Below are 142,710 nucleotides of genomic sequence, written 5' to 3'. Positions count from 1 at the left end.
CAGTCGATTTTTATCCTTAATTCAAATACAAACACTTTCAAACTAACAATTATAATTTTTTTAAATTAATAATTACAACTTTTTCAAATTTTTAAATAAAAAATAAAAAAATTTAACATTTTCAAATCATAAAATAAAAATAATATTAAAATATTATATTTTAACAATATTTTAACTTTTTAATATTTTTTATTCAACTTTTTCTTTCTCATTTTTCAAAACTTAATAAATACATAACTAAAATTATTTTATTATTATTCATAAATTATTTTATCACTATTTATAAAATTTTCATCTCATTTTCCGAGCAATCCGCAAGCATGTTGTTCTTACCTAACATTTATGTCTACATCTCCTAAAAGTATAAACCGCCGCAATACTATCATCGATATTATTGCTTTACCGACTATATGCCTCCGATGCCTCTTTTTCTTGTTATGGGTATATATACAATGTATATGCATAAATATAATTCATTGATACGGCATATCTAGATTATTACATGCAATGAATTTATAGAAGGTTTATTTAGAATGTGTTAAGAATATAATATAAATAATTAAATCTATTTATTTTTATCAATTTAATCTTTTGAAATATGTGATAATTTCACATGTTATTAAAATAAAAGTCAATTCAAACTCTGACTCTATATTTTATCCAATTTAAAGTTCAAATACAAAATTATTTCAAATTTAAATTAACCTAGAGATAATGATGGGAAATACATTCTATCATATCCAATCTCACTCAAAATTTAAAGATCAATCAAATTATCTCTTAGATATGATTCATGGACTATATTATGCATATATACTCTACCAGTCATAATTAACACACCAAATTTGTTCCTAATTCGGTTTATAGTGCATACAAATAGCCACATGATGATCAGAAACGCAGAAAGAGCTCAATTTTGTATTCTTGTTGACAGGTGTTAATTTGAGATTCTAAAACTCAAATCTTTTTGGAATAATTAATATAATTGGATCCAGTTCAAAGCAAATCAATTGAATTGCTTTGTCAGTTGGGAAAAAGATTCTTAAAAATCATGTATCTTCAAATTCATTGGAACATGCTCATATATATATATATATATATATATATATATATATATAAATATATATTTATATATTATATCAATTCTACTAAAGGTACCCGATGTTGGGTACCTTTTGGAGAATCGACTGACGTCAGCCAATATTATTTAAAAAAAAAAAAACCAAAATCGATTTTAGAAGCAAATCAAACCCATTCCAGCCAGCGCCAAAATCGGTCTCAAAAATCAAACCCATCCCAAAAGAAAAATAGCTAGAATCGTTATCCAATGCAAAAAACCACGATGATGTCGGTCCATGAATTTCCTAACCTTTAACCAAAAGTCTCTCTCATCCAATGCAAAAAAATCTCCAAAAAAGCTCTTAAATTCCCATATCAAGGCCGAAAGATCTCATTATGCAAACACCCAAAACTCCTTTGACTCAAAACAGATAACGACTGGATGAGTTCCTCGCCCACCCATTAATTGGTAACTGAACATTCGATGGCATATTAAGCGGTAAATTCAAGAAAGGAAACCCTGCAGAAGGGTCTAAAAATAGATTGTACCCCACGCCTCCACCACCACTGCCCAAACCTTGTGAAGCTGGTGGCTGTATTCATAGGTTCAAGAAACACTACAAATGGGAGATTTCGATTCGGTTTAGGGCATGCGAAAAAACACTACCAACGGGCATGACTTGTTTGGAAAATAGTGAAGACGAAAAAGATGAGAAGAAGATGCGAACCAGTAGATGAGAAGAACATGTCTTCATGTTTCGTCTTCATGGTTGTCTGTGGGGAAGCTCGCTCCCGAAGACAAATCTATTCCGTAGGTATACGAAAGAGAGTGTTGGGTTTCAGTTGAGAAGAAGAAGAAAAGAAGATGAGAAGAAAGTGAGTGTTGAGTTTCAACTAGCCGAATTTGAATGAAACACTCCGTTTCTTTTTTACACATGGATGGACGTATATAAGGAGTTTCCCCAACCCCGGTGCAAGTAGAGTTTTTGATGTTATATTATACCTAATTAGGTCACCAAATTAGGAATAAAGAGGCAGACCCTTCTTCTTTTTGTCATATTTTGCAGATTAGCGAACCCGGCCCCTAACATGTCACCTGCACTCGGGCTGCTTGCTTATCATAAGAAACAATTAAGAACAAATTCTCTGTTCTTTCTGAAATTTGACCCTAAAGGCACGGACTTTTCCTTGACAAAGAAAGCAATATGCATGCGTTTATTTTAAATAAATGATTTATCAAGTCATTAATTATGCAAGTCATTTGCACTTTATTTAAATATATATAAATATATATATATATATATAAGATTCAAGTAAAAAGAATTTGTATGATCGAGACTTGCAAATCTTTAAAGTGTACAGATTTTGCATTCTTTTAACCTAATTTGATACACTAACGCAGGAGTAACCTCAAAGTGAAATTCATTCTTATTCCTACATGCATGTCAGATGTTTCGACGGTGTATATACTCTGGAGTCTGGAGTCTGGAGTCTGGACACCTTTTGTTTTTGAAAGAAAAGCTGTCCCTCAAATATGACAAATCTCAAAATACTGTTTACTGAAGACGGTAGATTCTTTTCATGTCAGAAAGACTTTATGTGCTTAAAAAAAGTAAATGGGATTATCTCCACTTAACAACTTGCCCATCTTTCCTCGCAAAGATACTTTCTTTCTTTCTGTTCCCATTCACTTGTTAACGGAAACTCGTATTAATAATCAAAACGTGTTCTGCATTGACTCTGCTTTACTTAATTTCTGGTTCATTCACAGTGAAACGAATAAAGAAAGTATCTGATTAGCTGAAACCGCACTTCATTAAATAAATCACACCCGCCCTTTTCGTCTGCTCTCCCTAATCACCCTCACCGAGTCCCCCCCACTGCCATGTGACTCTCTTTTCTCTCTGTCTCACTTTTCTCGCTCTTTCTTTTTAGCTCCATATCTTTGTCCCATAAGTCTTCCATTTCCTTCCCATCAATGAATTATAATATTAAAAAGAAGATGGGGTCTGAAGCTTCGTGAAATGTCTGGACGATCTTGGGAATGGGCTCTGTTCGTCTGAGGCGGTGGCTGCAGTGAGTGAGAGACAAAGAGGAGAGAGGGGGATTTGCTATTGCAATGAAGGTAATCTTGGTTCCTGGGCTTTTTTCCTTCTTGTTGTTGGCCTCTCTGAGCTCGATTTCAGCTCTGCCTCGCAATGGACTCCATTCGGATTCTCTCAAGTCCATTATAGGTCCGCCCTCTCAACTCCCTACAATTGACATCCGTTTAGGCTGAAGTAGTTCTTCTCGTTTTTTGGTTTTTCTTCCCTGATCGGCGTATTGGGTTTGATCTTAAGTGTCGTTTTGTTTCTTGTTTGGTTGCTGTGAAAACTGAGGAAAACGGAACGAAAAGGAGATTTCAGATATTGCTATCACTTAATTATTTTTAACTTCTTCTGGGATCCAATAAATCATAAGTTTTTTTTTTTTTAATGTTTTCCCTTATTTTCTCAGCAACTAAATGAGACGTTCAGACGTTCTTTTTAATACTCATGAAGTCTTAAAATTTGCCGTTTAGCCATTAATTTCTGGCGGTGCTGCTGCTTTATACGCTTTAATACGAAGAAACGTTTCTTTTTTCTCTTTTTACGGTTGAATAGTTTAGTTGTGAATGTAGGACAAGAGAATTTGGGGCCATGGAAGAATGGAATATCGGAGGCTGCACAAGCTCCAGGGCCTGCTAGCGATGATGCCACTCAGAGCACGCTTACTTTGGCGGCAAACCGGACGAATAGGCTGGACATTCTTCGTGGGTTTCGGCGCTACCGAGGTGGCTGGGACATTGCCAATCGCCATTACTGGGCTGTAAGTCTAGCTTTCCTTACTACACCACAGTAGTTGTATGATCGATTTGTTTAATTTTGCCCAGCAGGCTCGGTGATTTTGTTTTGGCTAAGCGGCAGGCTTCGTAACTGTTTGGTTGGGTGCATGTAAAATCAATATCTACTTGATTATTTGGAGAAGTTTGTGGAACTGTTATACTGAAAACTATGTTTTTTATGCTGAATGGTTTCGAAGAGAAAGGAAAAGCTTTGATGAAAGTTTGAGATTCTTCAGGATTTGAAGAGGAATACATCTGTTTCAATTGTGGCCATTTTTTTATAGTATTCTTCTGACACAGACTAGCACATTCCTTGAATCAAAATTGTTGGAAGCTTAACTCGATTGTTGTTTATAAGTCTGAAATGAATATAATGGCATCGAGCAGATTTTATGAACTCCTGTGGCGATCTATTTATTTCTATTATGTAGTGTTACCATGGTGAACTGCTCGAATTTGGGAGATGTACTCAACATATTTCAGTTGTCAAAATAAAGTTATAAATGTGCATATCTTACCCAAGAATTCCGCCGCTGGTGTATGAACTATCAATCCCAGTCAAAGAATTAAGCAGATCGACAAAATCTCTTAAGGAATGCCAATGGCCTTTGGGGTCAAATGGTACTTTCACCCCATATAAGGTGGGGTGGATGAGGTCTTGGGTTCAAGTCCCATAGATTGTGCGAGTTAGAAGTTGTATCTATGACGATGGAAAAACAATTATCTTGGTGTCTTGGTGTTTCTGCAGTATTCATGGTTGGATATGCAGTAGGCTCAGGATATTGCGAGTTTGTTGAGTACAAGCATGTCAAATCCAGGTTGATAGAGCCTGATTTATGTGAATCTCTATACAGATTACCTTCAGGGTTAGTGTTAGATTATGCTGTTTAATTATTATTTTAGTTGTTTTATTGTATCTTTTCCTTCAGTGGCACCTCTTCTATTTTCAGTTTGTATTTTCTGCATGCTTGTGTACTGAGTTGAGATTATAACTATAAATTCAATTATTATCCTCATCATCATTATTCTTGTAGTTTCATTGATATCTTAACTTGTACTTATCAGTACTTTAACCATTCCATCTGCAGTCTGTTGGGTTCACCGGTGCTCCTGCTTTCGTTCTTGCTGTCCTATGGTTTATTTCTTTCGGCTTGTGTCTTGTGGTTCATCATTGCTGTGGTTGGAGGATAAACATAAAAGGAAAAGAATCGCACCACTCACAAAGAATTTGTCTTATTCTGCTTATAGCATTCACCTGTGCTGCAGCGTAATATTCTGAACTTCAAACATTTTCAACTATTGTTATTATTTGTGATTGGAGGTTTTACTTGTTTTTTCTTTTGCATTATCCCATTTTCTTGCTGATACTTTATCAAAGTTATTTCTTTACATTGTCTACTAAAACTGGGCTTTTTCTGCCTTCCTTGTATGTCACTCATATGAAATTATTGACAGAACTAGAGTCTATTTCAAACTTGCATATAAGAACATATTTATGTCCGTTTCTGTCTGGCAGGATCACAAGTTTGACAAATTCATTTCTTTTGTAACTCTTGCTAATGCCATCTGGCCCTTTTATCATACAGGATTGGATGCATCCTTCTTTCTGTTGGGCAGGATGAATTTCATGGTGAAGTTTTGCGAACTTTGAACTATGTTGTAAACCAGTCAGACTACACTGTGAAGACCCTAAGAAATGTCACAGAATATCTATCACTAGCAAAAAATATTAGTGTGGCCCAGGTGTTCCTTCCTTCTGATGTCATGGATGATATTGACAAATTGAATGTGGATCTCAATACTGCAGCAGATACACTGACAGAGAAGACAAGTACAAATTCTGTCAAAATAAAGAAAGTCTTCAATGCTGTGTAAGTATATGCTAGCCTTACTTCTATATAAAAAAAAAAACAAAAAGTATATGCTAGCCTTTCTTGGTACCATCTATATCTTTTTTTTTTTTGGAAATCCTGATGTTAATTAGCTAATTTTGAGTTCTTTGTTGCAGGCGTTCTGCTTTAATAACTGTGGCAGCTGTAATGTTTCTCCTGGCTCTGATTGGTCTTAGTATGTATTGCTGAAAAATCGAAATCAATGATATATTTTATCTATTATTTTTCCTCTAATAGGCTCTTCCCTCTTTGTAACTTACTGATGTTTATTTTGGCAGTCCTGTCTATCCTTGGGCACAAACATGCAATCCATATGTAAGTTGTGTTTGCAATTTGGTGGACATTTGCCACATCCAGTGATATTCCTAATTCAATATGTTGGATGTTCTTTACATTTGTATTTGACGCTACTTACTTAATGTTGCAGATTCATAATAAGTGGTTGGTTGCTCATTGCGATTACATTTGTGCTTTGTGGAGTTTTTGTAGTCCTCAACAAGTAAGATTTGGATTTCATTTGGACACTACCTACTAGGTGTTCTCCCCCCTCTTTTTGTTTGCTTGTTCATATGTGAAAGATGAGTGATGTTCAGAAAGTTATGCAGTCTTTGGATCTTCTGTATATGTTACAGTCTCCTATCCCCAGGATCTTTGGCATTACTGACAATAGTATATTATTACTTTTGGCATTTCAGTACAGTTTCTGACACCTGTATGGCCATGGAGGAGTGGGTAGAATTTCCACATGCAGAAACGGCTCTTAGCAACATCCTTCCATGTGTTGACCAAAGAACAACAAACCAAACACTTGCGCAGAGTAAAAAAGTTATCAATCAAATTGTAAATGTTGTCAATGAATTTATCTATACATATGCAGACACAAATCCCTCCCAGGACAATTCTTATTATTACAATCAGTCTGGTCCTCTGATGCCACCACTATGTTATCCATATGACTCTCAGCTGCAAGATCGCATGTGTGGGCCTCAGGAGGTGTCTGTGGCAAATGCTTCTGCGGTATGTTTTATCAATTCTAATTATTTGGTAACTTTTCTCTTATGGGAATTTGCATTTCTTTAAGACCTATCTGGAAATTACTTGATTACTTGGAAAAAAGGAAAGAACTCGACGTGGTAAAATAGTATAATTGAAGGGTGGGTGATCTCGTAACACTAAAAATAACTTAATGCGGCATTCCGGCTTCCCATATATGAAATCCCAGTAGAACATTAGCTGATGTAAGAAGGGACAACGTAAATGTGGAAGTTGGCCTCGTTATTTTTTACAATTTTTAAATAATTGTTAATGGAAAGTAATTCATTCTCTCTTTCATGGAATTAGATTTAATTAAACTCCACATTTACTTTTTCAGGTATGGAAGAGCTATACTTGTGAAGTATCGGCATATGGTCTGTGCACCACTGCTGGGAGGGTAACGCCAAACATCTACACACAGTTGGTGGCTGCAGTTAACGAGAGCTATGCACTCGAGCACTACACGCCACCTTTACTTAACCTCCAGGATTGTAATTTTGTCAGGGACACTTTCAGAATAATTACCATAAGCTACTGCCCTCCGCTGGGACATTATATCAAGATAGTGAATGCCGGGTTGGGCATGATATCGGTTGGAGTCTTGCTCTGCCTTGTTCTTTGGATACTCTATGCAAACCGCCCCCAAAGGGAGGAAGTGTTTGTCAAGCTATCCTTACAAATAAAAGGAAGCAGGACTTACAAGAACTGTTTTAGTTATAACAGGAATCATGGGGCACCAGTATCAAATCCATCAAGTGAAGTGTAGTCTTAACACAGAAAAGAAGTAACATGTTAGACACATATTTTGAGTTTTATTGTACCCCTATTGGGGGTAAAAACCAAGGTGGGGCGAAGCTCCATTTTGAGTTGAGGGATAATTTGAGTGTATTTTGTTACATCTATAGCCAAAGTAAATAGCTCGATCCTTATGCAGCTGGTGTGTAAAAATCTAATGTCTTGTTCCAACCCAAAAATAGAAAACATAGTGCTGGTCTGCGTGGCCTGGAAGGCTATGTAGAAGTTCAATTAAATATGCAGCATATTGCTTGATATAATTTTGGATGATGGTGCTACATTTTCCTTCCACCTTTTGCCCATGCATACATCCTTCGCCCTATCTTGCATTAGTTAAAAACGCCAAATTTTAATCGACAAACGTCTAATTTCATGAAACTAGAAAAACAATAATCTATAATGCTGCTCCGAGACAGCTAGCTGGTAGCCGTCTCGGGAGCCCCTGGGTGGAAACTTTGGCTACAAGCGTTTGATGAGCATCTCTGCACGGCATGGTGATGAACAGTCATGTGTGGCATTGCCAAATAGATGATGTTTTCTGTGATGCATTTCCTTCTATATATATATTTGAGGGATGCAGCATTTGGTCGAGGAAGGAGGTTTTGTGGGTGTCAATAGGGTGGGATTGGCATTTGGAGTCGATCGTGGTTTTGTCCTCTGCTAACGGTAGCGAGATTGTGAGAATGTTTTGGAGTTCCAGGGTAAACCCACTTACCTTGTAGATAAAATAACTAAAACTGATTGCTGAAAGGTAACCGCACAGTAGTAGAATAGAGAGCTTGCTATGTAAGAATAAACTAACGCACCAATTTCCATCAACAAAGATAGAATTAAAACCACTTTTTTGTTCATGTCGATTTCACAGCATGCAGTTCGACTCCTCATAATGCACATTACTTCCCATGGTTTGCTTGGTTAAGTTTGAGAAATATGAGGCCAAAAACAATGATGGAGAAAAACTGAAGGTTATATTATATCTGGTATCACAGCTTCAAAGATATCTACAATTATACTGCTTTAAATGTAGAGCTTGCATGTCTACAAATACATCCCATGATTTCTTTATAAAGCACAAGTCAATAGTAGCAAGATGTAGAGTGCATGCAGCCCCACAAGCTAGCGTTGCAGATCAGCCTGAAATGCTAATTCTGGTTTCGAAACTTCAACAATTCGAGTATAAATGCCTGTCTTTGAATGCTTCTCCAAGTTGAACAGTATAATTATAGCAAATCTTGAATCTTGATGATAACAAGTCCTTAACTTTCCTTCTTTATCGTCTCAATCTCGTCATCAATAAAAGTTCTTTCGTTTAACAAGAAAGAACAGAACAAATTAAGAAGGCAATTCTGAACAAGCACAGAAAGTAACCATCAAATCAGAAGTACCTCTCACAGTGCCAGATACCGAGTTTCAACTCATTCAAAGGGTTTAACTTGTTAGAGCAAATGACATCACTTAAACAGAGCAAGGGAACAGAATTGTAATCAAACATCGATCCCGCACTGAGGAAATTCCATACTCAAGAAGCCATCAAGATATCACTTAGCCAGAAAAAGCAGAAACCATTAAGAAACTCAGACATTACAGAGTACCCACTGCACCCCAAGAGCCCACTCACTTTGCCAAACGAACTAGTCCCTGAAAAACTGGTTGTATCATTTGCCGTTGGGAACCCACATCCAAGATTGGGCTCTGGGCTTTTTACCGGCACCGAAACCTCAAAATCCGGGTGAAAGAACTCGTCGACTCCGAAGATAACCAAGAACCCCTGATTAAATATGGGAGACCGGGTAATCTTGATGTTGTTTAACGAAATTCCATCATCAGTAGGGGACGTGGTGACAGTGAGCGAGTGACCCACAAACAATGTCGGGATCTTGGCTGCATTGGGAAGCGATCTGAGAGTTTGGAGGGGCGAAAGGAGAGGAGAGAAGTGGTATTGGAGGAGGGAGAGAGATGGCTGGCCGGAGTGAATGAAGGCGGGGTCGGAGGGAGCGAAGATGGTGAGAGAGGTAGAGTTCGTGAGGAGAGTACTTTTGGAGATGGCCTCAAGAGTTAGGGACATGGAGACGTAGCCGGAGTCGGCAAGGATCTTGACGGCATCGAAGATGGTCTCAGAGGAGAGCGGAGAGGAGAGAGAGAAGAGGGAGAAGAGAATTAGAGAGAGGAGGAGGTGTACTCGGGAAGCCATTAATGGAAATGAGAGTAGATTGGCATTGCCATTGCCATTGGAGTTCTATTATATTGAGTCAGATATCAGGGCGTTTCTTGCTTTCAGTTTTGGCGGTGAAATAATTGACAAGTGGCGTTGTAGGATACGTTGATATGCGCGGGAATAAGAAACTATATTTAGAAATAATAATAATAATAATAATAATAATAATAATAATAATAATAACAAAAACAACAATATAACTTTAAACTTTAGTGATAGACTTTACTATTCCATTATTATTCATTTATTACTTAAGTGTATTTTAAGTTTTTTTTATCTTTTTATTATTTTGTTTGAATTATTTTTTTAACATCTTTGATTATTAAAAAAAATATATAACTTTACTAATACTCACTTCTTTAATCATTAAGTAAAATAAAAAATTAAAAAAAATTAAATACAAAAAAATAATAGATAAATAGTAATAGAGTAATACCCTATAATTATTCAACTTAAAAAAAAAAATTAAAATGTTAATATATTTTTTTAATATAGATCAAGTTAAAAGTTTTCGAGTCAAGTACTGTGCATTGTGTAAAAAAAATGAAATTTATAAATATATTTTTTCATCATCATGCGTAAAAGTCGAGCAACATTGATACTGAAAAAAAACGTTCTACTTACCATTCCGCTCACACTATACATAATTTTTTAATTTTTTTATCAGTATATAAATAATAAATAAAAAATTCAATTAATTTAAAAATAATAAAACAAAAAATTAAAAAAATAAAAATAAACATGGTGTATAAAATGTGAGAATGGTGATAGCAAAACTCTACTAAAAAAGCCTATAACTCATAATTGGCTCCATTTAGATTTAAAGATGAGTTGAGATTATTTGTAAATAATAAAATAAAATATTATTAGAATATTATTAATTTGAGATTTAAAAAAAATTAAATTGTTCATTATATTTTGTGTGAGAATTTGAAAAAACTATAATAATAAAATGAAATGAGTTTAGGTAAATTTTCAATCCAAACAAAGGCTAAATATATAAAGAAATTTAATTTTTGAAAATTCATTAAATATATAAAGAGTACCAAAGCAAGAACCATAACAACAATACGAGGTCCCTTTTGTCCAAAAACAAAAGCATACATTATTTTCTACAAACTACATTAAGGAAAAAAAAAAAAAAAAAAACAGATCTAGGAGCAGTTCTTATATATAATTAAGTAGCATGCATGCATATTGATGTATGTCGATTCCCTGTACGAGTGGCTGCCCTCACGAGTTAACTCAGATAAGTCATAACCATTAAGCTGCATGGGCTAAATTAAAACCCTCTGATCTGAACAGCGCGCGTTAATTAACGTGAATCGCAAGCATATATAGCTGCAGTAACAACAAACAGCGTACGCAAATACAAAAATGCCCGAACATTTCGTGTTCATTTTTTTCTAGGAATAGCTCTATCAATAAACTGCAAAACATGCAGGGTGAGTAGAACGCCAAGATCACCACCAGGTTTGTACCTGCAAAACATGTTCATTGTATAAGAATTCTTGACTTTAGAAATATTTCTCGATGCATGCATGAATATGCCTTGAGGTTCGAATCTAGATTTTCTATTTAAAAAATAAAAAAATATATAGCATCACTTTATCAGGCTCTTAGTGCCTCAACCCCCCCCCCCCCCCTCTCTAGAGAGCGGTGCTACTCTGGCGATAAAAATATTTTTTATTTTATTTTTTTATTCATTTTTTTTAATATATTTAAATAGTTTTAAAAAATAAAAAAATACGTCAATACATTTAAAATCACTTCTTTCATCATTAAGTAAACAAAAAAAAAAAAAATTCACAAAGCGGTCAAACCAAAAAGTACATAGCAGTGTTTTTCATATTTGCCTAGTTTGCCTAGTTTTATAAAATGGTTATTTGTAAAATGGTTATTTGTGGTGCAATGTATGCATACATTGTAAAATGATTATTTAACGAAATAATGTTTATGTCATATAAATTAACATCACAAGCTAAAGAAAAGCATTAATTGAAGTTATAACATGATCTTATAAATAAATCTCGTCTATAATCTTATGAAGTTATTTGAGATAATTGTGATTCTAGAATGACATTCCAGCATTTTTCTTATCTTGCATTGCCTCAATAGAGATAACATTATAATGCTTATATTTTTTCACTTTTAATTTATCTGGATCTGCATAAACTTGAATCTTCTAAGTTTTTGTTGATAATTTATCCACAACGCTTTTTATATATGGTTGATCTTCCTACAAAAAACAAAAATTGAATAGTTTTACATAATTAATTAAAACCCAATTTCGTTTTTAATTAACTCATTATAACCAAACTCAACTTTTGAATAAAAAATTTTAAAAGATACCTCTCCAGAATGTTCCATCAGCTCAACTGCTGAACAACCAAATGCCTCTTCTGTTACTTCACCAAACATAATAGTAGCTATATTTCTAGTATTATCATCCAGTTCAACATATGCTCTAGTACTTTAAATGCATTGAATATATTATTTTAAATTTAAATATTGCGAAATTCAAAATTAAATTAGATATCGATTGTAAATTTAAATTGTAAGATACATACCGTGGTTTGCAGACCCCTTGACTTTTGCAATATATACAAACGAAACTTTCATTATACTTATATCCAGTTCCTTTATTACAGCCAACACATGACATATAATAAAATACTTGATCCAAGTCAATCACATTTATCTTCGCCTCCATCCAGAATTTTAGTTTCTACATTAAATCATAATCAATTTTTAGAATGAATGTTTGTATAAATATTTTAATTCATTACTAATAAAATAATATTTACCTCCATGGGTTGCAAACCCTTCATCAACTCTGCAATATCGCAATTCTTCACAATTTCTCGAATACCAACAGATGACAGAGGGGCAAATGGGTATGTCAAGTTTCTTGCAATGATACTCTTAATTATCAAATCATTATTATCCACCCTTAAAATTAAGAAATGAAAAATAATATAAGAAAATAAAATTTTTAGATAAATTACATAAATCGCATAATTAACTCTAATATAAATGCATTAATATGTAATCTTTAATTTTTTAGAATTACGATTTCTTCATTGTAGCTACCTCAGGAAGAAGATGATTGATTGTAAATGTACTTGACAAATGTGATGACAGAGACAATCCTTTGTTGAAATTGAGATCAATATTAATGCTAACATATACTATACGGGAAAATAATTAAGCTGTGTAATTATTATAAATACCGTTTTTTGATCAAACATATATTTTTGTTCTAAGTATTATTGGTTTATCTTCAATAATTTCTGATATTTTCTGACATTTGTCTTGGACATAGCGACCCCACATAGTCAAATATATGAGATTCAAGCAACAAAATTGAAATAATTAAAAGAATTAATAGGATTTTCAAAATTAATATTGGAATTCAATTTTAAAAGAAATAAGAAGTTATAATAATTTTTTACTTTTCATCAATAACATATATCTCTTGGATTGTTGTTGGTTCAAATACTGTCATTACCTCTTTGGTTGGCTTAATTTGTTGTAGATATGTATGTTAAATTCGAGACGTCAAGATTAGATTATTTTAGAAATAATCAACAACATATTTGATCAAAGGTATATCAATGTATTGTTGATACCATTACGCTTGGAGAAACAAACGCTTCTGATGTTGGGAAGCGGATTATACTGCCTTCGTCATTTATTGGAGATCCAAGAGACACGAGGAAAATATATATGGAAGCAATGGCTTTACTTCAGCGTTATGACAAACCAGACATTTTCTTAACAATGACGTGCAATACAACCTGGCAAGAAATTACAAACGAATTAAGTCTGCACAAGGAAAGTCAGAATCGACCTGATTTGGTTGCTTGGGTCTTTCATGCAAAATTAGAAGAATCAAATGATCAATTATTCAAGAGGCAAATTTTTGGTAAAATCTCAGCATATGTCTACGTTATCGAGCACAAAAAAAAAAAAAAAAAAAAATCTTCCACATGCACATTTTTTAATTATCTTACAGAAGGATTGGAAATTCTATGCGCCTGAATCATTTGATGAGATCATATCAGCAGAGATATCTGATAAAAATACAAACCTGCACTTGCATAACGTTGTTATCAAGCATATTATACATGGATCATGTGGAGCCTTGAACCCATAAAATGTTTGTATGAAAAGAAATGGTTGTTGCAAAAGTAATTATCCAAAAAATTATGCATCTGTTATGACTGTTGGAAATGATTCCTTCCCAATATATAGACGTTCGAATAATGGAGTAACTGTCAAAGTCAGAGGCAAAAATTTAGACAATCGTTGGGTTGTACCAAATAATCCATATCTGCTTGCAACATTTGACTGTCACATTAATGTCGAGATTTGTTCTACAATACAAGTAGTCAAATATCTTTATAAGTACATTTATAAAGGGCATGATCGTGTTGCTTTCAACCTAGTTTCTGAACAAAACAATCAACAAGTTGATAAAATCCAACAATTTCAATCAGCCCGATGGATTGCTCCCCCCGAAGTTATGTGGAGAATATATAAATTTGTTATTAATGAAATGTATTTAGCAGTGTATAGTTTACATTTACATCTGGAGTATCAGCACCCAGTGACTTTCTGAGCTAATGACAATCTAATTAACATTGTCAGTTTAGATCATTCCATAAAATCGATGTTAATAGAATTTTTTGCATTAAATCGAGTAGATGATAATGCAAAGAGATTACTGTATAAAGAATTTCCAGAATATTATGTTTGGAGCCAACAATACAAAAGTGAACTCCTCGAAAAAAGAAAACCGTTATAGGTCGTATTGTTACTGCAAATCCATTTGAATGTGAGATGTATTATCTGCGGATATTACTAAACCATGTAAGAGGACCCTTGTCCTTTGGAGATCTTAGAACAGTTGATGGTGTTGTGTCCCCAACATTTCGCGAAGCAGCAATAATGCATGGTCTACTACAGAGAGACAGTAGCTTAGAATATTGTTTACAAGAAACATCTCTATATCAAATGTCGTCCAGTTTGAGGCAATTATTTGAAACAATATTAGTTTATTGTAATCCAACCAATTCGAGGAAACTTTGGAAACGTTTTGTGCAAGACATGTTAGTTGATTTCAAATCAACAGATAATTCTATATCAAATGTAAGAACCCAAGTATTGAAGTCAATCTCTTTCACAATTGAATCGATGGATAAAGACATTAGTTCCTACTATCTTCTTGTTGACGACATCTGTTTGACGATGAATAATTTCAATCTAGAGAAATTGACGATGAATTGGCCATTGAAATTCCAGAAGAAGATATTGCCGCATCAAAATCTCTTAATAGTGAACAAAAACATGTCTATAATGTAGTTCTGGAAAAAATATTTGCAAACCAAAATTCTGCATTCTTTGTAGATGGCCCGAGTAGGACAGGGAAGACATTTATATACAAGGCACTTCTCACAACAGTACGATCAAGGAAATTTGTAGCACTTGCAACTGCTTCATCAGGCGTTGCCGCATCCATTCTTCCGGGAGGTCAAACGGCACACTCCGTTTCAAGCTTCCACTTGATACTGACAAAAGAAGTACATGTTGTGTCAGCAAACAAAGTGCCCTGGCAAACCTACTTCGTGCAGCATAATTAATAATATGGGATGGGGCTCCAATAACAAGAAAACAACACATAAAAGTATTAGATAAAATGCTACGAGACATCAATGATTCGGATGTAACATTCGGCGGAAAGGTTGTTGTTTTCGGCGGAGATTTTCGACAGGTTTTACTCGTGGTTCGTAAAGGAACGAGACAAGAACATGTTAATTCTAGTTTGATTTATTCCTATTTATAGTCTACATTGACCAAGTTTCGTTTAACTGAAAATATGCGAGTAAGATTGGATCCGATTTTTTCAGATTATGTGTTAGAAGTAGGCAACGGAATGCCACAGAACACAATTGATGAAACCATAAAAATTCCAAATCGGATGCTTGTTCTGTATGATGATGACAACACTTCTTTAGATCATTTAATACAAGATGTTTTCCACAATATTCAAGAATATTCAGCAAATATTTTAACTATGATGAATCGGATCATATTAACACCAAAGAACGGTTCTGTTGATGAAATAAACGCATTGTTAATTTATAGGTTCCCAGGTGAAGTTCAACGATATTACAGTTTTGATGAGACAATAGATGCATCTGAACAATCAATTATAGAAAATTTCTTGAATACTCTAACCCCAAATTGACTTCCGCCTCATGAATTATTACTCAAGAAAAAATGTCACATCATGTTGCTTAGAAACATTGATCCTTTAGAAGGGCTATACAATGGAACTCGTTTAATTTGTCGGGCTTTTGATCGAAATATCATAGATGCAGAAATTGTAATTGGATACCATATCGAAAAAATGGTGTTCATTCCAAGGATATTATTCTTACCAAATGTTGATGAAAATAATGATTTTCCATTTAAATGAACTCAGTTCCCTATAAGATTAAGTTTCGTAATGACCATAAATAAGTCACAAGGGCAGACATTGGATTATGTTGGGATTGATTTACCTCAACCAGTTTTTCACATGGTCAATTATATGTGGCTTTATCAAGGGCAAATACAGCATCTACAGTGAGGATTATAATAAGACCAGTGTCCAATGAACAATGTGAAGATAACTGCACAAAAAATATTGTGTTCACGAAATTACTAACATTATCATGTTTAAATTAATGTTATACAGGTAACTATATTTAATTGCATAGTTTCAATTTACTATCTATTATAATATTAATCTCTACATGACTAATATTCAATCATTTAATTAAATGTCTTCGTCAATTGTTTTGGTATGTTAAAAATTTAAGTAAACACTTGCTATACTTATGCATCTGAAATTTTTTTATCTAAAAAGGGCAAAAAATGTGGACGGTGTATACATCAATAAAGGATATCACTCCAAATACAAGAAACTGAAAAATAAAGATGATCGTTACGGAGAAATCACCTAAGTGAATAAGCCAACGCACAACTGTGAAGTACCAAAATCTGACATTATTTGATGAAGAGGTATAATATTTGTTAGCATATATTACGTTTCAAATTTTTAATAATCTTTTTATTTGGAGGTTCTAAAATTCTATCATATTATATAAAAATATTAATGATGTTGCCCTTATTTATATATCCTTTTACAACATATTTTGTTTAAAAGAAATAAAAAATACAAGAATTATTAAAAAAATATTTTCATAAAATAATTTTCATAATTTTATATAAAATATAATACACTATTAATCACAATTATTTCTATTGTTGTTCCAGGAAAATCGAGTACAAGCAACAATGTTTGGATCTGATATTGACCATAGGGAAGAGACTTTAAATATTTTTCAGTCATATTATATTAGTAATGCACATGTCAAACCAGTAGATCCAAAGTACAAAATTGGAAAATATTAATATCAATGGATCATGAACTCAAGAACAATAATAGAAGATGTTCCACAAAATGAACAGCAAATAGAGATACCAAAATATGAGATTGTCTCATTCAAGGACGTAGAGGCCTACAAAGAGACGATTGGAGAAATAGGTAATTAAATTTTAATTTTATTATAAATTATTTATCAATAAATTAACATTTCTATTTGAATATTTAGATATTTTAGCTATTGCAATCAAAATTAAGCTAACTAAAGAGGTAACGACAACATTTGGACCAACAACAATCTAAGAAATATATGTTATTGATGAAAGGTAAAAAATTATTATAACTTCTCATTTCTTTTAAAATTGAATTCCAATATTAATTTTGAAAATCCTATTAATTCTTTTAATTATTTCAATTTTGTAGCTTGAACCCCATATGTTTGACTATGTGGGGTCGCTTTGTCCAAGATGAATGTAAGAAAATATCAGAAATTCTTGAAGATAAACAATAATACTTGGAACAAAAATATATGTTCGATCAAAAAACGGTATTTATAATCATTATGCAGCTTAGTTATTTTCCCGTATTATATATGTTAGCATTAATATTGATCTCAATTTTGGACAAAGGATTGTCTCTGTCATCACGTCTGTCAAGTACATTTACAATCAATCATCTTCTTCCTGAGGTAGCTACAATGAATAAATCGTAATTCTAAAAAATTAAAGATTACATATTAATGCATTTATATTAGAGTTAATTATGCGATTTATGTAATTTATCTAACAATTTCATTTCCTTATATTATTTTTCATTTCTGAATTTTAAGGGCGGATAATAATGATTTGATAATTAAGAGTATCATTGCAAGAAACTTGACATACCCATCTGCCCCTCTGTCATTTGTTAGTATTCGAGAAATTGTGAAGAATTGCAATATTGCAGAGTTGATGAAGGGTTTGCAACCCATGGAGGTAAATATTATTTTATTAGTAATGAATTAAAATATTTACACAAACATTTATTCTAAAAATTGATTATGATTTAATATAGAAACTAAAATTCTGGATAGAGACGAAGATAAATGTGATTGACTTGGACCAAGTATTTTATTATATGTCAAGTATTGGCTGTAATAAAGGAACTGGATATAGGTATAATGAAAGCTTTGTTTGTATATATTGCAAAAGTCAAGGAGTCTGCAAACCACGGTATGTATCTTACAATTTAAATTTACAATTGATATCTAATTTAATTTTGAATTTCGCAATATTCAAATTTAAAATAATATATTCAATGCATTTAAAGTGCTAGGGCATATGTTGAACTGGATGATAATACTGGAAAGATAACTGCTATTATGTTTGGTGAAGTAGCAGAAGAGGCATTTGGTTGTTCAGCAGTTGAGCTGATGGAACATTCTGGAGAGGTATCTTTTAAAATTTTTATTCAAAAGTAGAGTTTGGTTATAATGAGTTAATTAAAAACGAAATAGGTTTTAATTAATTATGCAAAACTATTCAAATTTTTTTTTTTGTAGGAAGATCAACCATATATAAAAAGCGTTGTGGATAAATTATCAATAAAAACCTAGAAGATTCAAGTTTATGCCTACTAGGCGGGAGCAATGTGCAAAGCACGTTTGACTAGTTTTATAAAATGGTTATTTGTAAAAGATTCGAGGAACAATCATTTCTCTAAAGATAAATTCATCACTCTATCTATTTTTCATAATTAAAAACAGTTGTTGTAGTATCTTATGGTAAAGCGGAATAAAAAAAGTAAGTTCTAAGACTATAAACAGGCACGGTTAAACAAGATTATGAAAGAAGCAAAACCGATAACTATATTTATTCATTAAACCGATAACTATAAAAAGGAGATTGCAAATTTCTATCGATTAAGAGATGACCAAAACATCCATTCGAATATTTTGCCTCAAGAAAAAAGGTACCTTTGCGTGAAGATTTTTTGGGTCGGCTATTCCGCCATTCTCCAAATTCGGGCCGGACAACCGCCCATAATTCCTATCTGCAAACATTAAACCCTCCAATCAATCAATTCAACCAAAATCCCCCATAAAGTCGCACACAACCAAACCCACATAATGACAATTGCCCTACTGAAAACCCATTTCCAGCACCTTGATTTAAAAAGCTCCGGAAACCCATATAAGGGTATCTGTATTTTGCCTTGGATTAAACAATATTAAAATTAGAAGAGAAACTCCGGCTCAATCAATCTGAACTGCTACAAACCCTAGAACGAAGGACAACAAAATCAATCAAATGCCAGCGAGGATTACCTAGGATAGAGGAAGAGCAACCCATGGCGAGCAGAGACAGTATGTATGGTTCAGAGGAGAGAGCGAAAGAATGCAAAAATGGCCTATTGGTGGAATCAAGGTTGTTAATGGCTGGTGAAATTGACACTCTGTGGAGCCCATCTACAAATCAATAAATCCATTATGCAAATAAAGTATACACCCACTACACAAACTCACTAATCTGTGCTAAGGGAATGATCAATCAGACCAATTCTCATACAATAAAGTTCACACTTTGCATGAGAAAGATGATATGCAAACAAAAATATCCAACTAACATATCCCAATTATTGTGCAAACAAACTGTAAATGAAACCTCAACCCAAGAAATTGGAAACGCATCAAGTTTCACAACAAATGAAAACAAAACTACAAACAAACAAACACAGTATCAGAAACAAACAAACACCACCAAACAACACCAAACATAATCGAAAAAAAAAAAATAGAAATCGACGGTGGCGCATGCATGACACGCGCCACATTGGAAAGGAGTCGTTCGGCCGGTCAAGATGTTGCCGAAGTCGCTGGGCCCTGAGCTGCCACGCATGGCGTCGACGGAAGATGAATTGCCGTGGTTTGAGAACCCCACACGTTTCCTTTAAACTGCGCGTTGGCACAACTCGCCGCTCCGATTGGCTCCCAATCCGGTCGACCGCAAGATCGGCGGGTGAGGCTTCTCCCGGTGGTGCGCATGTCTGACGATGGTCACCGGAGAAGCTCAAAATGGCAACCCCCTTTATTCGGCCAAAAACCTTTAAAAAAAAAAAATCAAACCAAACCAGCGGAGACGAAGGGCCGACGAGGAGAGGAAGAGGAAGAAGGAGCCGGAGCTCCCCTTCCTCTGGATTCGGAGGAGTGAGTTTCGCAACGATGTTCTAGAGATAAAGCTGGTCTGGTTTGAGAGAGCCTCGACTGGGACCAAAATGAACGCGGATTGCTACTTTAACGTGGACTTATCTCCGTTTGATAGGCACTTAACGAAAAATAAGAATTTTCGTCTACAGTCGTCTGATAGGCACTTATATAATAGAGATAATAGATATAGATATATATATATATAGCTAATTAATTAAGTCTGGCGGCCTGATCCATTATATATTCTTTCGGTCTCAAATTAATAATAAATTGGATTTGGCCATTGGCCGGTGGGTTGTACGTTCTAGCAACACTGAACAAATTAATAAGGGCGGGTCTACACCCACCGTTGGGGGCTCCCGTTGGGAGCTCCCGCCAGGCATTTTAAGTTTTTTATTTTTATATTATTTTTAAATATTTTTAAAAAAGAAAAAAATTTATAATATTATTAAATAATAATTTCTTAATTACTAAATAAAAATTTAAAAAAATATAAAAAAGGGAGTGGTGACTTTCAGCTTGATCCCCAGCGGGATCCCTAGCTTTTTCCAATTAATAAGGAGTATCAAATTTCTGGAGTGAAATTAAATACAATTTAATATTAATTTCAGCTTCTTAATTTGTGTTTAATTTAGTGAATAACGAGGGATATGTGGCAATTACCAATCCCATATATAATTTCCCATAATTAATTAATACTTGCATGCATGCATTTACAAGCTGATCAAAATCTAGAAGCTGGATCGATGAAAGATCATATATAATTTCATGCATGCAACAAATTAAAGCAGCATCGATCCCACGAACTTGCATGTGAAAAGGGCCGCATGCTCTGCATAGCGGGCTTCCACGATCGACGCGTTGATGATCATACGTCCAACGCGACGCGCGAATTAATTAAATATTAAGCAAAATTAAGATTATATATATATGATTCGTACTGCAGTACTAGCCAACACCATAACAATTAAATAATTAAATGCATCTTTGGCCGAAATAATTAATATGATTAGTTCTATTGAATAATTGGCTTAATTAGAGCCAAAACTATTAATTAATAACGTACAAGACAAATGGCTTGAGCGTGCATGCATGGGTCCCATGAGCCTTAATATTCAAGTAGTTCTCCTTAATTAATAACATTAATAATTTTCTCGTTGTACGTGAGGAACCTCATGAGCCCATGCATGCATGAGTCCCATGCATTTTGGAATTCGGTCAAAGTTATTTCATTTGAATCTTAAAGGTCATTATATTTTGGCTATAAAAGGCCAGGTAAAGCTAACCTTTCATTTGGTAATTAATTAGCAGCTACATATAATATAAATCTGTTAATTGTCACAATGTTCAGGCTCTTTTGTATTTGCATCATCAGCATTCTGGCTGCGGTCGTGGATCAAGTCGTTGGTACTCTGGCATCGATCTATCTTATGTAAGTACGTTAAAATGAGTTCATGAAGATGATGGATGGGGGGCAGGCAACCACAGGCCTAGGGAAATTACCACATGTTTAATTTATAGTCTGTTTACTTAATAAAAAGTCCTCCCTCTATTCTAGCAGCTTGTGACTATACTAGTACTGGTACTTTTACTTTCAATATATATGTAATGAAATCTTCAGCAAATTGACTTTCTAATTCATGTGACTACTCGTACTGTAGAATTTATCCTAATTAAATAAGATGATATGACATGCAGCATTAATTGCATGCAAAGCTGGGAATTGCAGAGCATGAACATTTTACATGTTTAGGTTTTTCTTAACTTGATATTTGTATATGACCGACCAGATTCACAAAATGCATGCACTCTGCTTATATATCTGAATATTTCAAACTAATTCTGTCCAGAAAATAAAAAATAAAAAAATCAGCAAGGGCAACAAAAGAGAAACCCAGCATGCATGAGAAGTGTAGTACTTCTGCGTAAAATATAAGCCTGGAATAATATTAGTCGTGGGTTCTTCCATACACATGAGATTCCGGCCTGCATGGGGTGGGAAGTGTGAACACGGAATGATCATGACCTAGCTATAGCTTAATGGTGCTACAATATTAAAGTTTATTCTCTGCTTTTAGACCAATTCATAAATATTGTAGTAAAGAACCCAAAAAGTTAGAATAGGTTCCTCTTTAATATATTCCTGAGGCTCGAAAGAAAGTAATTGATTATCTTTGTGCATGTATGGGAAACGATGGTCTATATTTTTTCTTCCTTTCAAACGTTCGATTCAATATTGATGTACACGTTATAATTTTAATTAATTATATACTTATACTAAGATTTTAAAATAAGTGATGATTAATTAATAAGTACAAGAAATTTCATGTTTGTTTTTTTGGTAAATCTATGTAAGCTACGTAATTAGCTAATGTGATGAGTGTGGAACATGATCCTGATCACTGTCGGCAGACCACAGATGCTTGAAGAAAGAAGATCATTTTGAAATCTAGTAATATATATATATATATATATATATATATATATATATATATATATAAAAGAAAAGAAAATGAAAAAAATCATAGAAACTACTTTATTGGCGATACCTTAAACTGAAATCTCTCTCTCTCTCTCTCTCGTACGTCCTCCATGGTTTCCCAAGGAGCGGCTTCTTCCACTCCCCCTTCTTCTTTTATCAGCCACCAATGGATTCACGATGCGTTCTTGAGTTTTAGAGGTGAGGATACTCGCAACAATTTTACTGCCCATCTCTCTAATGCTTTGCGTCAAAAGGGAATTAACAGCTACATAGATGATGACCTCATAAGAGGAGAGGAAATCTCACCTGGGCTCCTCGAAGCCATTGAAGGGTCGAGAATTTCCATAATTATATTCTCTCAAAACTATGCATCATCCACGTGGTGTTTAGAGGAACTGATAAAAATCCTTGAATGTAAGGAAACGAAGGGACAAGTGGTTCTACCAGTGTTTTATAAGATAGATCCTTCGGAAGTACGACATCAAAGAAAGAGTGTTGGGGAAGCATTAGCTAAACTTGAAGCAAAGACCAAAGATGATGCCAAGTTACAGAGGTGGAAGACAGCCCTAACAGAAGCGGCCAATTTGTCGGGGTGGCATTTGACGGAAAAGAGGTTAGCTTTCGCAGTATCAGTGTTCTTACCTTATTAAATCGTTGCTTATCTGCAAAATTTAAGATATATTGAGTTGAGAATATGGAATGAGTTTTGTGACGTCTATCTAAGATGAGTTTAAATGTATTTGGATGTGAAGATGTGTTTAGCTATATTTTTTTTATCTTTCAGCTTATTTTTTAGATGAGTTTAGTTATATTTATCAGTAGTTGAAAAAAGTTGTGGTCCTGTGTGAAAGATGTGTTAAGTTGAAAAATGTTATAAGTATCACGTGTAAAAAGAAGTTGAGTTGAGTTTAGTTTAGTGATTTGGGAGTTGTGTGTTTGGATGTTTGACTAAGATTAAAATTAGATCGAATTGAGTTCATCTCAGTTCAGTCCAAGTTCCAAACGAACCCTTATTGTCTAATTTTAAAATTGGTTTTAGGATACTCCTGATAAGTCTCAACATTAATTGGGAATGAAACTAAAAAAGTCCGAAAGTTTAATTGTACATACAAAAAATTTGAAATTTTTACAACAGGAAGATTGGCCCTTACCTCATCACCTAGCATTGTAATTGGTCATGGAAAAAAAAAAAAAAAGTAAAATTATTAATGCAACTAATTAAATCGTATTCCTATTCTTTTAATGTGAAAGTAATTCATTTTTTATATGTAGGAATGAACCTGAATATATCCACGAAATCATTGAATGGGTGAATTCGGCATTAGTCAAAAAGATACCCTTTGAAGTTGCACAATATCCGATTAAAATAGAGTCCCCTGTAAAAGAATTGAAGTCGCTCTTAGATATTGATCAGAGGAATGGCAAGAACACATGCATGGTAGGCATCTTTGGGACTGGTGGAATTGGAAAGACAACTATGGCCAAAGCGATCTATAACTCCATTGCTTCACAATTTGAAGGAAGTTGTTTTCTTGAAAACATAAGAGAAGTTTCTTCCCAAAGGGACGGTCTGATTCATTTGCAAAATAAACTTCTTTCCAAGATCTTGGGAGGCTCAAGTACCACTCAAATGGTTGACAATGTTGATCAAGGAGTTATTTTGATAAAGCAGAGGCTTTTCTTTAAACGAATATTTCTAGTTCTTGATGATGTGGAACAATCAGACCAACTAGAAAAGTTAGTTGGGGATGGTAATTGGTTTGGTTCTGGGAGTAAAATCATCATAACAACACGAGACAAGCATTTACTAACTAAGCACCAAGTTGTAACGTACGAGGCTAAGGCATTGGATGACCCTGAAGCTCTTCAGCTCTTTACTTGGCATGCTTTCAACAGAGATAGACCTGATCATCCTGATTATGCAGAACTCGCAAAAGATGCAGCAAGGTATGCTGGGGGATTGCCTCTAGCTTTAACAGTGCTAGGCTCAACTCTTAAAGGTAAAGATATACTTTATTGGAAAAGTAAATTGGATGAGTATAAAAGAATTCCCAACAAAGACATTCAAAGAAAACTTAAAATAAGTTATGATGGATTGGAGGAAAATGCACAAAATATTTTTCTTGACATTGCATGTTTCTTCAAAGGAGAGCATGTAGACTATGTCCGAAAAATACTAGATAGTTGTCGTTTCCACTCATACAGCGGTATTGAAGAGCTGAAGGACAAGTGTCTCATAACTCAAACTGAGTATGGCACACTAGGTATGCATGACTTGTTGCAAGAAATGGGTAGAGAAATTGTTCGACAAGAATCACCCAAAGAACCTGGTGAACGCAGTCGGTTGTGGTTTCATGAAGATGTTTGTCATGTCCTAGAAGAAAATACGGTAAGAGTTATGTTAAAAATCCTGATTTTACATTTATTTCTTTTTTTTTTCAAATTAAGCTACCAGAAAAATATTGAACTTTTTTAAATGCACAAAACATTGCTGTGCATGTACTCAGCTCATGTGTTATCATAAACCATTTGTAATTTTGTTTTCAAACAATATGGTAAAGTTAAATTGTCAGGTCCTCTCTTGATACGCATTCAAAATAAAAAAAATTTCTTAAGATATCTTAAACTAACAATTTTGTGTGAAATTAGATATTTTTAGGTCATCAAGTATTTGTACTTAGATGATAATGTTGCATCACTTTATACTTCAGAGATGCTTTTGCTGCTCCTATAAGTTTGTTTCTTTTTTACAAAAGAAACGCATGTAGACAGATATATTTTTTAAATTATAGCTTGCAAGTGTTAAAATATAGAGTATGTTACGATTTTGCTAATAAACTTCACTATACTTTTGTCTTGCTAGGGAAAAAACAAAGTTGAGGGCATATTGATAGATTTGCCTGAACGAGACTTGATAGATTTGAGTTCTGAAGCTTTCATGAAGATGAAAAGGCTCAGGCTGTTTATAAACCGCAACGCACGCTTTTCTGAAGAGCCTAATTTTCTCTCTAACGAGTTAAGAGTAATTGATTGGCCTGGATATCCTGGAAAATCTTTGCCATCAAATTTTCGGGGAAAGAACCTTGTTGTTTTCAGAATGCGCAATAGCCACCTCAAGAGACTAAAGGGAGTAGAGGTACAACTATTTCTTATTGGGTTAAATGCAAAATTGATACCCAATGTTGTTTGGGAGATCATCAAATCACCACCCATGTTTCAAATTTGGCAGTTTTTGGCACCTGTGATTATACATTATCAATTTTGGTACTTCTATCTGTCTGTCGTCCATTTCCTACAAAAAAAACATGCATACAAGAACCTATTAGAGTCCGACATGTGTCCTAAAGTGTCATTAAAACTAAATAAAAAAAAACTAGAAAGAGAAAACATATGGGAGTGTGTGTATAATTTTATGATGATGATTAGGAAAACTAATTTTGCATTTTAGGACACATGCAGAACTCTAGTAAATGTTGATCATGTGACTTTTCTATCAGAGGATAGATGAACTGATGACAGAGGTACTAAAATTAATAAACGGTGTCAAAGGTCATTAATTTTAAAACCTAAGTGATGATCTGAGGATTGGCCAAGACTCGGGTACTAATTTTGCATTCAACACCATTTTTTTTTTTTTTATATCTCTTCCTTTACTTCCTGCCGTGAACTTCATTCAAACTAATTTATTTCAATTTCTTCTTGACAGAATTTTCAGAACATGACAGTTATGGATCTCGCTAATTGTAAATTCCTTAAAAAATTCCCTGATGTTTCAAGGATCCCAAAGTTAGAGAGGTTGGTTCTTGATGATTGTACAGGTTTAGCTGAGATTCATTCTTCAGTTGGATACCTTGATAAGCTCATTTATTTGAGTGTTACAAGATGCCCTAACCTTACAAGTTTTCCCAAAAGCCTCAAATTGAGATCTCTCGAATATCTTAGCCTTGATGACTGCTCAAACCTTAAGAACTTTCCTGAAATTGAGTGCGGAATGGAAAGTTTAAAATGCATCTCCTTCAAAAACATCAGCATAGACACACTGCCTTCATCTATTGGGTACCTTGTCGGGCTTGAAATATTGTCTTTAGGCGGCTGCGCAAACCTTGTAAATCTCCCAAGTAGCATTCATCAGTTGCAGCACTTGGATGTTCTTGCTCTGGACGATTGTATTGCTATAAAAGAACTGCCTTCAGCCATTGGGTTTCTTGTTAGGCTCAAAAGATTGTTTCTTGGTGGTTGCAAAAACATTATGAATCTACCAAGCAATATCTATCAACTGCAAAATCTAGAGCGTCTTGATCTCAAAGGTTGTTCAGAACTTGTGAAGTATCTGAAGAATATGGAAGATGACAGACAATCCATGCACTCTTTTGTATCCACAGAACTACTTCAGCTGCAACCTTCGACAAACACAAGCAGCTCTGATTATGAATGTTACTCTGCATTGAAACCTCAAATGCTGAATCTTAGTGAATGTTCCCTATCAGAATCAAACTTCTTTAGGACCTTCGATTGTTGCTCTGCATTGAAAGAGTTAGATCTATCAGGGAGTGATATTGTTACCCTTCCTCGATGCATCAAAAGATTTGTTGGATTGGAGAGGCTTAAATTGACAGATTGCAAGCAACTTCGAGGAATCCTAGGACTCCCACCAAATCTAAGAGAAGTGACTGCTTGGATGAGCGTGTCATTGGTTATATTTTTAGAGGAATCAGATTTCACGACTCAGCTTGAATGTCCCATCAGTCTGAAATCTCTAATTCTATCAAGTACCGCCATTGTTAGCCTCCCTGCATGGTTCAAGAGATTTGTTGGATTGGAGCACCTTGATTTGAGTGATTGCAAGCAACTTCAAGAAATTCCAGAACTTCCGCCAAATATAGAAGACGTATATGCACGTGGTTGCACTTCATTGAAGAGACTTCAATTTAGTAATGTATTCGATTTAACACCTCGATGGATTGATTTGTCTGATTGCCTTGAACTGCATCAAAATATAGGGGATGATATGCAAATTCGGTTACTGAGTGAGGTCTCTCTCTCTCTCTCTATATATATGTGTGTATGTGTGTGTGTGTGTGTGTGTGTCACTTGATTTGTAGGTGGTATCACTGAAAATCTGTCACATTTGGGTAACAGGGACATCCTAAAAATCATCGATTCAACTGTTTGTTTCCGGGAGATAAGGTTCCAGATTGGTTCAGCCATCGTAAACAAGTTTCGAAAAGTTATACATGTGAAATGGATATCAATATTGAGCCTACACATTTGGATGGGGAGATCTCAAGATTTGCTTTCTGTGCTGTTATTGGAACAGAGGATGAACAAGATGAAGGTTCGTTTGAAATTGTTTTTGGGGTCATCGTTGATGGTGTGACGACCTATCATCACTTCGATATGACAAGTTCAGCCCACTCAAATCTAGTGTGGTTTCACTTCCATGTTCCAGAATCTTTTGAACTGAAGGGAGATCTCAAGGTTAAATTTGAGTGCAAGAATGTATTTGGAAATCCTTCAAATCCGTTCTTTAGAAGTTGTGGATTCCATCTGGTGCATAGGTACGAAGAGAAAGCAATAGATTTCTTGGATGGTGTTCATCCTTCTAAGAGATGTCGTGATGAATCTGATGATAATGGAAACTTGGAATCCAACGAGTACCCAGAAAAAAAGAGGCATTCTTCAACCTTGGGGCATTAGATCAGTTTCAGATGCAGATGATATGCTACTTGGTGCAAAGAAACTACGCCAATCAAATCACACCAAGCACTAAAACCAGGCACCTTCTTTTCACTTTATTTTCTTCAAGGACTCCAAAATGCTTGTTAATTTTCTTTTGATGGCCAATCATGCCATTTTACTTGATGAGCTCTGAGATGAAACTTTAGTTTCAAGGCATTATAGCCAAGTGATGATGAAGTTTACATGAACATAAACTTTGCTAATTATTTTCTTAAGATCTAGTTATTTTTTTCCACATATTTTCTTATGAACTGCTGGAGAATGGATCGTTGTATCCATCTCAATTAACCAACTAATTGCATAGTCATTGACATTTATTCTCGGAATATAAGCAAAATGATTATTTATTGGCACTGCCATTACGTACCTTCTTTAACTGAAAGCAAAATGTATTATATTTTGAACTTGTGATGGTTCCCCTGCAGACTGCAGTCTTTGTTCTTGCTCGTCTTCATAGTTTTCCATAACGGCTTTAGCCATGCTCGCCTTTGTTTGGTGGCAGGCTTGAGGCCAGTTCATTGCTCTCTTGGACTGGGCTAGCTACAAGCTTGGGCTAAGGAAAGTGGGTCTCCACTATTTTATCCTCAACAATAATGATTGCTAGATAAATCTGGACTTCTTCTATGAGATGTTAATTAAAATATATAAGAAGATATGACGAAGGCAAACAAAAGTGGTAATGGCAGAAAAATAAATAACAATATTTTTTGCCATCCATGACGAATATAAAGGGAGTAGTGGTTCAACCACAGTACCTTATCTTTTCAGATATTTAATTTTGTCTTTTGAAAATTATGTATGGTGTGGTGTGAGAATGATGAGCAGAATTTTTCATTCATATATTAATTAATATTCATGCATGCAGCGATCAAAAATCATCTTTGATGCTCCCATGCATGATGTATATGTATGTGTGTGCACGCGCGCATGCATGCTACTGGCTTCTCAAACATGAAAGACATGAAGATCGTCTGATGATCATAATTAGATGACCAATCAGCTGGCCGATTCTGTACTACTATATATATATTGGGAAATATTTTAGACATAAAAGAATTATATAAAAGTAGTAAATTTAAAAATTGACGTAGCTTAATGTGATACGTCAAATTATAATATTATTTTTATTATAAAATAGATCTAATGAATTTCATGAAATCATATCAATTTATAAATTTATTTTTATATAATTTATTTATACATGTAGCAGTTCATATATACTAGGGTTTTCTTTTAAATTTTGTGAGATAGGGGTAATGCAGAAATTGAGAAAAGGAATTGGAATCAAATCCAGGGGAAAAGGTGGGGTTTAAGATGTTGATTTGGTATATGAGATATCATGAGATGATTCAATTTGTCAGCGTTGCCAACCAAACCAATCAAATTAAGATCAGTTTATAGAAAGGAAAAGTCTTCACGTAAGTGAATTCGTGAATCAAATAGCATATCGATATTATATATAAGGTGTTCGTTTAATGAAACAATATAAATTAAATATGTAAATGATTTTTGTGAAATAAAAGATATTTTTTTCTCTTAAAATTTTTTTTTTAATAAATAAATTATATGAGTATTGATATACGATTTGGTACACCAAACATTTGACATATGAGTTATGCTACACATAAATTTCACACTCTACACACTACTTACACATAAGTTTCACACTCTACACATCACTTAAAAAATATATGATTTTATTCTTTTATTCTTATATTTTATATTTTATGAAATATGAGGGTAAAAGAATAAATTCACATACTTATAAGTGGTGTGCAGAAGTGTGAGGCTTATGTATATAATTTTTCTTGACATATATACTAGTATTTCTATTAAGCGAAGAGAAGTAATAATTATAATCGTGATGTATAAACGTTATATAATCATTTTAAAAAAATTAAATAAATATAAGATTTATGTGAAAAAAAAATTAATAATAAATTTTATTATTTTTTGAAGTGTACGTAGCAATACACTAAAACGTCAAAATATTGGGGTACTACTCGCTCTCACCTAATTAATGCCTCCACCTAATCATTTACACTTGGCAAGCAGATAAACTTCTGAGAAGTCCAAGTAATTAGATATACGTCAAATTAGGTCCAATTTGGAGACCGAATTGCCCAAAACCAGTAGAAAAGTCTCTCTCTCTCCCCTCTCTCTCACACACAGGACTGGACGGCCGATAAATGTGATAAGATCAGATCAGAGGATAGATGTGATAGATCATGTACACGATGTCGACGAAACGACCTGCACGATCATGATCACATGAAACACATGAACTTTGAATCATATCTTTGACAATATAATATGACGTTCGTGGATATATATATATATATATTTATATATATACACACACAGAGATATAGATATCACATGATGTTAAATAGATTATATTAATTGGTATCTTTATAATTTATTTTCCGTGTAAAATCTTTTGGTCCCTAATTTGTGAAAGTCATCAACAGACAGCTACGTACGTACATATATAATGGTGATCGAGCCCTCTCATACTTTGATCGTAAACTACTGATCTCCTACCGGCCTTTATATGAAAACAAGATTAATATTTACCGCAAATTAAGTCCTTGAATTCACGTCGATCTCAAAGACTTTCATGCATGTCAGTCAATTATATGATTTATAGATCATATGACCTCCAACATGTATCTAATTAATATAATATAATATAATATATATATATGCTCGTTCATGCCTAAGTAGATAGATATCATGAAAGCTTCTTAATTTCTTAATTTATAGGAAAATATATATGTTTAAGTTACTTAATTCACATGATGAGTCTAAACACAAAGGGACAGTTCTGATCATGAGTTATGTACTTATATATAATAATCTCATAGCTAGTACTAAACAAGAACCAATTATAATAGTTAATATGATGATCATCATGTATCCTGAAAGACAATTTAAGGTACGGTCGAGAATATTAATGAATGACAAATATTCTCAATTTATAAAAGGCAGGCATGCATGCAATAATTAATTCATTATAAGGTTAATATTTATGAGGGATTATTTACAGTAAAAATGATTATCGACGAAAACAAATTTATTTTAATAAAAAATAATTATTTTTATTGTTATAAAAAATAATTAACCACAAATAAAATTTCTTTCTATAAATTATGACAGTTTTTTTTTTTTTTTTTTGGTTAAAGAAAAAAAAGTTCTCATACAGGACAAAAAGTGGGATATTGGAAAAGAAAAAGGAAATGCTCTCACGCAGGACAAAAAATGGAATGAAAAATGAAAGCGATCGAGGTTAATTCCATCCATCAACGTCATTGAGCCCAAATCACTGCTCAGGAAATTTTTCCGGCCTACTAGATCAAGTTGACCCATTACCAGTTCCATGCATGGCTTTCATGATGGTAGATATGTAGGTCACAACTGCATGAAAAGTAATTAAGTGGAAAGAAATATGCATGAAAACGGCATCTTATAATAAACATGAATTACTTACTGCAACCTCCCAATATATACATGATGATCAAGTAGACTTGCAGTTAAAGCTCAGTTCCATTACTTTACATGCACTATATATATATATATATATAGGTAGATATAATATATATAAAACTATAAATTAAGAGCATGCATAGGGCTACACACCACATCAATTTAAAAGTGCATACCAAGTTTATGAAAAGTAGCATTAATCATCTCATTGATCCACATCTGTCGACGAATACACATATACATATCATACACTCGTATTAATTTCATGATGCAATTAATATATATTCTCTCCTATTTATCATATATATCAACAAGCTGAAGCAGCCTCTTTATGCTCAAACTTAATATATATGATACATCCTCCTCCTACAGCTGAAGCAAGTGCATTATGGAAAGCAATAGAATCTTGTACAGCACTCGATTTAACAAATTAAGATGGTATTTGAAGGAGATTCTCAAGCAGTTATAAAGACCATTTATAATGAAGAAGAGAACTGATCATCGCCATGCATGGTATGGGCAAATGATAGATGATACCTAAGTCATGAGGTTAAAAGGGATGCCAAATTGGAGGGTTCAGTTTACTTACAGAGAAGTGATTACATGAGTAGCTCGTTAGTTAGCAAAACTAGTCATCCTACATGATGATAATGGCTGTAAAAAAAAATTGAGAAACCGGTGAACCGGTCTTGTCTATGCCAATTCCTATTTAGCAAAATCAGTCTGGTTTTGGTTTTGGTTTTTAAAATAATGGCATGAACCAAACCAGACCGATACATATATATTACCTTTTATTTTTTATATTATATATAAAATACTTTTTATATAATTTGTTATATTATATTACATATATTATATGTTGAATTTCTAATTAATATATATAACATGAAATTTTAAAATTTTATTATTAACATCAATTAACCCTTAACATAAAATTAATATAACATTTGATATAACATAAAATTAATCTTATAAATCTTAATATAACATATGATTATGATATAGAATAAATTAACCTTATAGTTTTTAATATAATATTTGAATTTTGATATAACATATAAATTTTAATTTTATAATATAAAATTAATACAACATTAATATAACATAAAATGGGGGTATGGGTCAATTATTTGCTAAAGTTTTGTTGGAGTATGATTTTGTTTATCTGTAAAACCAGAAAATCGAGCCAGATTGAAATAAAAAAAAAAAAATTGGAAGTTCTGGTTTCCATAGTGAATCGAGTATCGATTCTAAAATTTTAAAATTAGTGTCTACCAATTTGGTTCTTAAAAAGGTCTAAAATAAAAATGAACCAAACTCGTTATACTCTAATGATAAGGAACAAATTTGGATTGAAAAAGTGCAGACACAATATTTCATAGATTTGTATTGCAAGAAAAACCATGTAATGTTAAATGTTTTTATAGAGCATTTAACATTAGAAAGCCAGAGGCAACACTTATAAAAGAGTTTGAAAAAACAAATTTGCAAATCCATATGGAAGGGCTTCAATACCCACAGAGGTCTGCTTGTTTTCTTGGACTTGGACTTTAACGGCCCAGCAAGACACCCGAGGCCTAAATACACCCTGACCTAGCAGAGTTCAGGCTAATTCGATAGAGAGAATGCCCGCCAATTATCACAACATTGTTAAAATGTCTCTCCATTCAAAACAGACAAATAACTTTGAGGAATGAAAATTCAAGTTTCAAATAACAGAAAATACAGTTAATTCGAATGATTTGAAGAAGGCAAAATCTTTATTTAAAGAGGTCATGTATACTAATGAAGGTTGGAATATCGTTGGCTTTAAGATTCTCATATCGTTACTGACTTAGATATCAAAGGCTCTCCTTTACCACTCCCAAGCCCTCTTATTATTGATTGCAGGAAATCGAGAGTGAGCATCGATGAAACACGTCTCAACACCATATATTAACTCATAATTAAACGTGTTAACAATTTGAAAGCTTAATTATCACATGATTAGTAAATAAAAAAAAAATCTATATTTTCACTTTTTGCAGGTATAGTTTTTTTTTTTTTTTTGCTATCCATGTATAGTTATAATTGATTCTACTGTAACTTTTATATATATACATCGACTTATAAATAGAATTTTTTTTAAAAAAAATTAACTTTTTGCATGTAGGTATAATAACTATAATGAACCTTCCAATAAGTGAAATGTCTATACATCAAGTTTTAAATTGGAAAAAATTGTGCAAATATGAAATAAAAGTCAAAGGTAATTAGATAAAATAAATAGCTTATAGTGAAAAGAAAAAGGAAAATAGAAAAACAAAATGGATGAGAATTTGATAAGAGGATGATCGATGCGGTTATCCGCTCCAACTCCAAAGAGTGTTTCTGAGAGCCAGAAACTACGTGGAACCTAAACAGTAAACACTCTGGCGATCTAAACGGCAATAACGGTGAAGTGAAAAGGACGATCGTGTCACTTCCGAACTTGCCGTTGGAGCTTCGAATCTCTATCGCTAGCTATATCTCGCAAGACGCATATTTTGCACACGGCGCCAGAGAGACAGGTTTGTACTTATCCACGAATGTAATATTTCGGCTGATAAATCGGGTTCCGATCGACAAGGATAACGCTAAATTTGTTGCTTCATTCCAAAACAGAGATTTCCTCCTACAAACAACACAGAGAGAGAGAGAGACAGAGAGAGAGAGAGTTTTATTTGGTTCAGGAAAATACGATTCCGGCCCATCACGTAAGTCTCTTCTTGCTCTTTTCCTCTGCATCTTTTTTTGTTTTTTAAATTCCTTGCCTTGCGCTGATACCTCTGCCTTTAAGCTCTTAGTTTGATAAAGGGTGGTCTCCTTTTATGTCCATTATCCAGTAGGGTCTTTCTCATCTTTTCTTTCTTTTTCTTTCCCCTTCCTGGGTACTTTCTCCTCACTTTTTATGCCTTGGAATGTTTTTGGAGGTGCTTTCTTTATTGGGCTTGTTCTTCATTTTTCTGAGATTGTTTGGGTTTTTATTTGGTAGGTAGTTTCATTAAAGGCTTTTGGTGTTCATAAATAATACTTCAACACCTCACTTTATTAGACTTTCCTCTTTATTCCCTCTTTAAATTTTAAACTCCTTTCTCCAATAACTTCGCACGTTTATTGGATTTTTTTTTTCTCTTTGCCAATTCCGTTGAGCTTTATATGTTCTTCATGCTGTTTCATTGAAACTTGTCTCTGTTGGTTTCTGGTTTGGGTAATTCTTATTCTCTTTTTCCGTTTTTATTATCTCAGTTTCTGTTCACTGCCATCTCCTTTTCTACAAACTGTTCGCGGGGTCTAGCTTTCCCTGTTCTGATTGCAGGGTGACAAAAGGTTCGGGGTCTACTTTTTCCTGTACTGTTTGCAGGATGATGAGAGGTTCTCAATGAAAAGAAAAAGGATTTCTTTGGGCTGATAGCTCGCTTTGTTTCTAACTATGACCGTCCTGATTTTCAGAAGTTATGCTAAAAGAGAAGAGCTTGTTCAAGGAATTTTTAAAGGCTTGGATTTAAGTTTAGTTCCTTGGAATTTTTTGAAGTTGTTTGGTGCTTGATGAAAATTTGAGGATGGGAGATCACTTTGTATTGCTGGTGGATCGCTTGCTCACCGAGTCCACTTTAGAGGCTACAATTCAGAGCAGTAAACGGTCCATGCAAGCCACATCTTCCGCAATTGACGACAAGAAAACCGATGATAACGCTGCCCAGAAGGTGGATAATAGAAATATGTCGTCTTCAAGCAAACTGGTGGAGTGCAGGATATGTCAGGATGAGGATGAAGATTCAAATATGGAGACGCCCTGCTCTTGTTGTGGCAGCTTGAAGGTCAGTTGGGCTCTACTATAATTCCGACCTTTTATTGGTTTGTACAATCCTATAATTCTAATCATGTTTCATTTTCAGATGATTTGTAATCTTGAGTGTCAATGGAAAAACTTGGTGTTCAGTTTCTTTATTGATTTTATTGTGTCTGAGTGCCAGCTTACTGGTTTGTGAAAGAAAGATGAGGACCATCATGATCTTGATGCTTGTCAAAGTCAAACCCCCACCCCTGACCCTCCCATGACCGAAAGAAAGAGTAGAGCGAGTTTTACAATGTCTGTCAGGTTCATTACAAGTGCTTGAAATATGTCAAGATATTATTCACCATTTACATTTTGAAACTCCCATCTTGAGTTGATGGCTTAATCTGAATTTCTGGATTCATTTAAGTATTCAAGGAACACCATTCTTAGATTTGTCTGAGCAAGATGTTAATGTTTATTCTATAGACATGCATTGCCTGGATGTAGATCATTAAACAGAAAGGTCTAATTTGGGTGTTTTTATAACTTTTCTTCTGAAATTGGTGCTACAGATGTTTTACAGATAATATCAGCAAACGTATGATACATTTGAATGATTATATATTATTTCTTGCAACTGGTACAATTGGTTTAGTGCAAAATATCCTTCTGATATTCTTATAAATCCCCATGTTTAAAGAGAACCCTGGTCATATTTGTTTCCTGATTTTTGTAGTATGCCCACCGCCGATGTATACAGAGGTGGTGTAATGAGAAGGGTGATACTATCTGTGAGATATGCCACCAGGTGATTTATGATCTTTAACATCACTGTTAGTTTGGCTTGTTGAATTGTTCTCTCAAATCTTGATATCACCCATTATGCGTGCATGCTTTGTGCCAACCATTAAGTATTTAGCTATTTATTAAGATTGAATTTTTGAATTTCAGGAATTTAAGCCTGATTACACTGCTCCTCCCCCACTATTTCAATTTGGACGTGTTCCAATGAACTTCAGGTAATCCTTGAATGCCTCTGATCTGGAATACATCATGTTTTTATCTTCCAAACTTCACCAATGTGCTCCCATGGTGGCTTTACCAGGGGAAATTGGGAGATACCTAGAAGAGACTTGCATAATCCCCACATTATAGCAATGGTTTCATCAAACCGTAACTTCATCAATCCAGATTACGATGAGCATTCATCTTCTACTACAAGAAGTTCGATATGTTACCGTTTTGTTGCTTTGACGGTAAACAACTCTCTCTCTCTCTCTCTCTCTCTCTCTCTAAGGCCTTTTCCAATCTCATTAATTAGCTTACTGTGGTGCAGTTTATGGTTCTTCTGATTTTACGGCATACTCTTCCCGTCATTATAAGTGGAAACAATGAGTACTCTTTCTCACTGTCTATGGTAAGTGTTTGGCATATGATATAATTAAGAGAAATGATAGTTGCAGTCACGAGTGTGCAAACATCTTACAATCATTTTGAAAAAATTGAATAAGTACATGATCTATGTGAAAAAATAATAATTTTTAATAGTAAATTTTACTCTTTTTTAAAATGACTGCACGACATTTATATACTCTACGATTACATGTAGTATTACTCATTAATTAATCATTTGATATAATTATGTTCCTTCTTTACAGTTGTTACTTTTTCGTACTGCTGGGCTTGTTCTTCCCATCTACGTTATGGTGAGAGTAGTAACTACTTCTCTTCAGCGCCGCCGACTTCATCAAGTTAGATCCCATACCATCTTTTGATTCTTTTATATTTTTAATGAGATAGAATCATTTCCCATCAAATTTATTCAAATAGAAAATCACTCAAAAATAAAAGAATTGAGAAAAAAAGAAAGAAAATCTAAAGAAGAGTGGCTAGGATGGTTCTTTGGCTACCCTGTAGAGGGAGAGACTGGCCGAATTTTCAATCATCCCATCGTTAAAATATAAAAATAAATAATAAAATCTATCTCTTTTCATTAGCTAAACTTTTTGGGACAAGTTGTTATTTCACACCCGTAAGGTGCCAAATTGGTTGGCCTTGCGCTCCAAACTGGTGGCTGGACCACCCCTAGTCAGCCACCTCTTAAGCGTACACAGATGATGTTTTTTTTCATTGTTCAAAGTTTTTTTATTGCAACCATGAACCATCTATCGACACAATGCCTTCCATTGTTGAAGTTCACCTTATGTATTTCCTTGTTTCGCTTGGTTTACCATAGCCTTCCACTTCATCGGATGAAGCAATCGAGCGTTCAACACTGCAGCCTCAGCCTCATATCATTCGTATTCATGTATAGCCCCGCAAATTGAAGAAGAAGCTTCACAACAACAAAAAACTTGGAGTAATAGGCTTGCGAGGAGTAGTATCTGCCAATCTTTTTATTGTTCTTGTTTCAAAGTTTGATCGGAAAGAAAACTGGCAATTAGGATGCAATCCTTTCATCGGATTAAGTGAGATGATTGTTAATGTAATTCCACACAAAAAATGTGGATCAAAGACACCATTGCAAGAAAATACGAGCCTAGATTGGAGATGCTGTTTAGCCTGTTTTGCTTCACTATCTTTTTTCCTTGAAAAATTTTATTTCAGTTTCTCGTGGACACAACATTCCTAAAGAAATTTGAAATAGCAACTTAATCTTAAGTCATGCTTAGACATTGAGAATTCTCAAAACTTTTCATAATTTCATTCTCAAACATCACTCAAATACAAAATACTTTTTAATTTTTAATTTTTAATTTTTTCATCGAATCATTATTTAATCATTATATTCAAATAGTTTTTTAATTTTTTAATATTTTTAATATTTTTTCTCTTTTATTTTTTAAAATCCAATAAAACATTTTCAGTTAAACAATTTTATTACTATTCGTAAAATTTTGAAATGCTTCAAATGCCCAAGAACATCTCGTTTATCTTTTTGAAAAACTATGATTGTAATATGGAAATATTATTGTTTTAGCAATAGAAAAAGTCTATTAGTAAGCTCACTTATTGACTTACCCAATACATTATTGATGTGAAAAACTTTCACATCAATTAATATAAAAATGTATTAATATTTGAAATTTTTGTAATATAAGAAGTAGTGTGTTTACGAGCTGGATGGTAAGTAGCAAGGACTCTTTGTATACAAAGAGTAACATACATCCTACTCCGTCAAAACTATCAATTGACATTCCAAAATAAGGCCCGGTTCGGTTAGTCGATACAATGAAAATATCTTATGTGGAGTTGTACCGTTAAGTAGTTTTGGCTATCCAAATATAATATTTTATCTCTTAAATTTTGAAAACATCTACTTAAATAAACAGTATAAAACAGTAAAAACTGACATAAACAATACGAAAATAGTGCTAAACTGAAATAAACAGTATATAAACAGTAAAAACTAACATGAACAGTATACAATTCGGGTACTCTATAAATACCGTGAGACACACCTTTTTTCAAATCTCAAAAAATAAAAATTATCTCATCTCATCTCAATGTCCAAACATACAATTTTTTACAAACTATCTCGTATCATCTTAACTCAAAAAATCTCACAACTGATTAAAATATCTCATCTCATCTCATTTGAACTGTCTATCCAAACTGAGCCTAAATATTTTAACAATTTATACCTTCGGTTAAAAGTTCTAGCTGTGCACAAGGATCATAATCTATCATCCGTGTTGATAGGAGAAGTAGTGAGCCAAGAAAATTTGAGGCACTCATTGTTTCTTCAAGATGCTTAAAACTTATTAATTACCAAGGGATTTAGAAAGATAAGTAATAGAGCATCCTAGATCCTGAAGAACTTCCCCATTTCCGTGGGAATAATGCTCAAGTACATGAAAAGGCATTGGATAACAATGATACATTCTCTCGAAACATTACTTTTTTCAACTTTCTTTTCCAGATCAGTACAATTAACAAAAATAAATATTTCTTTTTTTTTTTGGGAAGATGCACAGACCTAGGATGATTCTCTCCCAAAATTAAGATCAGGGTAAAAATCTGTACAGTCTGTTCTAAATGTCAAAAAATAAAACTTCAAAGAGGACACGAAAGAGGACCTCAAGCAGGGCATTTGGTACAAGGCTTTTGATCTGGATTCCCACACTCAAGACCCTGATTTCACCCCCACCAACTGCGCACTTTCTTGTCTGCCGGATTTTGTCCTGAAAATATTCCTAGTTCCAGTTTCTCCTTGGCCTGAAATGTTGTGACAAATAAACAAAAATAAGAAAATTGAAAACCTCCCAACAATTAACTCTCTCTCTCTCTTCTTTTTTTTCTCTCTTTGTTCTAATTGTTCTCCTTTACACCCTTTTGAAAGAACTCACTACGCTCCTACTTATCATATGTTCTTTAAAGTGTGTAGTTGGTGAAAATACTTCCGACTCTTTTGCTGCGAACGCCAGTAGCAAGCAAGTGCCCCAAATGCACAGCTAGCAACAGCAATTGCCAATGCAGCCCCCAGAGGCACCACCACTGCATTCGTTGAGACCACCAAATCTTCAAGAGCCCCATCAGCCCCATCATTCCCATGATTGTTCTTTTCCTTGTGAAGAGATACAAGCATTTTCCCATAATATTTAGTCAAGAATCTGAACACCTCTTCCCGGTCCCAATCAAATCCATTATTTCCCTGGTTATGAGAGAGACGACACGAAGGGCAAAGCTGCTTTGGAGGCCATATCATCTTCGGGAATTTAGGATCCCCAGTTCCTAGAAGTGCTTCATCTTTTACTAATCTCTCGTTGACTTTATTGTGTGCACTCCACAACCAAAGGGCAAATTCATGCGTTTTTTTGAAAGGACTAGCGATGCTGAAAATCAAAATTACTCAGTTTTAGCTCAACTTCACTGAAAGAAGCAAAAAAGAATTTGAAATATGCACCATTTTCAGCAGCACAAACCTTGAACACATTTCATAAAAATGTTGGCGACATTCCTCGCAGATGAAGAAGTTGTGTACAAATTCACAAATGGCTGTGAATGCAAACTGGCTTTCTCCATCTTCAATTCTCACAGATAGTGAATGCAGCAGAACCCACAACCCACAACTGTAGAAAGAGAAGAAAGCTACTCGTCAAACGAAGACAAATGAACACCAAGAGGCAATTATAATTGCAAATCAGTACTCCTCTTATAACATCATCATTGTGCATGTAGCAAGTATAACTGTTTCTTGTAATTTTAAGGACGTACTTCAAAACATATAACTTATTTGACGGCAGTCGGGCACACAAACATCCAAAAGTTTAACACTAGCTACATGATATGATGACCAACAAACTGAACCATTATTCAAAATCTGGAGTATTAAAAAAACAAACCACTACCTGAAGCCCCTTGTATCATTCTTGCTGCCACGACAGAACATCTGCAAAAGCATGCGCAAAGATCATCAACAAAGTTAGGAAATTGCTTCCATTAATACAATATAACATCAGGAGAAAAGATGATACTTATATTTCCATAATGAGTTTTATGGTCCCTAAGCATATTACTTGGGCCTAAACCTAATTAATTTCAAAATAGGCAGACATTTACGGGTGTTAGCAACTGGCAGCAGAGGAGTTGGGTGCATTGGCAGCAATGAAGGAGAAAATCAGTGAATGAGAGAGAGGGAGAGAGAGAGAGAGAGGGCTGAATATAAAATTCAGGAAGTATATTGAATATAAAATGAAGATTTAACTCTGCGACAGTTACTCTTCACATTTAGAGAGAAATTGTAATAAATCTAAAAGTTCTCCCTACTTCTTTAGGGAGCTTGATGTAGGGTGCTTTCATGAGCTTTAGCTAAAACATGGCTTATAAAAAGCTAATTTAGGGTGCCTGATGCTTGTGCTTTTATATATATGCAGAGAATAGCATGATAGCAAAGTTAAAATAGTAAAACAGAGCCCAAGTATCTACCCAATATCCTCGAGGAACATCTTTTCCACATATCTGAAAATTCCCCCGTGTGCCTTTCCCGCTATTATCTTCCTGCTCACTAGTTGACAACAAGTCTGATGGGAACATTTCATCAAAGTTCACAAGTACCTCTGCACTTCCCTTCCGGCACCTGCCATATATATGTGTCTAGTTTGAGATAACTGGGGAAGTATCATTTTTAGCGTAGAAAAGTAGCATATTAGAAAGTTTGGACCATGCCTCATAGAAGGATGATGAGTCACCAAAAGTTGAAGAAATTGTATTAGTGAAGCCCGGGTTTCTGATTTGATCATCTGCAACACATGCATGAAATATATGGGTAGCATTCATTAGCAATAATTGACCGGCCCAAATTAATAAAGCCAGACCAGAAAACAAAAATTTAAATTTGAACTCTACAGTTAAGTATGCTTAGGTGTAGTACAACAATGGGCGACTTCCTAAGAAGTCCTCTTGTTTTGTATTTGAAAACTCATCAGAAAAAAGAAAAACATAAAATTATACCTTGTGTTCTAAGATGATGTCAAAGGCTGTTGACGTTGCCTCCTCAACATCATACACAGCTCGTGCAATCTTACAAAAGTCAGTGTTGTAAGAGTCAATATTTTGTGTTTAAAGAAAAGCTTTAATTTGTACTAGATCTAGAGAACTTATATCTAATGTTCTATCAAGGACCTGTGCAGGGTCTGACACATTTGATGAAAGATGCTCATTTTCAAATTTCTCATCATCCAAGCCAAAAGAGCTGCAAACTTAAAAGCACGTTAGAATGTAGTAACAAGCACAAAATTGAAACACATTGTAAGTTATGAAACAAAATTTTATGTGCCTATTATCATCTCCCTGGGTTTGATACAAAAATCAAGCAACTTCTCATATATAGTAGCACGTAGACAAACTTGGTCACAAGAATTTAGATTTAATTGCTTGAGATAATAGCAATGCAGAACTATCATAAGTTATCACAAGTATATGTGCAGAGTATGTTTAGCTTAACCCTGACATGTATTAGTGTTATCCTCCAAATTACATGTACAGTCCTGTTATACATAGGGGTGAATTGATTTTTATATATAGCTTCATTTTGCTGTAGCAAGTATTTTAGCATAAAAGCTCACAAAGAAGAAATCAATCATTGTAGCATAATAAACTGAGAAATTGAAAATGCATGACATGGGCTTTTAATGGCGAAGAGATGTCCACTGGAAAGCTCAAGACAGTATTTATCTGGGCTTTGTTTTAAAGGCTAGATCGCTACTTTATATGCCAACACAAGCTACTTCTCGAGTTTTATTGGCTCATTCAATAGTTTTAGATCTAGATTTATGATCTGGTCCCTTTCACTTTATTATTCCTACTTCACTGTTTTACTTCTTTTTTTTTTAAATGGCTTCTTTGGTAATTGTTATAAACTCGCATGTACTAGACCTGCACCCTAAGGCCCAGTTTGGTTTTATAAATGGTCTCAACCTATCTCATCTCATCTCAACATCCAAATATCATTCAAACACAAACACTTTTCAATTTCCAATCTTCATCTTTTTCATCTAATCATTATCTAATCATTACAACTTTCCCAAACTTCCAAACAAAATACAAAAAATAATTACTTTTTGAAATCCCAAAACAAAAATAATATTAAAAAAAATTATATTCTAACAATATTTTTTAACTATATAATATTTTTATACAACTTTTTCTCTTTCCCAAAACCCTATAAAACATCTTAACTCAAACAATTTCAATACTATTCACAAACTATCTCACTACTATTCACATAGTTCACATTTCATCTCATCTCATTTGTGTAACCGAACGAGACCTAAAATAAATATTTATTGAGCCTTTCATGGTTGCAAAACCAACCATGATGGAATAGACAACTTCATTAGAGCATCCGAAGATTGGGAGGTGGAGATTATTTTAGAGTTCTTTGCAACATTGTATTCAGTAAGTATACCAGGGGATACCGGGGATAAGATGCACTGGAGTCATTCTAAGAAAGGCAACTTCACTATTAGATCATTTTACCAAGCTCTAACGAGTCCTGGATTGAACATGTTCCAGTGGAAGAGAATATGGTAGATGAAATCTCCTTCAAAAGCGGCTTTTTTTGTTTGGACAGCATTACTGGACAAGATCCTGACTACAGATAACCTGAGGAAGCGCCGGGTAATTATGTCTGATTCGTGTTGTATGTGTAAGAAGCGGGAGAAATCAGTAGATCATTTGCTTCTACATTGTGAGGCAGCCTGGGTTATGTGGGATGATTTTTTCACTAGAGTCGGTTTGTCATGGGTCTTGCTTCTTAGATTGGTGGACTTCCTTGCAAGTTGGAGAGGCATTCAGGGTAACTCACAGGTGGCGGCCATTTGGCATATGGTTCTTATTTGTATGTGTTGGTGCATTTGGAGAGAAAAAAATGCAAGAGGCTTTGAAGATTGTGAGAGTGCAACGGAGGAACTTTTCTTCTTTAAGTCGTTGCTTTTATGGGCGGGAACCATTGTTTGTAATGATCTAAATGTTCATGACTTTCTTCTTTCGATTGTAAACCCTAGCTAGGTGTTTCTCATGTATACTACCTGTGTACCTGGGCTTTGCCTTTTTCTATTAATAAAATTTCTATGATTACCTATCAAAAAAGAATAGGCAACAAATGATTCTGTTAATTCTAGAAGACGATGGAATAATTTGCAATCACAACACACTTTATTCACAATGAATATTTTTCCTGAGATGAATATCCAAAAGCTGGAAAGGCTATTCTGGCTAAAAAAACGCATTTACTGGCCAAGACCACCATCCTCATGATGAGAGCAAAGCATCAGTTGAACTATACAAAAATACAAGGTATGATCCCCATAATATGAAAGGGAAGTTCCAAAAAAGCAGTACACATACTTCAACCAATCCCACTTGAATGGTTGACTAGAAACATGTAGGTTCAAACAATAAAAAAACATATTCTTCAAATGAATTAGAGTAACCCTTTTGATTGCACCAAGCAATCCTCTCCATCACCAAAGGCCATGGGGGCGGTCGTGCCAAAGGCCATGGGGGTGGTGATGGAGCAATCTTCTCCATCCCCAAATCCCAGATGCTTTAACCCATTCAATGGAGAACTAATGTAGTGACCAGCCATGGGGTGGGTGCACCATCCTAGAACCATCCTGAAACCTAATTTTTGGGGATTGCTTTGCCAACCCCATGGCCAAGTGGGGCAGACCACAGTGACTTTTTATGGTGGCCAGCCACCATTTTTTTTTTTCTTTTTAGGTTTTAAAAAATATATATTGGGTGTTTTTCTGAAAAAAAAAATTTGGGGTATTTTAGAAATTTTAATCTAATTCGAATCAATATATCATGTGTTGCCACCAAACAAAAGAACAGGTATGCCCATTCTATGAACCAAATGTACCCTAATTAACTGATACATGGATATTACATTTATTTATTTATAAGTACAGAGTTCATGCTTTTCTTCTTGTAAAGCATCCAAAATTATATCAAGAAGCAAAGGAAAGGATAATCAAGTGCGTTGAAAATATCTGTACATCTCTTTTTAAGTTTTATTTATTTTGAACTTTGAACCCTTCTTGAGGACTGATTCACCATGCATTGGATTTATGAATATATATATATATATATATGAGATCTTCCAAAAACACAGGATATGAAAACCATTCAAAGCTACATATATAAACCAAATATGTCCCAACATTGAACAAGCATATTCCAACATGATACCTGCTTTGAGTAAAACATATGGTAAAATATATTGCCTTCAACAATAAATAGAAGTAATTAATTCACACCTGACTGTTTGCTTGTTTATCCAATTAAGCAATCGGTCGGCTGTCTGGCCATCATCAATGACACGTATTTCACTTTTCTCTTGCTTAGGTTCCCAACCACCCGATACAAATTTAGGAGGAGGGCCCCAAAAGAGCATAGGATAATGACCAACAGAGAACTTATCACAAAGTTTAGTGTTTATCTGTGCTGCCAAACAAGTGAAAAGAGGAGGACTAATCACCAAGCCATGGTTAAAATAAAGACCAAGGATGCCAAAATCAAGCACATGACATAATCTATCACTGAGGTTAATCATGGAATAATGATCTGAAGAAAAGCTGTCTTCTTTAGTTGTGTGGTCACTACATTAGGTCTCCATTGAATGAATTAATTTCTCCCTTAAAAACACGCCCACACGTGCAGAGATGGAGAGCTAATGTAGAAAATGTCACTACATTGGCACTAAATTTGTTAATCATGCATGGATACGATAACAAAAGAAAATATCAGGGGTGCTCTAAATTTGTTAGTCGTGCACGGATACAAAAACAAAAGAAAATATTAGGGGTGCTCTAAATTTGTTAGTCGTGCACGGATACAAAACAAAAGAAAATATCAGGAGCAATCATGCATGGATGCGAACAAAAGAAAATATCAGGGGCTTAGTTAGAGATGGATGCTTTCCATCATTTTGTTGCACTGTTTCTGCAGGAGTTTGAATGTAAAGAATATCAGGCTTATAAGTATTTCCTTGTCAATCTTGATCAATAATATCCTCTGGGCTTTAAAAAGGGACTAATTTACAACCATAGGATGGGTTTCTAACAGTTAAAACAGTTCACGAAGACAGAAAGGGACTAACTTACAACCTTAGCCCCTACCTTTACCCGTTTTCTCTTTCCTTGTGGTATTGCGAGCCAAAATTCACAAGTAAAGCTAACGCCCAAGGTCATTTCTTAGGACAAGAGAGATAATATTTTTCGCAGAAACAAAATGGGAGAAACAAAATCCAGGCATTAAAAGTATCAACACTGAAAAAATTAATAAAGAGAGCACGTAATAAATACCTTCGATGCACAATCTACCCTTGTCATCAATATGATTCCTGGATGCACTGCGTCAGGTCCATTAAATAGCCTAGCAACTTTTTCATAGTGGGGCTGCACAATTTACTTTCATATCAATTTCAACTGATAAATATAATAATCCTTAGGAACTAATCTTCGCAGATTTTAGCACCACATACCTTATAATTTCTGCAAGCAGGGCACCTGACAGACGGATTAAATTATGTTAAATTTTAAAATAAAGCTCAACATGACATAAAATCTCACAATTTCAAGTTCCTCGATAAACACACAGAGAGAAGGGGAAAAAAAAGGAAGGTCATATTTGATAAGAAAAAAGGAAATCACTAAGATGCCAATCAATCCAGTTGAGTTGCAAAGTTTGTAAACCACGTCATGAAAAAAAACGCATTTCAAATTATTCGACTTTGTATTTTTATTGCCTGTTTCATTTCGGAGGTTTCAAATATTTAATCATGTATGTAGCAATACGTAAAAAAAAATTGATCGGTAATCAAGAAGTTTTAATTCATAAAAATAGGCAAAACCCAAGTACGCAGACAAGTATACGCAATACGTAAAAAATTACTTAGCACAAGCAAAATTTTCAGAAGCTTCGTATCTTAACGCCAACAGACCCAAACTATATTCGGGTTGTAGATCTCAAACGTTGTTTTTTACTACATATTCGATCAGCCTTTTCTTTATTATTATTTTGTTTTTTCTTTTGGTACTGACCAGTTGGCGTAGAACTCAACGACGGCAAAGGTAGCAGGGGTGTCCCTGAGGATCGCATCGAAATTCGTGGCGTTCAAATCGACGGCGTAATCGTGAGGACCACCTTTCTCGTTGTCGATGGCCCGAAGGATCGAGCGCGTTCCTTGAGAGAACGACGTTGCTCCGGAGCTCAACGAAAGCAGGCTGAGAAGATTCAGAACCAAAAGTAACTGAGACATGGAATCTGACCGTGGCCGAGCTGGAAAGACAGCCAATCCGTTCGATGCGCCAAATCTTCTTCCTTCCACCAGCAGGGTTTGCTGCAAGAGCTCGAGACGAGTGCTTGTCAAACTTCGGAGGTTTCTCTTTAATGGAAACTTCGGAATGAGAGATCTATTACTGTTATGGGCTTTGAATCGCCGACGAGAATGCCCAGGGAAATGAAACTGGGTTTCAAAAAGTTGCCGTTTTGCTCCAGCCTCCATACGACACTGTTGTTATTAACTTATTAATAAAAGGAAAAAAAATGTTCATATAATTCAAAATAAATAAAAACATATTTTTTTAATTATAATTTTATTTCATTAAAATTTAATATTTTTCAATTTTAAATTATCATGATTCAGATTCCAAATATTGTACAATTTTTCTTATTTTATAAAGTCTCTCTATAACAAGCATTTCATTATTATTAAATATATTTTAACAAAAATTATAATAGTATAATTTCGTTAGAAAACCATTTTTTAATATATTAATGAATTTTTTTTAAAGAACTTCATATGTTTTGAGATAACTCATAAAAGAAACTAAGAATGATTAGTGGAGAATGAGTCAACAATTCTGATTATTTATGAATGAGTAAGGGTAGGTTTGGAGAGTAAGATGAAAATTTTATGTTTTGTTTTGAAGTTTAAAATATTAAGTTTTAATATTATTATTGTTTTGGAATTTGAAAAATATGTATTGGGATTTGAAAAAGTTGAATTGTTTATTATATTTTATATGAGAATTTGAAAAAAATGTAATGATGAGATGAGATGAGATGAGAATTTTATGTTTTATTTTATGCCCCAAACCTGCCCTAAGCCTCATTTAGATAATAAGAATGTTTCATCTCATCTCATCTCATTATTATAATTTTTTTAAAATTATCACACAAAATATAATAAACAATTCTACTTTTTCAACTCTCAAAATAATAATAATAATATTAAAAAATAATATTTTAATAACATTTTATTTAACTTTCATCTAAAATCATATCATCTCATCTCACTATCCAAACGGGGCATTAGGGCAGGTTTGATTTTCATCTGATCTTATTTCATCTAATCTCATTTTATTTTCAGATATAATTCAAATACAAAGTTTTCAAATTAATCATTACAACATTTTCAAATTAATCATTATAACTTTTTCAAATAAAAAATAGTTACAACTTTTTCAAATCTTCAAACAAAAATTATATTATTACAATATTTTAACTTTATAATATTTTTTATTAAATTTTTTCTCTCATTTTCTAAAATTTAAAAAATATTCTACTCAAACTATCTCACTACTATTCATAAATTATCTTACCACTATTCACAAAATTTTTATCTCACTTGACTTCCCAAATAAGGTATTGGTTTCAAATTCAACAAATCCTAGAGGAGTATACTAGTCTATTAAGGATCCTGAATAGATTATTTTCAATGGGCTCTATCATTTTTTCAAACTCTAAGAAGAAACACAAAAAGAAAATCCATACAAACATTTTTAATGAGAAAATATACTTATAACTGTGAATTGCGTAACCGTCGCGTAATCGTTTTGAAAAAAATGAATAAAACATGAGACTCACATGAAAAAAATTAATTTTTTAATAGTAGACCCCACTCTTTTTCAAAGCGATTACGCGACGGTTACGCACTTCACGGTTGTATGTAGAATTACTCATTTTTAATGGATCACATGATCGTTCTCATGTCTCATAGTTTTCTCAAGATTTTCAAATAGTTGTTAAGCAAATCTTACGTCCAAACAACTTCAAAGACATTTTCCATCTACTAGAATCCAATTGCTTTATGAGTACATTGGGTGGGTATTACGTTATCATGATTAAATTAAATAGCTTCTCTAATTTATTTATTTTTCTTTTCAATGATTTTAACAGCAGATCCACCAAATCCATTATCTAACCAAAAACCTAATGTTATCATTTTTTTGGGATGATTATATATAATGGGCCTTTAGAGTAAGCTTAAAAGTATAATATTTTGCGACGAAGAAAATTATATTTATAAGTTGCCGTGGATATTAGAAGTTATGAGATTTGACTGTAAAATAAATTAAAAAAGAGTAATGCTAGAAACACCGAACCTATGTTCATGAAATAAAAGTATTATTCATATCATCCAGTAACCTATTTTGGATTTAAAATTTAAATCATGCAAATTAAATTTTGTGATATAAATTGTATTGAATGTATTGCCATACTTGTTTATGAATAAAAAGACTCTTCAAGATATTACCTAACAAACTCAAAATTAAATATGGCCGTGATTTATTGTTTCTAACTCAAAACGTTTGCGACAAGAAAAATGTTAGATTGTTTAATAAAAAATTTCATCTCGTCTCATTATTATAATTTTTTTAAATTTTTATACAAAATATAATAAATAATTCAACTTTTTCAATCATAAAATAATAATAATATTAAAAAATAATATTTTATTCAACTCATCTCATCTTACTATACAAACGAACAATTTTCAAGAGATGTCTTATCATATGATGTAGAACATTCAAAAGTTCCAACCATCTCCCCCCCACTTTGTCGATGGAGCCACTACTCCACTTTCCTTGTATATAATTTGACATCAACTCCAACTTTCTTCCACCACTTTCAACTCTTGTTGTTCTAACAACTTTGAGTGATGGTAGGTTTAGGGATGAGATGAGAATTTTATATTTTATTTTGAAGTTTAAAATATTAAATTTTAATATTATTATTGTTTTGAGATTTGAAAAATATGTATTGAGATTTAAAAAAGTTGAATTGTTTATCGTATTTTGTATGAGAATTTAAAAAAGGTGTAATGATGAGATGAGATGAGATGAGATGAGAATTTTATATTTTGTTTGATGTCCCAAACCTGCCCTGAGTCGACTCGTGATAGTTTATAAATACATTGAATTTTAGCCAGCAGTTGGTCAAACTCATTGATTTATTTTTTATCCTCCACTCTCCCGTCTCTTTATTCTCCTCCACTCATTTCAAATACCTTTATGGAGATACTCATATTTCTCTTACCTTGATAATTTCCTTGAAATATCTCTCTGAGACCCAACAAGAAAAGTAAAACATCAAAAAGAAGAAAAGATACCTAAATAAAATAACCGGTGGATTGTTGAAGACTCGGGTCGTCCTTGTAGTACCTCTTGGCCACGAGTTGTGCTTAACGAATATCAAAGTCAAAGTTTTGACTTTCGTTTCGATCATCGTTTCAGTTAAGATAATCTATATATAAATTAATTAATTAATTATATATATAAATTATATTTTAAAATAATATCAATACAAATTTTAAAAATATATATATTAAAAACTCAATAATACAATATATATTTGTAAAATACTTCACAATACAATACAAGTCTTTTTTTTAATAAAACTTAATAATATTTTACAATACAAGAAAAAAATACATATATTTGTAAAATTCAGTAATATTTCTAAGTTCTCAATCAAACTATTAAAAAAATAATCAGTAATTTTTATCAATAAAATATTCAGCAGTGAATTTTTTATTTTTTATTTTGGTTGAGAAACTTTAGGAAGCATTCAAAAATTGGTAGCAAAATCAATTTACTGGCTGTTGCAATCCATTTCATGTCAATTGCAATCCATATTATACAACATGTGGTGTCCGCGCTAGGGAGTAGGGATTTATTTTTCCGTTCGAGAAAAAGTGGATTAAGGTTACGTTTAGATGTTGAAGTAAGTTAAATTGAGTTGAATTGAGATGATAAAATATTGTTAGAATATTATTTTTTAATATTATTATTATTTTGAGATTTAAAAAAATTGAATTGTTTATTATATTTTATGTTGGGATTTAAAAAAGTTGTAATGATGAGTTGAGATGAGTTTAGTAACCAAACGAAGCCTAAAAAAAATTACAAAAAATAGTCTTCAAATTTCAGAAGGAGAATTGGATCAAAAATTACGAAAAAGCCAGGAATTTCACATTACTTACAAAAATGCCACATCCATGTCCTTGCCTTTTATTTTACGGACGAAATATGAATTTCGTTCGATACATTGAGAATTGATCGGAATTGATTGAAACACACCGAAACGATCGGTATTTGGCCTGTTACAGAACACCTATCTCCATTGTGCCGATTACTAATCTGACATGAAAAATTTCAATCATTCAGACCGGAATGGAACAGAATGGTAATCAAAATTTGATCCCAAAAACAATTTAAGAAGTCACTTGTTATAAGAATCCGATCACATGGGTGTCATCTTAGCAACTCAAATCCAGCTTTGGATAAAAGATTTTATGGGTATGTTTTATTTTCGATGAAAAGTACATAATTATTTGGAGAGTGCGAAAATGGGATTAGGGGAGACGAACTGGAAAAATGGGATCTGGGTATAACTTTCATTCTGTCGTCATCTTTTTGTTTTTCTTTTTTTTCTCTTTTTTATTTTATTTTATAATATACGTCAGCAGAGTGCACGATTTCATCCACAAAGTCAACTGTACATAGTAGAATTGTTACTTTTTAACCTTGTTGATGTCGAAAGTTTTCATATCAGCGATGCGCTGAATATTTAAAAAATAAAGTTTTTAAATAGATTTTCTCTTTTTACTTAATATATTAATACTAAATAAGAATTATTCTATTTAGAAATCGGTAGGAAAGACATTTCATTCATACAATAAAAAATGCATTTCAAACATTCAACTTTTTAAATTTATTTTAAAACTCAATTCATGCTATGTACTTAGAAATATAACTTTTCTCAATCCTGTTGTATGTAATGGCAAAAATATAGCTTTACTTGGGCCCATTTGGGTTTCTAGGCTGATCTGGGCCAGGCTTTCCCGGTCCTCTTGCCGTCCTCACCAGTGGTGATTATGATTCCAACCAAGCATGTTTTATTATTCCAAATCAAAATTGAATATTCGAATTTGAGGGGCTCTTTGAAACCTCTTGGATCACCCACCGAACCCCACAACAACCCAAATCCACCGAATTACTGCACTCCCGCTCAAAATTTTCCCGTAATTTGGGCAAATCTTCTCCAACAGGTACTTCGATCGGTCCCTCTGCTTTTCGCTTCGTTTTTTCCGGTCTGTATTCCGTCTTCACTTTCGTATTTCCATTCCTGTTTGTTTTGTGTCGTATTTTTCATCAATTTTGTGGAAAAATCATTGGTTTACTGCTTTACTGTAACATTTGTACTTCCAGGTTACGAGTCTTATATTAGATTGGGTTAGATGTAGGGCTTCCCTGTATAATGAGGGTTTTGTTGATGATGGATAAAGTTTCTGTTCAAGAAGGAGAGAAACATGTTAAGATTGGAAGATGCTAAATAAACTACAACTTTCACGAAGAAATTCTTGCGACCACGGCTTGGGCAATGCTAAATAACTTTGTTTTGACTTTTGATTATAACTTTTGATTTGATTTGTGACACGTCGATTTGTAAAGTTCATGTTGTAAAACGTGTAGTATGTCTAGCATTACTCATTAAGGTATGCCTATTCTCTTAAATTCTTTTCCTTTATTGCATCATTTGTCATTACTTGGATTATTATCTTCATATTTATGTTTAGAAAAATGATATTTGTAGTCATAGAGTGCCCAAGCACCGCACACTCTTTTTGAAAAAATTGAGTAAATATGATACCCATATGAAAAAATTAATTTTGTAATGGTGAATCCACTTTTTTTCAAAAGGAGTGCATAACGCTTGCATAACCTCTAACTGTATCTAGCATTAGTGGCAAAACTAGAAATTTGGCTGTCATAACCATGTTGTTTGATACGCATGATACTGAAGACAACATTTCTCAATCTAAAAGCTTTCCAGAAGATTTAAATTTTAATAATCTTGTTTGTCAAACAGGATCATTGGGAGATTTCTAGTGCTAGTACGGTACCTGCCACATCAAAGTCATTTGAACGTTAATCATTATGAAGTTCTTAGAATACACTCCTCTGGATCGGTAATTTTTAAATAATTAAGAAAAGTAATTAAATTTTGATTCCTTCACTAATTAGGTCAACTTTTTATTTTCATATTTCATAATTATAGACTGTTCTTGATAAATTTGAGCATTACTATTAATTTCTCTGTGCGATTTTTCCAGATTAAATGATTTTTTAACTCATTTAAATCTTGGAGAGCGAACCATTGAAGGATGCCTTGAAGCTTACTCCTGTAAGAACAAGTTTACAACTTTTATAACTATTTGGTTTTTGTTCATGGTCAACTTAATTAGTTCTCTCTTGTTTCTTCTAGGCAAACACACCGGAACGGATAAGAAACTGTCTCTCAGCTTGGAGAATGAGGTGAATTGGGGGCATAAAATATGTTCAATTTTTATGATTCTAACTCATTGCAAGATAGTTATTTAGTTTTTTTCCTTGCAATATAGTTATGATGCAAAGTTTTCTTAAAAAAATATTGGCTACTTTTCATTTCCCTTTAGTTTTCCCACCCTTGTCTCACCTGTTGGGATTCTGTTTTATTTGACTCATCATTTAAGCTAAATATTTTTTCTCCTAATATTAATTTCTACTAAGAGGATGGCCAAAGAAGCCAAAAAAAAAAAGTCTTCTCTCTCTCTCTCTCTCTCTCTCTCTGTTTTTGTTTAAGTAAAGAGTTAATAAATTATAACTATTTTGTCGCACACATACTTTATAATTAACAACAGATTGGTTTCTTTGTTTATATTTTTAGTAGTCTGTATGTGTATGTGTATGTGTTTGATTCTTACTTTTACTTCAGATCCTTGATTATCTGGGGAAATCTTCAGACATGGACTCTTCCTCACCAGCTGATTTATTGTTGAGCAGAACGAGGTGGTGAATGTTAGCTAGATTGGTCTTGGAAAGTGTAGGTTTTTTCTTATGTTATCTTAGATGGTTTTCCTTTATGTTCATTTCAGCCGGAAGACAGTGATCTACCTGGTGCTTACCCTCAGTCACATGTATCCGGATTATGACTTCAGGTATCTCTGTTGTTATGTTGTACAAGCGCATATTCATTTCACATATGGCTAAAGGAGGATTACGGGTAATGTCATTGTCAGCTTATTGGGCGACTTGGCAACCCACTAAATAATCCTTCTTTGCTTGTTATGGGAGTGTTGTCAAAGGGTTTGACAGACAGTTCAGAGGACTGTTGCTCTAGAAGGAGCTGAGAGTTCAAATCTCTCCATTTCCCAAGTCTAATGTGATTGTTCATACGGTTGGTTTATTTACTTGTGTTGGTCCTATCAAGTGCCTGCTATAGATGTTTTTTCTGTGTGGGTTTTTGTGGTTTCCTCACGTTACGATGTTGCGTACATCCTTGCGGTTTTCTAGTGCGGTGAAAGCTCACCAGTTCTTCATAGAGGAAAGCTGGGACAGTTTTAAGCAAATTGTTGATACCTACATGTTTGAAGCCTCAAAGGTATTTGCCATAATAATGTTTGTTTTGTTTATCTGAAATTTATTTTTGTCCAGCCAGTGCACTATTACATTCTAAGCTTATTTAACCTTTTAAAAGTCACCTGCATATGCCCCTCCTCGTTTTGCAAAGAGTTACATGAGGTGGGGGAAATAATTGATGGCATTTGATTTTCAGAAAGCAAAAAAGATTACATATTCTTTCATGACCCATGAACCTGCGAGGCTGTGATCCAAAATTAATGTCAGTTTGGGGTAGGCCTCAAGCCTTCTACAACTAATCTTTTTTTTTTTTTTTTGATAAGTAAAATAAGTATTTATTCATCCAATCAACTGTCAATTACAAAGTCAGAATATGCCCTATTTATGTAGGAGCATTAGAAACTAAGAAGTCATGAAAATCCATGCCATTAAGGTCCACAGCAATGACCCAAGTACAAAGAGTCTTAAAAAATAACATTTTTAGCTCCGCCATAGATCTCTCTGTCTTAAAAAATCTTCTCATTTCGTTCTTGCCACAAGCACCACATAATACATATAGGAATTATCTTCCAAACCGCTTTGATCTTTCGCACACCTCGAATTAAGATCCAACATGCCAAAACATCCAACATGGTTTTCGGCATAACCTATGCTAAATCCATTCTGTTAAACACCTCATCCCATATAGACCTGGCTACCTCGCAATGTAAAAATAAATGATTCACCGACTCACCCCTTCTTTTACACATGCAACACCACAATAATTATCCTTCTCTTTCTCAGATTATCCATAGTGAGAATCTTTCCCAAAGACGCTTTCCACACAAAGAAAGAAGCTTTAGGAGGAGCCTTATTGCGCCAAAGCTTTCTTCATGGAAACTGTATCTTAGGAACTTGTGTAAGTACCTTGTAGAAGGAATGAATAGTGAACACCCATTTCCTTGCTGGACTCCACCACAGATCATTTTCATGCTGGATATTTGGACGACAAGAATACAAGAGATTATAAAAATCTACAAAACTCCTCATCTCCCAATCCTGTGCCGCCTGGTTGAAGTTGATATTCCAGTGAATGTTCCTTCTTGCGACTTCCATAACCTTCGCCACCATGGCATCTTTAGCATTTGCAATCAAGAATAGTGTAGGAAACAGTTCTTGTAGAGCACTATTGGTACACCATATGTCCTTCCAAAATCTGATCTTAGAACCCGTATCCAATTGTAGTCTAGCTTGTTGGTGAAAGACCTCCCATCCTCTTCTAATGTGTTTCCATAGCCCCATTCCAAAGGCCCCTCTAACTTCTCTAGTACACCACCCCTCCCCTAGATCATCATATTTGTTCTCGATTACTGTTTTCCATAAGGCTTCCGGTTCCTTGATATATTGCTACAACCATTTGCCAAGTAACGCACGATTGAACAACCTCAAATTTTTGATACCCAAACCGCCATTAGAGATAGGACGGCACACCATCTCCCACTTGACTAGATGGAATTTAAACTCTTCTCCTAAGCCCCCCCACAGAAAATCTCTTTGTAGCTTCTTAAGTCGACCCGCCACACTTGCCAGTATAGGGAATAAGGATAAGAAATAGGTGGGTAGATTAGAAAGTGTACTTTTAATTAGCGTAATCTGGCCCCCTTTTGACAAATACATTCTCTTCCAACCTGCCAGTCTCCTCTCTATTTTTTCAATCACTATATCCTAAATAGAATGCGACCTTGAAGCTATACTCAGCGGTAATCCCAAATAACTCATAGAGAGAGACGCTATCTTACAACCCAGTGTACCAGCCAACTCCCTTATATTCTGAACTTCTTCAATAGGCATTAACTCAGATTTATCATAATTCACGTTTAAACCAGACACTGCTTCAAAACAAAGCAGCAACGCCTTCACAGCCCTTAACTGATCTTGAACGGCTTCGCACATAATAAGCCTATCATTTGCAAACAACAAATGCGAAATAGTGCCTTCATAATAATAACAAAAAGCAAAAGAGATAACGGATCCCCTTGTCTCAAGCCACGAGAGCTCGGGAAAAAACCCTCTGGACTGCCGTTGATTAATACAGAGAATTTTACCGTGGATATACACCAGCTGATCCAAGACCTCCACCTTTCTCCAAAACCACACCTACCCAGTAGATATAGAAGAAAATCCCAATTAACATGATTATATGCCTTTTCCATATCTAGCTTACACATAAGCCTTGAGCTGCCATCCTTCACTCTATTGTCCAGACATTCATTAGCAATTAGAGCCGCATCAAGGATCTGTCTACCCTTTACAAGGACATTTTGAGGCTTAGTAACAATCTTCCCCAAGACCCCACTTAAATGATTAGCAAGCACTTTTGCAATATTCTTGTATGTTCCATGCACTAGGCTAATAAGCCGAAAATCTGTAATTTCAATGGCTCCTACTTTTTTAGGGATCAAAGCGAGAAAAGTAGTGTTGAGGTTTTTCTCAAATTTTCCTACCGAGAAAAACTCCTGAAACACCTTCAGAAGATCTACTTTAATCACCTCCCAATATTCTTGGAAGAAACCCATAGAGAAACCATCAGGACAGGGGGCATTATCTTTTGCCATTTTCCTTACTACATCATAAACCTCTTCCTCTTCGAAAGCCCTCTCCAACCTAGCAACATCCCTCGACTCAATAGTGTCAAAAACCAATCCATTTAGCATGGGCCTCCACCCCACCTACACAGTTAGGAGCTTTCCAAAGAAATCAACCACGTGATCTTATATTACCTCTTCTTCTCTGCACTCAACCCCCTCAATTTTCAGCGCTTCAATGGTATTATTTCTTCTACGATAGTTTGCAATTTTACGAAAAAATTTCGTGCTCCGAGCCCCTTCCTTTAATCAAAGAGCTCTTGATTTCTGGCACCATGACGTTTCTTATTGTAGGATTATCCTCTCAAGATCCGCAACTAGCAAAGTTTTCTGTGCTTGCTCCTCCTCAGTAAGTAGTCTCCCTTCCTGTATTCTTTCTAAATTTTGTATTTCCCTCCACTTAGTATTTTTGTTTTCTTCTACATTGCCGAAAGATTGCTGATTCCACTCCTTTAAGTCTCTTTTTAAAGTTTTCAGTTTATTTGCAAAAATGAAATTGGGGGTACCCTAAAAAAGATACGAAATCCACCATTGTTTAACCCTTTCCACAAAACCTTCAGATTTCAACCACATTTTCTCAAACTTAAAATACCTTCTACCGCTACGAATACCTCCACAATCAAGCAAAATAGGCCAATGATCTGAGTTTGCCAAACGTCTGGAAAATGGCTTTCCCATTCAGGTGAAATTAAGAAACGATCCAAGTGGGATCAAGTCTGATTATTCGACCATGTGGCTAAACCTCCTGCAAGTGGAAGGTCGATCAAATTCAAGTAAAAAATACACTCTGAGAACTCTAAACTTGCTGGCCTCAATCTTTTACTTCCAAAACATTCACTTTGGAAACGAATCACATTGAAATCCCCCCAATACACCTAGGGAGCTCCCACCAGCTATATACCCCTACAAGCTCATCCCACAGCAATCTTCTGTTGACATCTTGATTAGGCCCATACACACCTGCAAATGCCCACAAAAAGCCATCTGATACACATTTAAATGAACAAGCTATCATATATCTCCCTATATATTCCTCCACTTTCTCCACCACCCGCCTATCCCACATCACCACAATTACTCCCGATGCCCCTGAAGAGGCCAAGTATACCCAATCTACATAAATACTGCTCCATAAACTCCGCACAGTCTTCCTACTGATCATTTTCAGCTTCGTCTCCCGTAGGCATACAATGTCCGCTTTCCACTCACGAATTAAATGTTGAATCCGAAGACGCTTCTCTACCTCATTTAGATCCCGGACATTCCAAGATACAATCTTGGGTTTCATTGGGAACATGTTAGCCCCTTTCCTTTGTCCTATTTTTACTAGAGCTTCCCTCCGAGCTCATCGACCACATCAATCTTTTTGGTTCCTGACTTTTCTTCGAGTCCCCCTTCTTTTTTTGGCAATGTCCAGCTTCCATAACAGTTAATAAAGCTATGAACTGCTCCTCATCCCCATCACATTCAATCCCCACCACATGTTGAATTTCTTTTGCTTTATGTATTACCCAATATGAGGCTTGATCTGGGAAATAGTAGTTCAATGGGATAGGATTCCCCATCTTGTTATTTAATTTATGAAAACCTCTCCCCACCGAAAGCTCCTCCAACCCGCAAACCTCAGGGATGAAAAGTTCATCCTCCACTGAGTGCATTAGATCATCTGAGTCCTCTTCCTCAGCCACTTCAAAATCTTCAAAAAGTTTCACAGACAAATACACCGGAGCCAAGATCATCCCACCACCCTTCGTCGGCGAGTTCTGCACCTCCTTAGGTTGAGAAAAACGAGTATCGGAACCCACCAACACCTGTTGCGCACAGACCGCCGGCGACACCTCATACAACTAATCTTTTTCACACTGTTAATAATGTTCTTCCTCTGTTGAAGCATCACTTTACCCGTTAGAACACCGGCTATCATACTATGGGATTTTTGCATTCTCTGTCGTATGGACGGTTTATTATTTATGAAGTATGGTTGTTTGATAGGTCAATGTCTGAATTAGAAACAGTGTAGAACTATTGATCTACTTCTAGACACTGTTGTCCTTTGCTCAAATAAGTTGGTATAATGTTCTGATTCCTTATTGCATGAATTGGAGCCAAGTGGTTGCTCATTTCTTTTGCTTTTATGTTTCTAGTTCTGAGGATGCATAATGAGAAAATGAGATAGTGCTTATATGACCTCATGATGAGCTTTATGATGAACAATACCTCTCTGAGCCTTACACGTTGGTTTGTTGGACCATTTAATCACAGGAATGGATTGAGACTAATGGAGGCACTTCTCTGCTGGAGGCCTTGTACAAGGCTTTAGATGAGGTGAGCTTAATTCAGATAATTGGACATGCAACTCATACTCGGAGTCAAACTTATGATAACTTGTGATACAGGTTGTAAAACTAGCAGAATGTGAAATTTACAGTTACAATCCAGACTCTGATGCTGATCCGTTTCTAGAGAGAGGAGCCGTGTAAGTTTTGATTATTCATTGATTGGTGTTAGTCTGCATAGCTGCAATTATGACTTGGTTACTTCTTTTCTCTTCAGATGGTCTTTCAGTTTCTTCTTCTATAACAGAAAACTAAAACGCATTGTCAGTTTTCGCCTTTGCTGTTTAAGGTAGGTTAAAATGTTCCTTAACATTGCAACTTTTCCCATTAGTTGTTGTGCGTAGTTTTTGGCTTAATTGTTGTCATTTTTGGCAGTAACTTGGTGGCAGATGAATTTCTTATGGTTGATTTACCTTGTGAGGAAGATGGGGAGATTTTTGATGACATGGACATGTGAGTACGATGTGCTGTCAATATGATGTCTATATGTCAATCGGTCTTGACATATCTGTTGTTGTGTAATTGCAAGGGCTGAACTCTTGAGGCTTGGGTGGTATGAGAATTAGATTTTCTTATTTCCTGTATGTAAATTGTAGCTAGTGTCATGTAGTTAGGAACAACGCTGTCTGTATGAATGCATGTATGAATGCATGTTGAATATGGGACGACTCAAATTCTCTTGACATTCCTCTTTCCTATATGCCTATTCTAGCGGGTGACATGTAGTTAGGAACGATGATGTTATATGTTAGTCAGAAACTTATATGAACAAGTCAAGTTTCTCAGAGTTACTTATAAAAAAAAAAAAAAAAAGTTTCTCAGTGTCATTCCTGTTCTCTTTGGAAACTGATGTTCATATGATGATTTCGTTCTCTCTTGTGTGCCTCCACGTGCACGCCTATGTGCTTCTACATCCATGTATATATATGCCTCGATACCATGACGATGAAGGAATAAAAGTGGGCTCAGTATTGCGAAATGAACATGCAAAAACCACTGTTATAGAATCCAGACTTCGAGCTTTGATAATGTCCAGAAGGTAATGAGAAAGTAGAATAGACATCATGACATGGAAGGGGGAAGTGGGTTCAGAGTTTTTAGTGACGGGGATTATGATCAGTTCATTTTTTTTTATTTTTTTTTTTGGTAGAATCTTATGCTTTTAGTGCTCTATCGATTAATTATGTTCACTTTTTTTAAACTAATGATTTTAAAGTTATGGAAGTGGTACCACTATCTTTAATAAATCTTGAAAGCTAAGAGCACTTGGATTTCTTCATCCATTATAATCATTACACTTGTAAAAACTTAGATATCTGTTCAAGTTCCACATTTCTTTACACAAACCGTCTGGATATTTAGAATTTTGATTCCTTCAATCAATCAGATTCAGCCATACTGGGGTTTAGGTTTCGGGCTTTTTCAGATATCTAGAAGATCATCGGAATCCAACAGATATTATGATCTGCCTAACAGCCTAGGGTTGCAACTAGTTGGTTTGCACTTTTTCACCTTTTTCTTATCATCCAACACCTGTACTTCCATTGCTTTTCAATCTTTTTCCCCCTTTTATCAAACTTCCCGGCAATAAGATATTATTTGTTTCCTTGTCAATATACAAATACTGTATTAGCAAAAAGAGCAGCAATACAGACTTACAGAGATGCATGGGGAGCGAATCCTGGATATAAACCACAATACAGACTTATAGATTGTAGTGCCACCGTTAGAGACAATGATAAGTGATGGTGAATTGCAATATGTTGGCTTGAAACGTTGGAAAGTAGTAATTATTCTAAGTCCTAATTCACTCTTACAAAACAGGCGTAAGTTGTAGTCTATATTAGATGAAGAAGAGGGCGGGCACCATGCATGACGCGAAGCCACAAAAATGGTAGGTAAAGTAGATTATAAATATCTATGACACGTAACAAAGTTTGATTATTATAGGATTATCAGAACCCTAATCATTACATTTGGGGAATCACAATTCTAACGCCACCTAGTATATTTGTATGAAACATTACACTTCCCAATAAAGGAATACGTGGTGGGACTGTATAATTTGGATGAGTATTTTAAAGATAAAAATCTTACATTATGTTCCATCGATCTGTTCATCATGATCATGTCCTGTTGTATGATCTGTATCCCTTTCATATTATCGTAATCAAATCTTTAATGGCCGTATCCCACCTTATTATTCTGATCCATGCATGTCATCATAATTCTTCCATGAACTTATACCCAAAACTCTTATACTTAATTTATTTTCATTAATTTCTTTTATTCCTCGTGATCAGAGCGGGTGTGCATGGCTTCAAAGACTCCAATTCATGTCTGCATATATATTTCCAAAGGATTTGATTTATCTTGGGTACTGCATGCATGTACATGTGCATGCATGTGAGATGCATATTATATATTATATATATTTACGATGCTAATTATAAAATGTAACCTAGCTATTATATATATATACCCATCACCGACATATTCGAATTGCAATCATGTACGGTAGGATGCACATGATGCATGTCATGCATCATGTTTGGATATTTGTTATAATTAATTCGTACGTGTTTGATGCGCGCATATCCATACATACATACATTCACGTATATAGGAAGACTGTGGTTAGTTAATTGTTTTCTACAAATCTAATTAATGGCCGCGCGGCTAGGTAGGCTATGGCATAATGTGAAATCGGTCTGAAATAAAACAACATCTTTCTTCCAACTTATTTACAACCACTTGTACGTACAAACTCATCATGTATCTGAATTAAATAGATCTTAAATTAGCGGTTAGGAACTTCTATTTATTTATTTATAATAAACTATTTAGAAGAAAATATATATATATATATAGCTTTATCAAATGGAACCGAAATTAACAATATGCATATAATAATTATATATATATATATATTTACCAATATATATAGTAAATAAATTAATTAATTAGCTAATTAAAAAGCTAGCTTTAGTGCTGATCCATCCAAGGATCCAAATGCCATCTCAGTACTCAAGAGGGAGCGTGATGATATATATGCTTCAGATCAGAAATGTTGGGTATAAATACGTACTGAAAGATATTAGACCGGAGCATGCAGCGCCTAGCAAGCTTCTCGGCTATCAACGCGCGTTCTCACTCACATGATGCCTTCCATCTTCCAATTATCGTTTTGCAGCTCAAGCCAACCTATTTGCAATCATAAGTTATTCCAGTATTACCCCCAAGTGAGATCTCAAAGCTTCAAGGACAGAGGTATTTAATTTTCATATACATGATGCCATGCATGCATGTGATGATCAAAGCAATAATATTAGTACTAGCTAGTACTCTTTCCCAAATGGAATTAAGAGAATTAAGTTCTAATAAAGTACAGCTACAAGTAGTAGTACTACTCTACTACTTCGATCGATTATAGATCATCGAACTTTCAATATATAATTGTTATAATTTGATTATATATATAAATGCAGCAAACATTGTGGATGGCAACCTGAATATTCTCAAAGACAGAATAGAAGAATTGAAGAGAAAGGAGACGAGATCACTCACATGCAGTAGTACTAGTACTACTACAGCAACTCAGCAGCTCTTGAAAAGAGAGTGGTGCTATGGGGCTGGTTATGATCATAGATATAAGCGGGATGCCATGTTCTCACAGTCTATAGAGCTTATGGCTTTAGCCTCTGGTGCTTGTGGCCTTGTGTTTCTCACCGGTTCTTTTTCCATCTGCCTTGTATCTCTTCTTCTTCATTTATTTCAGCACTAGCTAGCTAGTGTGGTCTCTCTCTCTCTCTCTCTCTCTCAGAGACACATGCAGATCGTCACTAACACACATACATACATGACATCTATTATATATGCTTATTGATGATCTATATATCAAGCCAACCATATTATGCATGCATGCATGTCGAATAATTCAAGGAATTAAGTTTTTTGGTCTCAAATTAAATATTTATAATTAAATCTTGTATATGCATCCATTGAAAGCAATTATAAGGTGCTTCATGATGATGTATATAACGCTGGAGAGATCATCAAGAATATTAAATACTAATCAACTATTTATATATATATATATATATATATATATATATTCTCCTCTAGCTTGAAGGTTAATTTAAAGTACTCATGGTCATGATGAGTAAATGTTGATTTTAATCTCCTCAAGCTATTTATAATGTCTAAATGCTGTCCATTAAATACGGCCACGAAGTATATCATCAAGTATATAGATCTGATCATATTTTAAATTAATTATACATCTATTCAGTCTCATGATCGAGTCCATATATGTACTAATTAAATAAAGTGACTGAAATGATGATCAGTCCATGATCTCGACATTTTATATATATAACCTTAATTTATGGCCGTACGTAGGAGAAGTGGGTAGTCTGCCAACCCAAAATATAATCCAAGCTTTTAATTTCTAATCTCGATCGAATATGGCTCCATTGACGTCCGGCAAACTGAGTGCAGTTAATTTCCAACAACAATTTTATCGATTTAAAGGAAATAAATAGTATCGATTTAGTATAAAAATGAGATATTTTAATCTATTCCCTTGCTTTATAGTAAAAATGATCTAAAACATATCCTATATTTTTGAGTAATATTGCTAAATAATTAAAGTTGCAAGGTGTGTAAGTTCTGCGCTTTCTTATTAAGGAAAAAAAAAAAATATTAAGGAAAAATATATTTTTGTTCATATGGATCTGAACAAATTTCTTCACTTTTTCAAAGAGAGTATATATAATACAGGGGCTTGCCTACTATAAGAATAAAATATAGAATTTTCCTTCATTTTATAAATTTAATTTTTAAGAACAAATTCAATTGTAGAAAGAACAAAAAAAATGCATGGAATGTATGAACTACACTTGAAAATTTATAACAGGTAATTTATGTTTCGGGAGAAAATGTTTCGGATAGGCTGCAACCATCAAATAAATTAAGCTGCATATATGTACGTATTATACTACATACACTATAATGCATATATGCATGCTTCTTTCAGATCCGATCTCAAAGAGTTAGCATCTTAGATTTGCAGTACTACTTGTACTGATCGATCCATAATCATGATATGGTTGAGATGGTCAGCCAAACGAACCATGCACGTTATGTCAAAATATAACATACGTACGTGCAATGGTCAGTTTCGACGTTGCTATCTAGTTTGTATGCCATATATAATATTAAACAAGAAAATTCATAAATTTAGCAATTAGGTGCAGGCCAGGCATGCACGGGAGTCGACGGAAAACAATTAAAAGTAAAAAAGATCGAGCAGAAGCTAATTAATTAATATTTAAGCAGGCCAGATTCTTAGTTTATAAATTTATTAGATCATAATAACCTGCGCTCATAAAGCAGTACGTACATGAAGCAATATTTCACTGAGAAAACTGCCCAAAACAGCAGCAATATTAGCATTAATATTGCATCTATTTATTTATTTCCCTTTTCACCGGCATGCAAGCCAGCAAAATAGCCCTGCGGGTTGCTCTCAAAAGTACCCCTTGAAATGTGTGCTCCTCCTCCACTACCAGGGGCAACCATCATGCCACCATTGCCACCGCCCTTTGAGGAGCCACCTCCACCTCCACCTCCACCTTTGGCGCCACAGCCTCCACCACCACCTTTGGCGCCACAGCCTCCACCACCACCTTTGCCGCCACCGCCTCCACCACCACCTTTGCCGCCACCGCCTCCACCACCTTTGCCTCCGCCTCCGCCTCCGCCTCCACCACCTTTGCCGCCCATAATTAGTTCAAAGTGATGATGAATATGTCGAGTTGAAGAATACTGTGCACTTAATACGTAAACTCGTGTGCATTTTATACTGGATTCTAAACTTCTCCGTGAATTGGCAATGCATGAATGCCTGCATGGAAAACCGCGCGCAGAGGTCGAGCGCGACTCATAGATTACTGGATTTATTTATTTATTTTATCTCGAGATTGGTAGATTATCGTTTAATTACTTTGGGAAAAAACTAAAATAATTTGGTGTTCCAACCTATCTTATTAATTGAGACGACGCACGTACGTACCCAGCTTCTTAATTAATTAGCTTTTGTTTCTGGACGCATGCGCGCAGCAATCAAAAAGTTCTGCTAGGGCTCATTCAAGAGTACTCGCATTGGATTTATCGTGTCATAAAGTCGATCGGCGAATTATTAGATCTACGACGACGACTCGACCTGATCTGAAAATGACTTTCTGGTCAGGGCGAACGTCGTCTATTAATGGGACTTTAATTTCTACAGGCACACAGGCGCCAAACCTTCATATATATATATATATATATATATATATATATATATAGATAATAGTTCGTCCTCTATTTTATTATTAAACTTGCACCGAAATGACAATAAGTACGTGATTTTAATATAACTCAATTATTTTTAAAAAAATAATATTTAAGTAACATGTATTTGTAATTTTAAATAATAAAATTAATTAGATAAAAAATAACATTTTTTCGGCAATATAAAACTACTACTCTTTCGAATTACATGGAGTGAACAGAATATAGAATATTTTGAAGGCAATTCTTCTTAAATTAATAGATAAATATTCTTAATAGTATTAACAGTGTTATATTAATTAGATTAATTAATTGAGAACGTGAAAATCACCACTTTTTTTTAAAAAAGCTTAAGCTAATTAGAAGAGTTAGATTTTATTATTTATTTTATATCTTACTACGGTCAGACTCATTCTCAATAAGTGGCCCAACACGTGAACTATTTAATTAAATGTGATAGAGTGTAGAGTCAGAATTCGAACTCAGGAACTATACTCTGATACCATGTAAAATCACCAATTATTTCAAAGATTTAAGCTAATTAAAAAATATAAATTTTATTATTTATTTTATATTTTAACACAGAAAAACATTTTTTTTTCTTTTATAAAGGAAGAAAACATTAATTAAGGATGAAAAATACTGTTAAATGTTATATTTAAAAAGACGTGATACTCACATGTAGGGGTGGGCTCCGACTCCGACGGAGTCGGAGTTGTCATTTCCGACCTCCGACTCCGACAAAAGTCGGAGCCAAAGTTCCCCTCCGACTCCGACTCCGAACGTAGTCGGAGTCCGATTCCGATTGGAGGTCGGAGCTCCGAACTCCAGTCGGAGTCTCCGACCTCCGATCGGAACTCCGACTGGAGTTCGGAGGGAGTTCCGAACGGAGGTCGGAGCTCCGACTCCGAACTCAATTTCAGATTTTTTTATTTTATTATTATTTAAATTTTGTTGTTCAATTTCGTTTCAGATAGTGGGCAACATATATATATTTTTTTAAAAGTGAACCATCTACAAATATTTGGTTTATTCAAGAGTTTTCAATAATTTAAATATTCGTTCTGATTTTGTTACTGAATTTTGATTATATCTTTAATTTGTTTTATGTCCGCCTGAAATTTAGCATTAAAAGTGCTCATGACTCATGAGTTGAAAATTACACAAATTTAAAATTTTATAAAAAAGAATGATGGTACGAATTTGTATAATTCGATTAATTTCAGTTGGATAATAAATTATAAACTTTTGAGAGAAGATGGAAAAGTACTAATAGAAATTATAGAATAAAGAGTACTTATCCCACGTATTTGCTCGGGATATAAGTACATAAATATAACTATATAAATAGTTTAAAAAGTAAATAACATGTATGATGCAGCCATAAGTTATAACAGTCTCATTTATAACGTAATAACAATATGACTCAGTCTTGAAATATAACTACATAAAAATTAAACACGGGTTTCACTCAAACCCCAATGTTCCATTGGTCACGCCTGAAATGAAGATAGAAAGTAGCAATCAATAGATGAAAAAAAATTGATAATAAAAAATTATATACGGTAAAAGAATAATTTGATTCTTACCAAGAAATGAGGTTCTCTCAACTCCATCCCAACTCTCAAGTAGCGTCCGTTCCAAACTCTCAATCATCGGTAATTATGTTAGGGTTCACAATTAGATCTATAAAATCATAAAAAGTAGAAGTTAGAAAAATTAAAAATAATTAAATCATCATTTAAAAGCATATAAACTTACCCGATTCAAGCCTATAGCTCTCGGCATCAACGCCAACGGTATCTAGTCCAATGGGCGTTTCACTTATTCAATTTTGTGTGCAAACGAGGGCCTCCACGGTTGACGGTGACAATGAACTCCGATAAGCATCCAACACACGACCTCCAGTGCTAAATGCCGACTCTGAGGCAACCGTAGTGACAGGAATGGCTAGCACATCTCGGGCCACACGGGAAAGGACTGGATACTTGGTGGAATTAACTTTCCACCAAGTTAATAACTGAAATACATCACTAGGTGCCTCGACAGCTTCCATAAAATATCGTTCAACCTCAGATGTACAATGCATAATATTCCTTGTTGACATGAGTTGATGATACTGCCGTATGACACGATTGACTCTAACCCCTACAGATGGGTCAGTATCACCTGAGAAACTGTCGATCCTGTCGGCCTCGAATGTGAGGAGCTACCAACTGCGGATGAAGGCTGAGCACTAGTACTGTAGTGATGATATAAGTCATCAACATCATTTTTTAGCAATCTAATAAACTCTCCAGCCTTCACTGCCCAGAGGACGGAATTTACCCAAAATTCTAGAACGGCCAACTTAACTCGGGGGTCAAGGATCACAGCCACAAATAGCAATCTATTTATCTTCTCAATATTCCCCCAATATTTATCATATTTGATCTTCATCCTCGTAGCCATATCAGATAACAATCCAGCAGAGTCAGTACAACTATTTTCCAACTGGAAGTGAAGCTCTGAGAGCTCACTGAAAAATGAGTTCGCAGTCGTATATTTGGATCCAGATAGTCGCATGGTTATCTCATAAAAAGTTCTTAAAAATTCAACAAAATAACTCACACTGGTCCAATCATGTGCGTCTGGCGCACCGAGCCCCTGTCCTGCTGGCTCCAACAAAGCATACCTCAGGCCCCCATCCTCGACCTCCATCCGCTCGAATGCTTTTTGGTACTTCTGTGCCACATCCAACATCATGTATGTAGAATTCCATCGAGTCGGAACGTCCAAGCACAGCATACTAGAACATTCAATCTTCAAATCTTCTGCTATTGCCTTAAACTTGGCAAGCCTTTGAGGGGAACCCCTCACATATCGTACAATGTTGCGGACTCGGGTTATGGAATCATGAACCTCTTTTAATCCCTCAACAACTATGAGGTTAATGATATGAGCACAGCATCGAACGTGAATAAACTCGTGGGCCCGAATGACATCATCTCTCACCGTCGTGTTCCGCTTAAACCAATCAATTGCTGTTTCATTCGCACTGGCATTGTCAACTGTAATACACAGCACTTTTCGAATTCCCCAGTCCTTTAAACAATCATCCATCTTCGCCCCAATGGATGCACCTTTATGATCCACAATTTCTTTAAAACCAATAATTTTTTTATGCAAAATCCACTCACTGTCAATGTAGTGTGCTGTGATACACATGTAGCAGACGTTCTGTATGGAAGTCCATGTGTCAGTCGTAAAAGACACTCTCTGGCCAGTGGTAATAAACATCTTCCTCATCTCCTCCTTGTCCTTCGCATGCCTCTTCATACAATCTCGCATCACTGTATACCGTGATGGAATGAGAAATCGTGGCTCAACAAAATTTAGAAACTTTCGAAAGCCTCTTTTCTCGACTGTGGTAAATGGCATCTCATCAGTAATTATCATCTCTGCAAGCATGTCCCTCAACATCTTCTCACTGTATTGAGGGATGACCAATTTCTTAGTCTGTGTACCATCAGTGGCTGTAGAAGTTTGGTAATTGAGGTTGGTCTGATCAGTGGCTTGCAATCCCTTCGCTATCTTATATCATTGGCAACCATTTAGATGTGCTATTAATACACTGGTACCTTGCTTCTTCGAATGGCATCCACAAAGTGATCCACAGTAATGGCATCTTGCCACTGGGTTCGCAATTTCACCAGGAATTTTGGTGAAATGCTCCCATGTCCACGACCTCTTTTTAGAAGGTCGTGGTGGTTGATCTTGCTCAATGGGCATCTCCTCCTCCTCGTTGAACATATCTTCATCCTCTATATCAACTGGGAGTGGGAGTCGACTACTCGCACAAGATGTAGCTGCCCTAGATGTAGCTGCCCTAGATGTGGCTCTAGGGGTGGAAGTACCCACCGGTGTAGGAGTTGTAGCATTGGCATCCGCCACATCCCCTTGTGGACGATCATCTCTACTATGTCTAGGATCCATATCACAATCAATGAAGCTGAAAAAATTAAATTAGAAGCAAAAAATTAGTTTAAAAATAAACTAGGCTATTGTATTATACAATAGGACATGTATTATTGTATCATAATAATACATGTATCGATGTATTATTACATTGAGGTTCGGTTGATGTGCGCTTGACACAGACGAACCCATCCAAATGGGTTCGCTCGACGTACGCTCGAGCAGAAGCCATACAGAGAGGTTCGCTCGACTTGCGCTCGACGTAGCGCTCGAGCAGAACCCATATAGAGAGGTTCGCTCGACATGCGCTCGACGTAGCGCTCGAGCAGAACCCATATAGAGAGGTTCGCTCGACATGCGCTCGACGTAGCGCTCGAGCAGAACTCATACAGAGAGGTTCGCTCGATGTGCGCTCGACGTGCGCTCGACGTGGCGCTCGAGCATAATCCATACAGAGAGCCAGAGAGGATCGCTCGACCTGCACTCGACGTCGCGCTCGAGCAGAATCCATACAGAGAGTTTCGCTCAATGAGCGCTCGAGGTAGCGCTCGAGCAGAACTCTTCCAGAAAGGTTCGTTCGATGAGCGCTCGAGGTAGCGCTCGAGCAGAACTCTTCCAGAGATGTTCGCTTGACTTCCGCTCGACATATCGCTCGAGCCAATGTTTAATACAACGTGCGCTCGACTTGCGCTCGACACCTCGCTCGAGCGCAAGTCTTCAAAACAATGTAAAATTCATGTTTTTGAGCGCCGTGTTGGGGACTATATTGAATATTCAATACACAAGAATCACAAGAATCACAACTACTGGCTCCAATTCATAAGAGACGTGCTTGAATTAAATTTAGGGCTCACCGTAGGTGGAAGGCTGGAAGCTGAACAGAGGGACGGCGGCAGGGAGGAGCAACGACGAACGGTGTTCTGAAGAACGCGAGACGGAGGGTTCACTGGTTCAGTCACTGACTCACTGGGACGGGAGACGCGAGAGAGAAGTGAAGGAGGAAGAAGAAGTGAAGAAGGAAGAAGGAAGAAGAAGAAGTGAAAAGGAAGAGGAAGTGAGGAACGACGTTCTGATTCCTGAAGAAGAAGCCCCTTAAGAAGGAACTTCCGAACGACGCCGTTCCATATTAAGTGGAACGGTGTCGTTCAATAATTTTTTTTTTAAACCCAGCTCCAAAACGACGTCGTTTTGGAGCTGGGTTTTAAAAAAAAATTCGGAGTCAGAGTCGGAGTCGGAGCTCCTCTGACTCCGACTCCGAATAATTATTCGGAGCTACTCCGAATTCCGACTCCGAATTTTGACAACTCCGACTCCGTCGGAGTCTGCATCGGAGCGGAGGTCGGACGGAGTCGGAATTCTCGAAATTCTGCATACCCCTACTCACATGCAAGTTCGAAAAAGGCAACTTTTTAATATATTTCTGTTAAAAATTTCTTCTAACCTAATCTAAAAGATCACACTATATATATCCAGGAAATTAAGGAAATTCTCATTTTATTTAAAGAAGGCATTAAGCGCGATCGAGCAATATTCTATATACAGATCATCAGGTATTAGTTTTTTTTTTTAATTATTCTTGTCATGATGTGCTTCGCGGCAGTAATGACGTGGACAGGTTGGTGGCATGGATTAATAGCTAGTTTTGAATCTCACGTAAATATTAATCAGTCCACCAACCAATGATCTGTAAAATAAAATCTTAGTACGTACTATTTAAGTGATGCATATGTATTATCGATGTGTTTTACACACCAACTTTAAAATAAAATAATTCTTGCATTCGATCAATAGTAGTACTGCCACGGAAATATTTATAGGGTCTTCAAATGATCTTAAATTTATGTTTCTCAAGTTTACCATGCATTGGAAGTTATATATTCTTATTAAGGGATCCCGCTGGGGTTCCCGATGAAGCATCGTGCTCCAATTTTTTTTTTTTTTATTAATTAGTGATTAAAAAAATATTGTTTAATAATATTGTAAATTTTTTTATTTTAAAAAAATATTTAAAAGTGTTAAAAAATCATGTGAAAAAATATTTAAAAGTATTTTTTTTCACATCATTTTTCAACACTTTTAAATATTTTTAAAAATAAGAAAATTTACAATATTATTAAATAATATTCTCTTAATTACTAAGTAAAAAAAATTAAAAAAAAATTTGAGCAAGATGCTCCAAAGGGATTTCCAGCGGGATTCCTATCATTTTCCACTTGTTAAATATTGAAGCTATTAGTTTTAAATAACCTAATTTTTCAAGGCAAGGGAATCTTATTTCTGAAATTCAAAATCACCTTTCTCGATTTGCAATATATAATGTAATTGATCGTGTTGATAGACAAAGAAATGAAGTAGCTTATGTAGTACTTACAAGCCACGTACGCTTGCTTTGTGTGGATGATATTATTCAATGGTGGCTGCATCAATGTCCAGATCATTTTATTCATTCTAGGGTCATGCTTGATTCTAATTTGTAATTGTATGGTATTAACTTTGTTATTGGTTCTATTAATATGAATGCCAATGATTTATTTAAAAAAAAAATTAATTGATCCATCGATATAGTACTTATTTAATTGATAACCAAATTGAATTACTTATCATCATCTGTATATAACTACTACTATTTTAGTCATGAAATTTAAAATTTCAAATGTGTTTATACTAATTATCCAACTTTTTAAAATTCAAATCTATTTCTTAAGGATCAATTGAACCGATCGATCATGAAACACGCAAGCTTGCATCTCAATCGACGTTATGAATTTTGTCCCATATATATTATTAACTCAAAATTATTAGTTATGATAAAGGTCGGGACACGATCGAAGAATCGATCGATTGACATTAATTCCTAAGCTCATACATTCGTTTATCAAATCAAAATTGACGATATAGATTACCGGAGTGTATTTTTTTTATGATCAAGTGATACTGTTACATTACTCGAATGTAAAATAATTTATAAAATCACTATATAAATATAAACTCTTTCCTTAAATTACTAAAACCTCGAATAGTTTCCCACCAAACAAACATATCATCATGATTGCATGTTCCCGTATTCTGACTTCAAGTTTTGACATGTATGATCACGAATATAATTAATTAGTGCATGATTCATAACTAACCAACCCGTAATTAAAACGGAAAATAATTTACACACAACATATTTTACAATATTTTACACAGTTATATTTTAAACGAAAGTATTTTTATAAAATATCTTATAAAAATAATATAATTTTACAAAAATATTTTTATTTTATAATATTGTTGTATAATATATTGTGTATTTATAATTATTCAATTAAAATTAGTCCTCAGTAATATTATTTCGCCATAGATGAGGCATCAATAAAATTGACTTATCTTCATAAAAGAAAAAGAGAAAATCCCGCCCTATGCAAAAATTTAGAGAGCACATTTAACCATTAGATCATATATTCTATACATTGATAATATGATTATCTTATCTCAAACAAATTGGCTCTTCCTTGATGGTCTCTAACAATGGCTTCCTTGATCTGCACACAGATAACCTATACTTGAACTCTGGAAATGAAAGCTCCTCAATTCCTGCATCCAAACTCAATCTTGAACCTCCAATCTCACCTTCCTCTGTAGTGGCCGCCGCCGCCGCCAAAGTGGCCCCCTCTTGTGCGAAACCCGACTCGGGCAATATCCCGACCTTTCCACCGGATATCCGTTTAGCTGCCGAGTTGGCTGCCATGAAAAAAACAGCCATATCCGCCGCCGTGACCATAGAATTCACTCTCTTCATAGGAAACATGATGTACACGTGGCCAAACTCTAACTCCTCGTCGGCGCTGAGGGCGGAGAATCTCCTGCCAATGTGAAGGGACCTAGAGTTGACGAGGAAAAAGTTGGGGCACTCAAACATCAGCTCGGCGGCATTGACGGGTTCACGGCACCGTCGGACTTCACCACCCGGAAAGATCACCCTCGCTTCAGCCTTGTTGTTCTTGATCAAAGGGGCGGCTAGAGTGCATGAAATATAGTTCCCCATAATCTGAAAACAGGAAAAAATTTCACAGAGAAACCAAGAGATAGGAGACCGCCAGTTCTCGTGGGAAACTGGTATTCTGTTTGGTTGGAGAGAATGTTGAAGGGAGTTTAAATATATAGAGAATGAGAGAAAGCAAGTCAATCGCAGCCTGAAAAACGAAGAGAAAAATGAGTGAAATATTAATTAATAAATACAGTGCGTAAGATTTAAGAAACTGGTAAAAGCATAGACTTTGTGGTTGGCTTTGTTTGTATTAAATGCTGATGAAGACGCGTTTGGAGCTTCAAAATGCGGAGAGGAAAAGGTAGCGAATTTGCAGGTTTGGTGTCGCTTTTGTCGCTAGAAATCTCGCTGTGTGAACGCGTGTGGGTCCTGCTGAAGTAAATGAAGTACCCATTTTTCTTTTTCTATATATATATATAGCTTTTAATTATTGGTTAGCTTTTTATAGATGGGTTTGAATTTTCAACAACCATTATTTTCAAGGTATTTTCTTGGTTACTTTCTGGATGGACAATGTATAAAGGGGTGTGACTTGCCGTCCTCCTTAATTTTCATCATCAGCGTGGGATAAGGTTTGGTATAATATTTTTAATTCAAACATTTTAAATTATTCGAAAAAAAGGTAGCGTTATCTATAAGCTAGAGCTTTTCGATAAAAGTTTTAATTTAATATTTTTTAAAAAATGAATTTTCAACTTTTTTAGGCCTTTATATTTTTTTTTTGTTTTTATAATTGTAATGAGTAAAAAAAATTATGTTTATCTCATAGTAATATTATATATAATTATAGAATGCACAAGTACCGTACAATCGTTTTAAAAGGGAGTGAGTAATACTATTAAAAAATTAATTGTATTTATTTATTGAGAAAATATATTTATTATTATGAATTGTGTAATTATTACGTAATTATTTTAAAAAAAATAAATAAAATATGAGATTTATATAAAAAAAATTAATTTTTTAATAATAGACTCTATTCTTTTTTAAAATAATTATATACTTAACGATTATATATAAAATTATTTCTTTTTCAAAATAATTATAAGACACTTAAAAACTCACGATTAAAACTACCATTTTTCCCAGCCACACAGCAAACTTCTGTGATCAATTAATTAAAAGAGAAGTTGATTACTATGTTCTTTTAAACTTTTATTAATGAAAAGAAAATGATTATACCTTGAAAGTGACGTCTCGTGTTTTCTTATACAATTAATAAATATATTACTTCAAACAATAAGCCAATGATTATTACAACTGCAACTTCGATGTAATTCATATAAAACATAATTTGTTGGATATATTTAGCTATATATATATATATATATATATATATATATATATAGCTGTCGAGCAAGTCTTCTGATTCAAGTCAATTGTAAACTTAATTATTAGCTAGCCAAATTACGACCTATGTGGGTGGTTAGATGTGTGTATCGACATTATTCCAATACATCATTCGTCCTAGAACTCAAAATTATTATTAAGTATAAACTACGATGGAAAATTAAATTTCTATAAATTTGACTGTTGTTACATCGTCCATATCACTTAGAAAGCAAGTATCAATATAAATTGAAAACATCTCTTTAAATTAATTTCCAATGAAAAAAGCATAAGATATTTGCATGTGTTGGGTCAATACCGGTAAGCCCAATGATTTATTGCCAAGACAAGAGGCCCTTCAAAGGAAATACAAGTTCGGCTCACATGATCAGTTAGATCGATCACGTACGGTTACGATCCTAACATATACAAGATCAAAACATTAACTATCTAGATAGATATATAGATCATGATCTTAAGCTAGCTAGCTAATAATTGAAAAGGTCTATATCGGCTAAAGTTCTCAGATTCACTGGCTTAATCTGAAGCCTGTCTCCGTCCCATAAAGACTCTGAAATGAGCTGGTAAGTGTGCTCTGATGGATGGAAAAGATCCCAGAACATGAACTCATCTGGGTTTTGACAAACCTTGTAGGGCCCTATCCCACATTGCATCTCTCCTCCAAGTTGCCCAGCGCCACAGCATGCATTTGTTACGTCCAAGAAACCTAGACATCATAATATATATACCAACGTGGTATTTATGCATGATCGATCAATTTCTAAGAATCGGTAACGTCCATGCATATATAGTACTACTAGCATTTGATCAACATTAATATATAATCACGGGTCAAGGTTGCTAAATATATATTCTACTTTCAAGTTTTATTAAGAACTAATTGTTTTCTTCTAATATTACTAATCATGAGGAAATTAACAAACCAGAGGTAATGAGAGAGACTTAATTACCATAGCGATATGGATGTGCACGAAAATGCCAAACCATGCGGTAGACATCCCCATAAGCAATGACTGCATTGGGATACTTCCAGCGCGCAAGTCTGGCCATCTTAAATAAGCCATGGTTGTATCTCTCGACCATGAAGTTAAGCTTTCCATAGCATCTATCAAGAGGTGCATCCTTCAGCATAGCCCTAGCCGGAACACAGCCAACGGGGCCAAGTGAAAACAAAGCTATACGACGGGCACCCAGATTGTAAATCTCATCCACAAAACTTTCCACTTGGTCAAGCATGGCTTGCACGAAGTCATGTGGCCGTGGTAGTTCTTGGAAGGCACCAGAGCCGGCGGCGAAGAAGTAGCCGAATATGTCGTTGGAACCGGACTCAAATAGGAAGAGAGAGTTTTGGATCAAAGTTGTATCGATCTGGCCTTGCTGCACCAACGTTTGGAATTGTTGTAGCTGGACTTGCAGTGGCAATACATGCTGTGCGTACACATCGATCCAATCCACATGCACGTAAGATATTTATACTATGTGTGTGTGTGTGAGAGTGAGAGTGAGTCGTTAGCTAGGAAAAAGAGCATTATCAATTTGCTTGTTTTACAGTTGATTAGTTTAAATCTCCATCGATAACGAGAATTAAATGGAGAATACTCTAGTCACAAGGGATTATATAAAAATAATTTATAAATTATTAATGTGGCCTGATGTACTTCGTCAAATTATAAAATTATTTTTATTATAAAATAAATTTAATTAATGGACCAGTGTAAGTTTATAATTATTTGATGTACGTAATTCATTTATGACGGTAGGGTTAATTAATTATTAGTATTAGCTTTGATGTACAGACTTCTACAAAAGCAAAACAGAAAACCAACCCTAGCTAGTAGATTGCCTACTTTTTGGGGTGATTGGATAACTTCGAATTATGATTACTGATAATTTGAGTAGTCGTAAAAAAATTAAAATAATTTGATACTATATAACCTTGGGGTTTTAGATTACTCCTAATATGTCTATATAGAATTAATTAAATCGAGGTAGGATCATATCAGTATAATTTACAATAACTCGATAATCATTATAAGATGAAAATTAAGTTTCCTATTAATTAAGTTTCCTATTAATTAATTAATATTGATGCATAATCACAGAAAAGCTAGCAATTAGTAGAAATTAAAACTCCATGACAGCCAATTAATTAAGATCAGTTCCCTTACTTGCCTAAATAAATATCATCATTGATCAATACTTGGATGATTAAAAGGGAAGTTTTTTTTTTTTGCAGTCTGATGAACTCGATCCAAATAAAAGCAGATGATCTAGCTTCTTAATTACCTCGTCCTGGTTTGTTTGTGGGATAACACCACTGCCAGCACTAGCAAAGTTGATCCCATTGCTTGGATAACTCTTTATACTTCCATTAACAACGTCAAGATGTGCTTCGAGGTATGGTTTCTGGAAATCAATGCCTATATACTGGGCTGTAGCCACATTCATCAAAGACCATTAACGAAGGAACTTAGTTAATCGAAAAAGTGAAAGAAGAGAAAAAAAGAAGTCTATAAAAGGGATAAAAAAGACTCACAAATTAAGTCAGCTACTGTTCTGCCATTAGTGAACCTCCCGGTAGGGTGATGGAAGTAAGTTGACCCGTAAGGAGGGAAATTAGCCTGGGCCGTGCAGTTCTTGATGAAACGGTTGTTCCCCGCGTCCAAGATGGAGTCTCCAAAGGTGAAGATTGCCGGAACGTAGTCTGGAGAAACGAAGCCGGGAAGTTTGAAAAGAACAAGGAGTACTGTGATCAGGAAGAGTTTCTCCATCATGTTGAAACGAAGTCGACCGATTCGGAGAAGGGGAAAGGGAGGCTCTCTATATATACATATAAAAATGCATGAACGTCTATGTATATATATGAAGAAAATCATGAGGCGCTAAGTAGAAGGAATTGAAACGGAACTCGCGAGTATAACGCATGAAGGGAGTGATTTTCGTTTGAATATATGCCAAATAGAATGATCTTTAGAATATACCGTTTCAACGAAATATACTTTCATTGCAAATAGCTATTTGTGATGAAAAAAGTTATTTGGAGCAAATGTATCTCGCTACAAATAATTTTATGAAATCTACATTGTTTATTTGCAACGAAATATGCATTTCCTTGCAAAGAAAGTATGTCTATTTGCAAAGAATGTAACTCACTGCAAATAGTCTTACATAAAAGAAAAAATTACAATATCATATATGGAAAAAGCTAAAGTTACCGAGGATGGATCCCGATACAATTTTTTTTTTTTAGTTAGTGATTAAAGAAGTATTTTTTTAATATTAATGTTGTGAATTTATTTATTTATTTTAAATGTTTGAGGGTATAAAAAATAAAAAAAGGCCAAATAGACTTATTGGAACCCATCCGTGTAGCACGGCTCATCACATATTAGGGATAGAGTTTATCATCCATTCAAACATTAAACAAGGACTGGTTCACGTGCTATAATAATTAAAAATGAATCTAACATAGACAATATTAAAAAAAATAATAGATCTAAAATTGGTGCATTCATTACATGAGCAATTAATAGATCTAACTCATGAAGTGAGCTCTCATGCTTAACTTTAACCTCCAAAACACCACTCCATCATCCTTACAAATTAATTCCACTTCACCATGACATCCAACTACAAATACAATACCATTCCTCTATATATTCAAAGTATTCACTTGTTCTTACAATCTTCAACCACACAATACATTAAATGTATAAAGATCTATCAATCTTTCAAGAATACCATCATACATCTCTTATGCTACTTAATAGCATTTGTGCATTTCCAAAATGTCACCATCTTACAACTATGCATCATACAAACCTGACACAAACATAAAATGCAAGAAATACCACTTTAAACACAACCCTTTTAATATTTAGAAACCAACAATCACCATGCTTCACAACCATTGTTCATGCACAACACCTAACATATTCAAATCTTCCAATTCTTGAACCTCATGATTTTCAAGAGAATGAATTTTAGAATAGATCTTCTACGTACAATCGGGAGGCGTAACCGCAGGGAAGTCGTCCTGCCACACGTCAGGCTGTGAATTTAAAAAAATATGAAAACATATGAAAATAGAAAGGCAGAGCAACATTCAGAGCTCTTCTCTTCAAAGGGAGGGGTCTCTCGTCTTCATGGGTTGAAATGTTTTCTATGGGTTATTATTGTCTTCATGGGGTCTCTCGTCTTCCACTATGGCTGCAAATCATCAAGCAAGACAAGAACAATGTTTGTCTTCTTCACTGCCTTGGGCGATGTAGCATTGCTCCTACTGCTATATATACATCTATATATCTATCTAATTTTGTTATCCAATTTTTCTGTTCTTTCTCTGTAAAACTCGACCCAAAGATTCGAAACCCACAATATACTAATAGAAATATCTGTAAGAATTATAGCAATCCAAGAAACCCACACCCACTTTGGGATCACACTCTTCGCTGCCCCACTCGCATAGAACGCAAACATTTTGTACACAAAATACGGTACCATGAGACCTTTGACAATCAAATACACTGTGTAAAAGGAGGTAGACAGAAGATTGTACAGTTTCATAGCAAATACGATGTCCTTCTTTCGAGCATTCGCGAGCGTCCAAGTGTTCTGGCAAGCGCTGGTGACCTCGACAAGGATGAGGAGCACGAGTATAGCGTAGGCACCATGAGAGACCAAGTACCAACACGTGAGGCAAAGAGCATCGCCAAGTGGTTGTCTATGAAGATGAGGTATTTGGGGTTGAAGAAGATGAAATGGAGAATGTCCATTAAGAAGTACGCGATGATGTAGTCGAGGACTCTGGGGTTCTGGTGCTTGGTGTTCAGAGATGCAAAATTGAGATTCTTTGGAAGACGAAGGGAAGGGACGAAAATGCATCATTTTCCATTTGACTGAAACGATGCCGTCTCATTTTCCAAGTAGACACCGACTCCCCCGCGGTTACGCCCCCGATTACATATATCTTTTTTCTTTTTAGAATATCATGATTGAGTTAAAAGTTATACTCGGTAAAAACACTAAAATTACGTAGACAAAAGTCACTTTAATTTTAAAAATACAAGCGGGAGATAGAGTTAGAAAGAGGTAGATCTTGCAATTTATATCATTAACATTGTTTATTATCAATATATGTCAAAGAGAAATTTTATTTGCAGTCCTGAGTGGGGGATTAAGTGTGTAGTCTCATTAATGAATGTGGGTAAAATGAGAAAAAATATCATTTTAAAAAGGATATTATTGTTATTTTAATTTTTTTAAAACATAATTGTATGAACTTGCATGAGCAGTCCCCAAATGGGGACTGTATGTAAACTAACTCTATGTCAAATACACGAGTTAGCTTTCTCCACGATTTTCAGAGAATGATATTTAGAATGTCCTGGTTGAGTTAAAAGTTATACTCGATAAAAACACTAAAATTTAATAGACAAAATTCTCTTTGTATTTTAAAAATACAAGTGGGAGATAGAGTTGGAAAGATGTGGATCTTGTAATTTATATCTTTAACACCGTCTCTTTTGAATATATGATAAATATAGTAATTAGCTTTCTCAACAATTTTCAAGAGAGTGATATTTAGATCAATATCATGCAGGTTGAGTTAAGAGTTATACTCGGTAAAGATGCTAAAATAAAATAGATGAATGTCTCTTTGCATTTTTACAAGTGCGAGATAGAGTTGGAAAGAGGTAGATCATATAATTTATATCTTAAACACCGTCTATTTTGAATATATGCTAAATATAGTAACTAGCTTTCCCCACAGTTTTTAGGAGAATGATATTTAGAATATCTTGGTTGAGTTAAGAGTTATACTCGGTAAAAACATTAAAATAAAATAGACGAAAGTCTCTTTGTAATTTAAAAATACAAGAGTTGGAAAGAGGTAGATCTTTTAATTTATATCTTTAACACTGTCTCTTTTGAATTTATGTCAATTATAGTAATTAGCTTTCTCCACAGTTTTCAACAAAATAATTTTTAGAATATCCTGATTGAGTTAAGAGTTATATTTGGTAAAAATATTGAAACTTAGTAGACGAAAGTCTCTTTATATTTTCAAAATACAAGTTAGAGATAGAGTTGGAAGGATGTTGATCTTATTATGTATATCTTTAACACTTTTTATTATGAATATATGCAAAATATACGAGTTATCTTTTTTCACGACTTTCAAGAGAATGATCTTTAGAATATCCTAGTTGAGTTAAGAGTTATACTCAGTAAAAATACTAAAAACACTAAAATGAGTTAAGAATAAGAATATCCACCTTTGCCTCCTTATCCACAATCTCATCCTCAATTATAGAATATTGTAATTGTCTGAAACCAGGAACCCAGTTGTCCTTCTAGATCTGAACTATTTTCCCATTTCCCATTTTCCATTTTCCATCTACACCCTTGGGTTAACTTCTAACTTCCCATATCACCTTCCATACATAGGATGGACTTCTTCCCATAATCAATTCAAAAAATATTTCATGAGAAAAATATCTTGCTTTGAAAATTCTGTGAAGCAAAGAATCTCTATTTTGCATTAATCTCCATCCCTATATAGCAAGTAATACTTCATTGAATATTCTGAGATCCTTAAATCCCATTCCACTAGCTTGTTTAGGAGTACACATTCTCTTCCAACTCACCCAATGGATCTTACGTACTTTCATTTCTTCTTTGTCCCCACAAAAATTTGGCCATTATCTGTCCCAAGTCCTTAAAGAGGATATTAGGAAGTTTGTAACAACTCATGGAATATGTTGGGATCGATAATGCCACTGCTTTAATAAGAATCTCCCTACCCCCTTATGGCATTAGCTTCTCCTTCCAGCTTCCTAATAGTAACCACATCTCTTTTGAATATATGTCAAATACACGAATTAGTTTTCTCCACAATTTTAAGGAGAATGATATTTAGAATATCTTGGTTGAGTTAAGACAACTAGTTATACTTAGTAAAAACACAACAAATTAAGTAAACGAAAGTCTCATGTATTTTAAAAATATAAGTGAGAGATAGAGTTGGAAAAGTGTAGATCTTATATTTTATATCTTTAACATCGTCTCTTTTAAATATATGTCAAATAGACGAGTACTATTTTCAAGAGAATGATATTAAGAATATCTTGATTAAGTTAAGAGTTATACTCGGTAAAAATACTAAAATTAAGTAGACGAAAGTCCCTTCGTATTTTAAAAATACAAGTTAGAGTTAGAGTTGGAAAGATGTAGATCTTGTATTTTATATCTTTAACGCCGTCTCTTTTGAATATATATCAAATACAATAATTAGCTTTCTCCATGGTTTTCAAGATAATGATTTTTAGAATATCCCAATTGAGCTAAGAAATATACCCGATAAAAAAAACTAAAATCTAGTAGACAAAAGTCACGTTATACTTTAAATATACAAGAGAGGTAGAGTTGGAAAGATGTTGATCTTGTTATTTATATCTTTAATATTGTTTATTATGAATACATGCTAAATACACGAGTTAGCTTTCTCCATGACTTTCAAGACAAAGGTCTTTAGAGTATCATATTTGAGTTAAGAGTTATACTCAGAAAAATCACTAAAATTACATAGACGAAAGTCTTTTTAAATTTTAAAAACACAAGTGAGAGATATAGTTGAAAAGAGGTAGATATTATTTATATCTGTAACACCATTTTTTTTATATAGGAAATATACATCATTTCATTCTATAAGGAAGTTACATATGTAACTCAAAATTACAAGCCAAACTAAATTCATGTTGTAAGCTCCCCGTGCACAAATATCTTTGCAACGACATTGTCTGAACATCAAAAACTCTCAAAAGCGAGAGTGTCAATTTCTGTATAAAACAAAGGTAGAACTAACCTGCATCCAAACTCCATCCTCCAAAGGAGGAGAAGTAAACACTACACATCCTTCTAACCGGAGGAGGGAGGAACCAACACTGCTATAGACATATGTTCAATAGCCTATTTCACTTTATTTTTCCTACAAATAACACCAACAAACAAATACTAACAAAAACAAACCGACATAAACGGAAATACAGAAAACGGAAACGACCAAACAATACCAACAAAACAGAATCGGGAAAACAAAAGGGAAGGCAGGGTGGCGCGCCACACTGGGAAGGGGCCGATCGGTCAGTGAAGACGTTGCCGGAGTAACACCATCTCTTTTGAATATATGTCAAATACACGAGTTAGCCTTCTCAACAATTTTAAGGAAAATGATATTTAGAATATCCTAGTTGAGTTAAAACTAGTTATATTCTGTAAAAATACTAAAATTAAATAAATGAAAGACTCATTGTTTTTTAAAAATACAAGTGAGAGATAGAGTTGGAAGACGTAGATCTTATGATTTATATCTTTAACACCGTCTCTTTTGAATATATGTCAAATACAATAATTAGCTTTCTGCACGATTTTCAGGATAATGATTTTTAGAATATCTTAGTTGAGTTAAGAGTTATATCGGGTAAAAAAACTAAAATTTAGTAAAAGAAAGTCTCTTTACATTTTAAAAATACAAGTGAGAGATAGAGTTGGAAAGATATTGATCTTATTATTTATATCCTTAACATAGTTTCTTATGAATATATGTCGAATACACGAGTTAGTTTTCTCCATGACTTTAAAGATAATGATCTTTAGAAATATCTTAGTTGAGTTAAGAGTTATTCTCAGAAAAAACACTAAAATTATGAAAGTCTCTTTATATTTTAAAATACAAATGAGAGATAGTGTTGACAAAATGTAGATATTATTTATATCAGTAACTTTAAACTACAAGTGAAAGATAGTGTTGACAAAAGATAGATCTTATTATTTTTATCAGTAACACCATCTCATTTAAATATATGTCAAATACACGAGGTAGCATTCTCCATGATTTTAAGGAGAATGATATTCAGAGTATTCTAGTTGAGTCAAGACTAGTTATATTTGGTAAAAACACTAGAATTAAGTAGTTGAAAGTCTCTTTGTATTTTAAAAATAGAGTTGGAAAGAGATAGATCTTATAATTTATATCTTTAACATATTCTCTTTTGAATATAGGCCCAATACAGTAATTAGATTTCTCTACAATTTTTAGGAGAATGATATTTAGAATATTCTGTTTGAGTTAAGAGTTATACTCGGTAAAAACACTAAAATTAAATAGAAAAAATCTTTTTGTATTTTAAAAATATAGGTGAGAGATAGAGTTGAAAAGAGTTAGATCTTATAATTTTTATATTTAACACCATCTTTTTGGATTATATGCCAAATACAATAATTAGCTTTCTTCGATTTTCACGAGAATGATATTCAGAATATTGTGGTTGAGTTAAGAGTTATACTCGGTAAAAATATTAAAATTCGTAGACGGAAGTATCTTTGTATTTTAAAAATACAAGCGAGAGACAAAGTTGAAAAGACGTTGATCTTATTATTTCTATCTGAAACCCTATCTCTTTTGAATATATGCCAAAAACAAGAGTTAACTTCCTCCACGAATTTAAGGAGAATGATATTTAGAATACCCTATTCGAGTTAATACTAGTTATACTTGGTAAAAACACAAAAAGTTAAGTAGACGAAAGTCTCATTATATTTTGAAAATACGAGTGAGAGTTAGAGTTGGGGCGAGGAAGATCTTAAATTTGATATATTTAACATCGTCTTTTTGAATATATGTCAAATACACGAGTCAACTTTTTCCACGATTTTCAGGGTAATGAAAAATATCCTTATTAAGTTAAGAGTTATACTAGATAAAAATATTAAAATTAAGTAGACAAAAGTCTCATTGTAATTTAAAAATACAAGTGAGAGATAGAGGTTGAAAGAGGTAGATCTTGTAATTTATATCTTTAACACCGTCTCTTTTGAATATATGCCAGATATTTGTAATAAGCATTTTCCATGATTTTAGGGAGAATGATTTTTAGGATATCCCGATCGAGTTAAGAGTTATACCCAATAAAAGAATTAAAATCTAGTTACGAAAGTCACGTTACATTTTAAAAATACAAGTGAGAGATATATTTGGAAAGACGTTGATCTTATTATTTATATCTATAACAATTTCTCTTTTGAATATATGTCAAACACATGAGTTAGCTTTTGCCATGACTTTAAGGGGAACGATATTTAGAATATCCTAGTTGAGTTAAGACTAGTTATATTCGGTAAAAACACTAAAATTAAGTAGTCAAAAGTCTATTTGTATTTTAAAAATACAAGTGAGAGATAGAGTTGGAAAGAGGTAGATCTTATGATTTACATCTTTAGCAAGTATCTTTTGAATATATGTCAAATACAGTAATTTGTTTTCTCCAAGATTTTTAGGAGAATGATATTTAGAATATCTGGGTTGAGTTAAATTAAAGTTATACTCGGTAAAAATACTAAAATTACAAAGATCAAAGTCTCTTTGTACTTTAAAAATAAAAGGGAGAGATAGAGTTGGAAAGATATTGATCTTATTATTTATATCTTTAACATTATTTATGATGAATATATGTCAAATACATGAGTTAGCCTTCTTCACGACTTTTAGCATAATGATTTTTAGAATATATTGGTTGAGTTAAGAGTTATACTTGATAAAAATACTAAAATTATGTAGACGAAAGTCAATTTATAATTTAAAAATACAAATGAGAGATAGAGTAGAGAAGAAATTTATCTTATTATTTATATCTGTAACACTGTCTCTTTTGAATATATGCCAAATACACGAGTTAGCTTTCTCCACGATTTTAATGAGAATGATATTTAGAATATCCTAATTGAGTTAAGAGTAGTTATACTTGGTAAAACCACAAAAAATTAAGCAAAAGAAAGCCTCTGTCTTTTATAAATACGAGTGAAGGATAGCTCTTTATATTGTATATTTTTAATACCGTCTCTTTAAAATATATCTAAATACACGAGTTAGCTTTTTCCACGATTTCAGAAGAATAATATTTAGAATATCCTCGTTGAGTTAAGAGTTATATTCGGTAAAAATACTAAAATTAGGTAGACAAAAGTCTCTTTGTATTTTAAAAATACAAGTGAGAGATAGAGTTGGAAAGAGGTAGAGGTTGTAATTTATATCTTTAACATTGTTTCTTTTGAATATATGCCATATACAATAATTAGCCTTCTCCACAATCTTAGGGAGAATGCTTTGTAGAATATCCCAATCAAGTTAAGACTTATACCCGGCAAAAAAACTAAAATCTAGTAGATGAAAGTAACGTTATATTTTAAAAATAAAAGTGAGAGATATAGTTGGAAAGACGTTGATCTCATTATTTATATGGTTAATACTGTTTATTATGAATATATGCCAAATATATGAGTTAGCTTTCTCCATAATTTTTAAGAGAATGATCTTTTGAATACCCGGTAAAAATACTAAAATTAGGTAGACGAAAGTCGCTTAGTATTTTAAAAGTACAGGTGAGAGATAGATTTGGAAAGACGTTGATCATATTATGTATATCTTTAACAGTGTCTCTTTTGAATATATGCTAAATACAGTAATTAAGTTTCTCCACAATATCAGCAAAATGAGTTTTAGAATATCCAGGTTGAGTTAAACATCATACCCGGTGAAAGTACTAAAATTTAGTAGACGAAACTCTCTTTATATTTTAAAAATACAAGTGAGGGATGGAGTCTGAAAGACATTGCTATTATTATGCACATCTTTCACATTGTTTATTATGCATAAATGCTAAATACGCGAGTTAGCTTTCCCCACAACTTTCAGTAGAATATCTTTAGGATATTCTTGTTGAGTTAAGACTTATATTCATTAAAAACACTAAAATTAAGTAGAAAAATGTCTCTTTATATTTTAAAAATACAAGTGAGGGATAAAGTTTGAAACCGATTGATCTTACAATTCTTATCTTTAACATTGTTTACTATGAATATATGTCCAATACACGAGTTAGCTTTCTCCATGACTTTTGAGAGAATGATTTTTACAATATTCTGGTTGAGTTAAGAGTTATACTTGATAAAAAAAAAAAAAAACAAGTAGACGAAAATCTTGTTGCATTTTAAAAACACGAGTGAGAGATAGAGCTGGAAAGAGGTCGATCTTATATTTTATATCTTTAACATCGTCTATTTTGAATATATGTCAAATACATGAGTTAGTTAATTTCTCCCTGACTTTCAAGAGAATTATTTTTAGAATATCTTGGTTGAGTTAAGAGTTATACTTGGTAAAAACACAAAAATTAAGTAGACGAAAGTCTCATTACATTTTAAAAATATGAGTGTGAGATAGAATTTGAAAGAGGTAGATCTTATATTTTTATCTCTTTAACGTCTCTTTTGAATATATGCCAAATACATGAGTTGGCTTTCTGGACAATTTTTAGGAGAATGATATTTTGAATATTCCCGATGAGTTGAGTTAAGAGTTATATTCAGTAAAAAACTAAAATTAAGTAGACGAAAGTCTCTTAATATTTTAAAAATACAAGTGAGAAATAAAGTTTGAAAGATGTAGATCTTATAATTTATATTTTTAACACCATCTCTTTCGAATATATGGCTAATACTGTAATTAGTTTTCTCCACGTTTTTCAGGAGAATTATTTTTAAAATATCCCCGTTGAGTTAAGAGTTATATTCGGTAAAAACACTAAAATTTAGTAGATGAAAGTCTTTTTTCTAAAAAAAATACAAGGGAGAGATAGAGTTGGAAAGACGTTGATCTTATAATTTATATCTTTAACACTGTTTGTTATGAATATATGCGAAATACACGAGTTAACTTTCTCCACGATTTTCAGGAGAATGATATTTAGAATATCCTCGTTGAGTTAAGAGTTATATTGGGTAAAAATAATAAAATTAAGTTGACAAAAGTTTCTTTGCATTTTAAAAATACAACTGAGAGATGAAGTTGGAAAACGGTAGATCTTGTAATTTATATCTTTAACACCGTTTCTTTTAAATATATGCCAAATACAATAATTAGCTTTCTCCACGATTTTAGGGAGAATGATTTTTAGAATCATCCAGTTGAGTTAAGATTTATACCTAGTAAAAATACTAAAATCTACTCGACGAAAGTCACATTATAATTTAAAAATACGAGTGAGAGATATTGTTGAAAAGACGTTGATCCTATATTTATTTCGTTAACAATGTTTAATATGAATAAATGCCAAATACACGAGTTAGCTTTCTCCATGACTTCTAAAAGATTGATCTTTAGAATATTCTGGTTGAGTTAAGAGTTATACTCGGTAAAAACACTAAAATTACGTCGATGAAAGTCTCTTTGTATTTTAAAAATACAAGTGAGAGATAGATTTGGAAAAAAAGTAGATCTCATTATTTATATCTATAACATTGTCTCGTTTAAATATATGCCAAATACACCAATTAGCTTCTGCCACGATTTTAAAAAGAAAGATATTTGGAATTTTCTAGTTGAGTTAGGACTAGTTATATTCGGTAAAAATACTAGAATTAAGTAGTCAAAAATCTCTTTGTATTTTAAAAATATACGTGATAGATGGAGTTGGAAAGAGGCAAATCTTATAATTTATATGTTTAACACCATCTCTTTTGAATATATATCAAATACAATAACTAGCTTCTTCCATATTTTTAGGAGCGTGATATTTAGAATATTCTGATTGAGTAAGAGTTATACTCGATAAAAGCACTAAAATTAAGTAGATGAAAGTCTTTTTGTATTTTAAAAATATGAGTAAGAGATAGAGCTAGTTGGAAAGAGGTAGATTTTATATTTTATATATTTAATACCGTCTCTTTTAAATATATGCCAAATACACGAGTTAGCTTTCTCCCTGAATTTCAAGAGAATAATCTTTAGAATATCCTGGTTGAGTTAAGGGTTATACTCCGTAAAAACACAAAAATTAAGTAGACGAAAGACTCATTGCATTTTAAAAATACGAGTGAGAGATAGAATTTGGAAGAGGTAGATCTTATATTTTTATATCTTTAACTTTTTTTTTTAATATATGCTAAATACACGAGTTGACTTTCTGCATGATTTTCAGGATAATTATATTTAGAATATCTCCGTTAAACTCGGTAAAAAACTAAAACTAAGTAGACAAAAATCTTTTTATATTTTAAAAATACAAGTGAGAGATAGAATTTGAAAGAGGTAGATCTTATAATTTATATCTTTAACACCATCTATTTCTAATATATGGCTAATATTGTAATTAGTTTTCTTGATGTTTTTCAGGAGAATATTTTAAAATATTCCCATTGAGTTAAGAGTTATACTCGGTAAAAATATTAAAATTTAGTAGATGAATGTCTCTTTTTTGAAAAAAATATAAGTGAGAGTTAGAGTTGGAAAGACGTTGATCTTATTATTTATATCTTTAACATTATTTGTTATGAATATATGCCAAATACACGAGGTAGTTTTCTCTATGACTTCCAGGAGAATGATCTTTATAATATCCTGGTTGAGTTAAAAGTTATCGTCAGTAAAAAACTAAATCACGTAGACGAAAGTCTCTTTATATTTTAAAAATACTAATAAGAGATATAGTTGGAATGATGTAGATCTTATAATTTTCATCTTTAACACGGACTCTTTTGAATATATATCAAATACAATAATTAACTTTCTCCTCAATTTTCTAGAGGATGATGTTTAGAATATCCTGGTTGAGTTAAGAGTTGTACTTTGTAAAAATACTAAAATTAAGTAGAAGAAATTCCCTTTATATTTTAAAAATACAAGTGAGAGATAGAGTTAGAAAGATGTATATCTTATAATTTATATCTTTAACACTATCTCTTTTGAATATATGTCAAATACAGTAATTAGCTTATGCACGATTTTCAGGAGAATGATTTTTAGAATATCCCGGTCAAGTTAAGTGATATACTCCGTAAAAATACTAAAATTTAGTAGATGAAAGTCTCTTTATATTTTAAAAATACAAATGAGAGATAGAGTTGGAAAGACGTTGATCTTAATATTTATATATTTAACATTGTTTGTTATGTATATATGCCAAATACATGAGTTAGCATTCTCCACGAATTTTAGGTGAATGATCTTTAGAATATTATGGTTGAGTTAAGAGTTATCCTTAGTAAGAATACTAAAATTGAATAGACGAAAGTCTCTTTGTATTTTAAAAATATAAGTGAGTGATAGAGGTTGAAAGATGTAAATCTTATTATTTATATCTGTAACACTATCTATTTTGAATATATGTCAAAATACACGAGTAAGTTTTCTCTACAATTTTAAGGAGAATAATATTTATAATATCCTAGTTGAGTTAAAACTAGTTATACTCAAAACACTTAAGTAGTGGAAAGTCTCTTTGTATTTTAAAAATACAAGTGAGAGATAGAGTTGAAAAGAGCTATGTAGATTATATAATTTATATCTTTAACACTATCTATTTTGAATATATGTCACATACATTAATGAGCTTTTTTCACACTTTTTAGGGGAATGGCATTTAAAATATCTTGGTTGAGTTAATAGTTATACTCTAAAATTAAGTAGAAGAAAGTCAATTTGTATTTTAAAAACATAAGTGAGAGATAAAGTTGGAAAAAGGTAGATCTTTTGGATCGTTGAATAGTTGAAACCCCAGACCCGACCAAACCAACTACATCGTTGTCTACAATAAACGCTTGCTAAATAAATATAGATATGTAATGTAGAAATGATAAATAAAAATACTCTTCAAAATAATAATACGGAGGTAGCTCAACAAAGCCCCGCGACCACCAAAATTGGGAGTTTTGGGATGGCACAACCACGAGATTGAAATAGTCAATTTTGAAAAAATTCTTTATTATTTTATCTGGCCTCGTTTGTTTTTACAATTATTTTCATCTTATTTTATTTAATTATTATAATTTTTTTAAATTATCACATAAAATAAATTAAGTAATTTAATTTTTTTAAATCTTAAAATAAAAATAATATTAAAAGAATATATTTTAATAATATTTTATTCAATTTTTATCTTATCTTAACTGATCTCATCTTATCTCATCTCATTTGTAAAAACAAACGAATACTTTGTAAAGAAAAGTCTTAGCCCCCATTTGGATAGTAAGATTAGATAAGATGATTTTAGATAAACGAATAAAATATTATTAGAATATTATTTTTTAATATTATTATTATTTTAAAATTTAAAAAAGTTAAATTATTTATTATATTTTATATAAAAATTTAAGAAAATTATAATGATAAGATAAAATGAGTTGAAATAATTTTTCAATCTAAACAGACTTTAAAAAATATATATATATATATATTTAGGTGGCCAGCTCGAGATGCACCAGTATTTAAAGTTGCACGACGCCGTTTGATCATTCCGTAAGACCGCAATTTTTCGGGCAGTAAGAAACGGGTCGTTTCGGGCATACTCTCGGATCATCTCTCGCTCTCTTCGTTCATCGCCACCTTCGTCTCTCTGCGCGGTGGGCATTCTCACTGGGAGATGAGCAACCAAGCAGATATGAGCAACCAAGCAGAGCAAGATCCCATGGCCAAAGCCACTATCGCAGCCGAAGAGCTTTACCACACTCGGGACACTTATTTTCCTGCAAACCCAGATGAGAAAATCTCCAAACTGCAAACAGAATCCGATCTTGCTCTCAAGCTCCTCGATTCTGTTCCTCCAGGTTATTTCTCTTTTCATTTCAACCACAGGCATTCATTTTTTTTTTCAATATCACAAATTTTCTGGTATTATACGCCTTTGGTTGCTGAGAAAATGTAGGAAAAGGGTGAAAAATGAATCTTTGGACTGGGCACACCCTGCTGTTTAGCTTTGAAAATTGAAAGAAGGAATACTCTAAAATAAATATAAACAACCTTTTGTGTAAAAGGACTTATGAGGTTGCAAGAATGCTTCTTTTCCCTGCCACATCCATCTATTAAACATAGCTAACATTGTTAGCTATTCAAGCATACTATCTTGGGATTTGCACTACTGAGTTTGGTATGGAATACCAAGCTTGATTATTTTAAGATTTCATCGTAATAAGGACGAAACCGGAATAGGTTCAATGGTCGAGAAACTGTGAAAAATGAGTTAAACCCATTTTCTTGAATTTTGAGAAATAAAATCTACTAGAATACGTAGATTTTGTTGACGCCTTTGGGGTCTAGTGGATCAAAAACTCATAAAGGAGTAACATATGTTGTTCATTTTTTTTAATTTGTTTTCCTCTTCTCTCATCAATAAAATTCTTGTTTAGTGATAAAAAAAAATCTTTCCCTTTTATTTGTTCCATCATTTTGTTATGATGTTGAGGGTTAAAGGTTTAACCAAATTAGTATTTAGCAGTTCTAAGGCTTTTGGATTAATGGTTAGGTTTTTAACAATTGGTATCAGAGCAGAGATCATGTTACGGGTTCAAGTCATGGAGGGGTTGATCGATAGGTGGGATTAAAATGCATTGATACTATGTATGGGCATAGTGTTAAGTTATTGAATACTGATAGATAAGTGAAGCCGCCAAAAGGGAAATGACTACCACTAGGTCAGTGTCGATAGAGTGGGCCACTGCGGACTTTGGATTTAGAAGCGTGGTGGAAGTTATGATGTTGAGGGTTAAAGGTTTAATCAAATTAATATTCAACTATCCTAGGGCTTTTGGATCAATGGTTGGGTTTTTAACACATTTTGAGTGCGTTTTTTTCCCATGTACAGAAGGGTTTCTCCAAAGCTTTCTGTTCATTCTCTCAAGATAATATTGTGTTAGGTCTTCCCTCCTTCTGACAATGACTGGAAATTCTGTAACATAGCGTCCCCTTTTTATAGGTCTTACCCATTTAGGAAGCCTTGAGTAAATAGGTTATCATATCATAGCTTTTTATCAGTAGTTCTATTTATGATTAAATGGGTGCATCTGTCCATAGGAGCCATAGGCAGTTGGATGTGGAATTGAAACAAATTATTGCATTGTGAACATAAGATGAGCAGAAGAAGTTGGCATTTGCTTGTGCATAACCTCTTAATGGTCATATGCTGTGCATCTGTGCTTGTTATAGCACTCTAGATTGCTTCTGCCAATGATACAGCTGACTATAGATTAGTGCTTCAGGAATTTCCCATTATTATTCATTCTTTGCTAATCTATATTTATGTCTCATTTGAGTCTATTTGAGACCTTATTGTGTCATTGGGCAGAACAAAGGAAATTGCCCATGCAGCGTGCAGCATATGAATATCTGAGAGGAAAAATATTGGATGTATTTCCAGACTATAGGAAAGAAGCAGAGGATCATCTCTCAAAAGCTGTGAGTGAGAAGAAATTGTTAGTTTCAAAAATCTTTTTACCAATAAATAAATAAAAAACTGTTGTGCTCAGGCTGAAGTTCCTCTTTCAATTTTGGCTGTTCCCTGTTCCAGGTTAAGTTGAATCCATCTCTTGCAGATGCTTGGCTGTGTTTAGGCAACTGCATTTGGAAGAAGGAAGATCTATCTGCAGCAAAGAACTGCTTCACTCTTGCATTAAGCAAGGTCATCACTTATATTGAAGTTCTGTTTTTCTTATAATCAGGCATCCCTTGTGCTTCCATATCAGCAGTGTTTGATGGATCATTATAATTTGTCTCATGCAGGGTCCTAACAAAAAAATACTTTGTCAGTTATCCATGCTTGAAAGAAGAATGGCTCAAGGCATGGCTCTTTTCCATGTTATCTGTTTATCCTATTTTCCAGTAAACAGCAGGAATCTTTTGGATAAGGATTCTTTTTCTCCGTTATATGTCACAACAAACCTTAAGTTGGAGAAGTGAATTGTACCCTGATTACAATTGATGCTTCTCCATTCTTAATTAGCTGAAGTTTACTCTGAAGTTGATATATAGATTCTTCTTTCATATTGGAGTTTAGTGGTGAAAAATCTGATGATTACACTTCTCTCTCTCTTGTTTGGATTTTTTTTTCTTTTTGGAGGGGGAGAGGGTTAGGACAATAGGTATAGTAAGTTGAGGATAAAAGCATACCTCTCCCTCTTGGGAAAGCTATACATGTGTTTAGTCATAAGTTAAGAACTTTATTTTGGACTTCAATATCTATACATCATTAGGCTTACCAAATTTCCCCTTTTAAAGGAACTGAGAATGAGGTAGAACTTATTGAGGAAAGCATCCAGCATGCAAAGGAAGCTATTACTTTGGACGTCAAGGATGGGAATTCTTGGTGTAAGACTTCCTATAAAATCCATAATTTGCACAATATATAGATCTTCAAATGTGATATACATGTGGCATGTTGCAATGCATAATGACTTTATATTTGGTAGTCTTTCTTCTGGCTTACTTTGTTGTTATAGAGTTGATAAATTGACCAACGTCTCTTCATGCTGCATGCTCCTATACCTTACTTAATGTGCACATGTAAACAAGTATGATGTGTCATGTACACTTAAGCTGCTGGTTTACTTGTTTGTTTATTTGATTTAAAACCATACTGATTTTTTGTTGATTCCATCTGTCTGTTGAAAATCTTAATGGTTTCATCTTAAGCACAGACAATCTAGGAAATGCATGCCTTACCAGTTTTTTCGTGACTGGAGCTTGGGATCACAGCAAACTTCTGCAGTCTTTGAAAGCATACCAAAATGCTGTAAGTCTCCAGAGTAAGGGCTTCTCTTAGGCATTTTCTGGTCCTTTCTCATGATTTTGGTTGCCAATCTTGTTGATTTTTCTCTTATACTATGATATACAAGGGTTGTTTCCCTTTCATTTTTTGTGTTGTAATATCATTTTTTGATAATATTTCAGGAGAAAGATGAAAGAATGAAGTCCAATCCAGACCTTTATTTTAACAATGCTACTGTGAGTTGCAATTTCTCTCTCTGTCTTTTCCTTTACAAAAAATCTATGTACAGTCACTTTTGCGTACTCTTTGCACACTCCACTAATGTGATTGATTGCATCATTTTTTTAATATAAAATAACTCCTTTGGCCAATCACATCAGTAGAGTGCGCAAGGAGTACGCAAAAATGACTGTATGTAGCAGAATCTTTCCTTTATATTCTTGGTCATGTTGATTAGGATTCTGTCCTTCCTTTCTCTCCATTGATACCAATGTATTGTCTCTCTCTCTAGGAAGAGCTCAATTTGGTTTAAGTGAAAGGTGGATGGGATAAAGAACTAGGATCTCAAGTTTTGTGAGGACAACTATGTCTTTATGTGTTGAAACATAGAAAGTCCAATGTAACGCCCTAATGAAAGGCCCAAGTCATATGGTCTATACTCTAAAAGGACTAGTCAATGATACAATTGGAGCTCCATTGGAATCTTATAAATTGCAAGAACTTCTCCTTCCCAAGAAACCACATGGCCTATACTCCAAAAGGACTAGTCAAAGGGTACGTTTGGGTGTTGAAAAATGTTGAGAAGTGTTGAGAATGTTTGTGAATAGTTATGAGTAGAGATTGGAGTGAGTTTGTGAGTCCCATTGAGAGTATTTTGAGTTGTTTGGATGTGTGAAGTATGTTGAGTTGTTGACTTTTGAGTAGGTAGTTGAAAAATGTGTGGATCCCATAAATATTATAGTGATTTTATTTTTAGTAATAAATATTATAATGATTTTATTATAGTGATTTTTTAATATTAATAAATATTGTAGTGATTTTATTTTACTTTTATATATAATAATGATAAATAGTATAATGATTTTATTTTTAATTTATATATAATTGTGATAAATATTATAATGATATTATTTATATATATATAATAGTTTTAAATATTATAGTAATGTTATTTTCTATTTATACATTATAGTGATTTTATTTTTAATTTATATATAATAGTGATAAATATTATAGTAGTTTATTTTTTATTTATATATAATAGTGATTTTATTTTTTATTTATATATTATAGTGATTTTATTTTTTATTTATATATTATAATGATTTTATTTTTTATTTATATATTATAGTGATTTTATTTTTTATTTATATATTATAGCGATTTTATTTTTTATTTATATATTATAGCGATTTTATTTTTTATTTATATATGATAGTGATAAATATTTTTTATTTATATATTATAGTGATTTTATTTTTTATTTATTATATAATAGTGATAAATATTTTTTATTTATATATTATAGTGATTTTATTTTTTATTTATATATTATAGTGATTTTATTTTTTATTTATATATAATAGTGATAAATATTTTTTATTTATATATTATAGTGATTTTTTATTATTTATATATTATAATGATTTTATTATTTATATTTAATAGTGATAAATATTATAGTGATTTTATTTTTTATTTATATATTATTGTGATTTTATTTTTTATTTATATATTATAGTGATTATTTTTTATTTATATATTATAATGATTTTTTATTTATATTTAATAGTGATAAATATTATAGTGATTTTATTTTTTATTTATATATTTTAGTGATTTTATTTTTTATTTATATATTATAGTGATTTTATTTTTTATTTATATATAATAGTGATAAATATTTTTTATTTATATATTATAGTGATTTTTTATTATTTATATATTATAATGATTTTATTATTTATATTTAATATTGATAAATATTATAGTGATTTTATTTTTTATTTATATATAATAGTGATAAATATTTTTTATTTATATATTATAGTGATTTTATTTTTTATTTATATATTATAATGATTTTTTTTTATTTATATATTATAACGATTTTTTTTTATATTTAATAGTGATAAATATTATAGTAATTTTATTTTTTATTTATATATAATAGTGATAAGTATTATAGAATGTTTGTGAATAGTTATGAGTAGAGATTGAAGTGAGTTTGTGGGTCCCATTGAGAATATTTTAAGTTGTTTGGTATGTGAAGTATTTTCAAAAGTACGAGAATACTTGAAAAGTGTTGAGGATACTTGGTCACCCAAACACAGCCAAAATGATACAATTGGAGTCCCATTGGAACCTTATAAAGTGCAAGAACTTCTCATTCTCAAGCAATGTGGGATCTCATACACCACTTACCCTTATCCTTATCATATGGGGTATCATATCTAATGATCTAATGCTTGTATTTGAGTGATGATTTTGAGGGACAAGTCTTTGGTGTCGCAGACAGAGTTGTGATAAGACCTATATATAGAGAAAAGGATAATAGTATGAGTAATATGGTGCTGGATACTCTTTTTTAATATATAATTTTTTTTTTTATTAGATCAAGTAATTAGGCATAGCCTGAGTAGATAAAGAGTATACAAGAGAGAAAACCTAATTATAAGCTAGGAGCTAGAAAAGGAAACAAGAAAATCATGAAAATTTGCCTGATGAACAACAATTGCAGAGGCCCAAAGAAATAAGGTATGGATGGTGTGGGATAGTTACAAGTTAGATACATTGCTAAAAGAGCCATTTTAGATATAAGTCTGGTCTGAGATCTAGGTGATATAGGACTGCAGATCAGATTTCAAAAGCAGATGGAGGCTCCTTGTTTCAGCACAATCCTGTGAGGTAATTCAGGATCTGAGGGAAAATAAAGTAGGATGTTTTGCTAATTAAGAAAAGATAGGTTTTTTTGCTTTTGGGGGCTGTTGGCGGGAATATTTGCTGGTAATTAAACTACATAGGATAGTAATTTGACAGTTGGATGGCTTTTTCTCTCCGTACAAATTGATGAAAAGTGTCCCTTTTTTTTTTTTTTTTTCCTCCGATGACATTTGGTGGTCTGTAATGGCGAGATTAAGATTGAATTTAGAGTTGTTAGGTGCGATTATGATGGGGGTTTTCAAAACACTTAGTGATAGAATCGAAGGTTTTTTCATTATCAAAGGAGGAAAACTTTTTGCTTATTACCAAGAGAAGCTGGAAGGTGTTGAACAAGCTGAGATTGGGGTTGTCCATGGTTCAATGACTTGCTAAAGCACTGAAGGACTGTATGAAAGGAGTAAAAAAGGACTTCCACACCATGGTAAGGGAAGGGGATCACAGCTTCATAGCGTAGCGGTGCTCAAATACTCGCAGTCGTTTCATGGCGATAGTGGAATATGGTGGTGGTAGCAGGCGCAATCTTATCTTCATACCAGAAGATATGGAGGGGAAAGGATAGAAGAGGATGATGGAGGTGCTGTGGCAGGTCACAAATGAAGGGAGAGGCGGAAGCCACAACAGAGGAGGAGCACCTTTGAGGCCACTGGTGGCGGTGCTTCAGCCACAGAATCACTCCTATAGGGAGGCTCTGGAGTTGGTGCAATCCCATGAAAATCAGGGTGGACGCAACAGCAACGTGAAGGCTCGAAGAGGAGCCTCTGCAAGTCAGGGCAACTGGCATGGATTGGGCAGAGCTCCTCTTACCGTTGGCAGATTCACTGCACAGTGGAAGGATGGCGGTGGCAGACCTGTTGTCAGCCTGGCAGAGGGGGGTGTACACAGTACGCTACTAGACTTGAAGGCACAATTGGGTGTACTTCAGAACATAGTGGATTATTTGATAAGAAGTGATGAGGAAAAAAGAGATACGGGCGTGGGCTTGGAGATTAATAGAGTTTTAGATGGGCAGCTCAAAAGGGATCAAATGGGATTGGGCTTGGATGTTGCTTGACCCAGCATGGCAGCTGATGTGGAGAATCTCAATAGCCTGCGTGGAACTAGTAGAGCCACAACAGCAGAATGTGTGGGCCGCTCCTTTGGGCCTCAGCCCGTGAGACAAAATGGAAGAAAGGAAAGGCTCGGGACCCAGAGGGACACCCGACGATGGCCTAGAGGGTGACATCAACAGTGGAGGAGCCATCGGAAGCTATTTCCATTAGGGCTCTGGATGTTTCTTTACCAGAAAACGTCAGATCTTCGGCACATCTTGGCCAGAAAATGCCAACGAGCAGTAGGGAAGTGGTATGTCATTCGGCGAAGGCTCGACAACAGACTGAAGAAGGTCGTGATGCTTACTCCAACGCCTACGTTCCTTGGAAGTGAAGAGGGAGCTGTTGAAGGGCCCTCACAGATGCTTATCCCAATGCTGGGCCCCTCTAAATGGGAGGGTAGGAATCTCTTTGTGGAGGAGGAAATGGGGATGCCGATTAATTCACAGTCAGTCTAGTGATTCTAATTGGGTACTACATAAGGTGAAGGAAATTCAATATTATGTGGGGATGGAGTGTGAGGGATTTGAGGAACAATTTATGGTTTTTCTTATTGCCATTGAAGTGGGTCATGCTCAGCTTAAGAAATCTGGTTCCAAAAAACAGAGGGAGTTAAAGACGTGATCTCTAAGTTATGAGGACAGCTCAAGCTGAGAAAGATCCAAAGGGAAAGGGCTAGCTTCTTCTTTATGAAGCTCAAAATTATTTCTTGGAATGTCTGTGGGCTCAACAAGGCCAATAAGCGTCTTCGTATAAAAGATTTGTTTCGTGAGTGGAAGGTGGACAGAAAAATAAGTTGAAATCTATTCCAAGAAGAATTGTTCGAAGTATTTGGAGTTGTCCATATGTGGGTTGGGCTTATCTTGCATCAGATGAGGCTTTAGGAGGTGTTCTAGTGATGTGGGATAGAAGATTGGTAAAGAAAATGGAGGCATTCTTAGGGGAGTACACAGTGTCAGTTTCCTTTAAGAGTGTGGAGGACAACTTCTTGTGGGCTTTTTTGGTATTTATGGGCTGAATTTGGACAGCAACAAAAGACTTTTATTGGAGGAATTAGCTGGAGTACAAAGCTGGTTTGACCTACCATGATGCATAGGTGGGGATTTTAATGTTATAAGGTTTCCAGGCAAACGTTTAAGAGAAAGTAGGATGTGACTAGTGATGATAGAATTCTTAGAGTGTATTTTTTATTTGAGTTTGGTGGACATTCCTCTCATGGGGGGAACATTCACGTGGTCTAATAACTAGACATGGTCTAAATTGGACAGATTTTTAGTCTCATCGGAATGAGAAATTCACTATCCAGACGTATGTCAAAAGAGGCTACCTCGTCTTTGTTCGGATCATTTTCCTATATTGCTGGATTGTGGTGGTATCCAAGAAGGGCGTCAATACTTTAAATTTGAAAATATGTTGCTGAAAACTGAAGGTTTTGTGGACAAGGTTAGGCAATGGTGGTCTTCATATCAGATTCATGGTACCCCTAGCTTCATCTTTGCAGGCTAGCTGAAAGCTTTAAAAAAAAGATTTAAAGCTTTGGAATACTCTGTCCTTTGGTGATATAGGTGAACATGAGAAATCCATGTTGGAGGGCTACAAGAGTTAGACAGGACACGGGAGGGCTAGGTCCTTATCTCCGAAGAATTATCTTTGAAATCAAAGTTGGTCTCAGAATTAGAGAGGGTTACCTTATTAGAGGAGATCTCTTGGCACAAAAAATTAAGAGCTTTGTGGTTGAAAGAAAGGGATCGAAGTACGGAGTTCTTTCATAGAGTGGCTAGCTCTCATAGAAGAACCAATGACATTGAGATGCTGACTATAGATGATGTGGATTGTATGGAGGCCCTGTGATTCGAGAACATGTTGCTTATGTTTTTGAACACATGCTTACCGAGCAAGAGGGGTGGCGGCCAAAGCTTGATGGACTAGGTCTTACTTCACTTACTTGGGAGGTGTGGATTTGGGGAGAGATGGTGTTCGTGGATCAGATGGTGTATATTAACGGTGAAGTTTTTAGTCTTGGTGAATGATAGTCCAGTTGGTTTCTTTAAAAGCTCCCAAGGCCTAAGACAAGGGGATCCATCCTCACTCCTCTTTGTCATTGTCATGGAAACGCTTAGCAGAATGATCTCAGCTTTAGTTAATAATGGTTTTGTGGCTAGATTCTTGGTTGGTTATCCCAATAGGGGTACTCTTAACATTTCTCACTTGTTTTTGCAGATGATACACTAATATTTTGTGAGGTAGACCAAAACTAGATTCGGGCACTGAGAGCACTTCTGCTCTGCTTTGAAGTGACATCAAGTTCAAAAGTGAACTTTGAAAAATCAGAGCTAGTGTTAGTTGGCAATGTTCGTAACACTTGGCAGTTGGCTAACACTCTTGGATGTAAGGTTTCATTTCTTCCCATGAGTTATCTTGGCCTTTCGTTGGGGGTTGCCTCAAGGGCTAAATCAATATAGGATACAGTGATCGAGAAGATAGAATGTAGATTGATAGGTTGAAAGAAACTGTACTTGTCAAAAGGTGGCAGGATCACCTTAATCAAGAGTACCTTGTCTAATTTATCAACGTACTTCCTATCTCTATTCTCAATTCCAACAAGTGTGGTGACTCGGATTGAGAAATTTCATCATGATTTCCTCTTTGGAGTGGCATGTGGGATGACTTTCAAATTCCATCTAGTCAGTTGGGACAAGGTATGCTCCCCATTATTCTCTAGAGGATTGGAATTAGAAACCTAAGGATTTTCAATCGGGCTTTACTCGGGAAATGTTTGTGGTATTTCTTTCGAATTATGTTTTTGGGAAGGCCTTGTATTTTGGCCAAGGGCTTATTTGGAAAATTACATTTTAGGAACTAGGGTTTCATCAATTTACTGTTGGGGTTACTGTAGCTGCGCGTACTGTAGCCGGTACTGTTCATCAAGGGTAATTTTGGGTAAAAGGGGCATTATTTTGGCTAGGGTTTTGATTAGGTTTGGCTTTAAAAACTCTTTGTAGCCTCATTTGAGAGTTAGACAATATTGATTAGGTGAATAAGAGGTGCTTCCCAAAGTGGCATTTTTTGCTTGGACAGCTTCTCTGGGTAAGATTTTGACAATGGATAACATGCGGAAAAATGGCGAGACTGTGGATCATCTCTTATTGCATTGTGAGCTTGCTAGATCGTTATGGGATGAAGTGTTTTGCATATTAGGGCTAGCTTGGGTAATGTCCGCCACAATGGTTGCGTTATTGGCCAGCTGGATAAACTTAGGAGGTATTCCACAAATCAAAGCTGTGTGGAAGATGATTCATATCTGTGTACTTGTGGTGCTTGTGGCAGGAGCGAAATGACCGGACATTCGAAGACAAGGAGTTCATGATAGAGGAACTTAGATCTCTTTTTATTAGTACTTTATTTCTATTGGCCATAGTTGTAGATTTTAATGGACTCGATGTTCATGATTTTCTTGTTTCTATTGCTTCTTCCTATATAGGTGTTACCTCTTGTATACCATCTTGTATACTTGGGCTATGCCTATTCTTATTAATACAATCATTTTACTTATATAAAAAAAATAAATTATACCATGCAGAAGAAAAGGTAAACAAAAACAGAACAAACATAGGCATCACATCTGACAGAGAACGCACCACACAACCAGCATATGGCATCACTCCACACGATATATCATGGCGGTCTAAACATAATTAGTTTTTCATCATCCTTACAAGATACAGCATATGTAAAGGTCAAAAGAGCTTGCATGCAAGCTAGGATCCGAGCGAAATTGCTTGGCCATTTAAGCTAAGACTCCTACCTGTTGAAACCTGTGAGAGCTGATCAAGACCAGACAGGCTAACAAAAGTTTCTAGACATCTGAATTCTGAACAGCTGCTGGCTAAAAGAGAAATGACCAAGATCCTCATCTCATAGAAACAAGCAGGATGAAAATAGGGGGCATGAAGAGAGCTTTTTAGGGTATTCTTTTGTTACTTTAATTGTGGCTCCAAAGAGCTTTTTTACTCATCAAAAAATATTTTGGCCCCTACAAAAGTTTTTAGTGCAGTTCAGCCCCTCCTTGATTCGATTCCTAGCTTCTTCACTGGAAACAAAAACACTCTTATGGCTGAAGACCTGCGGCATTTACCTTATTTCAACATACTAAGATTCCTACCTAATTTTATTTTATTAGCTACTGTGCTTATCAAGCACACAAGTTCCTGCTTATCATCAACAGATTTTTTGTCCTATTGACTAACAGCAACAACAACCACATGAAGAATACCAAGCATTTTGTCTATTATGTTATTTACATTAAACAGATGGGATTTCTGTTTTCAGGTAAACAAATATTTAGAGAACTATGAGAGGGCCCTCAGAGGATTTGAAGCTGCTGCTTTGAAGGATCCTGGTCTTAATGCTGGAGAGGAGGTTCAAAAGATGGTTAACCTTCTTGACAAGTTGGAGAATATGTTGAGGGTAATGCATCTATTTTGTAAATGCAGCAATATGATAATTTAGTATTTATCTAAATCTAGTGGTTGGTTCCCGTGTTCTTGGGCTATGCCTATCGATATCGTAGAAGTTTTATATATCATAGAAGTTTTATATACCGATCAAAAAATAAATAAATCTAGTGGTTTTGGTTTGGTGGGCGAGACTCAATTTCATTGGTGCTCTGATAGCACCCTAACTAGAGAGATCTTTAAGGATATTGTGGAGAGAGCAGAGTCTTTCACTTTTCTTCTTGTCAACGATCAGTATTCTTTTCTTCATTATTCCACAATGTGCTGAGACTATGAAACGGAATTCAGGAGCATGTTCAAGATGTTGACAATTTTTGCCATGGACTTTTATTCACAGAAGTGGTCAATTAGTCAAGAAAATTCTTTAGTATATACTTTCATTTCTAGCAACATAGTGTCGTTCTGAGGTCAGTATAAGATCTAACGACAAAGATGCAACTAGTTCTTACAAAAGTTTTCTTTTCAGGGACATGCTCGAGCTAAACGACTTGCATCTTTAGCATCATCGCTGGGAGCTGTTAATTGTACTGTTCCTGAGTCCTCCATGTGTTTAAGTTTGTGGTTGATTGTGGATTTGAGTGAGCCTGATTTCTCTTTTCTTTATCTCTTGTCTGCTTCTGCGTTTGAAAGTGAGTTCCTCATACAAACAAGCCACTATAGATCTTCTGTTGGAAGGTCTGAACAAAGCAGTTGCAGTTGTAGGGAAAGTGGTATTCTTCATTAAGCATGAAGGCATTGCTCCCCTGTAAGTTTTATGTGTGACGGCACTATCTTAGTTTGTTTATTTGGATATTCAAATATATTTCATTTGAGGTTATGCTACACATTTTATATTTTTCATATTTTTCATTGCTAATTATAAAACCCTAAAATTTTTAAATGTCACACTCTGCCCCCAATTTTGTTTTCATTTTTTTACCGATGAATAAAAATTGTTTTCATTTTTGCAGATACTACCTGGTATGTGATTCAAATCAAATATGCTTCATTCTGTCACTCTATGGCACACGCAATGATGCGGTAAGATTAGCTGCCAAAATTGATCTCGTTTCTACTTTCTTCATTTTTTTTCTTTCTTCTTTTCTTTTATTTTTTTGAGAGGGGGATTGGGGATTGAAGCACCCCGTTGCCTCACTAGTTTCTTCTGCATAACTATGTCTAAAGCTTCTTCTCATCTTGTGCAGATTTATTCTTCTTCCGTTTTCTTTCTTTTTCTTTTAGTCATTTATCTAATTTTCTGCAGTTCATTTTCTTGTATGAAGATTTATTATTAGATCTTAGGAAACAGTCCATTCCCAGTAAACTTAACTACTTCTAGGACTACTGCTACAGCTATTAATAATAATGGTTAAGAATCTTAGTAATTGTAATTGAAGAAAGGTTTTTTTAACTCCTAGGGGTTGGCTCAAGTGGTAAAGGCCTTGGGCTTGAGGGTATGTTTTCCCCAGGTCTAAGGTTCAAATCCCTCAGGTACAAACAATCTCTAGGGGCCATCAGACTGGGTAAAGGCCTTGGGCTTGTGGGAAACTCTTTGCCGAGGGCCTGTGCACCCCCGGGATTAGTCGGGACGCTGTTCCTGGACACCCACTGCCAATCAAAAAAAAAATTGAAGAAATGCTTTTTTAATAAAAAAAATAAAAATTGGAACACTTCTCTTCTATAGGTAATTGTCTCTCCTGGCAAAGTCTAAAGTTGTTTGATTCACCATATGATCAACTTTTCTGTTCCATCGCTATATCAGCCAAATTCACCTATGTAGTTAAGACAACCATGGAGTTTGCATTTGCTCTCAAAACCGTTCCTGAAATGTCTGCTCATTGTTATCAATATTTTATCCCGAGGAAGATATCTATATTTCATTGCACTCTACGAAAGCATGAGCACTTGTATTTTTTTTGTTGCCTATGTGTACGCGTGTGGATTTTTTTTAAAAAAAAAAAAAAGAAGAGGACGGTATCTCAATTTTATTGATAGCCCTCACTTATGGCGGAGAAATACCGTGGGTACAACCAGATGCCTAGGGGTTACATATAATCATAGAATCCAAACCCAGGCATCAAAATAAGATATAGACTAACTCAAACACTATACAGTTATTAAATAAATACAAACAGAACTCAAATCTTAATAAATCAATTAAATCCAAATAAATATGCATAAAAACTGAAAAGTTGACTAAAAAAACCTGCATAGAAACCTGCATAATCCAATTTGGTCTTGCCAAATAGCTTCAACAAAGAACAAGAAATAAGAAGACAAGCGGGGAAGTAAAGAATTGCAACACCAGCCCCCTGCAACCTGCACCAAGCAAACCTCAATCCCAAATAAGGTAAAGAGCATTTGTCAAGGCGCAACAAACCTTTAAGTCTTCTAGGAATAAGACTACGAGCACGAAGATCCATACAAGAATTACAGGCTCCTTCTTTAGCAAAAAATCAGCAACCATATTGCGTTCTCGAAAAACATGACAAATACGACAATTAAGAGTCCGAATAAGCTCAATCACCTCTTCCCAAAAATCCCATAAGTACCAGTGGGAACATTCACCACGATGAATCCATGAAAGTACCATCATAGAATATGTCTAAACTATTATATCTGATAATCCCAGTTCTTTACAAAGTCTAAGACCATCTCTCAAAGCCCAAAATTCAGCTACAATATTGGTCTGAGTTTGGTAGTGACGAGAAAAACCTGCAAATAGATCTCCTCTATGATCACGAACCACACCACTGCCACCAGATAAGCCTGGCTTCCCATGCTTACTGCTAGCAATCCTATGAATCTGGAGATTTTTAATAATCGATCATGGATAGGGTCAAGAAATTATAGTCCAAAAATATTCAATACATTGATTTGTCCTCAATCTTGGATATAATTTGCAAACACATGTTTCCCTCTGTTGCTCATTTTGTGCAATTTGTATTAGAACTGAACCTTATCCTTACCATCCTTACTATCCTTACAGATCAAAGAAGGAGATCAGCTATCTTTATTGGAACCTTATTATCGTTACATTGATTTTTCTTGGAAGGGAAAGGTACTTTCTTTTGGAATATTTTTGTTATTCTTGCTTTTTTGTTAGTAGATATAAAAACTAACTTGAATACTTCATGTAATGTTATATTGTCTACTTAATGAATAACTATTAAATTTTCTTATTCCTTTTATTCATATATCCAAGTTAAATAATGAGTCCATTCTGGCAGCATTACCAGTTCAAGTCAATTCGTGTTGATTTCTTGGAACAAGTTCTTGTGAATGGCAAAGCTCTGTCTCCTCGCCAAGCAGTCCCTACATCCATCTTTGCACAACATAAACCATGAAAAGTTGAATCAAGTCACTTTTGTTCTTTGATGGGTTTTGCTGGTCTTCATTCACTTTGTGCTGTATCATTTGTAAATAGTATAGGGATAAAAAAAAAAACTACAGGAAAATGGTTTTTGCCTGGAGTGAAATAGTGCAAATGGATTAACTGGAAATGGTTCATTATGATTTATGTGGAATTGCTCATAGATGAATATTGAACGAAGTTACAAAATTGCTTCTTTCGGATATTTCTGAGGTTTCTGTGGGATGCCAATGCATGGTTTTGTAATCGCCATGTATTCAGTCCAAAATGTATCGTGAACTACTCCATTATTTTACTCTGTTGACAGAATGCATTGCACTAATTCTTTGCGTGGCCATGACAGTATTATTTACTCTGGCATTACCACTTCAAATGAACACGATATATTGTTACCTCGGCTCGCCAAGTGCAGCGAATACAATCTATTTTGTGCTGTTGATCTTTATATTTTGATAGAAATAGAGCTTTCCTAAATTGACTAGATTTTGTCAGATCGATTTTGAAGATGGTGTAAACCGCATGGTGTGGATGTTTGTAGTTTGCTGCTGTATTTTAACGCTGGGTTGTGGAGAGTATTCCTCACTTGCTAATCAAAATTAGTACTCCCTATATTCTGATTTAAAAATAAAAGAAAAGAAAAAGTATATACTGCTGTCTCACCAGCTTGTGAACATCCAGTGAATCAGTGATGGTTACCCAGCTTGCCTCACATAAATCCAGCTACCACCATCGCACCAGGGGAACCAAAACAAAAAAAATAAACAAAGAACTGGTCTCTTGCAGGGAATCATTGTCATTCTTCTAGTCTATTCATTAGCAGGAAACCATCCCTGCTGAAAACAATTTGATGAAAAATGAGAAAATGCGGCATATTTCTGATCAGCAATTTGAATAAGTTGGTTCGACTTTGTCTAAGATAAAGGCTGGTTTGCTTTTGTCACTCTCCTACTGTCTCAAAGCTAAAAATAGGTATTTGTGATTTTTTTTTTTTTTTTACGATGAAAATGATTATTTACGATGAAAACAAATTTATTATAGCTTAAAATAGTCATTTCGCTGAAAGTAATTGATTGTAAATAAGTAGTTTTCTTGTAGTCTGAAATTAAGGTATATGAGATGCATCACGATTTGCCAGTTTCCTACTACCTTCGAATTGTTCTTTTCAAGGGTACTGACAGTGGCCAAAATTCTGTTTGATATTTGCTTTCTATCGCATTAATCGGCCAGCCGAAGTTGTCTTCTTCTTCACAGGTTTCATGTCCTACGTACGGAGCGTTTACAGGTACCACGGCATTACAATCTATAAAGCAAGCTGGAAGAGCAGGGAATTAAGGCGTCACGATCGAGGGGCGAAGGTCAGTCTGGGAATTGAATCTCTCTGCCGACAAAAAGTCAAAAATGAATGAGAATTATTTCTTGATGACTGAATTTCTCACTGATCACAAAGTGCATGCATCGATCAAGGACATCAGTCTCACCCTCTCTTACTTCAAAGATGTAAAAAGATTCATTGATGTAGCGTAAATCAAAGTGGCTAATCGTCTACAAATGGGATTGTACTCGCCGAATCTCTGGTCCAACCTCGGATCTTGAACATATTCTTAACTTTTACAAACCTCTAAAACCAGACATGCACTTGAGCCCATGTGTGCATTTGTTTGAGCCCGTGTGTGTTTTTGAGAGAGAGGGAGTGAGAGATGGAGGATGAAAAAACCCGTGCGTTACCTGAATCAAAAGCAATGAATGGAGGAGAGGACCCTTGCGGCTATGCTCGAAACTCCTCCTATCAGGTAATACTCATTACTCTTTTCAACATTCCAGCCTGCCTCTGTCTTTTTCTGTCTGTTTTTAGCCACACTGCCGTTTGATGGTCTTTTTTGAATCATCTACTACGTTACGAAACCTGAAGAACTAGAGAAACCAATTTATACTGTCCAAACTGATAAAAATTACCCAGAAATTACCAACAAGCGGACCGGTTGAGTTATATAACTTCAGAATTAATGGATCCCTTTGAGATTCATAGTGATTATCATGTCCTTGATTATGATAAATATTCAAAGTAATAATCAATACTTGGTACTTGCGATGTTGAGAGGAGTTGTGGAAGCTGCCAAAATAAATCAACGAGGCCATAGCCAATCACTTCGACATCGAGTCGCATTCTACTTCTCTAAGCCCAGTGTTTATAGTGGATTTGGGTTGTTCTGCAGGACCCAATACCATTATTGCAGTGCAAAACATAGTAAAGGCCATTGATCTTAAATACAAATCAAAAGGAATAAACACTCAGATCTCAGAATTCCAAGTGTTCTTCAATGACCACGTCTCCAATGACTTCAACACTCTCTTCAAATCCCTCCCACCCAACAGGCAATACTTTGCAGCTGGGGTGCCGGGTTCTTTCTATGGCCGCTTGTTTCCAAAGGAATCTCTTCATTTTATGCACTCCTCTTGTGCACTGAACTGGCTGTCGAGGGTCCCCAGACAGGTCATGGATGAGGGCTCTCCTGCATGGAATAAAGGGAGGATTCACTACACAAATGCGTCAAAGGAAGTTGTGGAGGCCTATGCAACTTGGTTTGCCAAGGACATACATGGAGTCCTTTCTGATAGCCAGAGCACAAGAGCTTGTTATTGGAGGGCTATTGGCACTTTTCGTACCTTCCTTCCCCGATGTCATGAGCAATTCTGACACATTTACGGGTACAGAGACGGAAGTTCTAGGATCTTGCCTCATCGACATGGCCAAAGTGGTAAGTAAACGATGTTTTTCTTGTTTAAACTATGTTGATTGATACAAGAATGAAGTTTCTGTTCTTTACCCAACATTTTGGGATGAGATTCCCGCAAAGTTCTCGCCATTAGTGGGGAAGTATTGGTCAAGCTTGGGTGAAACGTTGGATATGATACAATTTGGCACCGATTATTGAACATGGGCGTCATTGGAGTACCATTTTTTAGTGACTGATCTGATTGGATAGTGTAATATCGGTTCACTATTTTCATGAGACTTTGTTAAGGATAATGATGATATTCAAACAAAGATTAGCGACAAACTAGTAAGATGCATTTCCGAGTTTACCTCCAATGACATCAATCTAGTGAGCTGCACTTCCGAGTTTATCTCCAATGGCTCTATCTTATAAATTATATTTGAATGATTGTAATCTATATTTCAATGTTTATCTCCTGGCCTCTTGTAAACAATCTTAGATTTACTAAGATTTGTTCTCATCCGAATGTAATTACTCTGCATATAAATATACAAACACGTACTTTGTTTCTGGTATGTATTTCTAGAACAGTTTTGGTTTCTTTCATGGTATCAGAGAATTTTATAGCTCATGCTTTTCTAGATCCTATGGTTGTTTCTGATTCTTCATCTAATGCTTCCGCTACCTTTCATCTTCCAGCACAAGTTATTTCCATCAAGCTTGATGCTACTAATTTTCTTGTCTGGAGTGCTTAATTACTTCCACTTTTTCGAAGCTATGGCTTGATGGGGATTGTTGATGGTTCCGATCCCTGCCCTTCTCAATATTCCAGTGATGAGCTTCGCGCCCAAGGTGTTCTTAACTCTGTCTATGTGGTTTGGCAGTATAAGGATCAAACCGTGCTTGGTTGGATTGTCTCATCTCTATCTCCTTCGATCGTTTCTACTATTTATGGTTTGGAAACATCTCGACTTTCTTGGCAAGCTCTCAATTCACGGTTTGCTGCACCTTCCAACTCTCGGATTTCTCTCATCAAGAGAAAACTCCAATCTCTTCAGCAAAGCACCATGTCGTGCTAAAATTTTCTGGATGAAGTCAAATCTCTCTCGGATGAATTATCAGTAGTTGGCAAACCTGTTGAGGATTCTAATTTGATCTTTTCCGTACTCAATGGACTCAACTCATCCTTTCATTCATTTGTCACAACATACATGCTGCTTGCAAAAGAAAAATCGATGCATTTTTCTGATTTTCATGCTGAGCTCCTCAACTATGATCTCTTGCAGAAATTTCACAATCAAACCATTCAACCCGAGACTGGTTCCTATACTCTTTACTCCCACAAATCTGGTTCCAAACCAGGAGCACGCAATACCAACAACAATCTATCTCTTTCTTTAGGTATATCCAAATCTCCTGGCTCAATTTCATCTTCTTCATCATTTCGGCAGCCTCTACCTCACTTGCCAGCTTCCTCATCTACATTCAATGGTTCTCAGGCTCGATCACCTTGTCAAATATGCAAAAGAGAAAATCACCAGGCGTTGGATTGCTTCAACCGAATGAACTATGTGTTTCAAGGGAGGCATCCTCCAACAGAGTTGGTTGCATGGTTGCTGAGGCCAATACTACCTACCTTAATCAGCATCAATGGTACGCTGATAGGAGTGCAAATATTCATGTTACTTCTGATGCGGCTAATTTGGCAACTTCTCAACCTTATGAAGGCAATGATTTCGTGGGTGTAGGTAATGGGGCAGGTTTGATAATCTCACGCACTGGTAATGCCACTATTAAAACTCCTCCTTCTACTCTTGCTTTAAATGATGTTACTTATTGCCCTCAAGCTTCTGCCCATCTCTTTTCCATCAATAAATTTTACAAGGATAATGATATATTATTTGAACTTACTAATTCCAATTATTATGTGAAGGACCTCAAGACAGGGGACACGCTAATGACGGGGCCCAATGATAGAGGATTGTACCCGATCAACCTTTATCAGCTATCGTCATCTAAATTTTATGTTTTCACCATGACTGTTGGGGTCAAGGCTTCTACCGCCACTTGGCATTGTCGTTTGGGACATCCTTCATCGGCTACTTTGCATAATGTTCTTAATAATTATTCTCTCCATGTTAGTGATTCATTCAATAAAAAGTCTGTTTGCGTGTCATGTCAACTAGGTAAGTCTAAAAAGTTGCCATTCTCGGATTCTTCTAAAGAATCAACTGCTCCTCTAGAGTTAATTCATTCCAATGTATGGTCCACTTCCACTCCATCTTTAAGTGGTTGTTTCTATTATGTCATCTTTATCGATGACTTTACTTGCTTTTGTTGGTTATATCTCATTTCTAATAAATCCGATGTTTATGCTACGTTTGTCAAATTCAAAACTTAGTGGAAAAATAATTTAATTATCCCATTAAACAATTATAAAGTGACAATGGTGGTGAATATTGTTCCACCATTTTTAAATAATTTCTGAGTAATAATGGGATTTTTCATCGGCTATCTTGTCCACATACTTATCAACAAAATGGTCTTGCCGAGAGGAAACATCGACAATTAGTTGAGATGGGACTTACTCTTCTTGCGCAATCTGGATTACCTAAGAAATCTTGGGTCGACATATAGTTAAGATGAGACTTACTCTTCTTAAACTGGATTACCTAAGAAATTTTGGGTAACTTCCATATTTATCATTAATCGGTTGGCTACAAAATTTCTCAATTTTTCTTCACCCTTTGAATGTCTATTTCACCGTCCTCCGGATTTTAATTATTTTCGTTCATTTGGTTGTCAATATTTTCCGTGTCTTCGGCCTTACATGCCTCACAAACTCTCTTACCGTAGCACACCATGCATTTTCATTGGGTATTACTTTAATAAAAAAGGGTTCCAGTGCTATGATTCATCCTCCCAACGTGTTTATATTTCCAGAAATGTGATATTTGATGAGGTTGTGTTCCCTGCTCGTGTACAATCCTCTCTCACAGACTCTGGCAGCAGCATTCCCTCGATAGGTAACTCTCCATCCTTACTTCCTTCTCCTCTCTCACACATTTAACCTTTATCTTCTCCCTTCCCTTCAGATTTACCACTTCAAACTACTCCCATAATCCCCACTGAAATTGATCTTTCTGAAAATGACATTTCTATTTCATCTGATACTTTGCCAAACACTGACCCACTCAATTCCTCATCTCCTCGTAACATCCTTGAGTCCCCATCTACGGCTCCTACCAATTCATTTCCTTCCTCTCATGTTGTCACTAGATCACAAACTGGAAATCTTAAGCCACGTATATATCCTGATTTTCATCTCTATTATTCAACACGTCACCCCCTTCGAGCTTTGCATGCAGCTGTGATTATTTCCGAGCCATGTTCCTATACTCAAGCATGGCTATACCTAAATGGCATGCAGCCATGGAGAGTGAATTCCAAGCATTATTAAAGAATGAAACTTGGACTCTATGTCCTCGTCCACCCAACAAAAATATTGTTCTAAGTAAGTGGGTTTTTAAATCCAAACGCCGGTCAGATGGGAGTATTGAACAATATTTTGAATACAGTACCAGAAGTCGTATCGGTCAAGGCACTAGAACGAAATATTTCGGTACCGGTATGTTTCGTGTACCGTTTCGGAATAATATTTCGGTACCGATACTGTTTCGGTACTGGTACTGTTTTGTGTACCATTTCGAAATAATTTATACCTGGATAAATTATATATATATACAAGCATTAACTGTATTCCAAAATAACAACAAAATAAGTCATTAACTCAATACTTCTCAATACAAGTCTTAAATTTTAAGTTACAACTAACATAAAGTTATAAACAGTAACATTATCATCATAAAATCATTAACGTCACCACGTCATCAAAGATACTCATCCTCATCAAAAAGACAATAAGGATTAGGATTCGACATGTTAATCAAAATATTTTCATCAATGTCAACACCATCATCAACATCAACACCAACATTATCATTGTCTTCCTCATTTAGTGAGGCTAATGGTTCCTCAATACTTGCCCAATCTAAATCTTCTCCATCAAGAAGCTTAGATTCTTCACCCACTAATTCTTCCATCAAATTAATGTTTTCAAGATTGATTGGATTTAAAGTATCTCTTCCCTTTTTTATGCTCCTGTCAAAATAAAATCAAACATAAGTAAAAATGTTATATATTTTTCAACAGTGAAAACATTAGTATTAAGAAAATTTACCTCTCTCAACTTCAAGTTATAATGAACAAATACTAAGTCATTCAAACATTTATGCACTAATCTATTTCTCTTCTTCGAATGAATAAAATCAAATGTGCTCTAGTTTCTCTCACATCCAGTTGCACTACAACATTGACTTAGTACTCGAACAGCAAACCTTTGAAGCATTGGAACCTCACAACCAAATTGGGTCCATCATGCAACTATAACAATAATGCAATTATTAATTATTAATTAAATACAAATAAAAATAAAATAAGATAAAATTTAAAATACAAAGTTATACTATTTAACAAATGATATTGATAAATGATAAGACCTGGATTAATCTTATCACGTTGGCGGATTGCTAAAGAATGTCCAAACTCACTTACTGCATTCTTATACAAGTCAAGTTATTCAATGATCTTGTCTTGATTATCGGGATCAAGTTCCATGTTCATAACACAGCTGTTGAAACCTCTTACAACATCATTTTTATTTTTAAAGTTTGGGCTATAGTAAATTCCAGGGTTAAGAAAACAACCATCCGCATGTAATGGACTGTGAAGCTGCCTATCCCATCTAGAATCAATGATCCGGGTGAATGGACTGAATAAATTAACTTTGTTATTGCATTTTGCTTTTATGTTCTCTTTGGCTTCTCATCCCCTTCAACAAGTCATAGAACACGAACCAAACGCTCACTAACTTTAACAATAAATTGACATTGAGCCCAAAACTCTTTATCTTCTAAAACGATCTCAGCTATCTCCTTCCCTATGTTACTCTTAGAAAGACTTGATGCAATTCATTTATCACAAGTAAACATTTGTCTGAGTTCTTTCTTAAACAAGAGCAAGCATTGGATACTTAAAAAATTTGTCGCAAACCTTGTAATTGCAAGACGACACAAATCATGACATTTGGTAAAGTATTTTCTCATCAATGCCAAAACCTAACCATGGTTATAGATGAACTTTGTTATCTTTTTTGCATTTTTTATATTATCATCAATAAGGGGAAAATATCTTGGATCAGAAAAATTCTCCAACATTAAGTCTATGCAATGAGCTGCACATGAGGACTAGTAGAAAGAGCCATACTTCTGTTGTAACTTTTTTCCTGTAGTTTTATAACTTGCATCATTGTCCGTTATGAACTGCACAAGATTCTCAGCTCCAATTTCTTAAACAACCTCATCAAAGATATTAAACAATGTTTCAGCATCTTTTCTAAGGCCAGATGTATCAACAGACTTCAAGAATATTGTATATTTCGAACAATAAACTAGAAAATTAATTATTGATTGTTGATTATTGATTGTTGCTTCTGGTTTGTCCAACCATCTATCATTGGTGAACAACCGGTCTCATTCCAAACATTCTTAATTTGTTGCAAATAATCTTGAAACTCATCCACAGCCATCTTTAACAAATTTCCTCTCAACTCATATAAAGAATGGCCCTTGAATCCTGGCCCTATGGCAGTCATTGCATCGATAGCTGGTTGATAAAACTTGGATTAAGCCGCATTGAAAGGCAAATTAACATCATACCACCAGCGTGCTACAGCCATCTTTGCTTTTAAAATAATCTCATTTGAACACATAGAACTCTTAATTGAAGGTTGGGCTCCAGGAGTTGTTCTTGGAGCAAAAAATCTACTCAATCCCCACACTGACTTTTCAGTTCCAGATTCTTTCGACTTCCCCTTACCTTTTGAAAGTTGAGATTGTCCCTCCATATTATTACTATCATCAATATCATCAGATGTTAAATCTATATCGCCTCCAATCTTTGTCCTTATTTTTCTTTTATTTTCTTTGCTTTTTTTCATTTCATCAAACAACTCTTTCATTTGCCATTTTACATCTTCAGAGACATTTTTATATGCTTCTACATCGCCTGGAATCCTAGTTAGATGATACTTCAACTGAGTGATCCCGCTACCTCTAATTACTTTATTACAATATAAACATTCAATATTATTTCTTGTCCCTGGCACTGTACGTCCATGGGATCATGCCGGATCTTCTGATCTTACAGGAGCAAATGTTGGAGTTGAAGTCATACCAACGGTTGATTGACAATTAGACATTTTTAACTATTAAAGTATAAAAAATTAACACTTATAAGTAAGCCATTAAAAAGAAACTCATCAAATCTATAAAAATATAGTCTAAAACATTTATAAAAATATAATCTAAAATATCTCTAAAAATACAAACAAACACTATAACAATATAATCTAAAACATCTACAAAAATATAATCTAAAAGACTAAAACATCTATAAAAATACAAACAAACACTATAATAATATAATCTAAAACATCTATAAAAGTACAAACAAAAACTATAAAAATATAATCTAAAACATCTATAAAAATATAAACAAAAACTATAACAATATAATCTAAAACATTTATAAAAATACAAACAAAAACTGTAACAATATAATCTAAAACATCTATAAATATATAATCTAAAAGACTAAAACATCTATAAAAATATAATCTAAAATATCTCTAAAATATAATCTAAAAGACTAAAACATCTATAAAAATCTAATCTAAAACATCTATAAAAATACAAACAAACACTATAACAATATAATCTAAAACATCTATAAAAATATAATTTTAATTTATTTATTAAAAAAAAAAGGTAACAAAAAAATACCAAGATGATGGCGGAGTTGGCGGACAGCGACGTGCGACGAGGGGGACGGCGACGTGCGACGAGCTGGCTGGCCGTCTGGGACTCGGGTGCAGGTGTGCTGCTCCTGCAGACTAAAGGAAATGGACTTGGGGCGTTGGGCGAAAGTGAAACTGAGAAAGAAAGAAAACCTAAGTGATTGTTACGTGCAATTCCAAACTTGCCCCTAAGAGGTTACATAAATTTCAAAAATGCCATCTATTCAATCCAATTACCATCTGCTGAATCGCATACCGGCCGGTACAGGATTGTACCATCTACACCCGGTATTTTGACCAGTAAGAAACGCTCGCTTCACTGGTATCGACCGAGTGGTCGGTACAGCATATACCGGTCGGTATGGTACGGTACCAAAAACACTGGTATTGAAAGACTTAAAGCACGGTTAGTTGCGGTTGGCTATCTTCAGCGTATGGGCATTGATTTCCATGGCACATTCAGCCTAGTTATTAAATCATCCACAGATCGCATGGTACTCGCACTTGCTGTCTCATTCAATTGGGACATTCGACAACTTGATGTATCTAACGCCTTCCTTCATGGAATTTTGGAGGAGGAAGTTTATATGGCTCAAGCTAAAGCCTTTGAAGATCCTATCAATCCAAAATTTGTGTGTAAGTTGCATAAATCTATATAAGGGTTGAAACAAGCCCATCGGGCTTGGTTTAATCACTTATCTACTGCCCTTTTATCTCTCAGATTTGTAAGCTCTCAGGTTGATCCTTCCTTATTCACCTACCACCGTGAATCTACTACACATGTGTTCCTACTTATTTACGTGGATGACATTCTCGTGACATCTAATGACAGCTCCTTTATTAATGAGTTGATTTCTAATCTTCAGCTTGACTTTACCATGAAGGATCTTGGGTAGTTATCATATTTCTTGGGTATTGAAGCTACCTGTGATTCTTCCGGTTTGCATCTTCGGCAGACAAGATACATTACTAATCTATTGCGTGTCAAACTCATTGGCATACGTCCTTATCGTGCCCCTTGTGTTTTGGGTACTAAGTTGTCTAAATTTGATGGAGACCTCTTGCATGATCCATTAGAATATCGTCACATAGTCGATGCTTTACAATATTTGACTCTTACTCGCCCAGATATCGCATACTCTGTGAATCAACTTTGCCAACATATGCAAGCACCAACTACAGCTCATTGGATAGTAGCCAAGCGAGTCCTATGTTATCTAAAAATTACTCTGGACTTTGGCCTCTTTTACAAACCCGGTTCCTTCTTCATCAATGCATACTGTGATTCGGATTGGGCCGGTGATCCCGATGACAGACGTTCAACATGTGGCTATGGAGTTTTTATTGGTCCCAACCTTATTTAGTGGTCTACAAAGAAACAGCCGGTGGTCTCTAATCCAATACTAAGGCCGAATACAAATGTATGGCACTAGTTACAACTAAAGTGTATTGGTTGAGCATGCTATCATGTGAACTAAAAATATCTCTTGAATCTCCTCCTGTGATCTGGTGCAATAATATTAGTGCTCTTGCACTTGCCTTCAATCCTATTTCTCATGCATGTTGAAAGCATATCGAGGTGGACTACCATTTTGTGCATGAAAAAGTAGCACACAGAGACATCATTTTGGAACACCTTTCGACGTCGATACAACCTGCAAATATTTTTACCAAAGGGCATACAACTGATAGATTTTGTTTCCTTTGTGACAAACTGGCCATCTCCAATCTTCCCGCCAGTTTGCAGGGGAATGTTAAGGATAATGATGATATTCAAACAAAGATTAGCGAGAAACCAGTAAGATGCATTTCCGATTTTACCTCCAACAACATCAAACCAGTGAGCTATACTTCTGAGTTTATCTCCAACGACTCTATCTTATAAATTAAATTTGAATGATTGTAATCTATATTTCAATGTTTATCTCCTGACCTCCTCTTGTAAACAATCTTAGATTTACTAAGATTTGTTCTCATCCGAATGTAATTACTCTGCATATAAATACACAAACATGTACTCTGTTTCTAGTATGTATTTCTAAAATAGTTTTGGTTTCTTTCAGACTTAAAGATGGCCATTTTTTTATTATTTTTTTAACTGCAGGGATTAGTCAATGAAGCAAAGGTGGATTCTTTCAATTTGCCGGTTCATTACACCTCCCCCAATGAGCATTTCAACATTGAGAGAATGGAAAAATTGAATAACCAGAAGAAGCATCTCATCCTGCCGAATCCCTCAATGCGTAGTTTATACTTGAGAGCCACATTGGAAGGAGAAATTGCCAAGCATTTCGGGAATGAGATCATGGACGATTTGTTTAATAGATACACTAAAAAGGTTGCAGGATCGTCCTTTTTCTAAAACCTAGAGACTGATAAATCCACCATAATGTCCTTTTAAAGTGAAAGAATTAAACTGGTTTAGTTTCATCTAAACCAATTTCTAATGGGACACGAATTCCTACAGCTCTTTTTGTGTAATCGTGTTCAATGAGTTATATTCTTTTAGCTCTTGTTAGCCTTATGCACTTGTTGGTGTGTTGAGATTTTGTATTGCCTACTCTGGTTGAAAAGATTATTCATTTGTTTCTGTTTGTCCTTTAAAAAAAAAAACAACATTTTTATGGCAGCTTGTTGGCATTCAAATGTAGTAGGAAACAGAGCGTTCTTCTTTCTGTCATATGTCATTTCATTTATGTCGCCAAGATTGTCTTCTTCAAAGGTTTCGTTGTCGTGCGGTCTATTTGCGGGGCCACAACATTACAACCTAAGCAAGCTGGAAGAGCACGTACATGCGTCAGGAGCGGCGAGGAGTCGAGGACATTCTGAGATTTGAATCGTTCTGCCGACAATAATGAACGATAATAATATTTCAATGAATACATTCCTCATTCACTTTGATAAATGCACAGATCACGATTGATGCACTCCGTGGTACAAACACAATGGTTGAGATTAAGGGCTTGTTTGGATACAAAAATCATCTCAACTCATCTCATATCATCATTACAATTTTTCTAAATTTCCATATAAAATATGATAAACAATTCAATTTTTTAAAAACTCAAAACAATAATAATATTAAAAAATATTATTCTAAGAATATTTTATTTAACTCATTTAAAATCATCTCATCTCATCTCACTATTCAAACGAGTCATAAGGCTTTGCTTGATGGTCTGCGAACAGGTATTATGTTGATGCAGTCTAATGTCAAGGTTGAAATTGATTCCCAAGTGTTGGTTAACTGGTGAAATGGACAGGGTGAGTTGTGCAAGAAGACTGGGAGAGAATTGCTTACTCTACAAAGGAGTTGAACATAGTAGTTAGACACATATGTAGAGAAATAAATCAAGTAGCTGATTTTCTTGCTAAAGAATGTGCCAAAGAAAATACGACAAATTTTGAACAGGCTGCAAAAGAGATAACAGGCCTGTTGAGATTGGATAGGATAGGATAGGATTGCCGGTAATACGTTGTAAGTAATAGGGTTTTGAGCTTTTCTTCTTATTATTATTATTATTTTTTTTTCGGTGCAATGAAGGTTGTTTTTACTATTTTCTTCTGCTATAAATGAGGATTTTTAATAAAAATACTTGTTTAAAAAAATTGATAATTTCAATGCAAGATCAAACTATTCTTATTAATGTTTTGAATACCATACCAGTGACCTTTTCGGTCGAGGCATTGAAACGAGTTATTTCGGTACCTATGCCGTTTCGAAATAGTCTATATATGAATAAATTATATTTTAAAATAATAGTTTATATATGAATAAATTATATATAAATTATATATATAAATTATAAATAGTCTTATTAGAATTAGGATGTCAAAAAATAAGCTTGCAGTATGAAGAAATTTAAAAAAAGAAAGTGAAGGCCGAAATATCGGCCGGTACAAGTCGAAACAGCTTAAATTCTAACCGGTACAAAATACTATATCCTTCTATGTATCAACTACGCTATAGAAACGATATATTTCAACCGTACCAACCAATTAAATACAAAATTTAAAACTTTGATCGTTACCCTTGAGGTGGGTGTGCTTGCTTCCCTCTTCCGAGATAGAAAATTGTTGAGCTATTGCCTTTTGCAACTTTGAACACACTTCTTAAGACTAACGCTGCAAAATTGCAATCGTGTCTACCTCATGCGCCGCCCACTGTCAGAGCTTCAAACGTCATTCTCCATCAAATTCTTGAGTCTCGGATCTTCAAGATCTGATCATTCATTCCCCTCCATAGTTGACGCGTGCACGGTGCAAGGCCAGGACCTAGCTGCGTGCTTTTTTGAAACTGCAAAATTGTGATTGAGTTGATTCTTTGTTCCAGCCTAACTTACTACTTTTCCGAAAACTTCGATTTAACATGCTCTCCTATCCAAGGCTACGGAGTAGGAGAATGAGACTTTCTTCAATCGCAACAATCTATTCAGAGTGCAATCCCATCTTCGACAATCTCTCACGTATGGTTTTAGTATAAACTTCGGGCAATTCTCGAAACAAAATCACCTTCATGGACAATATTGTAATCTTTAACCAAGAGAATAGAGGGTCTATGCTACTTTGTTAGTCTCAACTTCCCAATCCTTATATATTTTTTTTAACATTTATTTAACTATTTAACACATAGACTTGAAAATCTTGAGAAGATTATAGGGTCCCTAGCCCCATCTATTACACTTGAATTATTACAATAAAATCATTTGCTTATATAATGAATTTAAAAGATGTATTATAGCGTAAATCACGTGGTTTGGTACTCACCAAAGGAAAATGCTAGTAAATCTCTTCAAAGTTACTGTTCAATTATTTTCATTTTTTAATTTTAATTTTACTTAATGGTTAAGAAAATGAAAATTAATAAAATTGTATGTTTTTTAATTTTATTTTTAATAATTAAGGATATTAAAAAATTGTTAAAAAAATAAAAGGAAAAAAAACTAGCAATACGCCCAGCGATTACCGCTGGATAGCCCGCTAGCACTCTCCCTAACCAAATCTCTTGCCCTAGTTGTCTCATAGGTGTTTTAAAAAAATACTACTCTTACCGCTCATTCTTACCTTTATCGTTATGATTTTTTATTTTCTTTTCTAATTTTAATAATATTGTTTAAAATTATTGTGATTATTTTAATAATAGGTAATCCCTCATTATGATTTTTTTTTAAATATATTTAAAAATGTTAAAAAATATATGTTAACTAACGGTGCCTCCAGGTGCCTGTAGAGCCACCCTTATTTTTAACCAACACACCTCTTAAAAAGCCGCGCACACGGAAACATATGGCAGGTGGATGTGTATTTGTTTGAGAGAGAGACGGAGAGAGAAAGATCGAGAGATGGAGGAAGAAAAGACCCATCCTTTGCCTGAGTCGTGTGTAATGAATGGAGGAGAGGGACCTTGTAGCTATGCTCTGAACTCCACCTATCAGGTACAACTCTCTCAACAGTCCAGCCTACGTTTTTTCTTTTTCTTTTTCCTCTTTTCCCGTTTGTTTTTGTACAACACTGCCAATATTTAATGGTCTTCATTGAATCATCTAAAGCGCATATGAAATCTGATGAACACTATACCAATTTATAAGCAATTTCGGAATGAAATTATGGTAGAAATACAATAGAGAAAGTTATTTTACACTGGATTCTACTATTTGTGCTGTAGAGAGGAGTAGTGGAAGCTGCCAAAGAAGTGATCAAAGAGGTCATAGCCAATTACTTAGACGTCAGCACGCTTTCTACTACTCTGAAGCCAGTGTGTATAGCGGACTTGGGTTGTTCTACAGGTCCCAATACCTTCATCGCAGTACAAAACATAATAGAGGCCATTCAAATCCAATACAGATCAAGAGGACAAAACACTCAGATCCCAGAATTTGTAGTATTCTTCAATGACCATGCCTCCAATGATTTCAGCACTCTCTTCAAGTCCCTCCCACCCAACAGACAATACTTTGCAGCTGGGGTTCCGGGTTCTTTCTATGGCCGCTTGTTTCCAAAGGCATCTCTTCCTTTCATTCACTCCTCTTATGCACTACACTGGCTGTCCAGGGTCCCCTTGGAGGTCATGGATGAGGGCTCTCCTGCATGGAATAAAGGGAGGATTCACTACACAAATGCGCCAAAGGAAGTTGTGGAGGCCTATGCAACTCGGTTTGCCAAGGACATGGAGTCCTTTCTCATTGCTAGAGCACAAGAGCTTGTTGTTGGAGGGCTATTGGCACTTTTCATACCTGCCGTCCCCGATGTCATGAGCAAATCTGACTCATTTACTGGTTTAGAGCTTGACCTTCTAGGATCTTGCCTAATGGACATGGCCAAAGTGGTAAGTAAATATTTCTTTTATTTTCTTCTTTTAAAATTTAAACCAGGAAGAGTGATAACATGAAAGATTTTTTATGTTCTTCACCCAACATTATGAGATTGCTGCAAAGTCCATACGCTCGCTGTTCCATATGATACAATTTGGAATCGATTATTGGAGTGCTTGGAGTACCATTTTTCAGTACCAACTTAATGAGGCATAGAACGAACGTGGTTCGGAAATTAAGCCCTGATGGCTGTTTTTTAACTGCAGGGATTAGTCAGTGAAGCAAAGGTGGATTCTTTCAATTTGCCGGTTTATTACACCTCCCCAAAGGGATTGAAGACATTGATAGAAAGAAATAAGCATTTCAGCATTGAGAGGATGGAAAATTTGAATAATCAGAAGAAGAATCTCATCCTACCAAATCCCTCGATGCGTAGTTTATACCTGAGAGCAGCATTGGAAGGAGAATTTGCTAAGCATTTTGGGAATGAGATAATGGATGAGTTGTTTAATCGCTACTCTGAGAAAGTTGTAGGGTCCTCCTTTTTCTTAAACCCAGAGACCCATAAATCCATTATATTGTTTGCCCTTCTAAAGCGCAAGGATTAGGCTGTACTTAAGTTTCATTCAAACCAAATAATAATGGGACACCAATCAAAATCATGCAGCATATTTTTCTTTTTATTTTGCTTTTTGTTTCTTGAACAGTTTCATGTAATTATAGACCAATTCTTGAAAAATGAAATTGTAAATAGAAAAAGGGGTGGCTAATTGAGAGAATTTTGAACAGTTAAGTGTTGAAAGCAAAAACAAACCCAGAGTAATACGTAGACAGAAGAGCAACCGATATCCACAAATATGGTAGGATTGTATGGTGATCTAACATACAAGTACTTAAAAAAGTGCTCAACATAAATTAGCTTCTGATGACCAAAACTCTCTAACCAAAGACCTAAAGGATGCCTAGAACTATGCCAATATAATGTCAAAAACAATAGAAATACCCAGTCCAGGTCTGAGCCTTCAGATGAACAGATAGTCGGCTCCACATGCAAATTGCCCCTTAGAATTTGAAACACAAGCTAATACCTGCTGGCAGCAGATGATATTACAAAAGATCACCCATCTGAAAAGATCTGAATCTTACCTTAATGGTTTTTAAACTAAGAATGCTAGCAAATCAGCCAGCACTACAATTCATTATGGGGGAGATCCTCAAGTCATCCAAAAAAACCCCAGGGAAACACTTCCTCAAAAAGAGACTCGACAGGAAATTTCCCTCTTCAATGTCTAACAACAAAAATGGCTCCATGGTAATAGAAATATTTCTACCAAACATTTCACATTATTAGTGTCATTTCATAAATCCCAACATTCTTTAAACGCTATACATAGAAGAAAAATCCTTGTATAAGCCGCGCTATTCACGTACAAACTACAAAGAACATTATGCAGACCAACGGAGGGACTATCAAGATAAATAGACTACACAATCATAAATTGCATTTAACTATATCCAATCCATTTTACAATAAGTGACCAATCCCAAGCAATCAAATTATACAGCCAAAAAAAGGACATGCTACACCGCTACACTATTGTTGCTGATAGTAGCCACTTTGGTGAGGAGGAGGATATGGAGCTGGAATGGTATAAGGAGGCCGAGGAACAGATCCATGTTGTTGTGCATGGGCATTGTAGTATGGGCCTCGCCACCCCGGATAAGCAGGTTGGCCATACTCGTGGCTTGCAGGAAGCTGCTGTTGGGTTTGAGAAGGTGGATACGGACCAGCAGAAGCAGCTGGAACTTGGTAAGGAGGCGGTGGCGGCTGAGGGGAGCTATAAGGTGGAGGGTTAGCATACCCTGGTATTGTCGGTGGCTCACGTGGCTGGTAGTAAGGTGTTTGTGGACGAGGATCTGCTTGCTGTTGTGAATTAGATCTCTGATTCTGATGTCCTACTGGAGGGTAGTTGCTGTTGTACGCACTTGTGCTTTTACCATCCTGGAAACTGAGGCCTGCCATTTGTCTTTGCACATCTTCCATCATTTCGCGGCACTGGATGCTTCTGGTCATGACAAAATCACTACACTGCTGCTTTACGTTTGTGATTGCATCCTATTTAAGAAAAGACATAACACATATCAATTATTATGTGAAATTCACACACAAGCATCCAGACAAGGAGACATTTGAGCACATACACGACTACAAAAGGAGCAGGTACAACACATGAACAATAGTTTTTAAAGAAATAATCACACCATACAGTATAGAGAAACAATCGAGAACTTGTTACCTGAAGAGTAACATAGAACTTCAATCCTTCATTGATGTTCTCCTTAATCTCTCGAAACTTCGCAATGGCAGCTTGAATCTGCTTGTAACATTTTTCACGCGATGCTGGAATTATCGAGGTAGAAAGATTAAAAAAAGGAATTATTGAACCATATTAAGAAAGACTGAAAAGAACCTACTACAGCAAGAATAGTAGTATTATTAGAGACAAAAAATGACTGACAATAGAGGAATGTATAATACTAGCATCTCATTACGTGATGTCATTAGACCACGAGAATGTGAACTTCAGAGAAACATGAATAGAATAGAGTAAAACTAATGGACAAGAGACCTCCAAACAAGCAAGCTCCAGGGCTCAGGTATATTTGTTAGAAACAGCTATACCTGAGCCTAAGGGCTCTGTCGTGGGATGGTTCTCCCGTCATAAAATATATACATATATATATTTGTTAGAAACAGCTGGACAGAACAAGCATGGATACTTGCTCATAAGGTTTTCAGAAACCTAGGATACCTTTGATAGGATACCTTTAGTCAATCACAGAAGCCAGGAGAAACTGACACGACCACAGGATTGTGTATATGTGAACCTTGAGCCATTCAAAACTATTAGGTTCTAGAAAGCATTTTTTTATTGGCACTGGGTGATTGGAACAAAGTCCTGACTAATCCCGGAGGTGCACAGACCCTCAGCAAGAAGTTTCCCGTAGGTGCACCTCCAGTAATTCAAGGGAAAATTCCCCCAGTCCGATAGTCCTTATAAAATACTTGCACTCAAAGGTTCGAACCTAAGGTTCTCATATCATGCATGAAGATCGTCACATATTTAAAAATACATAAATGACAGTAAATTGAATTCATACTTTAGAAAGAAGTTTTTAATGTTAAACAAAAGTACAAATAATTATGATCCCCAACAAAAAAAAAAACAACCAACCTTTATAATCTTCAAGATTAAAGATAGCAGAAAAATCGTCATTTTGAGCCTGTAAGAAAACAAACAATCGTCTTAGAATCATGAAAACACCCCCTTCAAATCTCCTTTTCTCCCATAGAGATATCAGAAGCTAACAATTATATAGATAAAGATGTCAGATTGATGCATAAACATTCTACAATAAAGATGAATTCTACAAAACCACAAGCCTTACAATAAAACATCACACTCAAAAAGAAAATAGAAAATAAAAACAAAAGGCTGATATTTATAGAAAATAAACGAAAAGCCTGCAGTTAGATAAAGAACTAGACCTGGATTTGCAGCAATAAATGTTCCTGTGCTTCAATATTTTGGGCAATTTCTTCACATATGTGATCGTACTTTGATATCTCCTTTCTGAAAAGATCCTCATAGGAACCAGTTGATGTCATCAGCTTTGGTAGTATATCATCCTGAAGCCATATATAGACATAAGCACAACCAAGTATACATAATGTATTGCATGAAACCTAACAATCGCAGGCACAAAAAAATGTATAGCAAGCATATATATGATAATGATACAATTTTCTAACCACCATGTATATTCCCATGTCCTTGGCCACTTGCCTATACTAATTACCTATTTTTGTTTACCACTAAAAAAAACAATTTTCTAACCAGTACAATAGCCAACTACATACAAAGAAAGAAACAACCAACTGATCAGTTTCTACATGCAAAAACCCAAACTATAATAATGCTCACATCACATACAGTTTTTTGGTAAGTATGCACCAGCATACTTGCTTGGACATAAAAATGCCATAAACAAACATAAGTGCAGAACCAGGATTTTCCAAAATTCGAACATATATTGCAAACCACCACCAAATACATCCATATGCATCCCAATCCCTTGCAAAGCATCGAATATCAGTCCAAACCTTCTTGTACTATGTAATTCAACTGCTGTTTTTGTATAACCACTGTGAATATCGTATTCAAACCATATTAGCCTATAAATTCAGATCATATGCTTATTAGCAGTTTCAAAGTTTAGTTCTGTCTTTACTTCTACGAATATCCACATGCTAAAATATTCATCCAGAATTAGAAGTTTCTGAACTCAAAGGTGTTCAACCAAGCTCACTTTATACCTGTCTATTCACTGAACCCAAAATTATACCGCAAGTATTAAAGACAGCAAGATGATATCAGGGGCGGTAGAGGGAGGTTTCATATCAGGATTCTCAGTGGGAGAGGCAAGTTCAGGTTCGCTTAATATATCTCACCTATTGTTTGCTGATGATACACTAATCTTTTGTGAGGCCAGACATGAGCAAATTCGAGCTTTGAGGGCTCTATTACTATGTTTTGAAGCAGTGTCAGGGTTGAAGGTGAATCTGGCTAAATCAGAGGTAGTGCCTGTGGGTTTTGTACCCAACGTGGTGAGTCTGGCGTCCGTCTTGGAGTGTAAGATATTTCAGTTGCCCATGAAATACCTTGGCCTTCCTTTGGGTGCAGAGTTCAAATTGAAATCTATATGAGATGATGTGTTAGAAAAAATAGAGAGGAAATTAGCTGGTTGGAAGCGGATGTACTTATCCAAGGGGGGATGGGTAACTCTCATAAAAAGCACTCTCTCCAACTTACCAACATATTTCCTCTCATTATTTCCACTCCCCGCCAGTGTGGCTCATCGCATGGAGAAACTTCAACGTGATTTCTTGTGGGGAGGGATCAAGGATGAGTTTAAATTTCATTTGGTAAAATGGGCTACAATTTGCTCCCCTATCAAAGGAGGAGGCTTGGGTATATGGAATTTGAAATCTTTCAACCAAGCCTTGCTTGGCAAATGGTTATGGAGATATCACCAAGAACGGGAGGCCTTGTGGCGAACCGTCATTGCTTTGAAGCATGGAGAATCTTGGGGAGGGTGGTGTTCTAATGAAGTGCGCAGACCTCAAGGAGTTGGGCTTTGGAAATATATTAGAAGAGGGTGGGACATTTATGCAGCACATACTAGCTTCAAAGTTGGAAACAGAGTGAAGGTAAAATTTTGGCATGATTTATGGTGCAGCGATCAGGCACTCAAGGATGTCTTTCCACAAGTTTATAGCTTAGCAAGAAGGAAGGAAGAATCAATATCAGACATAGTCATCTTTTCCAATGGCATTTCCCAATGGAACCTCACTTTCCATAGAGAAGCCCAAGATTGGGAGATGGATGTTTTTTCAGCCTTTTTTGACCTTATGTACTCCATTCGGGTGTCGAGGGAAGGTGAAGATAAGATATATTGGCGACCCCCTAAGAAGGGCGTTTTTAAGTCCCGCTCTTACTATCATTCCTTGAACGTGCACAACTCAGCCCCGTTCCCATGGAAGAGCATTTGGAAGACAAAGGCACCTCTAAAGGCAGTTTTTTTTGTATGGACAGCCACTTTGGGAAAGATTCTTACTATAGACAACCTAAGGAAACGAGACATTATAGTTATGAATTGGTGTTACATGTGTAAGAAGAGTGGTGAGTTAGCTGACCATCTATTACTACATTGTGAGATTGCTATGTCCTTGTGGACCGATGTCCTTGCACGAGTGGGCTTAGCGTGGGTGATGCCGGAAAGGGTATGTGATTTTCTGGCCTCGTGGAGAGGTATTAGGGTAAACTCTCAAATTGCATCCATATGGAAGATGATACCTATATGCTTATGGTGGTGCATTTGGAGGGAACGGAACGCAAGATGCTTTGACGATCAAGAGAGATCAATGGAAGAGCTTAGAATTTTCTTTTTCAATACTTTACTCCATTGGTCGATTGTAATTAATTTTCACGGCAGGTCTTTTCATGATTTCCTTGTATCTCTAAACTATACATAAACTCACTCATGTCTATGTCCCGTATACTTGGGCTTTTTTTGTCTCTCTTTTGATCAATAAAAATTTATTTACCGATAAAAAAAAAAAAAAATAAGATCAATCTTTTTATATAACAAATGACCAAAATCACAAGATATAATCTTAACAACACAGATTGAGACATTCCTTCTAATTAGGCCCTTTCAGCAAACAACTAATGCTCAGAGATACTGTTGTAATGGTTATATGATCTTAACCCATAGAACTTTATTTATATTGCTGAAAATATTCATAATAATAATGACCTCAAGATCATCCAAAAGAGATGTCTACAGTAAATCCTATGGTTAAGAATCAAGTGAAAAGTAAACCACAGGGTCCTTGTTTAGCTCAAGACAAATTAAGCCTAAGAGAACATATGTGTTGAACATAAAATGAATTATCCTAGCTGAAACAATAGACCATATCAGTCCAAGAATCACATTTCATTCTAGGTTTGATTGCTAGCATTTTCTAATTCATAAGTTATGTGCCCAACAGTCATGAACCCAAGGTCTCACCATCCACTTTATTTATATGGGAGGAAATGCCATTTGAAATAGAGTTCATTGGCATTTTAGGTTGAGATTGCAGGGAAATATAAATGTGACCTCAAAAATAAGACCTGCCCTCTTAATAATCACATGCATGCAATAAACTAGCCAAAAAGGTGTAATAACTCCACACTACCGGTGTACAAGACTGCACTCTTTTCTTCAATAAAAGCGTTATAACTTAATTTTAAAAAAATCAATAACTTAGTAATGCACACCTTCCTTTTCATCTCTTTAAGCATGTCTTCAAGACCAGCCCGTTGTGCACCAAGAGTTTCCAATTGCCTCTGTATCATTGAGCATGCAAAGTTAAAAGGAATAGTCAAACACAAGCATGGCACATAAGTATACCAACTTACAACCTTAAAACAACTCTAAGATTGGGTATATGACCTTTAGCTCTAATCCCAAATGCATAATACCTTAAAAATGACATGGTATTTCTTGGCCACTTTTCCTTAAGACTTGAAAGGTAAGAAAAGATGCTGTGTATTCCGGTTTTACACAATTTTCCAGTTCCTAATATATTGTATACGTGTTCAACTTTCATTTTTTTTATTTTTTTATTTTTTTGGTAGTAAAATGTTCAACTTGCATAGCAGCTCATTGTTTTGCATTCCACTGCCTCTCCAAATATCTTGTCAGTTTTTAGGATAAACCCTCAGAGGTATGTTTTGAGGATCAGTTAAATGCATACATGTATTCATGTATGTACATACATACACACATGGCATGCCAATGTACCACATGCCCATCATTAAGCACAAGTCCTAGTGCACGAGTGCAACTGTTTATCATTCAATTCTGACCTTGTATTCACACCTCTTAACATTTTCTGAGCCACTTGCCATGCAGAACCACTTCATTTTTTTTATAGGTAAAAGAAACTGAAGTGGTCCACTGTTCCAATCATTCATTGAATAACTACGGGTTTATGGCAAAGGTATCCTTACACCAATTCTAAGTACTAAAATTTACAATTTCCAAACCTAGAATAACGGCACCATAAGTACGGTTCAACCACGAAATAAATCCTAGTTTCCAGAATCCCAGTTGTTTAGTCATTCTTGTTCATTCAATCTCTCTTTTATAGACCTATTTTTATAAGAAACATTTTTTTTTTGATAAGTAATAACTTTATTAATAACAATGTAATAGGCATAGCCCGAGTACACAGGAAGTATACAAAAGAAACACCTAATACATTCTAGGACTTAGAAAAACGAAGACAAAAATGCGTTTACATCCCCTCCCTTCAGTACAATAGCAGAGAACCAGCTAATTAGAGTGCTTATAAAAAACTTCCAAAATGCATCTCTATTGCGTTCCCGATCATTAAAGCACCGCTCATTTCTCTCCCACCAAATACACCACATAATACACAAAGGCAACATTTTCCAAGCAGCTGCCACTTGGGGACAAGTATGCATTTGAAAGTTAGTCCAGCATGTTAGGAAATCGACCACTGCTTCTGGCATAACCCAGCACAGCCCAACCTTTCCAAACACACCATCCCATAGCACTTTAGCCATTTCACAATGTAGTAGTAGGTGGTTCGCTGATTCCGCTTCTTTCTTGCACATACAGCACCAATCCACAACAATCATTCCACGCTTCCTCAGGTTGTCAATAGTCTGAATATTCCCTATTGCTGCTGTCCATACAAAAAAAGCCACCCTTGACGGAACATGAGCCTTTCAAATCCTCTTCCAAGGAAAGCCAATATGGTGCTGATTAAGTATCACTTTATAATAAGACCGAACTGTAAACTTCTTAGAGGCTGTTTGATTCCAACAAAGTTGGTCCCTGTCCTGTCTTCCTAACACCACTGAATACAACTGTCTAAAAAAATTAGTAACCTCCTCTACTTCCCAATCCTGGACAGATCTTGAGAAGCCTACATCCCAAAGCACCACTCCATTGGAAGATACCATCACGTCGGAAACTGAAGCTTGCTTATTAGTTGCCAACCTGAAAACAACCGGAAATGCTCGATATAATTCAATATCCCCACACCAAACATCAGACCAAAATCTGATTTTTGAGCCATCACCAACCGAGAAGTTAACTTGTTTTAGGAAGCGACCCCAACCTTTCCTAATAAACTTCCATAGACTCACTCCATACGAATCCCTACTCTCCATGGTACACCATCCTCCCCAATCACTACCATACTTGCAATCAATCACCCCCATCCACAATGCTTCCTCTTCCCCATGATATCTCCATAGCCACTTCCCCAACAACGCCTTATTAAAACTACATAGACTATGAATACCCAGACCTCCATCAGCAATCGGACAGCAGATTTTTTTCCAGCTTACTAAGGGAATTTTGATCTCCTCTCCCAAGCCTCCCCAAAGGAAATCTCTATATAATTTTTCAATACGATTGGCCACACCAACTGGTAAAGGGAATAAAGATAGGAAGTAAGTAGGAATATTAGAGAGAGTACTCTTTATAAGAGTAATCCTACCCCCTTTAGATAAGTAAATCCTTTTCCAAGCTGCCAACTTCCTCTCTATCTTCTCGATCACTCCATCCCAAATGTGTTTGGCCTTAAAAGATGCCCCTAACGGTAGTCCCAAATATTTTATGGGCAGAAAAGTAACTTTACACCCCAGAAATTCAGCCAAGTGATGAATATTATGAACCTCTCCCACCGGTACCAATTCCGATTTACTTAAGTTCACTTTTAATCCCGAGATGGCTTGAAAACATAGCAGGACAGCCCTCAAAATTTGAATTTGTTCCCCAGCAGCCTCACAAAAAATGAGGGTATCATCAGCGAAAAGCAAGTGTGATATAGTAGAGGGGCCACTAGGATTGGTTCCCACTGAAAATCCCGAGATAAATCCTGCTCCTACCACTGCCTCCACCATTCGACTCAAGGCTTCCATAACAATGTCAAACAAGAAGGGAGATAAGGGATCCCCCTGCTTCAAACCTCTAGAACTCGGAAAATACCCACAAGGCTGCCCATTAACAAGAATAGAAAAGCGAACTGTTGAAATGCAGTGACTTATCCAGCCACACCACTTATCACCAAAACCGCATCTTCTAAGCATATACAAAAGAAAATTCCAATTTACATGATCATATGCTTTTTCCATGTCCAACTTACAAAGGACCCCCGGAGCCCCTTCCCGCATGCAGCTATCTACACATTCATTTGCAATCAACACCGAATCTATAATTTGTCGTCCTTTAACAAAAGCGTTTTGAGATTTGGAAATGATCTTCCCCATCACTTTGCTCATTCTATTTGCTAACACCTTTGAAATAATCTTATAGACACTACTTACCAAGCTAATCGGGCGAAACTCCTTCAACTCCGAAGCACCCACTCTTTTTGGAATTAATGCAATAAAAGTGGCATTCAAACTCTTCTCAAACTTCTGAAACTCATAGAATTCATGAAAAACTTTCATCACATCCTCCCGCACAAAATCCCAACAATCCTGAAAAAATGCCATAGAAAAGCCATCCGGCCCGGGAGCTTTGTCTCTCCGCATTCCACACACCACCCGATGCACCTCAATCTCTTCGAACGGCCTTTCTAGCCAGCTTTTCGAAGAAGCATCCACCGATGCAAAGTTCAATCCATCTATCTTAGGTCTCCAATCTTCCGTCTCACTAAGGAGGGAACTAAAATACTGCACAGCATGCTCTTGGATCTCAGCCGGTGATGTAAGGAGATTATTTTCAGCTCTTAGCATTTCGATAGCGTTGTTACGTCTATGAGAATTAGCCATTTTGTGGAAGAAGCTAGTACACTTATCCCCCTCTTTGAGCCAAAGAATTCTCGACTTTTGCCTCCATGATATTTCTTCCCTCAAAAGAACCCTCTCAAGTTCTATTTTTACTTCATTCAACCTAGTCAAACTCTCCTCTCTATCCCCATCAGCTTCCAAGGATTGGAGCTCATCCCAAAGGACTTTTTTCTGCTGCTCAACATTCCTAAAAACCTCCTTGTTCCAAGTCTTCAAATCAGCTTTTAAAGCTTTAAGTTTACAAGCCAAAACAAAGCTAGGAGTCCCCTCAAACTGGTACAACAGCCACCAATTTTTTACCATATCGACGAAGCCCTCCACTTCTAGCCACATATTCTCGAATTTAAAGTGTCGTTTGCCCTCATGAATACCCCCACACTCAAGAATAATGGGGAAGTGATCCGATCCTATCCTTGGGAACCGTTTTTGGCACAACTTCGGATAATGAGCTTCCCACGACGATGAAACTAAAAATCTGTCTAATCTTGAACTGCCTCTAGAGTTGGACCACGTATGTTCACCCCCCACCAATGGCAAATCCAGCAATTCCAAGTCGAAAATCAACTGTGAGAAAGCCTCCATTGCTGCAGTTATTGAAGAAAGACCCGCCCTTTCACTTGGGAATCGAACAATATTGAAATCCCCACAAATGCACCAAGGAAGATCCCACATAGAATATAACCCTGATACTTCATCCCACATCAGGTTCCTATCCCGATCCCTATTGGGACCATAGACACTTGCTAATGCCCACGACCACCCATCTTCCACGTTCCTTAAAACACATGCCACCAAGTAATTTCCAATACACTCTTCTACCATCTTGACAACTCTACTATCCCACATGACTAGGACTCCACCAGAAGCACCTGAAGAGGCTAGAAAAGACCAGCCTACAAATGAACCTCTCCACAAGCTACTAATAACATTTCTGTCCACATTTACTAATTTTGTTTCTTGAAGACAAACAACATCAATCTTCCAACTATGAATAATAGATCTGATGCGAAGGCGCTTATTGACATTATTGATCCCCCTTACATTCCACGACATAATTTTAGGCTTCATTAACAGATATGGCATCCCTCCCCTTAAATCGGTTCCTCCCTGAGGTACTCTCCTTATTGTCGTAATTAATGGAACAATGTAATCTTCTCAACTCCCGCTTCTTTTTCATAGATGACTGCTCTACCGTGGACCGACCAGCTTCAATAGCAACTAAAAGTGCCCTCAGTTGATCTTCATACCCCTCATAAAAGAGACCCACACAGCTTTGAATTTTCTCCACTTGTTTAAAGACCCAATCTGAGGTTTCCTCCGACACAATCTGAAGAGGAGTCATTTGTAATGGAGATGAACTATCCATCTCCTCCTCACAAACAGCTACTTCAAGTTCTGGCACCGAAACCATCCTAACTTGCTCTTCCAGCTCTTCTAAACAATTACCCCTCAGCTCTTTCAGACCTTCCAGCTCATTTTGACGCTCAGAAGCCTCGCCATTTTCCCCAACCTCCCTCGTATGGGTGACCATAGACGTCAGAACCTCACACTGTCCCTCAACATCCTCAACAATTTCCCCTGCCTCCCTTTCTAGACCATGGTGGACCACCTGAAGCTCCTCCGAAGCTTCCATTGTGCCTATCGGCATAATCTGTGCCAATAGTGGAAGCGTTTGAGCTGATATCGACTCCGATACATAGTCTCGGGCTTGAGCCGAAACTGTCTTGCCTTTGCTCCCGAGAGAGACAACTTTACTCCTCACGATTGACTTCGGGATCTCCTTCACTACTACCGTCGACTGAGTCTGTGCAGGAGCCAAGTCATTTGATTCTGATCTTACGGCAGAACTGCCTGGTTTTGCCCCTCCATGCTTAACGGACTCTGCTACAGGCGGTATTACTTCCAACGAAGCTTCGAGAGCCTGCGTCGTCACCGTCTGAGGCATCGCCGACGTCTGAGGCACTGACCCACCCACCTCTGAGTCCGCCCCGAACAGCGGCTTCTTCCTCCACACCAAAGCTTTCGGTTGGTTGGGCATGGATCCGGAAATAAGTTTGGGCTGAGCCTTGTCTGCATCTTTAGACTCCGGCCCACTCCCCAGGCCCAAATTCGAACCCATAACACCTTTACCCAAAACGCACCGTATCATCCCATTGACTCTAACAGCCATCTCTTCCAAAGCTACATGCATATCCCGCAAATCCTTCAAAATATCCTTATGCCCATACTCGCCTCTGCCATCACCTTCCCGCCTCTGTGCACCTACCCCAACAGGAGCTTCCTCTACTCTTTTCAAGCCTGCTGAAGCAGAGTTTGCCCCCTCTCGAGGTGTCTGTAGAACCTCCAAGTAAGACCGAGCTACTGTCGACTTCGAAGATGGAAGACTTCTCCCCTGAACACCTTTGTTACTCACCTCCCTCATGACTGCTGCAAGCCTCCTCCACCCCATTCCTTCCCTTTCCCCAGGGATAAATATGAATCTCCGACGCCCATCTCCACTATACTCCACTATGGCCAAGAAACAACCACGGGAATTGAAGCTCTTCTGTGCGATGTATCCCCTGTTACCATCTCTGTAAGCAGAATAATACTCCTTCCTTCCATGCTGAGAACATTCCTCCAAAGCCCTTAAGACCCAGCATGATGTATCCCAGCCCAACTTCAATGTTTGCGATCCTTTCCAACCCCTCTCCGTGATAAGCACTTCACGCCCCTCCATCCTTATCTCAAACACCTTCAATTCAATTGCAATCCTTCTCATGATTAAGTTAAGCTCTTACAAGCAGACACCAGTTCTTACTCATCCAGACTTCCGACCCAAAGTTTTGATCCAGAAGCACGGACAGAAGATCTTAACACCCAACTTAACTACATGCTAATTACCACAAAGAACTACCACCAATGAAGGCCCTAACCAGAAACAAGGACAGGAAAAACCAAGAAAATGGAGAAAAACAGAAAATGTACGGAGAGAAAAACTTCCAAAACTTATGGAGATAACTTCCAAAAACAGATTAGAGATAAGAACTTCAATTAGTTAAGCTCCATGACTAAAATGACTGATCCATAATGAAAAAGGGTAAAGAAAACTTGGAAAATTATTGCAACACTCCCCGTAACATCTATAAAACAACACTCCATATGTAAACAGGAAGTCAGCCACGAATATCATGAAACATATATATATATATTCAAAATAATTATTTCAAACTACAACGTTAAAATCAGACATATCCAATAAAAGTAGCACGATGTATTCACTGTAAGCAATCTGAGACAACCAGTATGACTAGATTGTTGTCATCTTTTTAAAGCTTGAAAACCTTATACAAGAAAATGAGAGGATGAAAAGATATATCACTTGAAAGATGTACATACTATTTTGCAGTATCCTATATTTAGAATCCTTATTGTTTGTCCATTTTTTTTTTATAAGTGAGAATCCTTATTGTTTGTCCATTACAAAGTTGATCATGTACGAAGAGAAAAGGAAAGATGAAACCAACAGACAACTGTCATAGGACAACAGGATAAAGGATAACATCAAAAGGGTAAAGCAAGAAGGGAGGGAGGCGGGAAGGGAGGTCACTGGTTCGAAACACCTGTTCAACATTTCAGTTGAATATATTTTATTTCATTATTTTACCGGTGGGTGTGGCAAACCAGGTCAAAAAGTTGTTTAAAGCTTTCTTGTGGGGTGGCATGGGGGAGGAAATTAAATTTCACCTTGTGAGTTGGCAAAGGGTGAGCTGAACGATTGCGAATGGTGGTTTAGGGGTGCGAAATTTGTGCATTTTTAGTAAGGCACTATTAGGAAAGTGGTTGTGGAGGTACCAAATAGAAGGAAACTCGTTGTGGAGAGAGGTTATTGATCACAAGTACGGTAGTGCGTGGGGGGATGATGTTCTAAGGAGGGTAGGGGGTCTTATGGAGTAAGCCTATGGAAATTTATTAGAAAGGGGTGGAACACTTTTGAAAAACATACTAAGTTTGAGGTGGGTGATGGAGCAAGAACTTGCTTTTGGTTCGATGTTTGGAGTGGGAAGAGCCCTCTTTCCACTGTTTTTCCAGTTGTATTTAACTTGGCTGGAAATCAGCAAGCTGCAGTTTCAAAATTGTTGTGTTGTGCACATGAGACGGTAACTTGGAATGTCACTTTTACTAGAAATGTTTAGGATTGGGAACTTGAAGAGCTGGCAGATTTTTATAGCTACTTGTATCCAGCAAAGTTAGGAGGTAATGGGGGTGACCGTATGTTGTGGATTCACACGGGGAGAAAAGAGTTTACTGTTAAATCTTTTTACAAGGTCTTGACAGTCCAACAGCCCAACAGCCCACATTCTTTCCGTGGAAGAGCATTTGGAAGGTTTTAGTGCTGTCTAAAGTTGCGTTTTTTACTTGGACAGCTGCACTTGGAAAGATTTTGACTGTTGATAATCTAAGGAAGCGCGGTATAGTGGTCACGGAGTGGTGCTACATGTGTAAGAGGAATGGGGAATCGATAGATCATTTGCTTTTACATTGTGAGGTGGCTGGAGAGTTATGAGCTGGTATCCTGAGTAGAGCCGGGCTGAGTTGGGTATTGCCCAAGAGTGTGGCGGAACTACTAATGTATTGGAAAAGGAGGCATAATAGCACTCAACTGGCAGCAGTGTGGCGAATGATACCTTTCTGCTTGATGTGGTGTTTATGGTCGGAAAGAAATGATAGATGTTTTAACAACAAAGAACGTGCAGTGGGGGAAATCTGGAATTTATTTGTATTCTCTCTTTTACAGTGGTTTTCTGCTATTGTATTGAAGGGTGGGAATATTCATGAGTTTCTATCGTCTTTCCAGCATACTAGAATGTAATTAGGTGTCTCACTTTGTATACTTCATGTGTACTTGGGCATTGCCTAGTTTCATTCTATTCAATAAAGATTCTTACTTATCAAAAAAAAAAAAAAGGAGGGGGAGGGAGACAGGAAGGGAGAAGTGAGTGATAAACCGAAAAGCATAATTACAAGCGTTATATATTGATAAGACAATCAGAAAATAACTTTTTGGCTCAGAAATTAAAGGGAAAAAAGATTTTACCAAGCTCTGCTTCAGGGCCCCAACAACAGCATCTTCATTGGCATCTAGGGACATTATTGGCCTAGCCAAAGTTGGGAGGGCTGATTCAATCTGGCAAAAGAAAATGCACATATCGGATTTTGAAGCATATTCAACCCACAAAAGCAGAAAATTAAAGACTAAAAGCATCCTCATTGGCTTAGCCAAATCTATATTCAAAATTTAGCCAATATCACACTTTTTTACATTTGTCTATTCCATTTAAATTCAATCCCCACATTGGATTATCCATTCACTCTCTATATAATAATACAATATTATTAATTTAATAATTTTTTTTATTTAATTTATTTTTATCACATTTTGTAGCTCTACCAATTAAATGTTAATAATAATTCTATTCTAATTAAATTAATATTAAAAAATCATATTTTCAAAAGTCATTTAATGCTAATAATAAAAAATATTTTATTAAACTCATCTAAATTTCAATCTAAATTTCTTACTTACAAACGAAAGAGTATTTTTGCTTGAAGTGAGAAACTAATATTTTAATGTTTGCTTGGAGTGAGAAATTAGTATTTTAATATTTGGTGAATCAATTGCAGTTCTCCATCTTTGGCCAACCACTGTAGCAAAAATTTAAATTATTTTAGACTTGCCCAATCCAATGTGGCATGTTTTTGACATAAATTATGCAAATTTTAACCAACCTTCTCATTTGGCGAAGCCAATGAGGATGCTCTTAACAACACTAGCCAATCTGTAATGCCAAAAGCTACACCTAGGTTGCTAAATCTTAACAGACAACGCGGGATAAAAATGAAATAAAACTTGTGAGTCATTGCGAATTTGTTTCATTTTTTATAATTAGTCATTGAAAATTCATATTAAGGACATCCCAAAAAAAAAGAGAAATTGGCAGCACAAAGGGCCATTATTACTGTGACAAAAGGTGAATGAGAACCTAGGCTGTATTTGTTTCTTTTTTGGTACAGAATTGGTGTAATTGTTCCACTAAAAATAATATTCCAGGAAAAATATTTTCTCTCTACCCATTTCAGAGATAAATTCTTGAAAACTTCAAAAGTAAGGTCATACAGTAGGAAAATAGCATCTTCATATTTAGAAATAGATTCCAGGAAAAATATTTTCTATCTATCCATTTCATAGATAACCAAATTCTTGAAAACTTCAAAATAGAATCATATAGTAGGAAAATAGCATCCAGAGTATTATTGAAGAATACTTTTTTTTCTAACTCTCTTGTAGAATTACCTTTAACGTCCCTTTTTGGTGATCAAGATACTTCCCAGAAAGAAAAATATAAACTTGGTAACGAATTTATTTTGGAGATATCTCAGAAAGAAAGATCTTCATAAATCAAAGAATGAAACAGAGAATCGAGAAAAAAAAAAAAAAAAACACATGCTTTAGTGATAAATAACTTAAATAAAATTTCTACTAAAATAAACAAAGCATCAATACTAAAAATTTTGCACCAAGAAACTAAGCACGCAAAATCAAGAACCTTTAAAATCTTTATGAGATAACAATTTAATACAAATAACAAAAACAATTGCACAAACATACTGGACGGCGATCAAGGATTGACATGAATGCTGAATGTTCCCTCACTGAACGCTCGATCCGGCCATCACTTTCTGCAGCTTGCTTCAAGTTAGCTGCAAATCTGTTCAACCTATCCTGTAAGTTCTTCGTAAGAGTGCTGGACTGAGGTCTAGTCCAACGCGTTCCAAATTGGCTTCTAAATTGAGCATCTTCTCTTGCCTCTTTCTGCAAGAGTTCCTCTACCTGGATCAGCATTTCCTGGTTCACCCTCTTCAGATCCCTAAGTTGCTGTAACTCTGCTTCCAAACCAGCTGGGCCCCCACTTATTTGCACTGCCTCCACATCTTCTTTAAGATCTGTTGGAAGAGTAAAATTCCCTTCTAAAGCAAGAATAGATTCCGGTAGGTCCATGTCCTTGAGCCTTACTCGGGTCAACTCACTGGCTTGTTGTAATTTTTCAGCTTGCGTTCTGATAATGTCATCCACCATTTCAGTGTACCTGGACAGTGCCTTAGCACTGCTGTCTGGAACAAGACTTGCAAACATCTTCTCCCTGCTTGCATCCAATACCTCATTCATTGCCACTGGCTTGACCAGGGAGAATGCTGAAAGAGGTGGCAAGGAACTCGGGGAAGGAACCCTCATGAGGTAAACTCTATCGTTCTCCTTGATGGCCCTCTCCAAATTTCGGTTGAGATTAGCCTCTAACTTGCTGATTGCATCCAGAAGTTGCGCTGCAGCTCCCTTCGAGTATTTCTTTGATTCGGTTAAAGCACTGACCCCACTCCTCAACCGTGCGATTTCCTCTGCAATTTCTTCCTTCTCATGAAGCTCTAGACTGTACCTATAGCAAGCTTCTGCGTAAAACAGAGCTGCCTTTAGTTGCACATGAGATATCCAGGCCTTTTCAAAATGCTGGTTTAAAGGTGCAACATTCAGGGCTGCCAAAGCTTCCTCGTAGTACACCCCAACCTGTAATGTCCACATCTCAAAACACTTAACAAACAGAATATCGATCACTGACTAAACCTACAAGACCCGTACTTGTGGATTATAAACATGCACTTGAGAGTCTCGAATTATAGTTATCAAATGCAACTATAGTTCACTAAAGCAGCACATAACCTCTATTACAAAAATGCTAGTTTCACACTTCTTGCGAATCAGCCAAATTGACACTCCTATCTATTTGACCGAAATTGATCACTTATCTAATTCATTTAGCTGTTATAAAAGGAAATTTTGTACACATACCTGCCTGGAGATCTTGGCGCAGACCCCCGGGGTACTCCCCTTAGCTATGGTATTCTCGAACACGCACTCCTGGGCCTGCGCAAGCATTAGGCGCTCGAGCATCCCGGCGCACTCCAAGGATATGTCCACGGTGGTCGAGCTCCCGATCGACGCTTTGGTTGAAGCATTGTCTCTTAGAAACGCGAACGCTCCGGCCGCCCCCATGAACGCGTGCGATGACAGCTTCCGCCCATCGACAGTGGACCGATCGTAGGAGAGCCCAATCTGGCTGTACACCGCGCCCAGATTAAATAGCACAGCGGCCTTCTCCAAATGAATGTTCTGCTGCGAGGCTTTCTGCTTCTGCTTAAACGCGTCGTGCCAGGTGAAGGTGACGGTGTTGATGTGGTCCTTGTCGGGTGAGATTGGGAAGCGAGTCTCGACGAGACAAAGGGCCTTGAAGTAATTCTGGAGGAGGTCGCGACGGGCTGAATGGGTCGGATCGGATTGGCGCTCAAGATCGGAGCGGAACTGCTTTAGGGTTTGGAGGTCATCCTCGAGGTTCTGGGCCTCGCGGTCAGAGTAGTTGAAGGCGATGTAGTTGCGAAGCGGGCGGTAGAGATCGACGGAGGTGGTCTTCTTCTCGAATATCGCGAGCATTACGTTGGTAGCAGTCGCCGACGACGACGGAGACGAAGCGGCCATAGCGTAGGACTTGGAATAGAGTCGAAGGAAGTAGAACAAGAGGACGGAGTTATAAGGATCGGTTAGTCAAACTTTTGAGAGTAGCATGGGTGCTGTATTTCTTAAGCAGGAAGCAAAACCGTTTCGTTGGAATGGGCTGGGCCGGACAGGTCTGGGACCAAAGCAATCTGAACCCAATCGCTAGATGACCCAGTCCGATGCAAAGCCATCGGGTCGCAGGCTGGCTTTTATAAAAGGAAAAAAAAAAAGATTTATACACAACATTTTCCACAACACATTTCACAATAATATATTAAATAAAGGTTAATTTTGTAAAATATTTTATAAAAGTAACATTACTTTACAAAAATACATTTATTTTATAATATTGTTGTGAAATGTGTAGTGAAAATGTATTAGGGGTGCTACCCGACCCCTACGGGGCAGGATAGCCAGCTCAGGAAACTGTTGAAATGG

At 35.2% G+C, this 142,710-nt stretch overlaps 12 protein-coding genes and 2 pseudogenes across 16 annotated transcripts; 7 read left to right on the top strand and 7 right to left on the bottom strand.

The window, feature by feature from the left end:
* The first annotated feature begins 2,866 nt into the window (after positions 1–2,866).
* LOC109008072 lies at positions 2,867–7,743 on the top strand. Of its 2 annotated transcripts, none has more exons than XM_018988036.2 (9): positions 2,867–3,293; positions 3,719–3,906; positions 5,011–5,189; positions 5,509–5,793; positions 5,931–5,989; positions 6,093–6,129; positions 6,242–6,313; positions 6,510–6,831; positions 7,187–7,743. In XM_018988036.2, the coding sequence occupies exons 1-9, from the start codon at positions 3,179–3,181 to the stop codon at positions 7,613–7,615; spliced, it is 1,686 nt and encodes a 561-aa protein (XP_018843581.1). In that variant the 5' UTR covers positions 2,867–3,178; the 3' UTR covers positions 7,616–7,743. The 2 variants fall into 2 exon arrangements, with proteins under 2 accessions (XP_018843581.1, XP_018843573.1); XM_018988028.2 differs by having other exon boundaries at positions 2,905–3,293; positions 3,707–3,906.
* Positions 7,744–8,599: 856 nt separating this feature from the next.
* On the bottom strand, positions 8,600–9,845 carry LOC109008085 (putative fasciclin-like arabinogalactan protein 20). Its single transcript, XM_018988059.2, has one exon. It carries the CDS (start codon positions 9,833–9,835, stop codon positions 9,164–9,166), a length of 672 nt encoding a protein of 223 aa, XP_018843604.1. The 5' UTR covers positions 9,836–9,845; the 3' UTR covers positions 8,600–9,163.
* Positions 9,846–23,039: 13,194 nt separating this feature from the next.
* Positions 23,040–28,926, top strand: LOC109008065 (disease resistance protein RPV1-like). Its single transcript, XM_035684064.1, has 5 exons — positions 23,040–23,573; positions 24,233–25,349; positions 25,824–26,096; positions 26,667–27,992; positions 28,100–28,926. Exons 1-5 carry the CDS (start codon positions 23,071–23,073, stop codon positions 28,655–28,657), a joined length of 3,777 nt encoding a protein of 1,258 aa, XP_035539957.1. The 5' UTR covers positions 23,040–23,070; the 3' UTR covers positions 28,658–28,926.
* Positions 28,927–34,508: 5,582 nt separating this feature from the next.
* On the top strand, positions 34,509–38,566 carry LOC109008049. 2 transcript variants are annotated; one of them, XM_018987998.2, is made up of 10 exons: positions 34,509–34,734; positions 34,829–34,920; positions 35,453–35,533; positions 35,657–36,024; positions 36,721–36,792; positions 36,936–37,003; positions 37,090–37,240; positions 37,321–37,401; positions 37,643–37,735; positions 38,221–38,566. In XM_018987998.2, the coding sequence occupies exons 4-10, from the start codon at positions 35,767–35,769 to the stop codon at positions 38,296–38,298; spliced, it is 801 nt and encodes a 266-aa protein (XP_018843543.1). In that variant the 5' UTR covers positions 34,509–34,734; positions 34,829–34,920; positions 35,453–35,533; positions 35,657–35,766; the 3' UTR covers positions 38,299–38,566. The 2 variants fall into 2 exon arrangements, with proteins under 2 accessions (XP_018843543.1, XP_018843551.1); XM_018988006.2 differs by lacking the exon at positions 35,453–35,533.
* A 1,283-nt stretch (positions 38,567–39,849) lies between these two features.
* LOC109008036 (sulfhydryl oxidase 2-like) lies at positions 39,850–48,019 on the bottom strand. Of its 2 annotated transcripts, XM_018987988.2 has the most exons (12): positions 47,534–47,847; positions 46,975–46,999; positions 46,796–46,888; positions 45,749–45,930; positions 42,609–42,678; positions 42,438–42,506; positions 42,153–42,226; positions 41,913–42,063; positions 41,336–41,376; positions 40,910–41,056; positions 40,385–40,819; positions 39,850–40,202 (listed from the first exon to the last, which is right to left on the bottom strand). In XM_018987988.2, the coding sequence occupies exons 1-12, from the start codon at positions 47,749–47,751 to the stop codon at positions 40,181–40,183; spliced, it is 1,527 nt and encodes a 508-aa protein (XP_018843533.1). In that variant the 5' UTR covers positions 47,752–47,847; the 3' UTR covers positions 39,850–40,180. The 2 variants fall into 2 exon arrangements, with proteins under 2 accessions (XP_018843533.1, XP_018843524.2); XM_018987979.2 differs by having other exon boundaries at positions 39,850–40,819; positions 47,534–48,019.
* A 4,650-nt stretch (positions 48,020–52,669) lies between these two features.
* LOC109007588 (repressor of RNA polymerase III transcription MAF1 homolog) lies at positions 52,670–60,837 on the top strand. Its single transcript, XM_035684920.1, has 11 exons — positions 52,670–52,827; positions 53,649–53,748; positions 53,893–53,963; positions 54,045–54,094; positions 54,534–54,607; positions 54,694–54,756; positions 55,112–55,199; positions 60,064–60,126; positions 60,198–60,277; positions 60,355–60,426; positions 60,513–60,837. Exons 2-11 carry the CDS (start codon positions 53,717–53,719, stop codon positions 60,592–60,594), a joined length of 675 nt encoding a protein of 224 aa, XP_035540813.1. The 5' UTR covers positions 52,670–52,827; positions 53,649–53,716; the 3' UTR covers positions 60,595–60,837.
* Positions 60,838–65,464: 4,627 nt separating this feature from the next.
* Positions 65,465–65,956, bottom strand: LOC109007662 (glycine-rich cell wall structural protein 1.0). The gene has a single exon (XM_018987432.1). It carries the CDS (start codon positions 65,922–65,924, stop codon positions 65,610–65,612), a length of 315 nt encoding a protein of 104 aa, XP_018842977.1. The 5' UTR covers positions 65,925–65,956; the 3' UTR covers positions 65,465–65,609.
* Positions 65,957–73,835: 7,879 nt separating this feature from the next.
* LOC109007581 lies at positions 73,836–74,654 on the bottom strand. The gene has a single exon (XM_018987326.2). The coding sequence runs from the start codon at positions 74,458–74,460 to the stop codon at positions 73,903–73,905; it is 558 nt and encodes a 185-aa protein (XP_018842871.1). The 5' UTR covers positions 74,461–74,654; the 3' UTR covers positions 73,836–73,902.
* A 1,375-nt stretch (positions 74,655–76,029) lies between these two features.
* LOC109008022 (GDSL esterase/lipase 6) lies at positions 76,030–78,639 on the bottom strand. Its single transcript, XM_018987959.2, has 4 exons — positions 78,350–78,639; positions 78,100–78,245; positions 76,764–77,241; positions 76,030–76,519 (listed from the first exon to the last, which is right to left on the bottom strand). Exons 1-4 carry the CDS (start codon positions 78,585–78,587, stop codon positions 76,281–76,283), a joined length of 1,101 nt encoding a protein of 366 aa, XP_018843504.2. The 5' UTR covers positions 78,588–78,639; the 3' UTR covers positions 76,030–76,280.
* Positions 78,640–80,118: 1,479 nt separating this feature from the next.
* Positions 80,119–82,448, bottom strand: LOC109007576 (annotated as a pseudogene).
* A 9,729-nt stretch (positions 82,449–92,177) lies between these two features.
* On the top strand, positions 92,178–107,611 carry LOC109007991 (tetratricopeptide repeat protein 5-like). Of its 2 annotated transcripts, none has more exons than XM_018987938.2 (13): positions 92,178–92,472; positions 93,987–94,096; positions 94,209–94,319; positions 94,421–94,478; positions 94,916–95,005; positions 95,335–95,429; positions 95,588–95,641; positions 103,766–103,903; positions 104,417–104,474; positions 104,581–104,695; positions 104,901–104,970; positions 106,919–106,990; positions 107,169–107,611. In XM_018987938.2, the coding sequence occupies exons 1-13, from the start codon at positions 92,289–92,291 to the stop codon at positions 107,274–107,276; spliced, it is 1,263 nt and encodes a 420-aa protein (XP_018843483.2). In that variant the 5' UTR covers positions 92,178–92,288; the 3' UTR covers positions 107,277–107,611. The 2 variants fall into 2 exon arrangements, with proteins under 2 accessions (XP_018843483.2, XP_018843478.2); XM_018987933.2 differs by having other exon boundaries at positions 107,160–107,611.
* Positions 107,612–108,495: 884 nt separating this feature from the next.
* LOC109007571 lies at positions 108,496–112,226 on the top strand (annotated as a pseudogene).
* A 10,003-nt stretch (positions 112,227–122,229) lies between these two features.
* LOC109007981 (loganic acid O-methyltransferase) lies at positions 122,230–123,984 on the top strand. The gene is made up of 3 exons (XM_018987903.2): positions 122,230–122,370; positions 122,601–123,260; positions 123,513–123,984. The coding sequence occupies exons 1-3, from the start codon at positions 122,233–122,235 to the stop codon at positions 123,852–123,854; spliced, it is 1,140 nt and encodes a 379-aa protein (XP_018843448.2). The 5' UTR covers positions 122,230–122,232; the 3' UTR covers positions 123,855–123,984.
* Positions 123,985–124,559: 575 nt separating this feature from the next.
* Positions 124,560–142,330, bottom strand: LOC109007972 (vacuolar-sorting protein BRO1-like). The gene is made up of 8 exons (XM_018987894.2): positions 141,571–142,330; positions 140,338–141,288; positions 138,766–138,855; positions 130,134–130,202; positions 126,797–126,937; positions 126,483–126,531; positions 125,544–125,647; positions 124,560–125,362 (listed from the first exon to the last, which is right to left on the bottom strand). Exons 1-8 carry the CDS (start codon positions 142,252–142,254, stop codon positions 124,841–124,843), a joined length of 2,610 nt encoding a protein of 869 aa, XP_018843439.2. The 5' UTR covers positions 142,255–142,330; the 3' UTR covers positions 124,560–124,840.
* Positions 142,331–142,710: the final 380 nt, after the last annotated feature.

This window comes from Juglans regia, chromosome 13 (assembly GCF_001411555.2).
Source record: "Juglans regia cultivar Chandler chromosome 13, Walnut 2.0, whole genome shotgun sequence".
In the NCBI taxonomy this organism is placed as follows: Eukaryota; Viridiplantae; Streptophyta; class Magnoliopsida; order Fagales; family Juglandaceae; genus Juglans; species Juglans regia.
This window is presented reverse-complemented; position numbering and strand designations above follow the sequence as displayed.

Coding starts and splice junctions, on each gene's coding strand:
- LOC109008072 (XM_018988028.2), top strand. CDS start 3,179: ATGAAGGTAATCTTGGTTCCTGGGCTTTTTTCCTTCTTGTTGTTGGCC. Junction 3,294..3,706: donor TTCTCTCAAGTCCATTATAG/GTCCGCCCTCTC, acceptor TGAATAGTTTAG/TTGTGAATGTAGGACAAGAG. Junction 5,990..6,092: donor CCTGGCTCTGATTGGTCTTA/GTATGTATTGCT, acceptor TTATTTTGGCAG/TCCTGTCTATCCTTGGGCAC.
- LOC109008085 (XM_018988059.2), bottom strand. CDS start 9,835: ATGGCTTCCCGAGTACACCTCCTCCTCTCTCTAATTCTCTTCTCCCTC.
- LOC109008065 (XM_035684064.1), top strand. CDS start 23,071: ATGGTTTCCCAAGGAGCGGCTTCTTCCACTCCCCCTTCTTCTTTTATC. Junction 25,350..25,823: donor ATGTCCTAGAAGAAAATACG/GTAAGAGTTATG, acceptor TTGTCTTGCTAG/GGAAAAAACAAAGTTGAGGG. Junction 26,097..26,666: donor AGAGACTAAAGGGAGTAGAG/GTACAACTATTT, acceptor TCTTCTTGACAG/AATTTTCAGAACATGACAGT.
- LOC109008049 (XM_018988006.2), top strand. CDS start 35,767: ATGGGAGATCACTTTGTATTGCTGGTGGATCGCTTGCTCACCGAGTCC. Junction 37,402..37,642: donor ACTCTTTCTCACTGTCTATG/GTAAGTGTTTGG, acceptor CCTTCTTTACAG/TTGTTACTTTTTCGTACTGC. Junction 37,736..38,220: donor AGCGCCGCCGACTTCATCAA/GTTAGATCCCAT, acceptor GGTTTACCATAG/CCTTCCACTTCATCGGATGA.
- LOC109008036 (XM_018987979.2), bottom strand. CDS start 47,997: ATGGAGGCTGGAGCAAAACGGCAACTTTTTGAAACCCAGTTTCATTTC. Junction 42,064..42,152: donor ACTCATCATCCTTCTATGAG/GCATGGTCCAAA, acceptor TATATATGGCAG/GTGCCGGAAGGGAAGTGCAG. Junction 40,820..40,909: donor TTTTATGAAATGTGTTCAAG/GTTTGTGCTGCT, acceptor TTTGATTTTCAG/CATCGCTAGTCCTTTCAAAA.
- LOC109007588 (XM_035684920.1), top strand. CDS start 53,717: ATGAAGTTCTTAGAATACACTCCTCTGGATCG. Junction 54,095..54,533: donor CTCTCAGCTTGGAGAATGAG/GTGAATTGGGGG, acceptor CTTTTACTTCAG/ATCCTTGATTATCTGGGGAA. Junction 54,757..55,111: donor TATCCGGATTATGACTTCAG/GTATCTCTGTTG, acceptor GCGGTTTTCTAG/TGCGGTGAAAGCTCACCAGT.
- LOC109007662 (XM_018987432.1), bottom strand. CDS start 65,924: ATGGGCGGCAAAGGTGGTGGAGGCGGAGGCGGAGGCGGAGGCAAAGGT.
- LOC109007581 (XM_018987326.2), bottom strand. CDS start 74,460: ATGGGGAACTATATTTCATGCACTCTAGCCGCCCCTTTGATCAAGAAC.
- LOC109008022 (XM_018987959.2), bottom strand. CDS start 78,587: ATGATGGAGAAACTCTTCCTGATCACAGTACTCCTTGTTCTTTTCAAA. Junction 77,242..78,099: donor CACAAACAAACCAGGACGAG/GTAATTAAGAAG, acceptor GTGTACGCACAG/CATGTATTGCCACTGCAAGT. Junction 76,520..76,763: donor TGCACATCCATATCGCTATG/GTAATTAAGTCT, acceptor TATGATGTCTAG/GTTTCTTGGACGTAACAAAT.
- LOC109007991 (XM_018987933.2), top strand. CDS start 92,289: ATGAGCAACCAAGCAGATATGAGCAACCAAGCAGAGCAAGATCCCATG. Junction 92,473..93,986: donor CCTCGATTCTGTTCCTCCAG/GTTATTTCTCTT, acceptor GTCATTGGGCAG/AACAAAGGAAATTGCCCATG. Junction 95,006..95,334: donor CAAGGATGGGAATTCTTGGT/GTAAGACTTCCT, acceptor TCTTAAGCACAG/ACAATCTAGGAAATGCATGC.
- LOC109007981 (XM_018987903.2), top strand. CDS start 122,233: ATGTGTATTTGTTTGAGAGAGAGACGGAGAGAGAAAGATCGAGAGATG. Junction 122,371..122,600: donor CTCTGAACTCCACCTATCAG/GTACAACTCTCT, acceptor TTTGTGCTGTAG/AGAGGAGTAGTGGAAGCTGC. Junction 123,261..123,512: donor TAATGGACATGGCCAAAGTG/GTAAGTAAATAT, acceptor TTTTAACTGCAG/GGATTAGTCAGTGAAGCAAA.
- LOC109007972 (XM_018987894.2), bottom strand. CDS start 142,254: ATGGCCGCTTCGTCTCCGTCGTCGTCGGCGACTGCTACCAACGTAATG. Junction 126,938..130,133: donor TTAAAGAGATGAAAAGGAAG/GTGTGCATTACT, acceptor ATATGGCTTCAG/GATGATATACTACCAAAGCT. Junction 125,648..126,482: donor TAATCTTGAAGATTATAAAG/GTTGGTTGTTTT, acceptor CGATAATTCCAG/CATCGCGTGAAAAATGTTAC.